We start from the raw sequence: 103,650 nt of genomic DNA, 5'->3' as shown, positions 1-103,650 counted from the left end.
GTTTGATTCAAAGCCTTGACCTTGGTACACTATCGCAGAGATCGGATAGGCCATTACAATGACCAAAGATCCTGGCGACCAGGTCATGCTTCATGTGACTTGGGAATACAAGAACGGTGGTGGGCAGTGGCAAGCTGTAATTAGCGTTCCTCTATAGGGGTGGTGGCCACTCACCTCCAGTCAGTTGTTCACGTGTGAGAATGAGGGCTCGGTGTTGCCAGATCATCTGATTTTTAGAGAGGAGCTGGGAATTCTATTTTTAAATGTTGGTTCAGTTTGAAAAAGAAAAAAAATAGTGCATGGGAGAACAGTGTGCATTAAGGCTGCCTTTACTCAAAACCCACTGGCTTCTGATCTTCTCTTTGTGTGTTCTCTTTGCTGAGAGATTAGTCTGTAACCTGCTTACTGCAAAACGGAGATACTAGGGAAGAAAGCCCGCGACATTTTAAAAACAGAAAGGCCACCCTACACCCATTTCAAAGTAAGTACTTCTGGCTTCTAGTTTTCTACCCAATAGTAAGTATGATAACTTATAATGACGTTCTTGGTTTGCTCTGGACAGGCCCCAACCAACTCCAGTTCTACCTCCTAATCAAAGCCTTAACTGGGGGGCTGGAGAGATGGCTCAGTGGTTAAGAGCATTGCCTGCTCTTCCAAAGGTCCTGAGTTCAATTCCCAGCAACCACATGGTGGCTCACAACCATCTGTAATGAGGTCTGGTGCCCTCTTCTGGCCTGCAGACATACACACAGACAGAATATTGTATACATAATAAATAAATAAATAAATAAATATTTTTTTAAAAAAAAGCCTTAACTGTGCCTCAAGCTCCTTGCAGCATCAGAAAGTCATCTGAGCATGACAGAAGCTGAAGTCCATGGCCCTTCACCTATGCATACACACTGGCTGCTCCTAGGGATTTGATCCTGACTGGGAACCTTTGCCCAAGCTGATCCACCAGCTTCAGGTAGCTTTCCCTGAACTTCCTCACTGAGTTTATCTCTCCTCGTCCCTTAAATCTTGCCTTTGGTATGAATTCCTCCTGGAGGTATCATTTCTGCAGACTCTCTTAGTACTTTCTGGCCATGGCATTAACTTGACCCTATTGGAATTCAGCATACGATAAGTCACTATCTTCATTACTGTTCTATTGCTGTGAAGAAACACCATGACTAAGGCAACTTATTTTTTTTAAAAAGTGTTTAATTGGGGGCTTGCTTACAGTTTCAGCGAATTGGTCCATGAGCATCATTGTAGGAAGCATGGTGGCAGGCAGGCAGCCATGAGGCTGAAGCAGTAGCTGAGAGCTTACATCTTATCCAAAAGTTGGAGGCAGAGTGTGTGTTCAAGCATGAGAGAGAGAGAGAGAGAGAGAGAGAGAGAGAGAGAGAGAGAGAGAGAGAGAGACACAGGCAGACAGAAAGACATAAAGGAACCAAGTTTACTGTAGGCTTTTGAAAACTCAAAGCTCACTCTCAGTGATACACCTCCTCTAACAAGAAAACATCTCCTAATTCTTACCAAAATCCAAAACAGTTCCACTAATTAGGACCCAAGCATTCAAATATATAAACTTATGGGGATCATCTTCGTTCAAGCCAACTCAGTCACTTTCCGTATGCTGTAGGCTCAGTCCACACGACCTCACCCATCTTATTCTTTTCAGATGCTCAGTGACGATCACTTATTCTACAGAGTATATCCAAATTACAACTGAACTCCTGGCGGGATACCTGAGGACTGCCTTTCCAAGCTCCTCCTAGGAGGAGGCATATTGGTCCCCAGGGACCCCAAACCGTCCAATCCTGGCTTGTCCAGAACAGGCTTAGCAGAGTTCGTTGTTGGACGACTAATCTGTTGTTTTTCTTTTTCTTCTTAGATTTTATGTATTTCTATGTTCATGAGAGTGTTGCCTAGATGTATGTCTGTGCAACACATATGCATAGTGTACTGGAAGGCCAGAAGAGGCCATCAGATTCCCTGAGGCTGGAGTCACACACATTAGCTGCCCTGTGGGTACTGGGAATTGAACCCAGGTCCTCTGGAAAAGCAGCCAGTTCTCTTAACTACTGAACCATCTCTCAGTCCAGTATGTCCATTCTTTAAGATTTATTGGAAACAACTTTCCATGATAAATATCCCACTGTCCCTCCATTACACTTAAGCTAGGGAAACACAAATGAGAAGCAAGAGCACAGTGGGGCGTTTTCTTGCCTACACTTTATTTATTTCTGCAACCATCCTTATGCAGAGACTCGGGTCAAGGAACTTGCGCACTTCATATGCTGTCAAGTCTACCTTGGAGCAGGCTTATCTGGAAAATAATGAACCGAGAACACAGTTTTATCATCTTTATCACATTGGCAACCTTAATAAGAAAGAACCCAGATGGCATCACCATTCTGGGGAGCCAGAAGGCCGGGTTTGAACAAGTTAACACTATTTAACACTGGAGAGATTTGGGAGAACCTCTGTTTCTTTGAGAATTAGCTTTTCATCTCTGAAAAGGATTAATGCCTATCTTCACATTTGTGTTGATATTCACATATTTGGTAATGTATTAAAATGTCACATTCTCTGCTAAGTAGCCAGGTAGGCAGCGATGTGTTTGTTTGTTTGTTTTGTTTTTTTCAAGACAGGGTTTCTCTGTGTTGCTTTGAAAATAGCTTTTGTAGAGCAAGCTGGCCTTGAACTCACAGAGATCCGTCTGCCTCTGCCTCCTGAGTGCTAGGATTAAAGGCGTGCACCACCAACGCCTGGCTGGCCTGGGATAAAACCGGACTCGCTGAACATAGCAGACAATGAGGACTACTGAGAACTCAAGAACAATGGCAATGGGTTTTTGATCCTACTGCACGTACTGGCTTTGTGGAAGCCTAGGCAGTTTGGATGCTCACCTTACTAGACCTGGATGGAGGTGGGTGATCCTTGGACTTCCCACAGGGCAGGGACCCTGATTGATCTTTGGGCTGATGAGGGAGGGGGACTTGATTGGGGGAGGGGAAGGGATATGGGAGGCAGTGGCGGGGAAGAGACAGAAATCTTCAATAAATAAATAAATAAATTAAAAAAAAAAACAAAAAAAAGAAGTGTGATGATCTTAGCTGGCATATTAATGTGCTTTTATTTGTACAAATGAGGCCGGATACAAGCTGGGCTTTTAGCTCTTTAACACTCAAACCGACTTCCAGTTTGGAAGGGACACAAAATTAGGGGAGAGAACTCAAGCTTCCATTGTGAAAAGAGAGCAGGGTTTGGGGAGACGGTCTTCTTCCCACCCAACTCCCTTACTAGCTAGAACCAGAAGGTGACCTAATAAAGACCAACCAGATGTGCATCTCTGGGCTTAGACTCTGAAAGCATAGAAAGAAACAGGTTAGCCGGAGATAATGCTTCAGATCACTAAACCCCACAGGTATGTGTTCAGCAGTGTGGCATCAGTGAGGGATAAGGCCAGGCATCGCTGCAGCCAGTGTCCTGCTGGCTACGTTAGTGACAAGTTCTTACTGGTGTCTGCCTCCCTGAGTTTCTGCCCAAGCCTGTTTCTCCAGCTCTGTTTTCACTGTGAGCTAACCTGATAGGCTTCCTATAAATTCCTTTATTGCTGAAACCGACTGGTGTCAGTTTCTTTTGTCTGCAATCAGGAAAATGACAGGCAGTACCTTCTAATTAGCAGTTCTTACATTTATATTGCTGTGAGTTACCTACACGCATTTGCGGTTTTCTTTCCTTTGGCAAGTGCTGGCTGACAACAGCAATTTGCATATGAATTGTCGTTATTGATACTTCAGTTTTTTGAGACAGCATCTCACATTATAGCTTACAGTAGCCTGGACTTCATGGTGATCCTCCTGTCTCAACTACCTGAGTACTGGAATGACAGACCTGTGTCACCTGCTTAGAACTGCTTCATTTGTCTATGCTGTATCATTTAGCTACCTTACAACCATGTTTGTAGTGTTTCCACACCACATATAATAGTTTAATATTTTATGTATTCAAATGGGTCCATCTCTTCTATAAAGATGATTTTTTTTATCATGCTTAGACAAACAGATCACAGGGATAGTAATCTGTACTTCATTTAGTTTTCTTATGAGGCATTCCCCTTCACTTTAATGTTAAAATTTCTGATATTTGTGTATATGTGTGCCTGTGTGCCTCTCTCTCTCTCGCTGTGAGTGTGTGTGTGTGTGTGTGTGTGTGTGTGTGTAAAATGAGATAGGAATCTACTATGATTTAAATTACTTATGACTTTCCAAAACTCATGTTGAAGTTAGGTTTCAGCAAGGCTTTGTTGGGAAGCAGGACCCAATGGGAAAGGTCTGGATGCTAGGCATGGCGCCCACACAGGTGAGCTCCTGCTGCTCTTATGACTCCTAATTAGTTATCATGATAGCAGGTTGTTACAAAATAAGTTCAGACTCTCCAGCTTCCTTGGATTTCTCTTCCACAACCCACTTGCTCTTCTGCTTTCTGTACCAAGTCGAAGCAACAGAAGAGCCTTGCTAGAGACTAACACCGTCTCTCAGACTTTCCAGGCTCCGGCAGAGCCTCAAGACTGTGTCTTAGGCCATGAAGACCTGGGTTCCGACCCCAGTGCCCCTAAAGCAGGGATGTGACACAGTACGCAGCTCTAATACCCAAAACTGGGGAGGTGGCCACAGAAGGATCAAAAGTTCAAGATCACCTTCCACTACACAGTAAGTTCAAGGGCAGACTGAGATGGATCCTGTTTCAAAACAAACAAAATAAATCTCTTTTCTTTGTAATTAACCCAGACTCAAATGTTCTGTTAAAACAACAGAAAAATTCTAAGACAAAACCTGACTTCCTCTATCCCACATAGTTCGGCATCATTTAAAAGAAAACAATATAACCTCATCATTGCTTCAAAACTCACCTTCCATTTCATTTAAACTCTGTTTGCTTTTGGAGTGTTAGGGGAAAATGTTATATTCTACCAACTCTATATTCCAGAGTAATATATAGATTTAGAATATATTGAAATATTTGCTAGGTCATCTTCTCCTAGTATTTGCAATTTGCTTAGCCTCTCAAATAAATGTAATCCTTTGGGGCCTAAATTACATAGATTAATTTAGGAGGAAGTCACATCATGCAGTTTTTAACTTTAAGAAATTTGTCTTTTTAAAACCATTCAGAAGGAAGAGGAGGATGCGGCTCAATGGTGGAGCAATTGCTTAGGATGTGCAACGCTCTAAGCTTCTTTTTCTTTTCCTTAATATTTTGCAAAATATATATATGTGTGTGTCTATGTATATATGTACAAACATATATATGATGTGCATGCCTTGTACATTTTTGCATGTATTGAACACACGTGTGTGCAGTTGCACATGCTTGTGCATGTGGCGACTGATGTTGAATGTTCTCTTGGGTCACTCTCCACCCTGTTCACTGAGGTAGTACCTCATGACTAGTCTAACGATCAGCTTGCTCCTGAGATCTCCCATCTCTCCTTCCTTGCATCAGATTTAGAAATAGGCTGGCATGCCCGCTCGGCATTTATGTGGGCTCTGAGGACCTTAATTCTGATCTTCAAGCGTGCACAGCAAGTGCCTCCTGAGCCATCTCCTCAGCCCAGCCCTGAGTGCCAGCCCCAGCACTTCCAAAGGAGCTTTTCTCCCAGAGACTAGCCTCCTAATAGGTTCCACACAATGTGAATATGTTCCTATTTGTTGATATTATACACTGGACATTTTTGTGCTGTTTGTCAACATTTAAAGAGTCACCTTCAGTGAACTTGAGTTCTTTTTCTTAATTTTCAGTTGACTCTTGAGTTTTTCAGGAATTCACACTAATGCATGAGATAATAATCTTGCCTTTTCTTAAATCCCATTTGTGTCTTCCTCTTGTCTAATTGTCTTTCCAGAATTCTGTTTGTAACAATAAAATAAAGTAGAAAAGCGTTCATTGTTTCTGTCATTAATGGCTGTGCTCACAGTACCTCACCATTAAGCTCGGGCTGTTCTTGGGCTTGAGATATATATTATTCATTGCATTAAAATGGTATCCATTTATTCCTACTCAGAAAGGGTCATTATCAGAAATGGTCTTGAACTTCATCAAACACCTTCTGTGTGCCTACAAAAATGAGCTTGCACTCCTTCCCTCTTAGATCTTATCTACCCATCTGAGGGCACAAACAGCAGCTACAATAGCGTGTGATGTCCCCCACAGGCTCACGTCTGTGTTCTAATACTTGGTCCCCAGCTGGTGGCATTGCTTTGGTAAGTTACAGAACCTTGTGGACAGGAAGCCTAGCTAGTGAAGCAGGGCTCGGGGGGCCCAACATGGCAGTTACAGGTCAGCCTCATTTCTAATCTAATTTTTCGCTCTTGATCTGCCGAAACAAGAAGAAGCCAAGCCACAAAGTTCCCCCATGCAACAGTTGGAGCCGCAGCCCCAGCAACATGCTTTCCCTGCAATGACAAACTGTATCCCACAATCCCTGGGCCTCGTCCCAGCCATGGGGAAAGTAACTAACAAAGGGACAGTGTAAGTTGCTTTTGCTAACGTGGGCTTGGGATTTCACTGGAAGAGTGTCAGAAAGGCTTGAGAATAGGTTTGCACATCCAAAGAAGAAAACACAGATAGGACCCAGCTCTAGAAAATGCCGCTTAAGATGTCATTGTTGGACAATAAAGTTGATTCCTCCAAGACCAGTACTGTCATTAGAGTGAAGTCACACTGCTGGACTCTGCTGCCACCATAAATACCCTTGAATAACCTGTCATTGTCTTTGGACTCTTCCTGCCACAGCCTCATCACGATAGCCCAAGGGAGACATCTGTTTGGACAGCAGCGCTTAAGTCTGGTCCCTAGCAGCTGGAACTTAGAGAAGGGAGCTTCACCTCCCTGCAGCCATTACTAGAATGAGAAATGGCCTCCCACCTCCAGTGAGGCTCCCCTCAAAGGAAGATTACTCCGTGATGGAAAAGCAAAACTGACAAATGTCTACTACATCTCATGTAGAGTGCCTTATTGATAATATTAAATGAATTACTTTATCTTTTATCATAATTTTAAGTTCATATAAGAAAGCCAGTGTAGGCTGGAGATATCTCTACAGATTGGTTGGTAAAATATACAAGTGTGTGTGTGCGCACACACACAAGTGAGGGGTGCTTTTTTCATGTCTGTGAGTATTTCTGGAGGGCTGTCTGTCTGTCTACTGTCCTTGGCAAGTTTTACTCAGATTTGCTACTTCTTCTTAAACAACTGTGAATAATTCCTATTTTCTTTGCTTCTAAATCATTTAAACGGCATGTCTTCAAAGACTCTGAGAATTTGCACAATTTATTTGATCAACTTGACAATTCTTTGAAATGTTTTCTAAATTTTTACCCATTAATACCTCTATATCTAAATTTTCCTTCTCCTTTTAGGTTAATTTTTGTCCTTTCATTTTTTTCTAGAAAAATATCCCAGACTTTTCAATTCATTAGTGAAATCTTACAAAGAATCATTATTATTGTTGTTATTATTATTATTGATGATGTTGTTGTTAGGCCACCTCTACTGACCCAAGGCCCCAGCACAGAGTTGAACACCTTCCTCCACTGGAGTTCTCTCTGCTGTAGCCTTCCTCCAACGAGGCTGTACCTACTCCATCAGAGCCACACCTCCCAATAACGCAACTCCCTTCTATGAGCCTATAGGGGTCATTTTCATTCAAAATATCACACCCAACTTCACTTGACTTCTTTCTTGACCCTTCTCCTGCTCCCTCCTTGTTAGACCTTGGACCTGGAATGACCTCCACAGAAGGACCAACCCTGTGTTAAGGGTTGGCTCTCCACTTGGCACTATTGGTAAAAAGGTTGCGCCTTTAAGAGTCAGGGCCAAGTGGGAGTGTTTATATAACTTAGTGCTTGCTATTGAAGAAATCTGTGGGATGCCAGAGCCTCCACATCCCATCCCCTCTTCTAGTTACCACAGGTGAGCAGTGCAGTTTTGCTACGCCATGCACTCCCTGTCTTCATGTGTTTCGCTATAAGGGCCAACGGTCATGGACTGAAACCTCGTAAACTGTAAGCCCAAATAAACTTTTCATCTTTTATATTGATTAGTTCAGGTAATTTGCGACAGCACTGGAAAGTTAATATGGTCTCTTAGTAGTCTCCTCTGAGAGCTCTTCCTTAGCTAATCACTTCTGTAATCAATGTCTGATTACAGAAAAAAAAGTCTACGACAAAGATGATTTAATTTAGTCCTTTTAAATGGACATACTGGCTAACAAATTACACCAGGATGTTGCGGCATCTGGATACAATCACAGACATTAGAAACTGAAATCCTGAAGCATACACAAGAGTAATGATTCATTTGGGAGGTGCTGTGGCTCTAAATGTGTTTGCACCTCCAAAGTTCATGATCTGCAGTTTTTATTACATCTTTATTGGCGTTGTCATGATGCCACAACACACATGTGGACGTCAGAGGACAGCTTGTAGAAGTAGGTTCTTTCCTTGTACCTTGTGGGTCTGAGGAACTGAACTCAGGTCATCAGGCTTGGTGGAGAGCACCTTTACCTGAGACATCTTGCCAGCCCATATTTGAAACCATAATTTCCAATGTGACGGCATTAGGAGGTGGGATCTTTGGGAGAAGATTGGATCATGGGAGATTTCCAGGAAAGACCCTTCACTCCTTCTGCCATGGGAAGATAACCTCTGTGAACCTAAGAGCCTACCCTTAGCAGGTACAGAGTCTACCAGCGTTCTGACCTTGGAATTCCCAGAATCCAGGGTTCTCAGGAATAAATGTGTGTTGTTTCACGTTGTCTATAACAGCTGAGCCAGACTAAGATGAGGAAGATAACCCACACTTATCCAGAAAGTAGTGTTCAATTTTAATAGTATTTCAATGTAGGAAGAGTTTTGAAGGATGTATAGGAGTCTGCCAGCCAGGAAAGGCGGTGTGCAGCTGGAACGTGAGAAACAGAAGCCAAATGGGCAGAAGCTCGCAATTGTGAATAGCATGCGGCTGATGTGCTTTGGGAGTAAATGTAGAGGAGGAACCTGGGAGCCAAACAACCCTGAAAGGTGGTGATGCGAGAGAGTGAAGTCGAGCCTAAGCAAGATGTTGTTCTTGCATCGGAGAACAGAGCTGGGAGTAGAAGACTGAAACCACTTGGTAAGCATGGGAGGGATGAAGGGAACCCCAAGAGGACAGCATCAGCCGAGCAGTGGTGGCGCATGACTTTAATCCCAGCACTCGGGAGGCAGAGGCAGGCGGATCTCTGTGAGTTCGAGACCAGCCGGGTCTACAAGAGGACAGCATCACTATGTAATGACGCAGGAACAGCCAAAAGGCTTGGTGTGTCAAGGGGATTCAATTTAAGGTGGTTCCACAGACCAGAATTAAGTCGGGGAGGGGGGAATATCTCTTTTTTGTTAATTAGTTAATTTGGAGATGGAGAACTAGCGGTGCCTCACTGTGTGGCCCAGGCTAATCTCTTACTGTCAATTCCTTCTGCCTCTTCCTCCCAAGTGCTAAGAAAAGCAAGCACTACACCCCTCGCCCTTCATTTCCTTTGGATAAGAAAATCTTTCATCGGTGCTTGTAGATTTTGTAGACTTTCTCAACACTCTCACACACCTTTCTGTGCTTTTTTTTTTTTTTTGTTTAACATAAACGGAGTGACCCTTGAGTTCAGAATCTTCTGCAGGCTACAGTATTGGGAAACTCTGTTTCCCGATAAACATGCCTGCCGAGAACCCTTGACACTCCTCTGTCAAGAGCTGAAGCCCATAGCCCCTCCTTTTTGACACTGGGTGAGCTTTTATGGCTGCCCCAACTAATAAGTTCATGGAAGAGGTAGTGTGTGGCTTCTGAAGCCAGAGCACAAAGACATCTGCATACGTTCTATTTGGCTTGGTCTCAGCGAGTTCACCCTTGGGACCTGGTAACCATACGGTAAGGGAGCCCAGCCTACACTGAGAGACTCATGAGGAAAGGAGCCAAACCTAACATTCTGGCTGAGTACCAGCTGCCAACCCACATTGACCCCTCCAGCCACGTGGGCAGTCAGTCCTGGAAGGGGACCCTTCAGCTCTGTCATTACATGTTGAGTAGGGCAGAAAGCCACGGTCCTAGCCAAGGACTTCTTACACTGCAGGCTCATGAACCTAGAGATGATCTTGTTGTTTTAGCCTCTTAAGTTTGAGAGTAACTTGAGATTTAGGATTAGATAATATGAACAGGCATCTATATAGCAAGTAGAGGTGGTGGTAGTGATGGTGGTTTTCATTTTATTTTGCCCGACTATATGTCTGCCAACCACATCCCTTGGAGGTCAGTGGAGGGCATTGGATGGAAATGAAGTTTATGGACACTTGTGAGCCACCACGTGGACACTGGACATGGAACCCGAGTCTTCTCGCCAGCCCACAGTGAGCGTCCTTAACTACTGAGCCACCTCTCCAACCCTTTGTTGTCGTTTTGCTATGCCAAAGGTGAAACTCAAGACTTTGTGCAACCCAGGAAAGTGCTGTAAGAGATTTTAATTGTGTTCTTTTGTGTTCCTCTATCCATTTTATACTTTTGTCCTCTATTTATAGCAAGATCAGTTTGCTACTTGCTGCAGTCTTATGAAGTTTCCTTTTAAAATATGTTTATTCCTGAGATGTGAATTAGGTTTTATGACTCATTGCCAAAGGGAGACAGAATAGTTTGATAATAGAGCTCTGGCAGACCCTGCCTGAGAAAAGAGAGCAAGGTTCACATGGATAGCCAAAGGGACTGTGCTATCAAGGGTGCCCTTCAGGACATATTAGAGATGGTCCTTCACCTCATTGCTGTTTTCTTTCCCAAACCATGAGCTAGGGCCAATATGAGGGAAATCTACATCTGGGGACTCTCTTTAAAATGCCTTCTGAGGTTAGGAAAATTAAAGAAAGCCTGAAAAACTATCACAAGGTAGAGAAGACCAGGAAACAGAAGAACTCGATGCACTCTATTTTCCAGAATAAAATATAAATAAAATCTAGACTGATTGTTTGTATTGTGGTGATTTGCATCTGATTTATCCCCTAAAGCAGTGGTCTTCAACCTTCCTAATGCTGCGACCCTTTAATACAGTTCCTCATGTTGTGGTGACTCCCAACCATAAAATTATTTTCATTGTTACTTTATAACTGTAATTTTACTGTTATACATAAATTTACATGTTATGTCATGAGTCATAACATAAATATCTGTGATTTCTTAACAACCTTAAACAACCCCTGTGAAAGGGTCATTGGCCCCCCAAAGGGTCACACCCCACAGATTGAGAACCACTGCCTTAAAGGTTCCTGTGTGGGGAAATTTAGTTCCAGTATGACAGTGTTGAGGTGGTAGAACCTTTAAGAGGAGGAGCCTAGTGGAAGGTCATTGGAGGTTATCTGGGATTAATGCATTCCTGCCTCTCTGGAGAGAATGGGTTGCAGCTTGTATGACAGGACTGTTTCTTTAAGAGCAGGTTCCACGTATAGCATGCGTCCCTTCTTGCTTTCCTGCTGTGTTGTGACACAGTCTGCCACCTGCCACTGCACTGCTAGAACTGTCAAGGCAGCAGAACCATGGACTAAATGAACCTCTTTCCTCTGTGCACAATCCTTGCCCAGTGTCATGCATTCTGTAGTAGCAACACCAAACAAAGTATAATAAATGTTATACCAATGGGAACTTCTTCATGGGTCTAACAAGTGTTCCATGGTACAATGGAATTCCAGTCACATTCTTGATGCTGCGGTGAAACACTCCAACCAAAAGCAACTTAGGGCAGTGGGGGGAGACAACTTTTGGTTGTCCACTTGACTATGTTTAGAATTAACTAAAATTCAAAAGGCTGGGCCACCTGGAGGGTTTTTTTTTCCTATATTTAACCATTTGAAATGGGAAGATCCACTTCTGATCCAGATCTTTTGAAGTGGGAAGAATCACCTTTAATATGAACCATCCCTTCTGCTGGCAGCCTATAAAGGCCATGGATGAAGGAAGCTTTCTCTCTTTGCCTGCTTGTTCCTGCCCTCAGTAGCAAGTCCGTTCCTTCACTGGCATTAGAGCCTACTTCTTCAGGATTCCGGTATATACTGATGACCAGATGAGACATCCAGCCTCGTGGACTGAACAACCACTGGATTCTTGGACCTTCCACTGGTAGGCAGCCATTGTTGGACTATCTGGACCACAGCCTGTAAACTATTCTAATAAACCCCCTTTCCATATATGCATAGACTCTTCCTATAAGGTCTGTTTCTCTAGAGAACCCTGATTAATATATGGAGGAAAGAGCTTTTTTCATTCCATCATTGAGAAAAGTCTGGACCAGAACTCAATCGGGAACTTGAAGCAGGAACCCTTCTTCCTGCCTAGTTCATGGGCTCATGCTCAGCTGGCTTTCTTATAGTCCAGGGTCATCTTCCCAGGAAAATGGTGCCCATCGTTGGGACAAACAAGATAATCCCCCACAGACACGCCCAAAGGCCACTCTGATCTAGAGGATTCCTCATTTGAGGCTGTCTTCTCAAGTGATTTCTGTGCCGTGTCAGCTTGACAGCTAAAGCCCACAAGGACATGTAGTTATGTGAGATTAATATTAGGGGAAGCTGAAAAGATAAGACAAGAACTTGCTGTATTCTTTCTTACAATTCTTCAAATCTAAAATGATTCCAACATAAAAAACCTCCATTATGATGCACTTGAATTGGCCTTATGTTGCCTTCCCATAATCTCAACTCCTCAGGAGGTTGGGGTAGGAGGATCACAAACTCAAGGCCAGACTCTGTTACAAACGGACTTGATGCCAGCCTGGGCATCTTATTGATACTCTGACTCGAAACTAAAAGTAAAAGAGGGCCAAGGATGTAACTTAGTGGCAGAACACAAGCTTAGAAAAAAAGATACATTTAGCTGCCAGGCAGAGCTGCACAGGCTTGTGATCCCAGTACTTAGGAGGACTAGGAATTCTAGGGCGGCCTTAGCTATACGGCAGATTTGAGTTCAGTTCTGGCTACATGAGGCCCTGTTAAACAACAACACAAAAAGTAAGTAAAACAAAGCACAAAGATAACATTTAACTTTTTTTAAAAAGAAGCTGTCTAATAGAACAAGGCAAACAGGGTGAGGGTGTCTCATGAAGCCCTCCTTCCTTGAGAACTGCACGCCATCTTGGCATTTGCAAAGGAAGCTGCCGTGTTGGGTCTGAGGACGCCCAGGTCTCTGAGACCACACAAGAGGGGGGATGTGGGAAGAGGTCATAGAGGACAGATTCCTCCTGGCACTCCTGAGACCACCTGAGGAGTTGGGAATAACAGGATACACACCTGGTCCTTCTAGAGTCTTCCCAAGATTCAACAGAATTCCATCTGCCTGAGAGACACTGAAACTCCACACAAAGAGGTAAAACATAAAACCTCTGCTTTTTTTTTTTCTGCAAAAATTAAGATCAGTGTGAGAGTCGTTTAAATGTACACACTCAACAATCACTGGGGTGCTCGCCTAGGTACCTGCTCAAGATTCCACTGTGTAGCCGTGAAAAGACAACGTATTCCGCATCTTGGTGATGATCAGCAGAAAAAAACAAATAAATAAATATGTATTGTTATTTTAGGTGCTGCTAAGTGCTTTGAGGAAAAACAAAATCAAGGGCTGGAGAGATGGTTCATCAGTTGAGACTGCTTGCTGTATGGTCCTGAGGACTGGAGTACAAATTGCAGTGCTCACATCACAAGCCAGATACCCTGAGCACCTCTGTAACACCAGCTCCGAGAGGGAAGTGGAGACAGAAGGATCGCTAGGGGTTGCTGGCTTCCAGTCTAGCCCAGAAAACATCAGCTCCACATTCATGGGAAGACTGCCACAGAAGGCTAGGTGAGAAAGTGATTGAGGAAGATACCTGATATCCTTGCCTGGTTTCTGTGCCTGCACACAGGCGTATGCACCTGCACACGCGCGTGTGCGTGCGCACACGCATGTGTACGCACATAAATGAATAAATAAGTCTTAAGCAAAACCAGTACATTTTTTCAAAAACTAAAAATAAATAGTAACACCAAGTACAGAGCATTGAAAAGATCTCTGTGAGGGGCGCACTCCAACCGGAAACTGTTGTGGGCAACTGAACCACCACTACAGACAGAAGCAAGAGGAAGCCTGAGCTGGGAATGAGTCTGGCATCTTCCAGAAGAGCCAGGTAATCAGAGTGGATGCTGGGAGTTGGGCAAAGCAGAAGATAGACTGAGACAAGGAGCAGGAGCTGACTGAAGTGTCGGATGCAGCAAGTTGGTAAGAAGTGCAGAACACCAAAATGCCAACGGAAACACAGAAGGGACTGTCAGTCACCACTCAGGGATGAAGCAAGAGCCAGGGGGAGTTGCCTGATTCAAAAGTGAGATTGGAGGATAGAGAATGTTCTAGCAACACAATGAAGACATAGAACCTTTCTTCTCCTCGACACCAACATTTACCAAAAGGAGAGAGAAAAGTACACAGAAGACATGAAGCCATCACGGAAGTCTGAGAGGAGGCCCAGTGATGGAGAGATTCTACAAGAGTCCAACAGAAGCAGAAAGCAGGCAAGAGAGATGGTTTAGTCGGTGAAGAGCGTGCCTCACAGGTATGAGTTTCTCATTTAGAACCCATGAGAAAATGCTGGATGGTGGCCACGCTCATGTAGTCCCAGTGTTAAGGAGGTAGAGACAAGTGGGTCCCTGGAGCTCACTGGCCAGCCAGCCATAACTAATTCTTGAGATTCAGAGCAGTGATAACTATGTCTCAAAGGAGATGGATGGCTTTTATGACACCAAAGCTGCCCTCTGCCCTCTGTGTGCTCATGTATACAGGGACACCCACACTGGTATATACACACATGGGTGTGTACACATGAACACACACGCACACGCATGCGTACACGCACACGCACACACACAGAGGCACACTATAATAAAAAAGAGGCCAAAGACTCACAGACAAAGTGAAAAATCAGAATTTTATCAGACATTCAAAAACAAAATAGACTAAACACAATGAAATCATGTCTTCTGTAATCCCAGCCCCTGGCTATGCAGTCAAACCTTGACACCTTACCAGGTCAAGACCACTCCCACAGGCTATTTAAACTGCACCCCAGAAAATAAACACGTGATCTTCCCTCTTCCTCTTCAGTGGTCATGCCAGTGGCTTTATGTTGTCCCCTCCCCAGGCCACCCAGGAACACAGGCGTCCAATTAAACCTGGATATCTTTTAATTTGGTCTGATTAGGTCTGATTGGGATTATTTGCGTCGGCGGAGAGCTCGTTTTTAGGAAATATTCCTAACACCCTCAAAATAAAGAATACTATTTCCAGGAGAGAGAGAAGGGAGGGAAAGAAAGAGAAAGGAGAGAGAGAGAGAGAGAGAGAGAGAGAGAGAGAGAGAGAGAGAGAGAGAGAATTGAGAGAATTGAGAGAATTGTTTAAAAGAACCAGACAGCATCCTAGAGTTCAGGGAGAAAAAGCTTAAGTGGGGGCAGCTGGGTCTTGCTCAGCCACAGGAACACTGAAGTAACAATGAGTGTGCAAATAGTGGCCAAGGGTCTCAGAAGATGTCGCCCAAGTGCGAGATCGTTGGGGGCTGTCCTGGAGTCTGGGTGTTTTACAGTCCTGGCAGGATCTAGATAAGTCTAGTAAGACGAGCTCCTTAGACACATTCTATTTTTTTCCCCAGTGCTGGGGCTCAATCCAGGGTCTCCTGAGTGGTAGGCAAGTACTTCTGACACAGGAGTGCATCAAAAAACATTCTAAGAGAGGCAAAATTACTTGCACTCATATATACATGGCACACACACACACAAATGTCTATAACAAAAAAGAGGCTAGTCAGCGGGCAGTGGCGTCACATGCCTTTAATTCCAGCACTTGGGAGGCAGAGGCAGGTGGATCTCTATGAGTCTGAGGCCAGCCTGGTCTACAGAGTGAGTTCCAGGACAGCCAGGGCTAGGACTACACAGAGAAACCCTTTCTTGAAAAACAAAAACAAAACCACAATTTAAAAAAAAAAAAGGCCAATAACTCACATATCAAGTGAAAAATCAGAATTTCATCCAAAACAACTCAAGAGGCTAAACACAATGAAGCAACACCCTCAAAATAATACAGAACACCATTTCCAAGCTAGAATTTGATTTCCAAGTTAGTAACTAAGCATAAGAATGAAAAAAGTCACTTGCAGTTCCCGGGCTGCCCAGACGATCAAAAGGAAAAAGTGTTTGTGTAAGGACTTGGACTTGAGTCCTCAAGGCCCACATAAAAGTGAAGTGTTACTGCACATATTTGAAATTCAAGTTTTGGGGAGCAGGGACAGGTGCATCCTGAGATCTTACTGCTGAGCCAGTCTCACCAAAATTGTGAGCTCTAGATTCAATGAGAGACTGCTCCGGAAAATGGTGTGTAAAGGAAGGTGTGTGATACCTATCCCTGACACCCCACAAAAGCATACACATATGTGCACACACACGTGTACAACACACACACACGGTGTTTACTTGACTTCTTGGTCAAATCTCTATTGGAAGACATAGTTGACTGGACTGTAAGATTCAGTCTTAAAGCCTGACAAGAGAGCCAGGATGTGGAAATTCCAGCACAGAATGGCCAAAGAAAATCATGGACTGTTTAAGGAGTCACCAGTTTCGACTGTGTAAGATTACAAAAGACTCTAAGAAAGATGGTTCTCGTAGGGAAAGGGAGAAACAATGTCTCTTCTCTAATTACACGAGAAAGAAAGTAGCAGAAAATTTCAATGCTGTTGAATAGATCGGAAAGGATTGAATGCACTGACAGAAAACTACCTAAGAGGAGCTGAACAAGAGACAAAAATATTATCACACATTGCAAAGACTGGTGTGGTAGAATGTTAAAATGGTCACTTACGTCAGATGACATCTTAAATAACACTGTGAAAAAGATACATCACTCTCCACACCTGCCTCCTGCGGCCCAGGCCTCACTGATGACTGCCTTCTCTTCATGGTTTCCAGTAGAGTATTGCTTGTATTTGAGAGAGCACTGTACCCAGAAGAAAAGCTTTTTTTTTTTCACATTCCCCACATATTATAGGAATAGCCGGACCCAGTTCTAGGAACTGACAGGGAGCGCAAGTACGCAAAAAATTCTGGGGTTCTGGGAGAGTTTTTTCCCCTAAAACAGAGTTTGTTTATTTAGCCCTGGCTGCCTTGAAACTCTATGTAGACCAGGCTGGCCTCAGACTCACAGAGATCCACCTGCCTCTGCCTCTGAATTCTGGGATTGAAGGCAGGTGCCACTAGGCTCACCTAAGAGCTTTCTTTTTCTGATCTTGGCACATGCACTATGCTATCTTTTTCTCTACCCTCTTTTCTCTCCTCCTTCTCCTCCTGTTCTCTTCCTCCTCTTTCTCTCCTTTCTCCTTCTCCTCTTCCTACTCTTCCTTCCCCTTTTCAGGCCTGGAAATACAACAGCCATCATACCATCCTGAGGAGGATGACCATCTGCTAAGAATGCCAGAGTCAAAGAAAACAGGAGTGTAACTGGAGGGTGCTCTCCTACCTGCCGTTCAGCTCTTTATTAGACCAATCAGATATTTTAGACAGGCAAAGTAACACAGTTTCAAAGAGTTAAACAAATGCAACATAAAAGAATACAACACATTTTTGCATCATTAAGAAATGTCCCACAGCATAAACAAAAGTAATGCATCTTAAAATAATATTCTACAACATGTGAACACACACATACTACACACACATACATATGTACCAAAAGTGAGTGTCATATAAATGGAAATGTGCTGGTTGGATAAGCTTTAGAGTTGAGTCTCACTACTAGGAAGTTCATCACCTATCTAAGAGGTACTTGAAACATTCTCAGTTTAATGCTATGGAAGATGCTGCGAGCATCGATGTTCAGAAATTTGATTAAATATAAATGTACAATTTTCTGCCCAGGGATATGAATGCTGGGTTTTGTGTTAAGCACATATACAGTTTCATAAAAGAATGTCAAACTCTTTCCCAAGGTGTTTGTATCATGTTTTCTTGTGATCAGCGTTGTGTAGCGATTACAGTTCTCTTCATCTTTGCTTGGCAATAGTCTTTTAAAATATGCCCATCAGTGCTATAAATCTCCACTCTCCATGGCCTTAGCATCTTCTGGGCATATTTGGACAGGACTCTTAATGTTCAGAGATAAATGTAGTCTTTTGTCATGGTTTTGTTTGTCGAGACAGGTTTCTCTGTATAACAGCCCTGACTGTTCTGGAACTTGCTTTGTAGACCAACCTGGTCAGGAACTCGGAGATCCACCTGCCTCTGTCTCTGGAGTACTGGTATAAAAGGCATGCACCACCATGCCTAGATTAATACAGTCTTAATTGTATCCTGTGCAACATAGGGGTGGGTATCAATAGCATTATGGCCTAGAATTTCTTTTCTTTTTCTTTCTTTTTCCTTTTCTTTTCTCTCTTTTTCTTTTCTTTTTTTGAGACAGGATTGTACTACGTAGCTTTGGAACCTCCCAAGTGCTGGGATTAAAGACATGCATCACCACCTCCCAACTGGTCTAGAATTTTAAAAGTCAAGACTTGAGAGCCCCTATTAAGTATTTTGAATTCAGTTAGAGGGGGAAAGAACCTAACCAGGACACTCTGAGGAAATCCTGGAACATTTTACTTTAAACAGAAAAGTAGTTCATCTGTATCACATTCTCACAGGAAATTACTGGCTGGATGGGAGAAGGAAAATGTCTGTAGATCAAGAAGACCTGGTTTGAGAAAGATCATTTCTCCCTTAATTGTCTGTGGTTCTTTCTCCCCAGCTGCGGGCTTGGGAGCTTCCCCTTCCACCTTCATATGTACATGGACGATGCGGTTGTTGAGTTCATGTTTAGGTGGCCATGTTGGTGGGACTTCAAGGTGGCTTCTCTAATGTTTCTAGGAGACACAATCGCCAAAAAAAAAAAAGTTTAGTGTGTGTGTGTTTGTAATGTCTGGTTATGTTTTGTTGGTTTTGTTTTGGGGGTGGTGGCTTTTTGTTTGTTTGTTTGGTTGGTTTGAGTTTTGATTGTTTATTTGGGGTGTTTTGTTTTTTAAGACAGGATTTCTCTGAGTAGCTCTGACTGTCCTGGAACTAGTTCTATAAACCAGGTTGAGCTTCGAGACGTGTCTGCCTCTGCCTTCTGAGTGCTGGTATTAAAGGTGTGCGCCACCACACTCATCTCGATTTTTTTTTAATAAAGAAAGAAGTGTTGGAAATGCTATATGACTGCTAAAAATAGCAAGGCATCTGTAACTTTAGTACTGAGGGTGGGAAGAGAGATGTATCCTGAGGCTCGAAGATCCACTTTAATAAGAGACTTTATCTCAAAAACTAAGGTAGGCGTGACTGAGAAAGACATCTGAAATTGATCTCTGGCCTCCAGATGCATGTGCATTCATATTCATGTGTACCCACATTCACATATGCACACACACACACACACACACACACACACACACACACACACACACAAACTCCAGTTCCTGAAGCTCTGACGCCCTCTTCTGGCTTCTATAGGTACTGCAGGCATGAAATACATAAACACCCATACAAGCACACACATACATAAAATATAAATACATAATGTAAGAAAGTAGATTTTGGGGGTACATTTTAAGAGTTCAAGTGCATTTCAATTTTTTTTAACTAGATGGAAGCCAGCAATATTGTCTAGTGGTTAAAAATGTCTGCTGCACAAGCCTGAGATCTGCAGTCCCCAGAACTGCATAAAGGTAGAAGGAAAGAATCGACTCCATAGAGTAGTCCTCTAACACACACACATACACCCTTTGTGGTGTGCCCCCCACATGTATGCATGTACACCACATATGACCATCATGCTGGTGTGTACACAACTAACACACACATGAACACAAAATACTTGTTTTGAAATAAAATCAGACCATAAAATCAATACTAACTATCCCCCACAATGTCTGTATTTGCAAATTCTTTCAATCTCTGAAATGTATTTGTAACTCTAAGCTCAGTTCTGAGGTACCTGTAGGGAGATGCACAGACTCACACATATCTGAGTGATATATATATATATATATATATATATATATATATATATATATCACATACCATACAGCCTCCTGATCAAGGTCAAATAGGGGGACATTCTTGTCATCAGCTTCCATACTATAGGCAAATCCTCCTTTTTATAGTCTCATTAATGCCACTGTTCTCCGATTTCTAGCCACCTCCCCATGGGGGCATGTTCACATGTGTGTGCACGACCACTTGCAGCTTGCAGTGCCTACCCCCATGGAAAAACTGTACTGAAGTGCATCTAGGAGATAATGATGCTGCTTTACAAGAAGATAAATAAACTTTATTCGGGTATGGGTTATGCTCTAGTTAGTCTTGAGTTCAAGGTAAGCAAATCTACTCTGTGTAGTCATGTATGGATAAGTTGATAGACCGTCACACCAGATGCTCTCAGAAACAAAGTTCTACACTTCACCTGGGAGATGTCATTCAGTATTGGCTGATTCAATGTATGGCAACTCTATACATAAGTCATTAAATAACATGGCCATTTCTAGTTACAAAGGCAGCTTCACTGTGGCTGGCTTTATCCGTAGTGACTTGTTAGGCTGGCTGGAGTGTGTCACCATAGCTTCTTCGTCCTCTGCACTGAATCCGTCTTCAGATTCTGAATCGTGTTTTGTGGTGACCAGCAACCCTTTTGAGACCTCCTGCGTGAAAGTTCAGATAATCTAGACGGGGGCAGTGGTCGCTGTCCACGGTGCTGATCGCCTAAAGCCAGCTTCCTGCCAGAGAAGCAGCTTCCACACACTCAAGAGAATCTAAGCATCCCAGTCCGGGCCTGGGGAATGGCTCAGCAGGAAAAGGCACCTTCTGCCTGATGATCTGAGTTTGTTTCCTGGGGACCACATAGCAAAAGAAGAACTCAATTCTGAAAATTGTCATCTGACCTCCACATACATACCATGGCATGTACACCACACACTAAATAAATAAGGGGCAGGAGAGACACCTCAGTGATTAAGAGAACTTGCTGCTCTTCCAGAGGACCTGGGTTTAAGTCCCAGAACTAGGTGGAGGCTTACAATGGGGGATCTGTTATTCTCTTCATCCAGTCTCAATAGGTACTAGGTTTACATGTGACGTACGTGATGTCCAGATATACACGCAGGAGAAACATCCATATACATTAAATAAATAAATAAATAAATAAATAAAACACTTTAAAAATTAAAGGCCCTGGCCCTGACTCCCCAGTAATCAGTTTCCAAGAGAGACTTCATCAAAGAGTGAGCTGGAAGAGATAAACTTGCTCTCATCCCAGGGGCACAAGATGATGTCCTCAAGAACCAAGGGTCATTTGTCCTAGAGCAAGGAGGATCCCAGACTGGGAGCAAGATTCTTTATCCAGCAGTGTAAGATAAAGGCTTGTGCCTAACCTGTGTCTTCTAATCTGCCGTAGCTATCTTTAAGCTGTTTTTGATTCTCTGGGAACTTTAGATCTTCCAGCTATTTCTTGTAAAAAAAAAAAAAAAAAAAAAAAAAAAAAAAAAAAAAAAAAAAAAAAAAAAACCTTGAGACTCTGAACTCCCGTACTGACCCTGAGCCTCTATAACTATTGCAAAAGGAAGAGGTTCCTAGTGGATCTTAGGGAAGGTGGTGACCCATCTGATCAAAGAAGCCAGGAGAATGAAGGAGCTCAGTGAGATGGTTGATGAAGAAGGAAACAGCGGGGAAACTGAGTCAGAGAGATGGCTCAGCAAGGAAAGGCACTTGCTGCCAAACCTGAAGACCAGAATCCACATCGTGAAATGAGAGAACCTATTTCTTTTCCTTTTTAATTTTTTATTTTTTTTATTTGCATTAGTATTTGACCTGCATGTCTTTGTGAGGGAGTCAGATCCACTGGAACTTGAGTTACACACAGCTGTGAGCTACCTTGTGGGTGCTGGGAATTGAACCTGGATCCTCTGGAAGAAAGCAGTCACTACTCTTAACCGCCGAGCCATCTCTCCAGCACTGGAGAGAACCTATTTCTGAAAGCTGTTCTCTGACATTCACATGTGCACTGTAATCAGCATACGCCTGCCTGCATTCACACACACACACACACCTAATAAATAAATAAAAATGCATAGGCTCATATATCAGAATGCTTGGTCCCCAGTTGGTAGAACTGTTTGAGAAGGATTAGGAGGTGTGGCCTTTTTGGTAAAGGTGTGTTACTGGAGTGGGTTTTGAGGTTTCAAAAGCCTGTGTCATTCCCAGTTAGCTATTTCGTGATAGTTGTTGTCTCAAGATGTGAGTTCTTGGCTACTGCTCCAGCACCATGCTTTCCTGCCTGCTTCCCGCTCCCCACCTATGATGGTCACAGACTCAGCTCTGAAACTGTAGCCCCAATAAACTCTTTTTTTTCTATAAGTTCCCTTGGTCATAGTGTCTTATCATAGCAATTAAAAAGTAACTAAGATACCTTTTCATTGCATCCTTTAGTTTTTTAAGTTAATTTATTTCTTTATTGTGTTTGAAGCCTGGAATTTGTTGCATAGTTTAGGGTGGCCTTAGATTCATGGTGATTCTCTTGTCAATGCTATAATATGAGAACAGGCCATGCAATGTCATTAAAAAACAACTCAATAATTTTAAAACAGTGTATATTTAAAACTTCCAAGCTGGAGAGGTGGCTCAGATGCACCACTCTTGCAGAGGCTCTAAGTTTGATTTCCAACACCCTCATCAAATGGCTTCCACAGCTGCCTATAACTCCAAGGGATTCAATGCCTTCTTCTGGCTTCTGCAGGCACTCGAACTCACGTGAACACGCTCACACACAAACAGGAACACACGCGCATGCACAGACACAAAAAAATTCAAAAATTTTTTAAATTAAATAGCAAAACACCCATCATATTCACATATATGCAATACATGTATATATACACCAAATAATAATTCTTAGTTAGGGTTTCTATTGTGAATAAGCACCATGACCAAAAGCAGCCTGGGGAGAAAAGAGTTTATTTCAGCTTACACTTCCAGACAACAGTTCATCACTGAGGGAAGTCAGGGTAAGAACTCAAACAGGGACTTGGAGTCAGGAGCTGATGCAGAGGTCACGGAGGAGTGCTGCTGACTGGTTACTCTCCTGGGTACAATACCCAGGACCACCAATCCAGGACCAATCCAGGGGCGGCACCACCCACGGTGAGTTGGACCCTCCCTCTGATCAATCACCAACCAAGAAAATGCACCACAGGCTTGCCCACGGGCAAATCTTAGGGAAGCATTTTCTGAACTGAGAGTCTCTCTTCCCAAATAACTGTAGTTGTGCTAACAACAAACCAGCTGGTACAATAATCCTACTGCTTCTGTAGTGAGGGGTGTGGAATATTATGTGAATTCTCCACCATGAGCATTTATCGCAAGAAATCATGGTTAGGGATTTTAGGGTATTTTTCTTTAAATTGTTTTTCAATAATGCTTGACATGTGTCTGCCCACCTAAAGCATGATCTTCGGTTAGGCAAAAGAGACATCTCGTAAGAAGCCAAAAGGTCCAGCGTTCTGAGATTCACCCCAGCCTACTGAATCAGAGTCTGCATCCCCGCGGCGCCTTTCCTTTTCTGAGACTGGATCTCAAATGTAGCACAGGCTGATCTCAAATTCACTATGTAGCTGAGGATGTCCTCAGCTTCTGAGCCTCTTTTCTCACCCCCACCCCCAGCTCTAGTCTTACAGGCATGCACCACCACATTCAGTGTGTGTGGTACTGAGTCTCACACCTGGAGCTTCCAGGATGTTGGACAAGCCCTCTTCCCGCTGAGCTGCATCTCCAACCCCATAACCTGCATTTTAACAATGAACACATTAAAGTCTAAGACGTTTTAATTCTTGTTAGTGCCGTGCCTTCTGTGGGGCCATGTTTCTTCCCAGTTCAAAGGGACTGTGACTCGGATCCCTGTCTTTGGTCGCTCACAGTTTCAGCGTTCTAAACTTGTCTCTAAGATTCATCTGTGTGAGTTCCTATAGCAACACGGCCGACAGGCCCAAAGAATGTGTGGTTTGGTTGAACAGCTAGCTCCTGCTGCCCCAAGCCAGACTCAAGAGGACACTTAAGTAGCTTCCTGCTGCAGGTCCTGAAAAGGTCGAAGAGATGAGGAGTAAGAGGAGTAAACCTCTGCTGGAACTGATTTAAAAGAGCTCCTCCTGTGATGTGGGCCAGGATGAGGCCCTGGAGCTGCACTGCCATTGGCTCTGCTAAGTACCTTGGAGAAGATGGGACTCTGACCCCGCGGGAATGCAGGCTGCAGAGTGGCCTCTGGGCGGCAGCAAGCACGCGCGCGCGATGCCACCGCAAGACGCAGCTCAGTACGGGCTGAGGCACAGAGCTGACTCAGGACGGGAGGTGGCGCTGCGGGGTCATGGCTTACTCTGGGCAGAGACAAGTCCGGGGGTGACCCGGGGAAAACACCTGGGCAGGTGTGGGCGGAGTCTGAAGGGGCGGGGTGTCTAGGGGCGTAGCCTAGGCCTGGCCCACGGGCGCTCCTGGTTGTGCCTCCTGGAGATGCTGGCTTTATGAAGTCAGAAGACGAGCGTCCCCAGACCCAGACGCGCTTCCCGCGACCCTTCCAATCCTGAGAGGTAAGTTCAGCCGCGTCGGGTCGGTCCTATTCCGGGGTTCCAAGTATCTGAGCAGCCACGGGGCGCGGTGACTTCCAAGAAGAAGATTACGCTTGTCCGCGGGTGGCGGGATGCTGAGACACTTCCCGGGCGATCTGGGTCCAGCTCCAGGCTTCTCCCCAGACCCCAGCCGGGATACAAAGCTGAGCGACAGGCGCTTCTGAGCCACTGGAGGCGGGGGCGGGGGCGGGGAGTGCGTCTCGGCTCTTCTCTGCCCAGCTCACCCCACTTCCCAGCTTTGAAGAGCATGCACTTGACCGCGACTGTTCCTTTCAGCCGCCTAAAAGCTTTTCTTTGGAGGTGACTGTTGGAGAAAGAATCAAGCACTTGAAGCGGTCTGGTAGGAAGCGGCTGCTGTCACAAAGCAGGCGGCTTTTGCCACAAAACTGCGCCAGGTCGCTCCCCGCCGGGGAGACAGGGCCTGCAGCGTGTCCATGGGAGTAGTGCTGTTCCACAGCCTTGAGTCCTTTCCTTTGAGTCTCAAGTTATATGCGAACAGCACCGTGGCATGGAGGGAATCGAAACTTTTCCTGGTCCCAGGCTTTTGAGCCCAAGTTCTAGGATGAACAACAGAGCCTAGCAAAGGTCTCACCCCTCACCAAGCTTTCTTTCCCTCACAGGAGAAGAGGCAAGGTTTGAGGGCAAGCGAGGGAGGAGGAAGAAACCAGGGACCTGGAATTTCAAAGAATTCTTTAAGTCTTCTGTACTGTGTGACCTTGGGCAAGCAACCTCTTCGCACCTCACTTTGCACCTCTGTGAGATGGGAGTAGTGATAACGCCTCATTTAGTCTGCAGTGAGAAATCAGGCGAGGAATAGAAGGCCTGGGTGCTGGTTTGTCAGTGACTGGCAGCTGCTATTACCGCTGCTAGTGCAGCTGTCTCTGCAACCACTATCATTACTTAGGGAACAGCATAACTAGTGTGGGTTCTTGAGTTCAAATCCTAACCCGGACACTTTCTATTATGACCTTGGGCAAGCTATTTAGTCTATCGGTGTCTCCATTTCATTTGTATGATGGGGGAATTATGATCCCTACCTGAGAAGATTGTTGAGCACATTCAGTGAGCTAACCCTTAGGATGAGTTCTGAATGAATCAAATCAACTTCAAATTCCTCTGCGAAAGCACCAGACTGAATCAAGCCCCACAGTCTATAATCTGTTTTACCTATAATCTTGCTTTACCTTAGAGTTGAAATATTTATGTGAACATTCTGGAATCCCCCATCACATGACTGGCTGATCCTCTGGGGAAGAGAGGAAGGGTCAGAGGAACCCCAAGAATCATCTTCATTGAGAAGACCTAGTGTTAGGAACAAGAGTGTCCAGAATTTAGCTTCTGGCAAGAGTCTGGCAGAGGAGGGAATCATCTCTGGGCTGCAGTTATACATGAACTCATCCTGGAGTTGCTCTTTACAGACAAATTGCTAACTCTTTCCTTCCTTCCTTCCTTCCTTCCTTCCTTCCTTCCTTCCTTCCTTCCTTCCTTCTTTGTATCCCTGGGTGGCCTAGAACTTGGTATGTAGACCAGAATACTTGCACTCACAGACACCCTCCTGCCTCTGCCTTTTGAGTGCTGGAATTTAAGGTGTACCACCATACTCCACACCTTTTTATTAAAGGGTGACACAATATTTAAAACAAAGTAAAGCCAAGTAAATTACTGCTGGTCAAGAGGCTAATGGCATAATTCTGAAAATAAGAGATAGCTTTTCTCTATCTAGAACAATTATGTAAGTCTATAGGGGACAGGTTACGGGGGCAGTCTGGCCTCTGAGCATCTCACCCCTGGCCCCCATTCTCTCTTTCTTTTGTATTATAAGCCTTAAACCTGCTAGCATGGTAAACTTGAGAGATTCATTCCCGCAACTTTCCCCCAATTTTGGACCATATCTCATGGATTCAGGACAGAAGAAAATTAAATCTTTTGGTCCAGAATCCAACCTAGAAAACTTGGTGATAGAAATGGAAATCGTTCTGTTAAGCAAAAAAAGCCATTCTTTAAAAGATGTTTTCTCTCATATCCAGAGCCTAGATTTAAGTGTGTGTTTGGGGGGAATAACAAGGGGATCATGAGCAAACGGATGCAGATTTTAAGGGAGGAGGGGAGGAGTAAAGAGGGAGTAACAGAATACATATGGCATGAAAACAGAGTGGGGGGGGTTATTTGGGAGGAAGAAGAGGACCAGCAAGTGCAATGGGGGAGAGAAATAGGAACAGAGTATGACACATATGTATGAAAATGCCATAACAAAACCCACTAGTTTGTACAGTCATCTCGCAAAAGAAAATAACTTGATGGGGTCATCAAAATCCTTGACTTGAACACAGACTCCATACGGACACAGGAGCCATGCTGTGTATCTTGAGCAAGTCACTCCATCTATCTGATATGGAGATAACAGTACATCTATCCATCTCGTGTGATTGTCAAAATACATATAAACTCCTGCATATTTATATTCAGAGATCACATATGTATGAGACTGATAATTCCATCTACTGTACAGTGAGTTCATTGCTAAAATGAATATCTTGTACCGTGCTGGTTCTGCAACTGAGAGGCACCATACAAACTGTGAGTGTGCTCATTCATTTCCCAAAACTCACCCCCAAAGCTGCCATTGAATCAAGGTGCCCTCTCCAGACTATACTATCTTAAAATCAGGTAAAATGGCATGATGCCTGCTAAATATGGAACAGCCAACAGCCATTATGTCGGGTGCTGCAGAAAGCACTTGACCTGACAGTAAAGAGAAGAAACCAATTATCTCACTTGTAAGAGAGCAACATGGAAAGGAGCGGGGAAAACATGGTCAGGACATGATCTACAACAGCTGCTGGGAAGTTGTGGGAGATTACATCAGTCAGTGAGTGACACCTTGCCCAGTGTGTGCAGGAGGGACATTTTGCTAGGCACCATGAACCATCGTAACACAGGAAGGTTGCTCTCAAGGAGAGGTGGCCAGTGGAAGCGATAAGGCACGGGTTATAGTTCCCAGCCTGTAACAGAAGTCTGGCTGAGTTGCTGTGAGGTCACCAGCCCCAGGAACTCCAGGGAAAGGTCCTTCAGCCAGCCCAGCCAGTATGTGCAGGTTATGTATTGCCCTGCCCCCACAGGGCTTGGCCTGGGGGCCCTCAGAGGAGGAGGCAGCTGTGGTAGCCCAAAGCAAATATCCTGGAGAAGGGGCCAAGGGCTCAGAATGCAGCCTGTCCAGCCCTCAGAAGAAGAAGATGGCCTCTAAGAACATGTGGGCTTGGTGTTTCCCAGTCGGAAGCTCCAGGGACAGGGCTGGCAGGCCCGTGCTTGCAAGCTCACTTACCGTCTCCTCTGTCCCTTCAGAACTCTGCAGACTGCAAAGTCCCCTCCTCACCATGGCGCCTGGAGAGAAGATCAAAGCCAAAATCAAAAAGAATCTGCCTGTTCGAGGCCCCCAGGCACCAACCATTAAGGACCTGATGCATTGGTACTGCCTGAACACTAACACCCACGGCTGCCGCCGCATCGTGGTATCCCGAGGCCGCCTTCGGCGTCTGCTGTGGATCCTGTTCACGCTGACCGCAGTGGCCCTCATCATCTGGCAGTGTGCCCTCCTCGTCTTCTCTTTCTACACCGTCTCTGTCTCCATCAAAGTCCACTTCCAGAAGCTGGATTTCCCTGCCGTCACTATCTGCAATATCAACCCCTACAAGTAAGAGGCTGTCCTGGCATCTGGGAGCGGGAAAAGTCTGGCCTCTCAGGGATGCCAAAGCCCCTCCCCCAGAGCGGCGGTCTGAGTGCCACGCCAACCTGCTGACACAGGTTTTACAAATTTGATTTGATTGCCAAGATCGGTTCCAGACCTGTAAATACTCTCAGTTCAATGGCTATGCCTAAGGCAGGAAGGCAGGGAAAGCTGCTCCAGCAATTCTGCTTCGAGACTATTCCAGGGAACAAGGTTAGCATTCTGCCTCCCCCAAACACACATGTAGCCCGCCGGAATCTTTCCTTTTAGCTTCTTTAGCTTCACTCCCTTACTCTCCCCCAAAGCCAGGCTGACTCAGAAGTGACACCCAGGTGACTTCCGGAAGCATCCTTGCTACCCTGACCCCTCATCTCAGTGAGCCCAGCCCAGTAATTGAGCTCCCTGGGCTCTGGACAGGATCAACCCTTGGTGCTGCCTTGTTGTCAGTGGCAGGACCTGTTCTAAATGGGTCATCAGTGTCCTTGGGATTATGGGAAACTGATCTGGGGAGGCAAGTCAGAAGGCAGCAGAATTTGTGGCAGGGGGTGGGGAGTTGGGGGGGGGGTACAGAGCTGGCATGCAGTGCTGGGGTGCAGAGGGGTGGGGCATGCCGAGATGAGGTTGAGGGGGGGGGTGCAGGGGTGCAGAGGGGGGTCCAGAGCAGGGAAGAGCAGAACTGACCAGAAGCTGAGTTGGTCAGAGGCATGCACTGAAGGCAAAGACAAAAACCAAAGTCAGGTCTCAGGCTCTACCTCCAAAGTCTCCTCACTGTCTCTCTCCCTTTCTCCCTCCTCTCCCATCTTTCCCTTCTCTTTTCTCCACCCATATTCTAGCCATAATTATTTACTTAACCTTTGCAAATTGTGAGCCACTTTGCTGAGTTCCAGGGCACAGCACAGAATAACCCTAACACACTCTTTGCCCTAGGAGAGCTTGTGCTACAGTAAGGTAGTGAACTATTAACAAATATACTTATGCCACTACAAATAATAGTGGCCATTTAGTTACCTATGTGCATATATATTTCTTTTAATAATTTAACATTATTTATATACTTGGAGACAGTTATGCTATGTAGCTCAGATTGTTCTTGAACTTGTAATCTTCCTGCCTCAGCCTCCCAAGTGCTGGCATTGTAGCTATGTGCCACCACACCCAGCTATATTTCTTTTGCCTATAGTAAACATATTGAGCCTTCCCAATAACCTTATTTTACAAATGAGTAGGCTGGGAACCTGAGACACAGAAACGCTAAGAAACTTTGTCTGAGGTCACATAGCCTGGATTAGAATGGAGACTTGAACAAGGCAGGTAGTTTGACTCTGAAATTGATATCCCTAGCGACTGTGCTATGTCACAACCTCTACAGAAAGCAAGAGGGAGAGAGAAGATAGTGTTCTGAGAGAAACTGGGACCACATGGTATAGAGACCATTTACAAAACAAGCAAACAAAAGGAGGCTTCCTGTCGTCAGCTCTCCTGGGGGTTGTCAAGGTGACACTCCCAACCTCTTGCCTGGCAGCACTGACTGGAGGATGTCCAGTGGGCAGAGTGCGATGGGTGGAAACGTTAGCAGTTATTCATGTGCCCTCATTTTGGCTGCTTTATGGGCGGCACCAGAGAGTCAGCACTCCAGAAACACTGACTGGGGGCCTCAACATACCCAAGAATAAATTGACAGACGTTGCAAAAATGGGGATCCAATGTCATTTTAGATGGTACAAACAGTGAAAGACCTGGTCCCCTTGGCAAGGAAGTGGTCGGGAGACACAGGGCTGACACCAAGGGAGGACACCGTGTAGAAGCAGCGGCACTGTGCTAGAAGCCGTTCCTCTCTGTGATATCTCCTCTCCACTTTGTCAGGTACAGTGCTGTGAGTGACCTTCTGACTGACTTGGACAGGGAGACAAAGCAGGCCTTGCAGTCCCTGTATGGGGTCAAAGATTTTCCAGAGGATACAACTCAGAAACGCCGGGAAGCAAGATCCGTTCAATCCACTTGGGAAGGCCCGCCACCCAGATTCCTCAACCTGATCCCGCTGCTGGTCTTCAATGAGAATAAGAAGAGAAAGGCCATGGACTTCTTCACTGGTCGGAAGCGGAAAATCAGTGGGAAAATCATCCACAAGGCTTCCAACGTTATACATGTTCACGAGTCGAAGAAACTGGTGGGATTTCAGTTGGTAAGATCCACTTTGTCACAATTCATATGTATGGGAGGGGGATCTGGGGGTGGTGGGGCTCAGAGTCCCTTCTTGATCTTTAGAGCCAGTAGGCCAACTGTAAGATTTATACCATGTTAGAGTGATTTGGTGGCAAGCAACTGAAACCAACCTCAAGCAGAGTTAGGCATGGATGAAGTCTTGGAAGAGACTCACAGACGTTTTAAAGACAGAAATTTGGGGAGACCTAGTGATCTAGGGAGCAAGAAGTGATGAGATTCATTCAGATACTGATGCTGAATTAAAGATGTCGTCTTCACTCCTTCTGGTAATGCCTTCGATGCAGATTCCATCTTAGGGTTCTACTTAGCCAAATCCCGGGGGTACCTGATCACCTCCTGACAGGGTCCCAAAGCAGATTGGCTGCACAGACATCAGAAAGGGGAAAATAAACTCCAGCAAATGCACCAGGGGTCCCAGGAGTACTTACCTTCACGAAGTGCCATACCAGGCTTCCTGTCTCCTCTCTGGTCCCACTGGCTGACAACAGGAAGCAGCAGTACCCTCTGCGACAAAGACTATCGCTACTGTGTCTCTCCAGGCCACCACTGGAGCATGGCTGGGACCATTTCTTCATTTTAGTAGCCTTGATTATGAGACTTTTGAATCTAGCAATTCTTTCTATTAATCCAGCCAAATTTTCAACAGTGAAAAAGGCCCCTCATCAAAATCATTGAGACTTCTAAAATCCTCCTGGTTCCATTCATAGGATATTTACATGATTCTCTTGATAACAAGTTCTCTGGACATTTGTCCTTTCAGGAGACTTTCCAAGCCCAGAGTGATGAAAATGCCTGGAATGTTCCGTGGCTTCTCTCTAGAGCCCTCGTAGCTAAGTGGTTTCAAACACGAGCCCTTCCAACCACTTGCTAAGTGTTGGGTAGGACGGTATTCCTGCTAACATTCTGCCAGTGACATACTCCATACGTTAGTGCCTGGCTGAGAGCCTACAGAGCGGTAGTGTCAGAGTCTGGGCTGGAATCCAGACTGCGTCTATAATAAGAAATGGGTGAGTTCAGTAGGAAGACAGTGACATGAACCAGCTAAGCCCTGGCTATATGGGGACCCTAAAGACTGGATTTGCTTCTTGTCCAATGGCAGACAGTAGTAGTATGTCACAGGGGTTGACCTTAGTGTCCTTTACTCTTTCTTTGATCCTTGAGGCTTAAGGTTGACCTCTCCAAGCTCCCGGAAGCAAGGGGAAACCAACCTTGTTCCCGAGGACCTCGCCTGGCATCTATTACTCATCTCAGTCTTTCTGACAGCGGTGGCCCTGACAGCCTGGTGTCTCCTCTTATTCACAGTGCTCAAATGACACCTCTGACTGTGCCACCTACACCTTCAGCTCAGGAATCAATGCCATCCAGGAGTGGTACAAGCTTCACTACATGAATATCATGGCGCAGGTGCCTCTAGAGAAGAAAATCAACATGAGCTATTCTGCCGAAGAACTGTTGGTGACCTGCTTCTTCGATGGGATGTCCTGTGATGCCAGGTCAGGAGGGGACACTCTCTGAGGACCGGAGGCCCTAACCTTTGGCCCCTTTCCATGCACCTGCAGCTTGTCTGAGGGTCTTAAGAACACTGACTCTGCCCTGTGGGGAATCACATGCACGGGAGCCAGGTTCCAGGGTCAATGGAAAAATGTACCTGGTGTGGAATCACAATATCTGTGTACTTTTTTTTTTTTTAAGACAGAGCTTCTCTGTGTAGCCCTGGCTTTCCTAGAACTCACTCTGGCAAATTATAATATCTTTAAACCCATTAAACAACCTGTCACAACACAAGGTAGTCAATAGCACACATGTAGCTTTGTATATTACTACAGTGTATAAGAGCCACTACTCTGGTATAGTGAAAGGGAGGGAGGGAGGGAGGAATAAAAGAAAAGAAGAGAAGGAAGGAAGCAGGCAGCAGTGTTTATATTTGTGATTCTTCAAGCCATTCCACCTTGGATACAATAATCATCCCTGGTGGTGACAATTAAGTCATTGGGACATTCTGAGATGACCCCACCAGTCGGAATGGTTTAACAATCTTTTTTCTGAATTTCTGAATTCTGACCCTTCTATACATTAATACACACATTGGTCCTTGCAAATATTAAGTGTTTTGGGGGTAATCCTGAGGGTAAAGGTTCTGAAATTGCATGTTGGCCATAGGATGAGACTCCTCTGAAGGTCTTTCATGGGACTGGGGATTCAAAAAGCTCTAAGTGCCAGAGAAATTCAAGGGTAGAGGAATTTGGGGGCAGTCATGTGACATGAATATCATCTCGAGGCTGAGGATGTAGTTCACTTGGCAGTGCTTGCTTAACCAGCATCAAGTCTCGGGTTCCACCTCTAGGATGGTGGTACACACCAGTACTCCTAGCGCTCTGGAGACGGAAGCAGCAGGATAGGATGTTCAGTGCTTTTCTTGGCCACCTGGGGAATTTGAAGTGAGCCTGGGATACATGAGACCCTATTTCAAAGACAAAATAATGTGAAATCAAAATAGAGAAAGCAGCGAGAGGATTATGAGAGAGAAAACAAGGGCATGGTCAAATTCTACATCAAGGCGTGTCAGCCTGGCTGAGGGACCTGCTCATTTCACCAAAGGAAAAGTGAGTCACCTTCCCAGCCATTATCCCAAAGGAAGGCTTTCTCCATCAACACGGTGCTCCCGAATTTCAACTGGGATGCACAAGCGCAAGCCCCAGCCCAGCTCTTCCTGAACCTTTCTCTCCCTCCATAGGAACTTCACACTTTTCCACCATCCAATGTATGGAAATTGCTACACGTTCAACAACAGAGAGAATGCCACCATCCTCAGCACCTCCATGGGGGGCAGTGAGTACGGTAAGGAAACCTGAGTGGAGGGGACCCTGAGAGTTACACTGGAGTAACCACCCTGATGTCAGCAGTACAAGTCAGGACTGCTTCCAATTCCCTCCCCCTGGCTCTGAAGTGAAGACACACTTCCTCTCTCCCCGTGCATACACGTGCATCCTCGTGCATTCTTTTCTTGCTGTAGGCGTGTTTTCCTTTCTGCCGTCTCCATCTTTGAGAGAGCCACAGAGACACTGCTGGGCTTCCTTCAGCTGACAAACCACTCTGGTTTAAGCTCGTTGCTGGGGTGACTAATACTGGGCAGGTGGCGTCTAAACAGAGCTAAACCCCGATGGGCTGAATAGGAGATTAGGCGGGCAGACACACCTTCAGTTTAGTTCAGATGACAGATTCTGCAGCCCAACCCCAGCTCTGCCTCTCACTGTGTGACCTTGGTTACTGCCCTTCAACTATAAAACGAGAACAATAACAGTAGCTCCCATAAATGTTATTCAGAGAACTTAGAATAAGATCTGGATCACACTCCAGCTACCATACCAAAATACCACGGTTTGGGCATCAACAATAGATATTAATTTCTCACAATGCTGAAGGCTGGAAGTTCAGGATTAAGGCGCTAGCACTTGCGGATTCAGATGAGACATCTCTTTGTGGTTGCAGGTGACTGTCTTCAACGTGTGTCCTCACAGGGCCTTTCCTCTGTCTCAAGAGGATGCTGTGATGTCACTCCTTTTTATAAGGACAGCAGTCCCATCGGATTAGAGCCATGCCCTTAAGACCTTATTGAGCCTTCATTAGAGTCCTGTCTCCAAATGCCTTCACACTGGAGATAGGCGCTTGGCCCTGTGAATCTGGTCTAGGGAGGGTACACACTCCAGCCACACACACTGTGCATGCAGCCATCACTGATGACACTGCAGCCACCACCACACTGTTTATGACACCGCTACTTCCACCATGTCTACTTAATGGGGAAGGTAAGAACATGGCAGACTGGCTTGGTTTCCTCACAAAAGGAGCTCCCCCACGTCTTTTCTGTGGTGCTGAGGATCCAACCAATGGCCTTGCACACACTGGGCAAAGCACTCTGCTGCCGGGCTGTACCCCTAGCCCCTGTTTATAGCCCAGGGTGACCCCAAACGTGTGAGCTTCCTAACACAGCCTCCTGAGTCCTGAGAGTACAGGCGTACAGGCACTGCCCTGTCTAGCCAAAGGGAATTCTTGAAGAGTTCAATATAAATAGAACTTAATATTTTACGCAGATATACTCTTGTTAGGAATAGCCAGGCTCTGTTACAGGTGAAATCTACACTCAGAATCCTGGCTTTCATAACTCTGAAATGTGGGTTCTGTCCAAGACCATGAGAAGCTGTGACCCAGAGTGCACGTTGCTGTGGCAAGAGACTGACTGGGAACTGAGTGAAGAGAGGCAAAGTTCTGGCTCTGCTGTGGAGAAGCTGTGTGGCCTTCTGTATGCCATATCCCTCTCTGGGCTCAGTTCCCTTATTTATAAACAGAAGGGGTTGGGATAGTTCTGAAGTTCTCATCGTTCGATTCACATAGATTATAGCCTTCATTCATTCATTCATTCATTCATTCACCAAACACCATCCGCTATCCGCTGGCCCCACTTTGAGGAGCCAGGGATACAGTGGGGAATGAGACAGATGCCGATCCTGCTTTTAGGGGACTTGCATTCCTGAGGAAAGAGCCACTAGGGAAACAAATAAGCGTGCAGAGAAATGATTTCATCACAGTACTAATGAAAGGTAGGAGGGGGAGGGTGCAGAAAAAGGGAAGACAGAGTGGCTGGGCTCAGAATGGGAGTTTGAACTGGAAAATGGGGGGGCTCAGAAAGACCTCATTGAGGGGGATATTTAAAGATGAGGAGGCCCCTGTTCACTCTCATAGAAGTCTAGGTTCTAAAGAAAAAGTGAATCCATTGTGTTCTAGAGAGATAAATAAATTGTATTAGTTACCTTTCTGCCGCTATGATTAAACAACCCGACCAAGGCAACATATTCATTTAGGCTTACAGTTCAGTGGGTTAGAATCCTTGGTGATGGAGCAAAGACATGGTGGCAGGAACAGCTGAGAGCTGCAAGCAGGAGGCAGAGAGCACACTAGGGGTGGCAGGAAGTGTCTGAAGCTTCCAAGCTTACCCCTGTGACGTCTCCTCCAAGGACACAGCTCCTAATCCTTCCCAAACAGTCCCACCAACTGGGGTCCAAGAATTCAACATATGCATTACAGCAGGCTGGAGGGGGGTGGAATTCTTATTCAGACTACCCCATTAGAGCAGTGTGCTTGGAGCTGATCCAGAAAGGGAGAGAGTGGGGTAAGTTGAGGATAAAGACAGATCCCGCTACATCTTCGTAGCCTTGATGGTGACAGGCAGGGAGAATCGGTGGCATTTCAGAGAGGTTTCACTGAAGGGCTTCAGGCAGTGCTTTGAACTGATTTCCAGGCTTTAAAGTTTCATCTGGCAGCTGGGTACAGAATATATCCCACAGAGAGAACAAACACAGGGGAAGGAGAGAGATTAAACCAACAACCAGGCACATGATCACATATTATCTCTTCCCGGGCTCTTCTGTAAACAGCCACAGTACTTAAGGTACCCTTGGATGTCCAGTAGAACCTCCTTTATCACCAACTACATAGATGTATACATCTCAGCCAGTTCCTTCATATTTAGTAGGAATTTAGTCTTAGCTAGCACTATGACCGTGATATGTATTTGAACCACTACTTTGAACTTGCAATAAGCAGATCAAACACAAATCTTACTGTCCTAGAGATTCCAGTCTGGCATTCACCCTACCTTTTACTTCCTGGAAGTCCCTGGGTCTTGGATTGGAGGCTCCCCCAAAGCCCCTGGGGGACTGTTTTGCTAGCCTTTGATCACAGCAAGCTGCTCTGTCTCTCAGGACTGCAAGTCATCTTATACATAAATGAAGACGAATACAACCCCTTCCTGGTGTCCTCCACTGGAGCCAAGGTGCTTATCCATCAGCAGAATGAATACCCCTTCATCGAAGATGTGGGCACAGAGATTGAGACGGCAATGTCCACCTCCATAGGAATGCACCTGGTAAGAGGATGTTCCTTGGCTTATGTTTAGAAAAGAGCACTATGTTTTTTATTTTGAATGATGGCTATGGAGGAACAGCTAATAATAAAGGATGCTGTTTTCCAAGAGAGCATGGGTCTGGGCTTTCCAATGGCCACCCCAATGGTCATCCCAAGAATCGCATTCAAGTCTGTGTGTGCATCTTTCATGTGAGTTAGCAAGCACGGAATGCCATCTGGGGAAATAACCCAGGGAAACTCCCTTGCTAAAAATGAAACAAAGCACCAGTGTGTATAGAAACAGAGCATCAGACACTAGCTATAGAATTGTCAGTCTATATAAAAAGAAAGCAGATAACATGCTTACAGGCATATGAGGGGGCTTTGACAACAAGACATTGTATCTATTATAGTTTTTTTTTTTAATTTTTACATTCTTCCTTAGTGGAGATTTTTTTAAACCTGTGCGTGTTGGAAAACTAGACAAACAATCTCTTCACAGACTATTGCTTATGTCTTTATTGGCATCTGTGTTCAATGTCTCACAGGAAGCTCAGCTACTGTACCTCACAGACTTAGTCTCCAGAGCAGTGGTTTCCAAAATCTGAGCCACTAGGTTCAAATTTCCTAAATGAGAATTTCTGAAAGGTTTGTCAAGGATCAAAACCTTGTGATGATCACAAGATTCAATATTATTAGGAAATGTGATTTAGAAGCTGAAGCGATTCTCAGTCAGAGGTTGTGAGGTGATGTGGTGGGCATTCGAGGCTTGATTGACCCTCCATCATGTAGTCTTTCGACAGTTATTTTCTCTGTATTTTACCAGTGCTAAACCCAGGGGACTCGAGCAGAGAGAATCAAGAGTGAGAAAGTGTGCAAATGACAAATTATAATTACTGCATGCTATAAGGAGGAATGAGGCTGGGCATAGTGGATCCTGTCTGTAACCCTAGCACTTAAGAAGTCAAGGCTGAGTTCCAGGCCTACCTGATCCAAATGGAAAGACACTACCTCACAAAGCAAAACAAGAGGCAGGTGGCAGAGGGCTTCATAAGAATATATCATGGGTGTCTTGGTCAGTTTTCTGGTTAAATGCCTAAAATTGGACTATTTATAAAATAGAGACTTTTGTTTAGCTTGTGATTTGGGGCTGGAAAGCCCAGCATGGTGGTGACCACTGGTGAAGGGTCTTCTTGCTGTATTGCAACAGGACAGGAACCTCACAAAGTGAGCACTCTAGCTCAGGTTGCAATTCCTCTTCTTATAAAGTCGCGATGTCATCATAGAGACCCACCATGTGCCCTAATCTCCTAATGATCTCCAAAGATCCCTTCCCAAATATTATCAACACATGACTTTTGGGATTACATTTACAACACATGAATTTTGAAGTGATACATTTGAACCGTAGGGATAGGATTCTGACCCATAGGAAAGTGAGATTCAGGGTATGCTATTCTGAGGAAATGTGATTTAAGAATCACTAGGAGAGGTGATGAAATAGAATGGTGGTGGTACCCATGCCATCTGTCCCTTCAAAATATGTAGGGGAGAAAACCATCCTGTTAGTCGCCTGGTGATACAGATGCTCTCAGACACACATCGCTTAGGACCTTTGTTCCACCATAGGTGATACGTAATGTGTACAGCTTGAGCTATATAAATGCTGATTTCCCAAAGATAAAAAAAGTATGTTGATTCTTAAGCATGCTCAAATGAGGAATTGGAAAACCTGGGGTACCACTAATTTCTCTGTTCACCAAAGAGCCAAAAGCTGCCAGAAGACAACAGAGGACATTTCCACCCAACCACCCACCATACTGTTTCCCTGAACCCTGAAGAAGGACTTGGACTTTTCAACCTTTTCTTCCCTTTCTCCCCCCCCCCCCTCACCTCTGCCTCTGTAGCATCTGGAAATGGCTAAGAGTTCAGTAAGCTTTCAAAAGTTCAAAAGAAAATGGATTCTGCCCTCTGGGTCTCGGCTTTGAGCTCAGAAACACCCACCATATTATTAAGCAAACAGTCTCTGTACCAATGGTGGGTAAACAGGATCGGGTTGAGTTCTCTGCTACACCTGTAGAAAGTCAAACCCATGCAGCGGGTCAGTCAGCCAGAGGTATGATTGATGACCATGTCGAACAACAACAACAGAAAGACAAGGGTTACTGAGGTCAGCAGGGACTCACTAAGAATAAATCCAAACAAGCTAGACTTCCTTCCTTCTTCATTTTCCACATTTGTTTGTTTGCTCGTTATTTATTGTCGATAGGCAGGCTAAGCTGATAGACTTAGTTAGGGAATTGGTCACCAAACTTTTCTTATTTCTTAAAGGCCTATATGGCTTAACATGTTCAAGACTCTGAATATCAAAAGATGGACCCAACCTTTAAGAGAAGACAAAAATCAACACCTCCAAGCTGAGGAGGCAGCTTGCTGATAGAGCATTTGCCTAGTATGCTCAATGTTTTGGGTTCTAGCAACACAGACACACACACACACACACACACACACACACACTCTATTGATCTATTGTTGATTGATCCATTGATCAACATATATCTGGAACATAGAACTTGTGTCTGGGGAAACAAGGACCCTGTCTTGTACCTAGTTTCAGATCATGAAACATAACATATTCCCAGTGATTACTGGGTAGGTGAATGCATGAAAGAATGAATGGATGGGTAGCTAGATGGGTAGATAGCCAGGGGCTATTGGAAAAGCTTCCTAAATGATGAATTCTTGAACAAGAAGTTTCTACTAACTGATGTCAGAAAGGGCTAGTTCATACAGAGAGCATGGCAACTATAAAAGAGCCATGGGTAGGATGTTAAGCTACATAGTAAAGCTTTTTGAACATTGAAAGCTGGATACAGTGGCACATGCTTGTAAGTCTAGCTGGACACAGTGACACATGTCTGTAATTCTAGCATTTAGGAGGCTACAAGAGGAACATCAGGAGTTTGAAGCCAGCCCTGCCTACATAGTGAGGCTTTGTTTTAAAAATATCATTTTGATTAAAGCCCAATCATATGCTAGAAACAGCACATTAATAATCTCAGAGAGAAGCTCTAAGAACTTTCACTAGGGCAATGGCATGAAGCTGAGCAGGGGTGAGATGCAGAGATAGTGTAGAAGCAGTAGGGCTTGATAACAAACAGATTATAGCAAGAAAAGCTAGGAGAAACTCGGTGGACATTTGGGTCCTGGCCGAGCTGTGGGGTGGGTCAGTGTCAGGCTCATAATTAGTCAATAAAAGAGAAAGGGTGCTAAAGATGACTACTTTAATTCAAGATTTGCCTAATCTGTTGTGTCCTGAGGGCAAGAACGGGTCAAGTTAATATGTCCAGTAAGTGGACTTAGAGCTCAGAAGAAAACCTTCAAGACTTGGAAATAAATGTCCTCACCCAAGACCTAAAAGAGAACCCTCAGCATGAGTTGTTTCAGAGTTGAGCAGAAGGGAAATAGAGAGGCAGAGGAGCAGATGCCAGGAGGAATCCGTGCCAGACAACTGGGAAGGAGCTGCGGGAAGGTGTGCCAAGTGCACTGAGGGGTCAGGCAAGGTGAAAGGTGAGAGGAGCTCTTGGAGTTTGGAGACCAAGAGGGCACTGGCATTCTCTGCCAAGACAGCCTCCAGTGGAAGGAGTGGAACAGAAACTAGAGGACAATAGGCTGGACGGTGAATGGGAGTTGAGGAAGTGAAGAAGGGTGGACCGTTCACTCAGGAGACGAAGGGCTGAGTCATGGAGCAGAGAGACACTGCACCGTCCTGCAAACCCATCAGTTCTTCTCACAGGATATGTATCTCAGGGATGTAGGCCTCAGGGGCTTTGATTTTGCCCTTTGGTTCTACAATCCCCGCACCTTGGTTGCCACATCTGTATAATGGGATGGTGACCAAAATGCCGCTTTGTGGCCGGGGAGAGTTCAGCAGGTTAATGTCTGTGAGGCACTTGTGTTACATGCACGGCATGCTTGGCACATAACAAGGGCTCAGAAAAATGCACTAGCATTCCTGTACATGTTTTAAGAAAGATATGGCCAGGCATGATAGAGAATGCCGGCAATCCCTGCACCCAGGGGGTGGAAGGAGTCACAGATTTGATGCCAGCCTGGGATATACAGCAAGACTTCTCTGAGAGATGTTAGGGAAGGTTTATATTTTCTTTTTAATAACCCTTTCTTTTATAAGATATATATGCAACACACACACACACACACATATATATATTACTATATACTATTATATATGTGAAGAAATACTAATTACACATATATAAAATATCCTAATTACTTGCTGTATGTGTTGAAAACATCTACCCTAGTTTGGGCTTTCCTTTGAGTTCCTCACAGTATTTTCCAATAAAAAGCACTGAGTGTTGCAGTGAGCTGCAACACTGCAACCTGCAGTGACCTTTCTTTTCAACAAAGAAAAGTCGTGACCTTTCCCCCATTCTTTTGTCAGTATGTTTACTGAGGGGTTTCCCTCTTTGAGCTCAGATACTGAAGTGAATTTTCTTCCAATTCTTTTACCACTTCATTTAATACTTCAACCAATTTGATTTCTTTTCTACAGGATGTAAAGTAGACACTAAGTATATGTCTTCCTATAAACCTTTTTTTAAATGTCATAACTTCTTATTTTCAGCAATTTGTTCTCACCATTAATTAGGGGTATAAATTGATTTTCAACACACACACACACATTTATAATATACCACAAAATGCCAAGAGTTAAATCACTGTTTCAGTTACTCTTCTCATCGTGTGACAAAAACAGCGTAGAGACAAAGCAACCTAAAGAAGGAAGGATTTAACTTGACCCCTCGGTTTGAGGATACAGTCCACGATGGTGAGGAAGGGGTACGAGAGGCAGCAGGAAGTGACTGATTACACTGTGCCCACAGGCAGCAAGCAGAAGGAGAGATGGAGGCTGGTGTTCAGTTGGCTTTCACTTGTTTCCTTTATTCAGTCTGGGACCCTCAGCCTATGGGAGGGTGCTACCCGCACGCTAGGTGGGTTTTCCCTCTTCAGCTAAACCTCTCTAGAAACACCTTACACACACGCAGAAGTGTGTCTCCTAGGTGATTCTAAATGCGATCAAGTTGATGGTCAAAATTAAGCATCACGCCACCTGTCATGGCATGCAGGGAAAAGTCCTGCTCTTCTCTTCTAATTTTTAAAGCTTGTTATTAAAGTGAAACTTTGCTGAGTGTACTTCCCCATACTCTGTTTTTACTTCCTCAGAATCCAAAATGTATCACCAGCTTTGTTTCACAGCACTAGCTCGTCCTCCAGTTTCAATGACAACAGACAATTTTGTTGTATAAATGTAGATAGCATCCATGATATTTTAAGTTCCTATGGCATACGGTCGTCCTTTGGTAGTGGAGGGAAATTACTGCTAAGACCCTTCATTGATACCAAAGTCCACGGCTGCTCAAGTTCCTTACAGAAAATGGCACAGTATTTGCATACATTTCCCTATGTGTTTTAAATCATGTCTACATCACTTATGATACCCAATACCATACGAATGTTATGTAAATCACTGAAAATGTATAGATGTTTGTTGTAAGTGCATTGTCTTAGTTGGGGTTTCTATTGCTGAGCTAAAACAATTGACCAAAAGCAGCTTGGAGAAGAAAGGATTCATTTCATCATCAGCCTGTAGTCTATCATCTAGGGAAGTCAGGGAAGGAGCTCGGAGGTAGGAGCTAATGCAGAAATCACGGAGGAGCGCTACTTACTCTTTTGTTTTGTTTTGTTTTGCTTTGAATTCTCTCATGGCTTGCTCAGCCTGCTTTCTTAAGCACCCAGGACCACCTGTCCAGGGGTGGCAACACCCACAGTGGGCTGGGCCTCCCACATCAATCATCAATCAATAAAATGTACCACAGACTTGCCTTACGGTCAGTAAAAATGTCCTCTTCCCAGATGTGTTTCTAGCTGTGTCAAGTTGACACAAAACTAGCCAGCACCTGCATTTTCCCAAACATTTCCCATTCGCAATTAGTTAAATCCTTTGTGATCAAGCTGGACCCCGTACAGAATGCGCAGCATTTGCATAGTGCCTACACACTCTATAAATATGAATACTATGTAAATGTGGACATGGGCTGTATTGTTTAGAGAAGAACAACAAAGAAATGATCAACATGTGCAATAGAGACAGAGTTTTATTATCTTATTTTTGAAGATGCATTTTGTTCACGTGTGTGTATGAGCAAGCGCATATGCAGGTACCCATGCACATATATATGCATATAATTGTTTAGTTTAGTTATTTGTTTATTGATTGATTACTACACTCAGGTCCTTGAGTATGAGTGTACTGAGCAAGTTCTCTACCAATAAGCTATATCCTCATGTCTTTATTATTATCATCATTACTATATTTATTTTGAGACAAGGTCTCATTACATAACCCAGTCCAGCCTTAAATCCACCACCCTCCTGCCTCAGCCTACTAAGTAGCTGAGATACTGGCAGAGCCCCACCCAGGCCAGAAGTCCAATGTCTGATTTCTCTGTGATAAAAGGCCACTTGCTGCTGTAGTGAGGCCCATCTGTTGGACTGAAATGAATCAAGAGGGAGGTGGAATTTGAAAGGTAAACTGAGGCCAGTGAATGTGTGCACTGCAGCTAGGCTGATGCATTAGTCTTGAATTCCCAGGCTGTGACGGCCGTGATGGGATGATGTCTGTAATTTAGATGGATGAGCGGGGGTGGAAGAGGAGGAGATACCGAGGAAGAGAAAGTGGGGGCAGGAGAACAAATGGGTGACCTTCAGCAACACCAATGAGGGACAACGTCAATCAGATCAGACAGGGAAGAAGAATAGCAAGGATTCGGCTGGTTCGAAGACACCCCTCTGCATCTCCTGATGACTGAAGGCCAAGAAGGAGAAGTTTCTAGAAGGAAACGTGCACGTCCAGTCAAACAGCTGAACAGACTAGGATGCCACCAACAGAGATGAGGCGGTTTTAGGTGGGTGGGTGAGAGTCTGAGCTCAGATTTAGACAGTGTCACTTGAAGTGACGTGTACCATCTTCAAAAGAGTGGCTCCAAACAATCCATTCGATCAGTCTGTGAGGCAGACAGTGCCCTGGGTTCATCTGGGAAGTCTCTGATTCAGACCAGACTGTGTTGACCTCACCCAGTGCTGCCTGTGGCGAGGAAGGAAGGTCAGGTGCTAGGTCTTGCTGGGCCTCCTTTGTGTCTCCTCCCGGTGGCCTCACCTCTCCAGCTGACTGGCTTGGACGTGTTGACATGGTAACACAGGCTCCAAGGTCAGCAAGGCTAGTTCCGGTGTGTAAGCACTTTTCAAGTATCTACTTGTGTCAGGCTTGTTCATAACCCATCGGCCAGAGTGTGAGTCACGTGACCTGCCCAGCTTCAACTAGTGGAAAGCACATTTTATTTCCTCATGAGATGGCAGGACTTGGCTTAATGTTGCCAGCTCCCACAGACCTGGTATGTTTAAGATATCTGTGGACCACCTAGGCAGATTACCAGTGTCCAGTTAGGGCTCGGCAGAACGGTTTTGGCTGGAGGTCAGCTTTAGGAGCACCAGTCCCTTGTACAGGAAGAGGGTGAGTCACATATAGACTGTGTACATCCTCTAATGATTAAAACTGACCTTTGCGGAGAAGCTCTATGCTAAGCACTTTCTTAGCATTAGGTTCAGTGAGTCCTCACAACACTGTATGCAGAGGCAGAGAATAAAGAGGAACTCTGGGCTGGAAACAGCCTTTTGTCTCAGCAGCTGTATGGGAGACTATCACTGTGATTCTTAGTTTTTTTGTTTTTTTTTTTTTCCTGGCAAAAACTCGTGTTACATAGGTCTTGTTTTATTTTTGTTTTTCAAGACAGGGTTTTTCTGTGCAGCACAGCCTCATGTATTTCTGATCCTCCTGCCTCCAGTCCCTGTGTGGATAGCCTGTCATGATATCCTGTCATGCCTGATGTATGTGTTGTCGGGGATGGAACCCCAGCTCTATACAAGCACTCCTTCCCAGTATTATATTTATTTTGTTTTATTTTTCCAGTCAGGGTTTCTCTGTGTAGCCCTAGCTGTCTTGGAACTCTCTCTAGACCAGGCTGGCCTCGAACTCACCAAGATCTTCCTGCCTCTGCCTCCCGTGTGCTGGAATTAACGACTTGAGCCACCACCTCCTGGCAAGCGTTACATTTTCAAAGGGAGAAAATCTCAGATCAAATACACTTTCCGTCACAGAACAGGGCTTGGCGCCAGCACAAAACCCCTGCTTCAGAGTGAAAAGCAAATAAACAACTCAAGTTAACAACAGCAATGTTCTGAGAGCTAGGAGCTTGAGTCACCAGGTAGGGAGACACATATCTGTGATTTCAATACTCAAGAGGCCGAAGCAGGAGGCTTACAAGTTCTAGGCCGTCCTGCATAGTTAGACCTTGTCTCCAAACTAAAAAGAAAGAGAAGTGGTGGGGAGGGGCCAGGAAGGCAGGAGTTCCCTATTGACAACTCCCATTCCTCTAGGGAGAATGCTGAACCTGTGCTGACATCAGCCGCTACCACACTAGGGCAAGCTTGCTGTTTTCCCTCCCCAGCAGTCCTGCAGGGCATCCGAGGAAGGTCCTCCTCAGAGAAGTGGGAGATAAGCAAGATCTTACCATACCTTGTTTTATTAGAAAGTTCATTTTATTAGTTGTTCAATGAAATGGCTTGATATTTTTCTTACTTTTCCCCTTACATGGCAAAATACCCGGCAAAAATACCTTAAAGATAAAGGGGTTTATTTGGTCTCCCAGTTTGAGGACGCAGCTCACCATGGTTAGGCAGAAACAGCTGCAGCTCACTATGGTGTGGCAGGAGTAACTGGTCACATTTCCTCCTCTGTCAGGACACACAGAGATGACGCTAGTTAATAGTGTGGCCGTATTCAGAATGGTCCTCCTTCCTCAGGTAAGCATTTCTGGAAATATCCTCGCAGATATACCCAGAGATGTGTTTTCTAGGTGATTCGAAATACTGTCAGGCTGACCATCAAAATTCCCTACACCTTACAGGTTAGAGACTTATCAGAAGTGTGTTGTACATTTTTCTCAGAGAACACTGAGGCCTACGGAAGTCAAGTCATTCAGTCTGAGGGAGCACAGCTGAAAGCAGAATTCAGACTTACTTCAGCCCCTCCCCCGCTCCCACTTCTGATTGCATCACTAGCGAACCTGTCACTGCAGCTTGTGTAGGGACAATTGTCCATTGGCCATAATGTAGAAGGGGCCCCTTAGGAGGGAGGACTCAGAATCCTACCGTTGGTGTATGAACAGATAAGATGGTCAGGGCTGGTGTCTGGATTCTGCTTCTATGAGCATCCTAGGGCGCCATCTCAGTTACATCCTCTGGAGTTAGGTGGGGTGAGCGCAACCATCCTGCAACAGGGAAAATCTTTCATTCCCAAGAAGTCTCACCCTGAAAGGGACACAGTGGAAGCCAATTGCAGTCCTGCTCTGGGGGATCTGGGAAACCAGTTTGCTTTAGTGTCTCTAGTGGCCCTGAGACAGGATGTGGGTGTTGTGCAGGTAGCAGGAGACACGGCTCTTCCTTGTGCAGCCGGAGTTCTTTTTAGAGAGACCTTTATCCAGATGAAGCTGACTTTTGCCACAGAATAGAATCTGGGGATCAGTCGATATGAATCAGAATGGGAGTTGTGGCTGGGCGGGAAAGCATCCTGACAAAGGTCTTCCAACTGAACCTCTGAAGGAAAGACCTCCATTTATCGGGAGTGAGTGAGGAGACAGCCTCACTAGGAAAACAAGCACCATTGCAAACAAAGATCCCTGGGATCTGCGACATTATTTGGAGTCTATGACTTCGATGCTTTCTGAGTGCCCATGGACATGTCCGCAGGATTCTTGGGCCCCAAGATTCCTAGGGAGCTTGCAGCTCAGAACAGCTCAGAGAGTGACAAGGAATAAAGGTGTTCTTGGGCAGAGCTACAGCTTGACTCCTCTGCATCTTGTTTCCCAGCCCAGCCTTGGCAGACACTAGAATCTCTAAACGGATTCACCATTCAGCTTTAAGTCCATTGATTCTGCCCTGGCTGGAAGCAAGCTCATCTGTTATCAGCGATATTAGTGAAAAGAACAGGCTTTTGTCTGTCTGTCTGTCGGTTCATTAAGGTGAAGCAGCCACTTTCCCCATTGCTTACTTCTGAGGCTCCAGAGTTTCAAAGTGAGCATGGCCAATTGCCCTTCAGGAACTTGCAGAGTTAATTGAGGGAGACTAATGGGTCAGCAAATGAATTACAAAACAAACAGAGAGAGAGAGAGTAGCCTTCCCACACACTTCTGGTCTGTTTCTATCTGTGCGGAGCCTCCCCGTTCTTTGTTTTGCCGGGTTATCATTCTTTCTTTTAGAACCATGCCATCCTATGCCTCCTTAGCCCTGACCTACAACACACATGCATCCTCACATTAAACAGACCGCAGACCCTCACGCTAGGCTGGCTATGATTTCTGTTTAGTTTTTGCTCCACTTCAGAGATGTTATGCCTCTCCATCCTCGTTTGTTTTTGTTGTTATTGTTCATTTGGTTCTTTTTGGTTTTTCCGTCTTTGTTGTGTCTGGATCATTTATTTGCTTTGACATATATTAAACTGGAGGCAAACTTGGCGAACTGCTGTACATGGGTGGATAAGGGCTTTGATTCTTCTAAGACAGTCAACGTCCAGAACCAAAAGGAAAGGAAGCAGGCCCTGCTGAAGAGACTGGAACCTTACGCAACTCACAGCCCCATGCTTCTTTCTAACCTTCCTCCAGCTCCCAGCAGATACACAGATGGCTTATTACCATTCAGGAAGCCAAATCCAGGTTTCTCAGCAGGCAAACAGGGTGGTTTTGTCTTAACTCCTTCTTTAATTTGTTTCCAGGGACCTTTCTTCCTGACCCCTAAACTGGGAATTGAACTCTAGATAAGAGCTCTACCACGAGCTACATTCCCAGCCCCTATTCCAGGCCCCACGACCCCTCCTACTTCAATCTTTGCTGCCTGGCACTCTTCCCCCAGTTCTCCACAAGGCCAGCTAACTCTTTTTTTTTTTTTTTTTTTTTTTTTTTTTTTTTACCAATTTAGCTTTATATTGAGTCAACATTAAAAGGTGATTTATGAAACCATGGAGGAAAAGTGGTGGTATGGTTCTGGTCCTTGTCTCAGTCCATCACTGTGATAAACACTGAACAAACAGACAAAACAAACAACAAAAGCTCACCTTGAGCAGCAGTTGTTAGTGGAAGAAAAGGCTTATATGCCTCATGACTCCAAGGCATAGTCTGTCATTTCAGAGGGGTAATGGGAGCCCAAGCACTAGTCACATCACACGCAGCCAAGAGTAGAGAGAAACGGACACACCCATGCTGTCTGCTTGCTCGCCCCTCAGCTGTCCCTCCACTCTTACACTGTCCAAGGGTCCAAACCTGGGAATGGTGCCACCTGCATTGGGGCCAGTGTTCCTGCCTCAAGCAATAATCAAGACTCCAGCCTCTCACACTCACACCCGCAGACCAACCTAATCAAGACAATTACTCAGCTGAGGGTTTCTACCCTGGTGAGGTTAAGTTTGGCAAGTTGATATTTAAAAATAACCATTGTAGGCCAGAAAAGAATTTACCAAGACCAAAAGCAGAGAAAGAGAATCTATTGAAATACCTCACAGAAGTGCAGCGAGTGATGACCCAGTGAGGCCCAGATCACTCCGAAGGGGTAAGAGTTCTTTCAGGGCAGTTAAGTGGGGAGTTACTTCATTTCACCACTGTAAGGCTCTTGGGCAGGCCACCTCTGAGGAGACAAACAAACCCTTTTTTATCATGTAGAGTAGTAAATTTGCCAGCTTTTCTGGAGCCTGGACAGGCAAGGCATACGGCTCTTGATGTCCATGTGAGAGATATAGATCAGGATACAAATGACCATTAAACTGTATGAATTTTCTTCATTTTAGTCTTTGTCTCTACCAAAGGGCCCTTTCTCAGAGATGCCTTTCTCGTCCCTATGGAAGACTGACTGTCTCATTCTCCTAAGTCTTTCTATCCAGTGACCTTGAGCGTTATTCAAAATTAATCTCATTAAAAGAAATCTCTCTCTCTCTCTCTCTCTCTCTCTCTCTCTCTCTCTCTCTCTCTCTCTCTCTCTGTGTGTGTGTGTGTGTGTGTGTGTGTGTGTGTGTGTGTCTATGCACATGCCTTGATGTTTGTGCCACAGGACATATATAGAGGTCAAAGTCACATTAGGGGGTTGTCATATCCCAGGCTAGCTGGGCCATAGGCTTCCAGGGAGTCTTCTGTCTACCTCACATTTCCCTGTCAGGGTGCTAGGATTATATTCATAGAATCTAGCGCTTCAAGCTTTATGTGGGCTCTGGGGATTTAAACTCAGGTCTTCATACGTATGTACCAAACACTTTACCCACTGAGCTGTCTGCCCAGCCCCATCCCATTGATTGACTAATAAATTAGTAAGGCAAGGTATTGTATTGGCCGCCTGGCCGTATACCCTTCCAGAATGTATGCTCAATGAGAGCAGGGCACCTCTCAATCTTCCTCATTGTGGATTTCTCAGTGTCTTCAATGGCACCAGACCTACTAGGTACTTGGTAAACTTGGGGGAGTAACTAAATGATTACTTAGCTTTGGGACGGGGGCTCCCATCTGGGTCCCTAGGAAGGCATAGATGACTGTGTGCTGTTGCAATTGCAGACGGAATCCTTCAAGCTGAGTGAACCCTACAGCCAGTGCACAGAGGACGGAAGTGATGTGCCCATCACGAATATCTACAACGCTGCCTACTCCCTCCAGGTATGGCACGGCAGGGCCCTCATCTCTGGGTCATGGCCTGGATCCAAAAGATGAAGTTATATCTAGGCTGAGGTGTGCCTGGGACCAGGAACTAGGGTGAGGATATCTGGGGTTGGTCCAGAGACCTCAAGTACAAATGATGCCAGCTGGTTCCAGTCTTCTTCGGTCCTCTGTAACCAGAGCTTAATTGACTTACTGAGGTTTATGTGGAACACAATGTACAAGGCAGACAGGTCTACTTGCTAAATGGGCCTTGGCAAAGGCTAGACAAGAGGAAACCTTCAGCAGGAGACGCTGGCAGAGGGGTCAAAAGTTTGGCTTCCAGATATGTTTGTGCCCCATGACTTGGGCAAGTTGTATCCCCTTGACAGTCACAGAGTTGTGCTGGATCAGGGTGAGCTAACTGGCAGCTCCTGGACTCCTCCAGCTTGCACATCAATTACTCTAGCCAGAATGGCATTAAAAATTCAGGAAAGGCCACAAGAAAATCCATCATTTCTAGCTTCTCCTGAAAAAATAAAAATGAAGTGATCTGGGATCTGGGAACCCATATCCCAGCAGGACAAACCACAGGAGAAGCCACTACATTAAACCAGCACAGCATGACTGATATCCACAGATCTGACCCCGTAGTGTATGGCATCACTGGCCCTATAGGCAATGCAGTTTTCGGCCCTTAAGTGCAGTCAGTGAATGGTGGGCTGGGTCCCTCCTTCAGCATACTGGAGCGCTGAAGCTGGCCTCCTTTTGGGGTGCTAGAAAGCCCACAGATATCATCTTGGCAGAATATAAAGACCAGGGGTGGGGTGCTGGAGAGATGGCTCAGGCAGTAAAAGCACTTGCCTCAGAACCCACAAGGACATGGGTTCAGACTCTCAGGACCCACACAAAAAGCCAGGCATGTGCCTGCAACCCTAGCGATGGCAAGATGGGCAGTAGATGCAGGTGGCTGCCTAGAAACTCACAGGCTAGTCTATATGGCAAATGAGGTTCCAAGACTATTTCATATCATATGAGTGTTGACACCAAGGTGAAAGGGGAATCTGGAGCAACTGCCAATCAGCAGTGAGGAATACAGTCCTAACAGTCACCACTTAGTGCTGGGTCCTCCATACTGGGTCTCTCGGGATAATGACCGTAAGACCCAGGAAGCTTCTAGGGTGGGGTAGGGGCTGCAGAGCCAAGCTATTCAGGTTTACATCTCAGGGTTTTCTGTTTTGTTTCAAAGACAGGGCCCTATTTTGTATCCCAAGGTGGCCTTGAACATACTATGTAGCTCAGGCTGGCCCTCCAGGTTGCTATGGTCCTGCCTCCATTTTCTGAGTGCTGGGATTACGGGTGTGCACCACCACACCTGGCCCAAATGCCAGTCTATCCTCTGCGTGACCTCAGGCCACTTAGTCCAACAGTGGCTCTGTCTTTTCTCATCTTTGAATTAAGTACAATATTACTCCACAAGATTGTGTTGAGCGTGAGATGCCTAAATATATTAAAATAGCTGTCCATAAGAAACATTACCGAGGGCATCATTCTAATGAATTCACTTTGGGAGGGGGGGGTCTCAAGTCCATTTGCTTGTAGCATGATTTTTTTGTTCTCAGGCTAACAGTCCCTCTTTGTGAGGAAAGAGGCATGTTCACATCACCTCTTGGCTCAGTTCTGAAGAAAGCTAGAGAAATTCCATGCTGGGCTTCTCCTGAAAAAAAAAACTTGATCTTAAAACAATTTTTTAACCATTTTGTTTTCTTTAATTTTATGTGTGTGTGATCCGGCCAGCACGATAGGAAAGGTTTTGGAATGTAAGATATGCAGGCAGGGAGTTCTTGGCCTTCACCCGCAAGGAGGGTCAGAACATTCTTGGGTATTCTCTTTCAGATCTGCCTTTATTCATGCTTCCAGACGAAGATGGTGGAGAAATGTGGCTGTGCCCAGTACAGCCAGCCTCTACCTCCAGCAGCCAATTACTGCAACTACCAGCAGCACCCCAACTGGAGTGAGTGGTCCCACCTCCAGCCTTGCACATCCCAGGCGGGGAACCAGCTTGGCCAGCAACAGGCTGCCCAGTCCAGATTGCCCTTTGCCTGAAAAGGGTGTTAAAGGCCCTTTCTATCACCAAGCCTGGCTTGGATTGTACTTTGCAATTGTGGGTAAATGCTATGGCCCAGCCAGTGCTTGCCTACATAGTCAACTCTAGAAGGCACTGTTGATAGTACTTTTACACAGAACAGAGAACCAAGGTTCAGAAAGATTAAGTCACTTACCTGAGGACACACAGGCGAGAAGTCACAGAACTGAACCCAAGGGCTGCCTAACCCCCAACTCAGGTCTTTTTGTTGTTGTTTGATTGTTTATTTTTAAGACAGGGTTTCTCTGTGTGCCCCTGACTGTCCTGGAACTCACTTTGTAGACCAGGCTGGCCTCAAACTCAGAGATCCCCCTGCCTCTGCCTCCTGAGTGCTGGAATTGAAGGCGTGCACCACCACACCTGGCTCCCAACTCATACCTTTAATCAGGAAAAGATACCACTTCCTAAGATCACAAACCAGCATTAGTTCCCCTCTCCCCCCCAAAAAGACAGGATTTGTAAAAGGTGCAGAAATAAATAACTAACCCAAGATGGTGGGAGCTCCCCAGATGACCCTAGGAAGGGTGCTGTGCCTCCAAAGTTCATACTTCTTTCTACCCTATCCCCAGTGTATTGCTACTACCAACTGTACCAGGCCTTTGTCCGAGAAGAGCTGGGCTGCCAGTCAGTGTGCAAGCAAGCCTGCAGGTGCGTAGATCTGGAGGAACAGGGCAGGCAGGGCTGTGCTGAGCCAGCAGCCCATCTTCACTCTGTACCCTTCTCCCCTAAGCTTTAAGGAATGGACGCTGACCACCAGCTTGGCGCAGTGGCCTTCTGAGGCTTCCGAGGTAAGCTCTACCCCTCCCCCACCCCGAGTCCTTGCTGTCCTCATCTATTCTACTACTGGGGGCACAGTTCCCAGGTGGGTCGACCTATACCGCCAAGGCCAGAGAAAGGGGGTGTGGCTGAGGAAGAGGGCAGTGGGTAGCCCTAGGCCCACTCTTTCTTTCTCCATCACAGAAATGGTTGCTGAATGTTCTCACCTGGGACCGAGGCCAACAAATAAACAAAAAACTCAACAAGTAAGTTTGCCTCCACCCAGTTCCCTCTGCCTCTGTCCGCCACAGGCTCCTGGGCCCTTTGCTTGCTTCCTCATTGCCAAGCCCTCTCCTTTTCGTCCATTCAATCATTTAGTCAACAAATATTTACTGAGCTCCCTGTCATGAACCAGGCTCTGCTCAGACCTTTGTTTGACCATGAGCCGCCTTCTGAAATACATTTTGCATGGTGGCCCATTGAGTCTATCACTGGGATAAAGCATGCAACAGTAGTTCCTTCTGATTACAAAGCACTTGGGCTGATTCTCAGATGGCACACAATGCTCTGGCCAGCCCTCAGGGGATCTGTTCTACGACTCCCCCCATGAATACCAAAATACCTGAATGTCCAAGTCCTGACGGGGAATGAGACGCGTTTGCATGCGAGCCACCACATCCTTTCATCCGTTGAAGTCATCCATAGATTCCTCATGGTGCCCAGTGTGATGGAAATGGAACCTATTTCCATAGGGAAATAGCTATCATAGTGGATTGCTCAGGGAATCTCACACAAAGCAAGTCTTTGCATGTTCAATCCAGGTGTAAATACTTTTCCTCTCAAAACATCCCTTCCATGGTTGGTTGAACATACGGATTCAGAACCAACAGACTCAGAGGGAGGGCGAGTTTCCATCCTAATTGGTCACTACACACCAGTCTGATTGGTTAGTACCTATACCAGCTCAACAGGCAAACATTTGATTCACCTTTAATACATTCTGATATTTTTTCATCTTTTTTCTTTTCTTTTGATTTTCTCTTTAAGACAGGATCTTGTATAGCCCAACTTGACCTCAAACTCACTATGTAGCTAAGAATAACCTTGAACTTCTAAGCTTCCTGTCTCCACATACCAAGTACTGGGATCGCAGGCATGACCCACCATGCCCGGCTTTGCCTAGTCGATTCAAGGGCTGGTAATGTACCAGACACTACCATAGTCCAGCAAACTTGCTTTGGACTTGCTGGTATATCCTGACTTATAAAAATAGTCCTCTTAGCATCCTGTCTTCTAATCATACTTAGATTTTTCACAAAGAAATTCATTTCTGAGATACTTTTGGCAAAAATTATCTAGGCCAGAGATCAGGAATCTCAGCAGATGGAGACAAATGTGAGAGAGGCTGGAGTCACCTTGGCAACCCCGGCAATGCACATGCCTACTTCCGACCATAACCATGTCCCAGCCTAGGGTCTTCCCTGGTAAAAGTCAATCTAGTCTCCAAACCAGAGCATGGTGTATGAGTTGTTAGGGGAAAATGGGGGCATCCAGGTAACCAAACATGCTCCCTGACTCTCCCCACCCCCCCATGGAGTTTGCAGTGAAAAGATAAGGATAGAGTTAACTCATCAGTGATCCCAAAATTTTGCAGTCAAGTCAGGAGGGTTAAGAGTTCAAGGCAACTTTAGGTTACACCTTGAGACACTGTCTCAAACAAAACAGCGAATAAAGAAACAACAGATAGAAAGAGACTGAGCATGTGCAGTCAGTCAGTTGGTGCAGAGCAGTGACCCCCTAGCCAAATCAGGCCCGATGAAGCCGTCCTTTCTTTTCAGCTTTTCCTATAAGGTTAAATGTTCTGTGAACATGGGACTCCCCCTCTTGCCCCATGTCGCGTGACTGTGCAGCAGTGAAAACTCTGAACGAGCATGAGCCTTCCAGCTCCATTGTTCCCACCAGAAGAAATTGAGGAGGGTAGTTAAGGGCATGGCCTTGAAGCCAAATGGGTCTGGCTTCGAACCAGCTCACTCAACAGTCAGCTATGCAGTGAATGACCCCAATGTATGTCTCAATTTCCATGCTGGGGATAATTAAAACCCAGCTCCCTGCCTCAGACACTGTGAGAGCTGCATTCATTCACTCAAGGGTCTTCCAGCAGAGTTTGGCAACATCAGAAGTGCCTAATAAAGGCTACATGCTATTGCACTCATTGTCACTATTACCTTAGCCTGCCTACTTCTCTCGCTTGCACCACCCACCAATCTCCTATAGGAGTCTGAGACGGCAATCAAACAATTATCAATGTCAAAATATAATGAGAGGGTGGATGGGTGAACCGGAACCTCTGGGGGTTGAGAAACAGTTTATTTTTTTTGTATTTTCAGTGCATGGATGGCCTGAAAACCAGGTCCAAGTTGGAAATGCACTCTGAGGTATAGAAAGAGACACAGGAACAAGGTTTTAAGAGTCCTTCGACTTCCCACAGGGCAGAGAACCCTGATTGCTCTTTGGGCTGACGAGGGAGGGGGACTTGACTGGGGGAGAGGGAGGGAAAGGGGAGGCAGAGGTGGGGAAGAGACAGAAATCTTTAATAAATTTAAAAAAAAGAAAGAAGAAAAAAAAAGGTAAAAAAAAAAAAAGAGTCTGAGGGAGTTCAGAGCACAGGCCACCATAGGGGCTTGGGCAGGAAGGAGATGAGAGCCATGCTGCCATCTGGCAGGAAGCCAAGGCTGCCCACCCATCTGGGCCCCACCTCTTGGAATTTTCGCAGGACTGACCTGGCCAAGCTCTTGATATTCTACAAAGACCTGAACCAAAGATCCATCATGGAGAGCCCAGCCAACAGCGTGAGTAGTCGGCTTGTCCAACATGTCCCAGGTGCATCAATATGCCTATCTGTCAGGTCTAGAGGAACAGTCACTGAGGGGATATGACCTGGTGTAAGATGGCCGAAGCCTCAGAGTAGAAGCCCAGAGTGAGAGGAGACAGGCCTGTAGCTGAGGCCAATTGGGAAAAGCCCCCTTTTGAGATAGGGTCTCCCTAAGTAGCCCAGACTGGCCCTGAACTGGCAATCACCCATCCCTCTGCTCCCTGAGTGCTGTGTTGCAGGCGTGTGCCATGACTCTCAGCCCTGAAGTTACAGCGTGGTCTCCCTTGCAGATTGAGATGCTTCTGTCCAACTTTGGTGGACAGCTGGGCCTGTGGATGAGCTGTTCTGTCGTCTGTGTCATCGAAATTATCGAAGTCTTCTTCATTGACTTCTTCTCTATTATCGCTCGCCACCAGTGGCAGAAAGCCAAGGATTGGTGGGCCCGGAGGCAGGCACCTCCCCCTCCTGAGACTCACTCCAGCCATCAGGGCCAGGATAATCCGGCTCTGGATACAGACGATGACCTGCCCACTTTCACCTCTGCTATGCGCCTACCTCCAGCCCCGGAAGCCCCGGTGCCTGGCACGCCACCCCCCAGATACAATACCTTACGCTTGGACAGTGCCTTTTCCTCCCAGCTCACAGACACTCAGGTGACCAATGAGTCCTGAGGCAGAACCGGAGGACAATCATAGTCTAAGGAGACTCTCTGACACAGACAGGCCCCCCTATCCTCACTTGGGGCTTTTGATACAGCCTACTGTGAACAGGACGTGGCTTGGGAACCCACAGAAGGACCTGATGGGCCCCGCCCAACACCCATAACTTCCAGGGCGAGTTATACCCTGCAACCTGGACTTGGCAGTTCTGAGCTGGAGAGCCAGCAGCAATGGCTTTGGTCAACAGTGGGCTCTTCACAGGACCCCAGGAGAAATGTACTTCTAGAGCCCCAAGCTCAGGAGTTCACCTACAATATCCCTGGCCTAGGCTGTAGTCCAAGCACACGATCTTGGGTAGCAAGGCTGGCCAGCCATCACCTGATGTGGGTGACCAAAGAAATTAGCACCATCCTTGGGTATCAACTGTTGGTTGCTGAATTAAGTCATTGACACTGGGACAAGGTGTACTCTGCGTCCTCAGACAGACAGTTGGCCCAGGGCCCAGGAGCGTGTTTGGAGAGGGCACGGTAGAGAGAGGCCAAGGGGTGTGGCAGGATGTCCCCATCTGGGAGTAGGGTGGGGCGGTAGAGAAGGGCCAGTTAGAGGGCATAGCTAGACACTCCTAACAATTGGTATTCCCATAATTTCAACTTGAGAGTGGTATTCTGGGAGTTGTGCTAAGCACTTGCATAAACCACCCTAGGGCATAACAAACATCAGACCACAGACCCAATCTTTTATTTTGTAATTGAACTGAGAATATGTGTGTGTATGAGTGTGAGTGTATGTGTGTGTGATGTTTATGTGTGTGTTTATAATTTTTGCATAGTTAATATATACATATGTATATATCAAAAAGAGAATTTTTGTGACTCATGAAAATTATATGAGGTTCAAATGTTAGTGTCTATAAATAAAGTTTTATTGATACTCGGTCATGCCTATTTATTTGTACATTGTTCATGGATGCTATGCAAGCTGAATTAACACAGCTGAGTAATTAAAACTTTGGCCTTTTCCAGAAATAGTCTGCTGACTCCTAGGTTAGTCCATTAAGGAGGTATAGAAACTAGAGCAAGTTATTTGTTCAAGATGACATAGCCAGAAAGTTGCAAAGCCTGGATTTGAACCCAAGCAGCCTAACTTGGGGGCATGAGCACTCTCATTCCCCTATCCGGAATGCAGTCTCTGTGTGCATTAAGTATGAAGCTGATGTCACTTGTGGTGGAAAGAGGAGGAGGCTTAGCACCCAGGATCTAGACTAGAAGGAGGTCCTTCGTGCATCAACCAGAAAGACCTGCATTTGGGGACTCATTGACACACAGGGACAGGGGCTGGTGGAGTCCAGGGTCTTCATGAAAGAAGCTATTGGGACCCTACATGAGCGAAGGACCCAGGTTCCACCCCATACATACATCCCACGCCTGCACCTAGAGTCACCGCCTCTGCCCCATGTAGCATTTCCACTGGTTCTCAGGGGTCAGGGAACAGATGTCATATGTTGGGAGCTGTGCTAAGCACTTACATAAATCACCTTAGGGCACAACAAACACCAGCCTACATGATGACTGTGGGTTACATGACACTCCCCGGGGGGACTGAAGCAGCTAAGCCTTAAAGGCATAAGCCTGGCTGGACTCCTGGGGGCTACAACCGGTACCGAGGGGACATGTAACAGACGCCCACTTGGACACCACTCAAAGGAGATTGGGGACTGTGCCCTCAAATCCACAGAACTGGCAAGCCTTGGCATGTTACCCTAACAGGAATACTTCCAGCAGGGCTGAAGCTGCTGCCGGGTGTGTCAAAGGTGAGACCGACAGCATCTGGCTTAATTGTTCTCTAGTAAATGGGTGTGCACACCTCCTGGCTCCAGCCATCTGCACGCCTGCTTGACTTCTGCAATGTTGCCTTTTCTCCTTTTCCATTCACCCTTCTTTTAGCGCCACACACGTCTCACCCCTTGGTATACATTTTCATCCATTCATGTCTCTTGTTAGATCGTGAACTCTATGGAGACAGGAATAATGTCTTACCTCTTCGTAGTCTGATTGAGATGGGACTGAACGCAATGTTGACGTTTAGTTGTATGAAGCTTATCAGGACAATAGTAATCGGGCTGACAAGTTGGCTCAGTGGGTAAAAGAACTTGCTGCCAAGTTAAATGACCTGAATTTAATCCCCAGAATACACATGTGAAAGGAGAGAGAGAGAGAGAAAAAAAACAACTCACTAAGTTTCCTCTGACCTCCACATGCATGCCACAGCATGTGTGCCCATACAAAGCAAACAAATAATTTAAAAAAAAAAGAACAATAAGAGTGGCAAAAAAATTTTTCCAGATCTTATTATTGGCTAGGGGTTCTGTGAGGTTCCTCACACACATCACCTTCTGTAGTGCTGGCCCCTGGAGTACTCTTGCAAATGAACTGAAGCACAGAGAATTCTCTTCTAACCACACAGTTGGTAATTCATGTGCCTGCCCCATCCAGTAGTGGAGCCTGTGGGCCTAGCTATCCACCACCTGCAAACTGCCTTTCACTCAGAGCTTCCTCCAGGGGCCAGGATTTTCTGCCCCTGAGGAAACTGTCACTGGTCCTCTGGATTTATGTCCAGAGGTATTCTTATGTCAAGTCAAGCGTGAGGACAACCCCATCAAGCATTTCCTAATGGTTCAGAGATCCCCTGGGAACCTGCACCCCAAAGGGTGATATTGAATAAAGACTTATGTTTTCTAGACTTGGTATAGCTCAGTTGGTAGAGCACTTGCCTGGCATACAAGAATCCCTGGGTTCACTTCCTGGCACCACTTAAGCCAGGCATGGGGGCACTTACTTATATATAGCCCTAGCTACACTCAGCTGCACAGTAAATTCAAGGCCAACCTGAGATACATGAGACCCTGTCTCAAAAAGAAAAACATTTAAATGTTTTTTTTTCAAGACAGATTTTTCTTTGTGTAACCACCCTGTTTGTCTTGGAACTTACTCTGTAGACCAGGCTGGCCTTGAACTCACAGAGATCCACCTGCCTCTGCCTCCCAAGTGCTGGTACTAAAGGTGTGCACCACCATCGCCACAACCCAGAGATGGTGTTATCTAAGAGAAGCAGTTTTACCAAAGGAAAGACAGATTTTTCACTCCTGGTCCTTCCAAGTCCTCACTCAGCACGTGAGCTGCGGAGAACAATTTATCTTCAAAATACAGAGGTGAAGTAGTCATTCATGAGGATAGATACATCGTGGAGAAGAAGAACGCTCCAAGAAGAATGCCAGCCCTGGCAAAAACACTTCTTTTTATAATGGAATTTTATTCGGTCTCTAAAAAGGAATAAAGTGGGGCCAGCAAATTGGCTCAGCACATGAAGGCACTTGGCGTCAAGCCCGAAGACCTCTGTTCAATCCCCAGCACCCGCTTGGGAGGAGGGAACTGTCTCCGTCAAGCTGTGCTGACTTCTACACATTCTCATACTGATTGCCTTCCCTCACAGAAAACAAACAAACAAACAAACAAAAAAACAAACAGGAAATAAATTAATGTAATTTGTAATGAAGTACTGACATATGGGTGAATTTCAAACCTATCATCCCAACTGAAACAGCCAGCAGACAAAGAAGATCACCATAACTGTTTGTTTCCACTTAGAACTAAGACTCAAGGACAAACTCGGAGCATCAGAGTAGACTGACAGCCCTGAGGAAGGAAGGCTGCTGATGGCTGAATGACTCGGGGCTCCCTCGCGGGGATAGGAAAACGTTTTGGAACTACACAGAGGCCACTGAACCTCAAGGGGTTGACTTTACAGAAGGTGAATTTTACCTCAATAAAAAATTCAAATGAAGTTTAAGAATGGCCATGAAGACACATCTATAATCTCAGTACGAGGGAAGCAGGAGGACCTCGAATTTGAAGACCAGACAGGGCTATGTAACAAAGTCCTGCCTAATATGTACGTATAATATGTATGTATGTATGTATGTATGTACATATGTATGTATTGGTAAGAATATTCCCCCAGGAGCCCGGTAGTGGGTAACTCTGCCGATACAATAACCCAATCAAGTCGAAATAAAGTTCAGGTTTTAATCTAAGCTAGGCACTCCTGAGTGATCCCAGGGGAAAAGAAGAAATCATGGGAAAACCACAAGGGGAAGCCTGTGGAGCCAGACCTTACATATTCTTTGGGATGGAGCCACTGTTTGGCAGGCTTTCTTTGGGCAGGGTCTGAAGGAAACAGCTCCAGAGAAGGGGCTGCTGCTTGGCGTACTAAAGGCAGGGTTTGGAAAAGGCAGCTCTAGGGAAGATCCCCAACAATATGTATGTATGTATGTATGTATGTATGTATGTATGTATGTATGTATGTATGTATATTTTAAAAAGTGAGCTTACTTGCCGGGAGGTGGCAGCTCACCCCTTTAATCCTAGCGCTCGGGAGGCAAAGAGAGGCAGATAACTGAGTTCAAGACCAGCCCCATCTACAGAGAAGTTCCAGGACAGTCAGGGCCATGCAGAGAAACCCTGTCTCAAAAAAAAAATCAAATCATAAAAATAAAAAAGTGAGCTGACTTAAAAGAAAGCCACAAATGAGAGAACAAAGCAAAGCTCAAACTGCAGAAGCCAAGAGAGTAGAAACCTCTGGGGGCATAGGGGGTGCAGAAGAGCTCAGAGGCACCGAGGCATGTGGACCCCGGCTGGTGAACGGCTGCTTGCCACCCCGAATGGCATCATATACAGGTGTAGGCTTTCCTGCCAGACCACATATAAATCTTCTACACATTCTGCTACAGAGTGTGAATTTGCACGATTTAAAAGGTCTTGGGGATCAGGAGTTAGCCCAGTCTATAAACCGCTTACCTTACAAGTGTGAGAACTTGAGTTGAACCCCCAGAACCCATGTAAAAAGGCAAAAATGGTGGCACATGCTTATAACCCCAGCTCTGGGGAGGCAGAGACAGGCAGATCCCTGGGGCTCACTAACCAGTCAAGCTAGTGAGAGACCCTGCCTCAAAAAACAAGGCGAATGGCGCTAACGGAATGACACCCAAAGTTGGTGCTCTGGCCTCAGGTGTGCTTAAGCATGTATACATGTACATGTATGTATACCAGGACACACATGCAGACACCACACACACATACCACAATCCACAACACACACACATCTCAGAAAAGAAAGAAAAGTATGTGGATGGTAAGGCAGGCATTATATGAGTCCTAAAAGCAGCCAGACACCCCTAAAAACAGCTGGCATTCAACGAGATGCCCTGAGATCAAACACCCCCTGCTTTGTCCCCTCCTCCTCCACAGAAACTGTTCTGAGAAATAGCTGTGTAGCCATCCTCTGGGCCCTGGCAACATCTTCTGTCTGTCCCAACTCTGGCTCACACAGCCTCCAGTCCATCCCAGCAAACTGAGAAACTATCCCAGCCCCTTCTGTCCCAAGGCAGAGCCAGCCCAGGGTGGAGAAGGCCTGGCTCAGCAGGATTCCTGACACACGTGCTGTAATTGCTGGCTACCCAGCTAAAGGAGCCTCATTGTGTCCGGCTCGAATCAAGAAGCAGGAAGAGCAGGTGAAACCGCTCCAGTTGTTACTTTGCTCCTTCTCCCTCCTTCTGGAACGTTCCCAGGAGATCTTCCCAACCTCCTCTCCTCATATCTCCAGCCAAACTAGCTAAGGGCTTGTCTGAAAAACTCTGCTACCCAGCAGCTCTGTTTGTGAACTGACTGCCTGGACTCAGGGAGTCAGCAGCCACCTTTTGCTCTTTTTAATAACATTATTAAAAATATCTTTTACTTGTATCTACACAAAAATAATAAATAATATATTAGAAATCTGTTTTGAAAAATAACAAAACCCCAATTCAGTTTGAATTAAGAAAACAATAAATGCTATAAATTTTGGCTCCCATCACTGAAGAGTCCAGCGGTCTGCAGTTTCAGGTGCTGCAGGATGCAGAGACCCAAACATGAGCTCAGAACTTGGACTTCCCCCTTCTCATCTATGATGTTAGGTTTGTTCTTAGACATATTCTTCCACACAGTATGTCAAGATGATGTCATAGTCCTAGCACATGCCCCACTTCTCAGTACCCTAAAAGAAAAGAAGATTCTCTTTTTAAACAATTTCTAGCTCACCAACTGAGCTGTGATTACATATTTGGGCCATTGGCCCTTTCCTGAATCCAACAGCGCAGCCAAGGGACGGAACTCATTGACTTGGGGCTCACTGATTAGGCTAGGCTGCTTGCCAGTGACCCCCAGAGATGCACCTGCTTCTGTCTCTTTATTATTGGTATTATGTATCATCATATCTGACTTTTTATTTTTATTTCTCTCTCTCTCTGTGTGGCCGATGCATGTGTACCCACATTAGTGTTAGGGGACACTTACCAATGCATATGTGTGTGTGAAACCCAGAAGTCAATATTAGATATTTTCCTCTATTGCTCTCCACCTGATTTTTCAGACAGGATCTCTCACTGAACCTTGACCCACCTATTGGCAGTCTTGCTGACCAATGAGTCCCCAGGATCTCCCTGCCTCAACCTTCCCCTCAGACCCTGGGGTTATAGGTACATACCACCACATCGGCTCTTTACGTAGATGCTGAACTTGGGTCTTCCTGCTTACACAGCAAACACTGACACTGAGCCATCTCCCCACCCCCACAGCTGAGTGTTCGTGTGGATGCCATGGATCAAATGCAGGTCCCATGCTTGAGTGGCAAGCACTTTATCAGTTGAGTAATCTCTCCAGCCCGTTGGCAGAATTTTTACTTTATTTTATTACCATTTTTCATTTATTTTATACCTGCTGCAGTCTCCCCTCACTCCTAACCATTCCCCCTCTATTGTATCTACTCCTCCCCTGTCTCCACTCAGAAAGGGGAAGACCTTTCAAGGCCTTAGACAAAGCACAGTACATCAGTTGAGGCAGGACTGAGCTCCATCCCCTACCCCGCATCAAGACTGGATTTTTTTCAGTGTTGAGTTTCTGTTGTTGTTTTTTTTTCCCCAACATTAAACACCACATACCAGATGTTGGTAAAGCAACTTACAGGTTGTTTTGAGCAGGCCACTGTTTCCTCTCTGTGTTCCTGCAGGTAGATTTTGGCTATAAGAACTGTTGGGACCATGGGTATTCTGGGTCTTCCTAATTTGAGAGTGGGGAGAGGAAGGGAGGAGGAGGAAGGGAGAGGAAAAGGAAGGAAGGAAGGAAGGAAGGAAGGAAGGAAGAAAGGAAAATTATTACTTGATTATCTTAAACTTAAAATAACAAAGGTATATCTGATCTCACCCTTCTGCTGTTGGATCAGAGGTCAACCAGGCCCCACTGGTGTCTTCAGGTGAAGGATGTTTCTCTACCTGCATGCTTTCTCCCACGTGGCTTTTGGCATTCTCCCGGAACCTCTCCCCACCCCAATTCTGCTGTTTGAATCTCCCCTCCTTTGACTCTCTTAGACTTCGAAAGCCTCTCCTCTGGTTCTCACTCACAACACTCTCATTCACACCTACACCCATCAGCTGTCAACCAAAACTCAGGTTCACTGAAGACTCTAATGCCCTCTTTTCCTCTTGTATTAAGCTTCCCTGGCTCCTACTAGCTTTTGTAAATGAGCACAGAGGACAATGTGTTCAGTTAAATTAAATGTGCAGGTATGCCCTGCTTTAAGCATCATATGGACCAGAGATGGGATACATGGGACGACTCTCTCTCCCCAGTTTCTGTGATTTTGCCTCTTAGTCTGTCTCAGACCCCATCTCTCCATGGGGTGGAAAAGCCTGCTCCCACACCCCAGTCCGTATAGCTTTCATAATTCATTCATGTCAAAGAAAATGCGATTCTTCCTCCCAGCATACATTTATCACATTTACCAAGGGATTCTAACTGGCCCAGTTGGGTCATGTGGCTAGCTATAAACCAATCACAGTAGGACAGAGAATAGAATATTTTGATTGGCTGTGTCCCTGTCACATTCCCATTCTTGTTCCGGGTGAATTTCACCCAAGTCACGTGGATCCCCATAGAATAGTGGCTGAGCAAAGAAGCACAAGCTCTCATCTTGAGCAAACCTTACTTGAACTCTGCATGACCCACTCAGTTGGGAGACCACCCAAGTCTCTGCGTTCCTCAGCTCCCCTGACTTTCACCCTCATTCCTCCCAAGGCTTTCCTGGAATGTGCAACACTTCCCAGCCCTTCTCCTTCCCCTCTTTTTGCTCCCCTCCTCCCTTGTGCTTGACCCACTCTGAGCCTCTCTGCCTTTTAGCCTCCCCTGAACATCAGCCCTCCTCCTTGGCTTCTTACTACTCTAGGTCCAATGTCTAAACACTTCAGCTATTCTCTCAATCCCTCTTAACCTTCAGCCCTCACAACTCCGGATCACACAAATGGGAGACTTGGTCTTCCCGCTAGTGTCCTCACCAGCCACTCTGGGGACAGTCATAACGGTACCAGTCAACCGGTTACTTATCCTGGCAAGGGCAACGACAGCATATGGCTTTTCCAACTTTGATATGGCTCAGACCTGAAATGTAGGTTCTCATCTGGTAGATGAGGAGAGAGATGTGCAGTTCTAGCCAGCCAGTGAGGTCAAAGCCACAGTCCTCAGAGATTCTTAGAGCAATTAGGGCATGGCATTTCTTCTGCTTGGTGCTCTTTGGGCAATTCTAAAGGTACTGCCTGCTAGCGGTACAATTGGATGCAAAGACTGTCCATGTTCTTCCATGAAGTTTCTGATCAGTAGGGACACTGGAGCCTAATTGACTATGTGGTTTTTGAGAGTTCTTTTTTTTATTGATTTTATTGAGCTAGACATTTTTCTCTGCTCCCCTCCCTTCCTTTCCCCTCCCCTTCAACTCTCTCCCATGGTCCCCATGCTCCCAATTTACCCAGGAGATCTTGTCTTTTTCTACTTCTCATGTACATTAGATCCATGTATGTCTTTCTTAGGGTCTTCATGTTGTCTAGGTTCTCTGGGATTGTGATTTGTAGGCTTGTTTTCTTTGCTTTATGTTTAAAAACCACTTATGAGTGAGTACATATGATATTTGTCTTTCTGGGTCTGGTTACCTCACTCAATATGATGTTTTCTAGCTCCACCCATTTGCCTGCAAATTTCAAGATGTCCTATTTTTTTCTGCTGTGTAGTACTCCATTGTGTAAATGTACCATATTTTCCTTATCCATTCATTGGTGGAGGGGCATTTAGGTTGTGTCCAGGTTCTGGCTATGACTTGACTATGTGGTTTTAACAAGTTCAAAGTGATTCTTATCTTTGGGGATGGTTGGGAAACAGTGCTTCCTCATGCCATTTGGTTCATGTGACTTGCCAGCACCCAGATTTCTCTGTTTCCCATAGATCCACCCTTTCCCAGTCTCCTTAACTTCTAGGAGGTGAGTTGACCTCCCTCCCTCACCTTGTGGAGCCAACTCAGAGTGGTTGACATGAAAACACTAAGCCTGCCTGTAACCTTACTTATAAGCCCTCTTGCCTTTGTTCATGGCTTTCTAATACTGGAGAAAGGGACTTCTGGTCTACCTGGCCTCGTCCTTCACATCTCTCAGTTCCCTTGCTCTATAACAGCTCTACTTCTATGGGGTCTTCAGCTCTTCCATAGCTGGCCTATCTTCTGCCTATGAGGATTCTCCTAAAACTTCTCCCATCTTGTGCCTCATCTTCCCTCTTCCTTCACCATGAAACTTACCCTTTCTCCTCATATTTCTCCACATCCTATAATACTAGCACTGAAAGGTGATACCACAGTATCAGTAAAGGCACTTTTTAGACATTTTTAAAGCCTTTCAGGGAACTGGGGTGACAACCCAGTGAGCAAGAAAGCTTGCTTCACAAGCATGATGACCTAACTTACAAATTCCTAGACCCACATAAAAAGTCAGACATGGCTGCACTGTGACTGTGCACAGTCACACACTTGTAATGCCAGTACCGGGAGAGGGAGGGAAGCAGCAGAAACAGAACTCTGGGAATCTCTAGCTAGCCAGCCACCCAAAACAACAGTCATCGACTCCAAGTTCAGTGAGAGACCCTGTCTCAAGGAAATATGGTGGAGTGTACTAGAGCAAGACACCCCGTGTCCTCCTCTGGCCTATGCTCATGCTCCAGACACACACCCACACAACACACATCCCACACACACATTTTTGTTCTGAAATCATTTGAGGTTTTGGACGAGTGGCAAAAACAGTATAGGGGATTCCCATGCACATTGCAGCCAGTTCCTGCTAATATTACTATCTCCTGAAACGATGAATTGTGTGTTAGAATTAAGAAATGCACACTGATAAAATACTATATACTGAACTACAGAAATGAACATTGATACAATGCTATACGCTGAACATTTTACTGTTTTCCCCACTAATGTCTTAAAAGTGTATGTTTTTAATTCTACAATGATTGCATTCTTTAATTTAATAATTAGAAAGTACAAATATAAAAAGAAAAAAAAATCATAGGCATCAAAACACATCTAAGGCTGCAAGATGGATTAGCTGATGAAGTTGCTGGCTGCCAAGGCTGAGTTCCAGCCCTAGGACCTGTATGATAGGAGAGAATTGACTCTCCCTAGTTATCTTCTGACTTTCATATATACATAGTGGCATGGGAGTGTGTGTGTGTGCATACACGTAAATAAATAAACAGATAAATCTAATAAAAATTTAAAAGGTCAACATACAACTGTTTGCTTCTCTTATAACACTAGGTAAACTACATGCACACACATAGAGCAAAAATACGTTCACTGTGCCCTGCAATCCATTTTTCCCACTAAATGTTATACTCTATTGCTGCTCATAATAGCAAGTATACTTCTAGATCAATTTCATTTGATTATTTTTATTTTATTAAAAACTAAATATTTTTAATTATTAAATTTTTTCATTTTATTAAAAGTTAAACCTTGTGGCTAGATGGTGGTTGAGAGGTTAGAAGTGCCTACTGAGGTCCTGAATTTGGTTCCTGGCACCCCTAGGACATGAACAACCACCTTTAACTCCAAATCTAGAAGACCCGAAGCTTTCCTGTAGTTTCTGAGAGCGAACATGCACACGGGCGCGCACACACTCATACACACAAACTCACGAACATATACACACAGAGACACACAGACACATACAAACATGTACACAGACACGCTCAGACACAAACGCTCATTCTCACACATGCGAACACAGATGTACACAAACACACAGATACACACACAGAGAGAGATACATATACACACAAAAATAAACCAGTCTCTAAAAAATTTAACCTTTGAAAAGATAATAGAGTCAGTTTCAGGGTTCAGTATTCAAAAGGCAGACAAGGGAATTTAGCAAACTTTTCTTTTTATCCCTATTTTTCACTCAACTAAGCCTTTTCTACACGATTACAAAGACCAGAAATTGTTGATGGTGGCTCCTCTCTATGATCCTCGGTACTCAGGAGGTGGAAACAGGAGTTTCCTTGAGTTCAAAACCAGTAAGATACTATCTTAAAAAAAAAAATTAAAAGAAATTGGCAAATGTGGAAATAAACTGCTATTCCACGCAGCCAGGCCTTGATTTCTGAATCCTCGGGCTGTTTAAACAGGACTGGACTAGCACACCGTGTGCATCCGCCCGTGCCCTGCATTGGTTGGAGTCCGTCAGAGAGTCCACTTCCTCTGCCGAGGGCGTTCGCATTCAAGACTGCACATTCCTTCCGTGCACCCAGACCCACTCGGGTTATCAGATCGTAGCAAGCACATGAACCATGGCGTTAGCAATCGCATCTGCATTTCTTGAGAGGCTGGAGCATGTTTGTTCCATGGGCATCACAGACAGGTTTCTGGGGAAATGACCACATAGCCTTTCCCCCTCTTTTTCACTCTCCACTGACTTTTTGGCTCTTTATAGGCAGTCTTTTCCCAGTCGCGCTCACACCGAGACTCTGCAGCAAGAGCGACTAACTTCATAAGCACACAGGCACGTGAGCCCTTTCCAGCCACACCCTGTTGAATATCCCCTCTCTGAGCATCACTAACCAGGACGTGCCCCTCTCCTTAGCATTTTAGGCCAGGTCAACCTGTTTTAAAGCTTTTTATGGCTGTTTAATTGAATATGTTTTTGTTAAATCCAGCTCTTCTTACAGAATTAACCTTGTTTAAAAACAGCACCAAGAAAAAGAACAAAACAAACAAACAAAAAACAGATTTCTGCTGTCTAGCCCTGGCTGACCTGGAACTCACTATATAGATAGGCTAGCTTTGAACACACACTGACAGAGATCCAACCTCCTGCCTCTGCCTTCCAAATGCTAAAAATAAAGGCATGGGCCACCATGCTCTGCCCAAAATGTAAAATGCATTATAAAACGGAGTTATCTTTATTAGTCCTCTCCTTCCCTACCCACCCAATAGTACGTCATTTTAAAACTATCCTTCAAGACAGACTGTCCAAATATATGGTCGTCTTCTGGAAGATGACAAACACAGTCATGGCGAAGAGCAGAGGGGACAGAAGAGAGAGTTACGGGGGAAAGTAAGAAAACTAGAGTATATCTTCTCTCATATGTGAGATCTAGATTTAAATTTTCGGGACAAGCATGATGAAGAACTAAGTTTGACTCCTCAGCATTCACGGGAAAGCAGGGTAGGGTGACCCATGTCAGTAACTTCAGTGCTGAAGGCAGAGACAAGTAGATCCCCGGGGCTTGCTGGCCAGCCGGTCTTAGCTGGATGGCTAAATCAAGATTTGGCAGAAGACCCTGTCTCAAAAAAAAAAAAAAAAAAAAAAAAGAGGCGGAGGGAGATAAAAGAAGACTCTCAAAGTTGACATTTGACCTTTACACACATGCATGGACACACACACATGTACAGGCAGCCACACTTCCACAGATACATGTGTTTACACTATACACACACAAAAGTTATAAACGTAAATTATATGATTAAATTATACACACATCATGTCTTAGTCAGTGTTCTATTGTTGTGAAGAGACACCATGACATGGCAACTCTTATAAAGGAAAACATTTAGTTGAGGCTGGCTTACGGTTTCAGAGGTTTCATGCATTATATCATCATGGTGAAAAATCACAGTGACACGCAGGCAGACGTGGTGCTGGAGAAGCAGTTTGAGAGTTCTACATCTATATTCTCAGGCAGCGGCACGAGAGAAACACTGGGCTTGGCTTGAGCTTCTGAAACCTCAAAGCCCACTGCTAGTGACGTTTCTTCCAACAAGGCCACACCCACTCCAAAAAAGGCCACCCCTCCCAATCCCTGTCAAGTAGCGCCACACTCTCTAGTGGCCAGCATTCAAATATGAGCCTTTGGGATCCATTCCTATTCAAATCACCACATATATTTTATCTATCACTTGAAAACGAAAGATTATTTGGAGGAGGAAGAGGAACAGAAGAAGGGAAAGAGACACAAGAGGAAGCAATTAAGGTAAATATTAGCAGAATGAAATGGTCTACATCTATGAAGATGTTGTGAAACCCATTATTTTGAATGCTAACTAAAATGCAATCAAAGTAAACAGGAGTCAGTCGCTTCCTCTGTCATGGAGGAAGCATCTTCTCCCTGGAGCTCCCTGAGTCTCTGGTATTTCTTCCCACCCCTCATCCTGGGAAAGCACTCATTTATTATATTCCTGTAATTCTGCCCTGTCTAACCTGTTTATAAATGAAATTATATGGTAATTCTAAATCTCTGGGTTCTTTCACTCAGTACATTGGAAGGGCCTCGCTGAGTTGCACAGACCAGGCTTGAACTAACAGCAGTCCAGGCAGGCCTTCATCTTGAAATCCTCCTGCTGCTACCTCCCAGGGAGCTGAAATGAGAGACCTGTAACCATGCAAGTCCCTCTTGGAGGACATTTGTGTCCAGTCTTTGTCCATGACAATATCCTTGAACAAACTCTTAATATACACGTGTAAAAATCTCTGGTGAATAGATTCCCAGAAGCGGAGGGCCAGGGCCAAGGGGCGTGTGCCTTTACTCTTGTAGAAGGCCCGTTTCCCCACCCACATCCTCTCTACACAATGTTCATCCCCCCCCACTCTTGTCAGCCTGGAGGTCTTTCCAAAAAAAGTGGCCTGAATGGGCTGAGAGCTTACATCTGCACAAAAATCTACACAAGGGTATTTATGATAACTTTTTTCATAATTGCCAAACTAGAAGAAAAACTGAAAGCAATCGAGGTACCCTTCCCTAGTCAAGAGGCTAAAGAAGCTACACAATGGAGCAGTGTTCAGTGCTGAGCAGGAACAAGCTATCAAGCCATGTAAGCAGCTGGAGGAGACTCAGACACATCCAGCTGAGTGGAAGAGGCAGTCTTCCAACACCGAGACTGTGTGGCTTGCTAGAGAAGGCAAAGCTATGTCGACAGGGAAAGATAGATGTTGCCAGGGAATTGGGGGAGGGATGGGAAGGATACCAGAGCACGGATGGTCTCAACAGTAGTGAGAAGACTCTGAACACTGCCCTGTCTGTGGTTAAAGCCACCGCATACTTGTCCCAGTCCCCACGTGTCCAATGAGGCTTTAGGTGATAATGATGGTGCCCCGGCAGGGTTCACCAGCTGCAGCAACTGCACTGTTGGAGGAGGCACTGGAGTGAAGGAGTTTGCGCATGTTTGGGGGACAGAATGTGGTGGCAAACCCATGTCTCTTCCTCTTACTTCTCTGTGAACCCAAAGCTACTCTATAAAAGTTATATTTAAAAAAAAAAAAAGCCTGACACTTCTTATGCTGTGCATGGTGGCGCATGCCTTTAATCCCAGCACGCAGGGGGCAGAGGCAGGAGGATCTCTGAGTTTGAGGTTAGCCTGGTCTATAGAGTGAGTTACAGGATAGCCAGGGCTACACAGAGAAACATCCCCCCTCTCACTCATACACACACACACACACACACACACACAGAGAGAGAGAGAGAGAGAGAGAGAGAGAGAGAGAGAGAGAGAGCAAAGAAACCTGGAACCTCTTATTTTGTTTGTTTGCTTCTGTTCTCTGTTATTTTATTTTTATTCTTTTATTTTTCTGCACTAAAATTATTAGAAGGGAAATACTGAAAATATTCTTATTTTCCCCTTTCATTTAAGGCATATTTTATATATTTAAAGTGCATTTGCTGGGTTACGTTGGGACATTTTCACACAAGTATATAATGTATTTTGGACCCATTTCCCCTGAAGTCATGCACCTCTTTATTTATTCTAAGAATTCCTCCATTATGAATGAGGCTGTGCGCACTTTTGGTATTTAAAATCCAATAGCATTTCAAGAAATTAAATTTCCCCTTGGGATGACCGAGGAAACACACACCTCCCTGATTTTATCATCTTTTCCTGATTGTTTTTCCTTCTCCACCATCTTCCCTGGTGTCCCCCCCCCCCCCCGGCCCTGCCCCGTTCATTTCTCCTCTCCAAAGGGCAGTTAGTTCTCTCTGGTTTGATCTTTAGTGCCCCCCACTCTAGGTTCCATTCCTGACTCACTTCTCATTTGGCATCTTTAAATAACTCTTAGGGCGCCTCAGATCCACATCTCCCCTTAACGCACTGCAGATGTCTTAAACTAGTCTCTATTCTTGGCTTGATAAATCCTGTCAAACTTGCCCAGCCTCCCTAAGTATCAGCTGGAATCTACCCCTCATTTATGCAATTAGTAGAACAGACAACCTGGGAGTCATTCTAGCTTCCCGCAACCCAGTGACTGTTGTAATTTAGATCTCATTGCTTCCCCAAAGGTCAATGTGTTTAAAGCTTGATCCCCATGAGGATGTTCCTGGTTGGTGACTGAGCCTTTGGGAGAGGCTTTGGGGAGATCCTTGAGGCCAAATCATTAAAGGGGATTGTGGAACCCCACTCCATCCTGTTTTCTCCTGGTCATGTAGTGAGTGGCTTTGCTTGGACTGTCTTACTGCAAACCAAAAGCACGGGGGCCATCAGAGCATGGAGCGGTGTATTGAAAACCATGAGCCAAAATAATCCTTTCCTCTTTATAAGTTGATGCTTCATGTATTGTGATCTAGTGACAGAAAGCTGAGCCACACAGTCACCAACCCCTAAAAGCTGAGCAGTTTTGTAAAGAGTTGGCCCAATGGATAGAACAATGGCCCTATCTAGACACCTAGGTTTGGGGAAAGACATCTCAAAGTGCCTGTAAGTGGTTCTTTCAAACTTCTTTTGGGCTATATTCTGCTCAACTTGGTCACCCAAGATAGCCACTTACTAGCTATGCCTAGAGTTATGCTTAAAAGGACATTCAAAAGATGTCTTCTCCCACTTATAGGAAAGGAAATTGGATTTTTGTTGGTAAACCAAGCCTTGGGAAATATGTCTTTCTTACTGTCAGATGGAGAATTCCCTGTCTATGTTTCCCACAGCATTCAGTTCTGGAGGTTGAGATTCATTGCTTTGAGAAAACAACAGAGGTGAACAAAAAAGAACTCAAAACCAATTTGGAAGTGGTTGTTGTTTTGGAGGGTAAACAGCCCTGAAATTCTTCAGCATATGTTGCGGTTTTGATGTTGTATTGGTTGATTGGTTTCAGGGTTGTTGTTCTGGAACAGTGTCTCTCCCAGCGTAGCCCAGACTGGCCTCAAGTTCACAAACCTCCTCCCTTAGCCTCCTGTGTGTAGAGTCACAGGAAAGAAGGCACTCGGTCTCGTAGTGTGTTTAATAAATGTATCTGTGATCTTTAAAAAGCTCTCTAGGCATCACCTGTTACTTTGGGATAATTGTTGCAATAAGAGAAGATGCGCTTCTCCTGAGCTTCTCTGTTCTTTCATGGGAAATAACAGCCTTGAGCTTTGTCTACAGTCATGGCATGTTGGAGAAGACACCGCTGCAGCCACGCCACAGGGACATTTGTGAAAGAAATGGAAGGCCTTTGCAATATGCTCCTGTTGGCTGATACAGACCAGGGGCTGGAGGAAGTGACTGTATTCTTACCTCCAAAGTGGAGCAAACATTTACTCTTCTCAATTCTGAGATGAGTAAGTGTCAACATTCATTAAACCTTGTTCGTATGCAGGACATGTTGACTACACTCAGGATCACACCCAGTCCTCACCTTGGCCCTGTCAGGTAAATACTTATCTTAATCCCATTCTACTGGGGAAAGAAAGAAAGAAAAAAAGAAAGGAAGGAAGGAAGGAAGGAAGGAAGGAAGAAAGAAAGAAAGAAAGAAAGAAAGAAAGAAAGAAAGAAAAGAAGCCCTGAGAACTTCAGTTCCTCATGTGTTATAGACCAACCACAAATATAGAGACTTAACTCTTCACTATACTTGGCAGTGATTGATCTGTAGAAAGTTCCAGCCGTAGAGCATCCAGCCATAGACACACTGCTTTCCCATGCCCATCTGAGATTTCCGGCATATGCCTTTAATTACGGCACTCAAGAGTCAGACGCAGGCAGCTCTCCATCCTTTCTAGAAAGCCTGGTCTACACAGAGAGGTCCAGGCCAGCCAGAGTTACATGGTGTGATCATATCTCAGAAACAAAAACAAGTACCAGACAGTCTGGCCATTACTTAGCCCTGACTCACCCCCTTGCCCTTGCCGTTGCATTCTAGGGTGACTTCCCAGAGGCTCCTGTTGACCAACTGCAGGACACCAGCTCTGATTAGGAAAGCACAGTTCCATGTGACCTCTTATCATGCTCCCTGGGCCTGTGGCAATGTCCCACCCCCTGGGGTTCCGACATTCTTTTCTCTTCATCAACCACCTCTGTAGGCGTGGTTTCCTGAAGTTGACTGTAAAATTCATTCACTAAATAATTTGTGACGGGACTGGAGTTGGAGCTTCGCTGCAGAGTGCTTGCCTAGCACACGGAAAGCCCTGGGTGCAACTACCAGCACATCATTAACCGGTGGAGTGGGGCATACCTGTAATCCCGGCACCGGGGAGGTGGAAGCAAGAGAAGCAGAAGTTCAAAGTCAGGTGGTCCTTGGCTACATAGTGAGTCCAAGTCCAGCCTGGGCTACATTTGACCTCATCTCAAAATAGTGATAGCAAACTGTGACAGACACCAGAAAGGAGATAAAAGCACTCAGCACTGTGGTTCACATATGCTTGACTCTTTATACCTATACTGTGATGGAATGGATGGATGGATGGACGGACGGATGGACGGATGGTCGGATGGACGGATATGGCCTTGTTCTTTATCTGATTGTCTAGAAGACAAGTGGATAGCATTTCAGATGATGAGTTCCAACAACAGCAGAGAACATTTTCTAAGAGGACACCATTGGACTTTATGAGAGTAATCTTCCTGGAACTCTACCTGGAGGAAGCAGTGTTTTAGCTGAAGCCTGAGGCCAAGAGAGGGAAAATGAGGACAAAGAGACAGCAGGTTTCTAAAGAGAGGAAGGCTTCCACCTTGCCACAGAGATGGGACAAACAGGGCTTACAACAGTCTAGAAACTCGAAGGAGTCCCTGCCAGGTGCGTGGAACTTAGGTCAGGCTGTGAAGAGTGGGTGCCAAGTCATGGCTTACTTGAGGTGAGAGATAAGTTGGCCAAAAAGTGGAGGCTGGACATAGGACTTCACACTTGGAATCCCAGCACTGGGTCAATGGAGGCAGGAGATGGGAGTTCAAGGTGAGCCTGGGTTACATAGTGAGACTGTTAACAAGAAAAAAAAAGGAAAGAAAAGGTTAAACGAGAAAGGGAAAGAGAAATGAGAGTCTGGGGACATGGTTCAGTCAGGAAGTGGTGTGCAAGATAAAGACCTAAGTTCAAATCCTCAGCACCCACATAAAAAGCTGGGTGTGGTGTGAGCACTTGTAACCCCAACTCAGGAAGAAGATAAGAGGATCCCTGGGGCTTGCTGGTCTGCTGACTTAGCAGAATCAGTGAGTTTCAGGATTAGCAAGTGTCCCTGTCTCACAAACAGCAAGACAGAGAGTGATAGAGCAAGATATTTGATGTCCTCCTCCAGTATCTACACACATGGGCTCATGCACCTACACCTGACTGTGAGCATACACTGTATACACAGACACACACAGACACACAGAGAGAGAGAGAGAGAGAGAGAGAGAGAGAGAGAGAGAGAGAGAGAGAGAGAGAGAGGTGGAAAGCCACAGAGGAAGACACCAAGGTTAATATTATGAGAGTACACACACACACTAAGAAGAAGCAATGACCAAAAATCTCTGTGATCTCTCCCAGGGACACAGACTGCTGGTGCAGTTTATGAAGAAGTAAGGCTTAAGTGTTTTCAAGTAAGGATCCATGATAGACAAAATAGAGCCCCCTGAAGCCTGGCCCCCAAAAGGCCAAGTGGCTGTGTTAAGGAAGGTGCCATTGCTCCAACTAAATCTGAGCCTTTCAACAATCACAAAGATAAAATTGAGCGTTTGGCACAAAGGTAAAGGCCTCGCCGTGTCTGCCTGGTTGTGAAGTTCCCTCTCTTCATAGCCTGCTGAGTCTTTAATAGGGCAAAGTGAAAGTACAGTAAATATAAACCTTTCCCTCATTCCTTCACAGGGCAAAAATTATTTAAACAGAGTTTAGCCCATCTTAACAGCCAGCATTGAACAAACACGGGCCTCCTTCTGTAAAGACGAGCAAATAGAGAAGGAGGACCAGGTAATTTATAAAGCAGGGCAAAGGACAGACAGTGAATGAAAGAATTAGATCAGATACATCGTGCTCCTGCCCGGGTGACAGCATTTAAGTGAGATGATCTAAATCGCAGTCTTCGTGGATTTGAGACTACTGAATCTCTAAAACAATTCTTAACAAGAAAATTTCCCACTAGGTGTGGTGGTACACACCTTTAACCCCAACAGTGAGTAGACAGTAGTTGATGGATCTCTGTGAATTTGAGGCCAACATGGTCTCCAGATGAAGTTTTAGGCCAGCCAGGGCCACACAGTGAGACTCTGTCTCCAAAACAACCCCTAGGACATAAAAACATTCTGGAGATGGGGCTCTTGGAGCCCCAGAAGCAGGAGCTTTAGTTAGTAGACGAGTCGATGCGGTCAAGATGGTGAAACTAATGAATGGGTTTAAATTTTCCCTAAAATCCCAAGGAAAAATGTAAGGGGGAAAAGAAGAGAAACATGAGAGGGATAAATGTTCTTATGTTTGGTCCCCAAAAGAGCAGAGCAGGAGCCTAGCAGTGGCTCCCATGATTCCACATGACTGTGTCGCTGTCGGCTTGGATTGAAGCCATAGCCTTAGTTCTCCTGCAGTGCCAGGTCCATCAGCCCGGTGAGTCCCGTCTGAGAAAAAGAGAAGAGCATCTCATCTCTAATAGAGAGAGAAACTAAAGCCTCCTCTTCCCTCCTCTTACCTTTCTGTATCAAGGTCCTCAGCAGAGTAGACTGCAGCTACTCAGGTAATGGAGACCACTCTACTCTATAGGCCCACCATTTCCAGTGTTAACCTCATCTGGAATCTTCCATCCACATAGACATATCTAGAAAAAATGTTTCAGCTATATCTGGGCACCCCATGGCCCAGCCAAGTTGATGCATGACGGAAACATGGCACATGTGCCAGCATTTTCAGTCTCTGATTGGCTGTCTAGATTGGACCTAGCCATATGGAAGGACATAGCAGAATTACACAAGAGCATCAATGCCAGGCAACAGTACTCTTTGGGGACCATCTTTGAGCCTAATTGTCACAGACCCAAACCTACCCTTAACCATAGCTCAGGCCTGCGTGTGAACCTTTTAACTATAGAAATGGTATCAATCCATGCATATGCACATTCTAAAACAGGTCCACCTATTCTTCAATCTTCCTTCCTTTGAAAGCAGGGCGCCTGTTCCTCTTACCTAAATGTGGACCAAACTGACAAACTCACTCGTCATCTATTGGATGTAGATGAAAACAGAGGTGCAGCTTCTAAGCCTACGCCATAAAAGACATTGCCACTTCTGCTCTGCACTCTTGGGGCATGCTCACTCTGGAAGTGATGGGCTGCCGTGTCCTGAGGACCCTCAAGCAGATCTGAGGTTGATCCAGGGATAAATTCAGAGCTCCAGTGCGGCAGCACGTGAATAAGACTCCTTGGAAATGGCTCCCCCAGCCTCAGGCCCGTCTTCAATGACTACAGCCAACATCTCCATTGTTACTTCATGAGCCTGAACTTCCCAACTGGGCTGCTCCTGATCTCCCAGCTCACAGAGACGATGACAATGATAAATACTTATTGATGCCTCTAAGTTTGAGGTTACTTTGTTATGTGACCTAAAAGCATGTATTCTATATCTTGCTTTTCCCCTACAGTGTTATGGCTCTTACTTCTCTCATATTGGTATAATAAGTGAAGTCATTTGTCCTGACTTCCACAGTCAGTCTATCTATTTACTCTTATTGCTAGGTAACTAGGTGGTTTCTATATGATGATGTCTGACATAAACAACAGGAGATGTACTTTCAGAAGCATGTCCTCAGTCACTTGCTTCCTATAGCAAGACCCCACTACCAGCTTCCACCACATCCTAATAATGCCAGTAAATTAATAAGCCATCCATTGATTAGGTCAGAGCCCTCATGATTTGAAGTCTCTCAGTAATATCACCAGTCTAGAGACCAAGCCTTCCAAACATGAGTCTTCATATCCAAACCGTAGCTCTCCAGTTCTGCTTTGGTTCTAAGCCATGAGCAAGCATGTATATGTCCTTATGTGCACATGCATACAAGATTTTTAGGCAGCACACAATAATGTTTTTCTAGATGATGCCACGTTGTCCCTAGTGTAAACACTGGAGGACAACCCATTGGCTGTACTTGGCAGGGTCTCCCACATCTCCGAGAGCACCCACGCTGTAAGATTTCCATCTTGGATTTCTAAACCATGAAGAATGTCTCACGTGCATCTTGTGACAACTCATGAGTATCCTCCTGTCACCAGACATCCAGGGCCCTCAGCAATGCTGGGCACAGACACTCTCGGCTCACTATCAGGTCTTTCATCTCCTAAGGGGTTTCCCATGATCCTCCACCTCTAAGCAAATTCAGTTTTTCGTCACCGGCCACACGGAATACCTAGAAATGCCTCTGTCCACCAGGTGTTTCCTGGAAGAATGTGGGCTCTGGAGAGCAAGCTGCCTTCTCCCTCTCTCTCCCTCCTCTTTCCCTCAGGAAGTGTGCTCGTCAGCAAATAGAAAGCTTAACCAGGGTACAGAATCTTCTACAAGGGCATCTAAGAATTCAACGCTCTGGAGAAAGGCCCAATGGGACAAAGGGAAGCAAGGAGGAAGGGATGTACTCAGCCTCAGGCCCTGGGCAAGATCTATAAACCCTATTCATGCAATGAGGACACAGTGGAGACAGGAACAGGGACTAGCCATGGGTTGCCCTCAGCCAGGCTTCCCTCAAAGGCCCTGGGACCATCTGAGGCCTAAGCAGGGACCATCTGTTGCCAGCCCAAACTACACAGAACTCTGCCGTCATGCAGCATTGTGGCCTAGAAATGAAAGGTCCCCAAAGAATCAAGTGTTGAAGACCTTTTCCTTCAGCGGTGGCTATAGGTGGCTGGGTCACAGAGACACTAAACTCATCAATGGGTTACTCCATTGATGAATGGGATCCTAGCATGTGGGGCCTGATTAGAAGAAGTAGGTGGCCTGGGGGAGGAGGGACATGTCCCAAAGAGGCCTATCTGGACCCTGATCCTTCCTCTTTCTCTGCTTCTTAGCTCCCACCATAGAGTTCTACCTCACCACAGATCTAAAAGCACCAGAGCCAGCTGACTACCACGTGAAACCTCTGAAACCATGAGCCGAAAAGAATTTTTCCTCTTCTAAGCTCATGTTCTCAGTGTTTTGTCACAGTTAAAAGAAACGACAAGAACGCCTGGGGATGGGGCCTAATACCTTGTAGTGTGGTGCAGTGTCTATCACCATCCTTTCAAGTGCAAGGAACGTTCCCACGTGATTGTCATATCCACAGGCCTACTGTTGTCACAGTGCCGGAGACAACTACTGATGAATATGGTTCCCTTTCAATGCATTTATAAAGTTATAAAAGCAAAACTTGCTCATCGCCACCCAGCATCAGTTGTGGACATAGACTAGGATAAGAAGGGACCATGTTGGTAAGCAGTGCTCAGTGCTGCCATCTTTCTATGGAAGTGGGGTGAGGGGGGAAGAAGGAGGGTAGGAGGAGGAAAAGAGGACGGGAGGAAGGGAGGAGGAGGTACAGCAGTCAGAGTAAAGAAGTGTTAAAGACCCCTTCAGCACCAAATCTTGACTTTTTTTGTGGGTCAACATTGTACAGTGTTGATAAGGTTGTCTACAAACAAAGTCAGTAGCTTTTCTCCAAAATACACTCTCAGTTTCCACAGTTATAACAATGGCTGTTTCCCAAGCAGGACCCCATTCTCAATCCACATGGTGGTTTAGTGTGGCTTAAATGAGTGGTTGGCACTGCATGCTAGGACTTCCAAACCACAGGTTCCTCTTTCCCTTCGAGCTCACTGGGCAGTGTTCTCTTGAGATTCACACGCTGAAGAGGCAGAATGTCCCATGTTCTGATGGGCAAGCACGGGAGAGAGCTGCCCCCGCCCCTGAACAACTATGGAGAGCTAATGAACATGACATGCACTCTCACTTCACCTGTGCCGCTGCACGTCTGGGTCTGTTTGTTACAGCTGCTCAGCCTGCTGTGACACTTTCCTCCCAGTGGCATTCGCTTCTGCTCAGAGGTTACAACAGCAGGGATCAAGTCAGCAGGTCTGGCTGTGAGCCCTGGCAGTGCCACCTGCTACGAGGGTAAACTTGGGGTAGTTAGTGGGCCTTTCTGAGCCTTGCTGCAGTGGGCCTCACTCCCGTAGCCTCAAAGAATGGCTCTGAAAGTTAAATGAGAAAATGTGCTATTTAACTCATTTCTCAGGCAAGTATTTGTGCTGTTTTGGTTTAGCTTGTGATGCTGTGAGTGTCGTATGTGTATGTTAGTGTGTATACATGCGTGTGTGGGCATGTTAGCGTGTGCAGGCATGTGTGTATATACATGCATGTATGAAGGTGCATGTATGTTTGCGTGTGTGTTTTCAGGTGCATATGTGTATGTCCCATATGACAATCATAACCTCAGGTGTACTTCCTCAAATACCATCCTGTTTTGTTGTTGTTGTTTTTGTTTCTTTGCGATAAAGTCTCTCATTGGCTTGGAGCTTGCCAATTCATTTAAACTGACTGACCAGGGCACACAAGGAATTCACTGTCTCCACTTCCCTAGCACTGTGCCTGGCCTATTTATACGGCTTCTGGGATCAAATTCAGGTCTCCTGTTTACATGACATGCATTTTACAGACTGAGTCACCTCCCAGCCTTAGCGTTATATTTTAACATTTCTGAAATCTGTCTGTTTAACTGATGGATGCATCAAGTGTGATGATCTCTTTACTTTTTTCTTTTTTCTTTTTTCTCCTCTTTCTGGAAGCTCTTGTACACAAGTGGTTGGCATCTTGGAGGTGAGAAATGTCCATTAGATAATAGTCACAGCCAAGACCCAGGAATAAGCAGCTACAACCAACTAAGCTAGAGTGCAAAGAAGAGGCTTGTCAAACAACTAAGGCCCCCACACATACTTCTGTTAGCTGGATCATTTGTTTATGTGGGGATTTTTTAAAAGATGTTTTTAAAATCTTGTGCGCCTGTGTGTGGAAATGTGCACATGAGTGCAGGGGCTTCCAAGGCCAGGAGAGGGCGCTATGAGATCCCCTGGAGCTGAAGTAGCTGGTTGTCTGTCACCTGGTACAGATACTGAGATCTGTCCTCAGCCAAAGCCATGCATACTCTGAACCACTGAGCAAACTGCCGAAACAGAAAGCTAAACGCCTTTGCAGCCCCATCACCTTTAAAAAAGAAAAAAAGTTAACTATGACTTCATTGACCTTCATCCCCCTGTGGCAGTTACGAGCCAAAACAGAACATGGTTGCCTTCAGTGGAAGCCACTATCCCACTGCTTCCTACCCACCCACCCTCACAGCCTCTGCAGGCGTTCCACTGTGAGATCGCCAGACGAATAATAAGGATGGAGCGACTGTCGTGTGTGTCTGCTCTTTTCACCAAATCGTAAAGCAGTCTGGAGTGGAGCTCTTTGGATGGCGCTCTGACTGCCCGCACGGAAGAGTGCACCCGAAGGGAACAAGTGGGCCGTGCCTACAGTGCGGGAAGCCATGACAAAGACTCTTCTTTCTAAGCTCAGACCTGGTGCTGTTTAGTGGATAGACAGCAGTCCTTAGTTTTAAGATATCCCAATGTGTCACACACTTGTGTTTCATCCCGCTGGGGATGTCTGTGTGCTGGTGATGCTTCTGGTTACCTCTAAAAATCCATTTTCCCTTTGAAATGTGCTGGCTAAATAACTTGCCCTCCCCACCCACTCTCTTGGGGGTAATGCAACCCTGTGCCAGAGCTCAGTCTTCTGAGATGTCTAGTGGGAAGAAAGGGACATTGGGGACATTGTTAACTTCCTGTTAAAATGATTGGCTTATTGGTCCTTCCCTTCCTTCTTTTGGTGCTTTGACGCCAGTTGGATACAAAGCACTGCAAGCATCTGCATCACTCCTCAGCACTAGTAGCCAGCATGTTACTGTGTGACAGAATGACTTCCTATGTAAAACTTTCTATGACTTGGAGTCATTCCCCTCTGCCCTTTATAACTCTCCCCACTCTGTTTGCTGGGCTAATCTTCCTGTGACTTAGCTAAGCACATGTTCCCCTCATCGGATGCTTACAACGCCTTCATCCTGGCTTTTGAACAAAGCATTTCTTTCTTAGCTTTATAGATTTTATTTTATGCATATGGGTGTTTTTCTTGCTTGCATGTCTATGCAGCACATGCATGCCTGGTGGCTAAAGATGACAGAAAAAGGCATCAGAACCCCTAGAATTGGAGTTACAGCTGCTTGGGAGCCTCCATGTGGGTGCTGGGAACTGAACCTGAGTTTTCTGTAAGAGCAACAAGTGCCCAGCCAGTGAGCTGTCTCTTCAAGCCCTCTATCCTAGCTTGTAGAGCCTCCAAAACCCTAACATAGCTTCTGTTTCCACTCATTTTTTTTCTAAAAAACTTGCATTAATACATAACCCCACATTTACTGTATGTAATATGATGTTTCAAGTATATGTGAAATATAGTGTGTGTGTATGTGTGTGTGTGTATATATAGTGTAATGGTTGTACATAAGTTTCTTTTCCTTTTTCCCCTTGTTTGCATGTGCATACACGTGTGCATGTGTGTGGGCATACATGTGTGGATGTGTGTCTGCGTGTGGAGGGCCAAGGTTGGTGTCCGGAATCATCGTACACCTTACTCAATGAGCCACTCACACAACCCAACCCAGAGCTCACCAATAAGGCCAGTCTAGAGAATCAGCTTGCTCTGAGGATGAGACTGGACTTCCGGGTGAACCTCCACACCTGGCCAGCATTTACTGGGTTCGGGGGATCTGAACTCTGGTCCTCATGTTCATACTGGCGAGTGCTCTATGCACGGATCCCTCTCTCCAACCCCATGAGCTGTTTGCTCATAGCAACTGATCTATTTTGTTTGGCACGTGCCGGCAGTGGCCCTGCCAGGAGTCAGGGTAATTAGCATGTCCATTACCTCAAACAGCTAACCATTTCTCTGCTAGAAGAACATTCAGAACTTGCTCTCACATTCTGGACACTGAAAATTCCATTCACAGAAGCAGAGATGGCCCCTGCTCATACTGTTAGAAGCCCCATAAGAAGACCAAGCTACACATGTGTAACATTTGTGCAGAGGGCCTAGGTCAGTCCCATGCAAGCTCTCTGGTTGTCAGTTCAGTCTCTGTGAGCCCAGGTTAGTTGATTCAGTGGGTTTTCTTGTAGTGGCCTTGACAGCTCTGGCTCCCATAATCCTCCCCATATTCCACAGGATTCCCTCAGGTCCACATAATGTTTAGCTGTGGATCTCTGCATCTATTTCCATCAGTTGTTGGGTGAAGCCTCTCTGATGACAGTCAGATGAGGCAATGACCTATAAGTATAGCAGAATATCATCTGACTCTGTTGCCAGCTTTTGGGACCCTTTCCTCCAACCAGATTGGCTCGTCTAGCACTAATAGAAGAGGAGGTGCCTAGTCATGACATGCCATGCAACTTGACATGCCATGGCGGGCTAATGTATGGGAGGCCTGCCATTTTCTGAAGAAAAAGGAGGGGGAATGGATGAGGGGAGGCTAGGGGGAGGGACTGGGAGGATAAGAGGGAGGGAGGAGAAAATGGGGCTGGGCTGGGGAAATTTAAATAATTTAAAATAAAATAAAATTCTTTTCACTTCCGAGTCACACAATTCACCCTTCTGGTCCTCGTTATCCTGCTTAGCTCCCTGCCTGGCATGCCAGGAGATGTGCCCATCTGTTGCTCAATTCTACATGCATTGGAATATCTCAGATGCGGAAAGGACTCAAGTTACCAGAGCACTGCCACTCATTCTGGGAAAACACACATGTGGATGTAATGCAGCCGTCTTCAAGAGAGAACCCACGTGAGGAGCCAGTGTATGGAGAGCAGCTAAGATGGCAGAACGACTGGACCCCAGCAAACAGAACCAAGTCTAAAGAAAGGAGGCAAGAACTCGATAACTCCAGAGGCCAAAAGAAGGATAAGGGAACAAATTATGACCAAAGCTGAAAGAAGCATTCTCAAAGCACTTTCTTCTGGGAATACCACTTAAGAGTGGGACCAAACAAAACTGGCAAATCACCTCCACCCAGACAGAGGGGAAGTCACGGGGAATAAAGGCTGCAGAGGCATGGTCAGCCCAGAAGAAGCACAGACGACCAGGGAATGGCCAGAACCCAGATGCTCAACCTTACTAACAATTAAATGGATTTAACTAACACATCCACACACCAATGTGTGTGCGTGTGTGTGTGTGTGTGTGTGTGTTTGATATATTGCACATGTATAATTTAGCTGACATGGCCCACACTGGAATAAAGAAGATGATCTAATAATATCTGGGGTTTGAGAGGATGGAGGGGACCACAACTCTCTGATGAGTTGTTGATGGCTCTATAAATGGGCATCACCTGTGTGGTGTGGTCCTCACAGTCTCTATTTTTTTTTTTTTTGGAAGAGATTCGCTTTATTCCTCCGACGCACAGCAACGTACTGTACTTCGCCTGACTCCATTTCTTGCAGAGGCCACCTCCAGTCTGCCCACTTCAGCCAAAGCAGGGGGCAGAATGTTTGCAGGGGAACGTTTTTCTAAGACATTTTCACGGAGATGTGGGGTCAAGGGGCAACATTTCAACCAAGAACGGGAATCCAAGCCTTAGAAGAAAGGCAGGCACCAGCCCCTCGGCTGAGGGGAAGGCTGGGGCAGAGGGAGAGCTGAAGAGCAGACTGCAGAACCACGGCAGAGGAGTAGGAACGCGAGAGCAGAGAAGGAAGACGGCAAGACCAAGTCATGAAGGACCCTTTCTTCCAGGTTCTGTGTACAAACTTCTGGCAGCCACCTCTGTTTTAGTTCCAAGGTCTGGCTTTGCTCCAGGCTACCAGAGGCCACACCAGGCAAAGACCTGGGAGAGGTGTGGTACAGACCTAGAGTAGGCACAGCAGCCTTGAGGCTGAAGGGCAGATTATAGCAGAGACTGCACTGCCTGCACACTCACGGACAGCAGTTAAATCACTGTCCCTTTGCAGCTCTGTTCCCAATCTCTTCAAGGCAGAGGACAGGGCAGCAGGAAGGAGAGAAGCTGCGCAGCCCCTGCCACGCCAGACCCACTTGGACTGAAGGAAGGAGTCCTCCCTTTGCTGGACATAAGGGATGGTGGGATGAGGGCCCTTGGGGCACAGGGAGGGAAACACTCAGCACATTCTTTCTCCTGCTTTGATCTGAAGTACAGCCATAGAAAAGGGCCAGGAGAGAATGTGGGGGTGGGAGAACCAGTGTAGTAGGAAGAGGGTGTTTCCCCTGCCTCATTCAAATCTGCCCTTGAGTGGGAAGGAAGTGGGGGACAAACGACCCTAGAAAGGACAGAGATGCAAGGGTCCATTGTGATTCTCCAACATGACCCTAAGAGCATCTGTTGGGGGCCTGGATAAGAAGTCATAGCAGATGTGGGGTTTTGAGGCTCAAGGAACTGGGCATGAAACATCTTCATCGAAGGAGGGACCACTTGATCTGTTCTTTTGCTGACTGTAGCACCTGAGACACGGTCTGCTCTGTAAGGGGGACGTCCTCACCCCGCAAAGCCACGCGGTGCACCACTTGCTGGGGGTCGCTCTCTAGGATCACCCCTCCGTCTACAATTTCATCCACAGCCAAGAAGAGCCCCTCCATGTTCTCCAGCAGAGCTCTCTTTTCTACATTCTTCCTCAGCATCTGGCTCAAGGAGTCAAACAGGCAATTCAGAACAGCCATAAGCATCAACTCATTTTCATAGGAGCTGCCAATCACATAGTAATAGAGATTGATGCTACTTTTATAGACCACTGTCAGCCCTTCCAACAGAGCAATTTCACTATCTGTCCGATGGGTCTTGTTGAAAATGTTCTTCTCAAAGGCTTTTTGCTCCTTGACACTGGGATAGGTGTCGTCATAGTACTTAGCAAAGAGTCGATCTCCATCATTGTCCAGAATCAGGACGGCCTTGACAGTGTACAGGGAGGACTCCAAAATCAGTGCCTCCATCTTGACCGCAGCTGCTGCCGACGTCCACAGTCTCTATTTTAAAATATGACACAGACCAAAAGGAGCTCTCCAGACATCCCCAGGGACCCTCTACTTTCCGACAGGTCTCCACAGGATGGTGAAAGCCCAGCCCACTTAAGACGTGACGTACCTGAGCGGAAGAAACATCTTGCCAGAGTTCACAGTCCAATGTTTGCATCTTTGTGATGATGTTGCCTTGTCTCATGATCAGAAAAATGACTTACACGCATGATAAAATTATTTGTGGGGGGGATCTATCCAATAATATTAGGTGGATCCAATAAACAGTCTGGGTCTGGTGGCCGTAACAAGCAGGCCAGTGAAGGAACACCCTTCCTGGAGTACATCGTGTTCCTGTCTGGGTGTGCCACATCTTATAGGCACACACTAAATGTTTGTTGAATGAATAAATTAATGTTGATTCCCCCATTGCCTCAGGAGATAAAGTCCAAGAGCATTTGAATGGACTCCAGGTGTCCGTGTCTAGTGTTAGAGCCGTCAATCCCACTAGTCAAGTTGACATACTCACTGGGTCTTCATCTTCACCACCTCTTCCTGCCCTTATCCTTTAGCCCAGGTCCTTTTTCACCCAGGAGAGGAGGAACCAGCCTCTACCATTCCCAGGGCCATAATGGTCCCTTCTCTGGGTCTTCTCCGTGTTCACTCTTTACCCCATCTCATTCTCTGCCATAGTTCTTTTATTTAAAAAAAAAAATTTATAGGTGGTGGTGCTGGTGGTGGTGTGTGGTGTGTGTGAGGGTCCAGGGTCAATACCGGATGTCTTTCCTCAATTGCTCTCCACCTTACATTTTGAGACAGGTCCTCGTACTGAGTTTCAAGCTCACTTATTTGGACAGCCCTGGCTCATGAGCTTCAGGGGCTGCCTGTCTTCACCTCCTAACGCTATAGTTACGGGCACATGCCGCCATCATGCCAGGCTTTTAACATGGGTCCTGGGGTTCTGAACCCAGCAGGCACTTTGCTGGCTGAGCCATCTTCCCAGACCTAGTTACTTTTCTGCCCATGCAAATCTTGTATCCTTAAGAAGATCCAGCTGGTCATGGTAGAACATTCTTATACCCCAATGTTCTAGAGGCTTAAGGTTGGCATGAGCTACACAGCAAGACTCTGTCCCTAAAAAATTAAAATAGAAATTACATACAAACATAGGCACGCATATGTGTTTATATATGCATAAACATATATGTGCATACGCACATGTATGTATATATTGATATACATGTGTATGTGTATGTCAGAAAGCTCATCTCCAGCTCTCATTTCTTCCATGTAGCTCACAATCTATAAACATTTATTGGTTTCTAATTTCACTCTTTCCCTTCTGTTCAGGAATCATCGATTAGACTCTGTTTTAAACTTGGTTCTCCAGATACATATCTAGGGAGACAGACTTGTGTGAAAGTGATAAGAAGGTGTTCCCGTAGGAAAACTGTCAAGAGAGTTGGCCAGTGGGGGTGTGGAAGGGACGAAGACAAAGCCAGATGTGCCATCAAGCGATGGTGTAAATTACACAAAGCAATTGATTACTTGTTGCATCCACTGAGAGTCAGTCACTGACTGGGGGCTGCCCTCAGGGCACAGGAACCTCTAGGTATTGTTGTATTTCTGGGACAAGCAGAAAAAGCAGGTCCTAGCAGCCTGAGGACAGCCCTTCATGGGAAAGAAAGACATACTGGCTTCAGGCTAAGGGGCACACAGGAGCCGGCACTAAACAAGAGGGCAAAATAATCAAGGGGCTAAGTGGGGTGGAACTGAAGAACCCAGACCTAACGTCTCACTAACATTCACTCAGCGTCGGTAGACACTCCGTGGAACTTGCTGAGATGCAGGCTTAGCCTTCAGGGGTCCAGTCCCAACGCCCTGAGAGAGACACAAGTGCATGTGATTATGCCGTGTCCACGGTGAGAGGTCTGGCGGCGGCAGAGGTGGTGGGTGGGAGCCCAGAGGAGACACGTGCTTCCTGAGTGTGACTGGGGATTTTAGGGCATGAGTACGGGGGAGTGGGAATTCCCAGCCAAAAGAACAGCACGTACAGGGGCAGAGAAACAGAAGTACACGTTTGTTTGGAATTGGGGAGTAGCTTGCTCTAACGAGAACACAGGGTGTGGGAGAGAGGAGCTGAGCTGGAAGCTGAGGTCATAAAGGCAGACAGAGATGGGGAAGAGCCTTTGACACCTGCTAAGAGGTAGCAACACTTTAAAAGGAATCTAGCTATGATTAAAGAGCTATTTTAGGAACAGGGTGACATATAAACCAGGTGCTGGGTACCAGATGTTCTGAAAGCCCAGCATCCACGACCCAACCAGAGAGTTCTGTTTCTCTAGCAACAGTGATCGGTTCAGAGGGGAGCAGGTAACCATGGCAGATGGAGGAAAGTTGGGTCTGGGGCTGTTGGAGTTTCTGGAGGTTTGCTAAATTTGCACATTTAGTGGAGGAAGGCCTGAAACAATATAAAAATTAGTGAGTGAGGGCTAGGGACATGGCTCAATTAATAGAGTACTTGCCTAGCATTTAAGAAGCCCTGGGTTCTATCCCCAGCACTACCCAAAATCAGATAAGGTGGCATATTACCATAACCCCAGCACTTAGGAGGTAGAGGATCAGAAATTCAAAGTCATCCTCAACTATATAACACCCTGTCTGGGTTACATGAGGCTTTAAGAAAGAAAGAGAGAAAGCGAGACAGACAGACTGACAGAAAGAGAGACACGGAGAGAGACACAGATTGAGAATATAAAGACATAAAGTGTGGCCTCCTGGGATATTGGTTGAGACTCAGTCCAGCTGGACACAGCAGGATCAGGGCTCTCTATGTGACTATGAAAAGGGATTAATTCCCACTAGAGTACTTTGTTCTAAGACACCACTTTAGCTCACACTTTATCATCTTAAAGAGAACAAGTCCCACATTAATACTGAGTGTAAGTCTTGTGCAGTGTGGTGACTTATGATTATAATCTTAGCACTCAGTGGGTGGTGATGGAGTAGTGCCAGCCTGGGCTACATGAGGAGATGCTATCTCAAAAAAAAAAAACCACAAAGCTGAAAATATGTTTCTAAACCAAAAATTCAAAGGACCCTTTCAGATAATGCAACTAAAGCACTTCACAGTAGAGGATAAACTGCATCTGTGTGGAAAGACCTCAACACTGCCGTCAACATGAAATTTTGAAGAATATTGGGCAATTCGGAGCAATATGAAAAGGAATGCCCATAGCAACAATTATCTCGTTTCTCAGCTCCACTAAATCACCCTGTACAGAGCAGATCATTTCTCTCTCCGGGAAGCACAACTGGGCTTTGGGAGAAAGAAAGGGGCTTTGATGATCGTTCCCACTGAAGCCCATCATGAATGTATGGAGAAGAGAAGGTCCCAGCAAAGCTGTCCTGAACGCCCCCCCCCATACCTCTGTCAATGGGTGTCTGGAACCCTGAAGACTTCAGGGACATGAGTCAGCAAAGCCGAAAGAGTATGAGCTGCTCTTCAAGTTAGCATGACACAGCTAACTAACTCTCTGGGTGAGAACATGTGCCAAGAAAGCCAAGAGTCAGGGAGGGATTCAGAGAAAAATGCTTACCCTTGAACAACATTGTTAAACAAACAAGCAGTTCTGAAAGAAATGGACTATCCGTTCAACTCAAGGGAAAGACAAGACAAAAACAAACCAAAAGGAAGCAGAGCTCACTGCACAAGCTTGAGAGCCCAAATTCAGATCCCCAGCTCAGATCAGGTAGGAAGATGGTTGGGGCTTGATGGCCAGCCATCATCCTAGCCAAAAATCCACACTCTAGGTCTCCAGATTCAGTGAGAAGCCATCTTAAGAGGACACGGTAGCGAACGATAGAGCAGGACACTGGAAGTTTCTCCTCCTCTGGGGTCTAGGCCTGCACTGGCATTCATACCCATACATGCATGTGCACATAAGTTTATATAGCACACACTCACAATACCAGTAAGCAGAAGGAGAAAAACATAAAAGTACAAACACATTGAGGAAGAAAAAGTGAGAAATGAAGGAATCTTAAATAAGAGATGGTTATTAAAAGGACTAGTTAATACAGTCCATGCATGCAAATGTGTGCATATGTGCATGCATGCATGTGTGTGTGTAATATATGTGCATGTGAAGTTATGAAAATAAAATCCTATCTTCTTCCTAATCCACGTCTAAGATGACCTATTTGTATATTTTCCATCTAGATCCTTCTCCTCCCCCCGTAACTATTACAGAAATCTGAAAGTCACTGTGTATTCTAGTCGATCTGATAATGGAATACTGAAGGGGGAGTGGCAAAGCTGTCTTGGTTTCATTTCCTGTTGTTTTAATAAAAAGCCCCAACACAGGTAACTTAGAAGAGAAAGGGTTTTATTTGACTCATAGGTCAAGGTACAGCAGGGACATCGCCGAGGCAGGAACTTGAAAATCTGGTCTCATCAGATCCACAGTCAGGAAGCAAGGACAAATGTACACGGGTACTCAGCTCACTGTCACCCCGAGGTGTCCTGTTTCGGGAACTGTCCCTATGGTTAAGGTCTGCCCATGAACTAACATTGTCAAGGCAATGCCCACAGAGGCTGACCTCAACCTAGACAACCCCTCACAGTTGTGCCCGGAGGCTTGCACACACCAACCATCACACTGAGGATGACAATTCATGTGGAGCAGGGTGATGACTTGGCCCGGGGATGGAGGGAGGAATGGGGCCACTCCATGTGGAGATGATCCAGATTTAAAAAAAGGACCAGGAAACATGATTACAATCCCCTCTGGGGCCCAGCAAGAGGGCTCAGCGAGTAAAAGCTTGCTGACAAATAAGAACCTAAGTTCGACCCCTAGAACCCACGTAACTGTAGAGGGAGACAAATGACCTTCCCACATCAGAGAGACCTCTCTCCTCAAAGCCGTCCTCAGGTCATGTGTGCAGTGGTAGAACACACCTTTCATCCCAGTAGTCAGGACGTTGAGGCAGGAAGATCAAGAGTTCAAGGCCTGCCTGGGTAACATAGTAGACCCTGTATCAGAGTCTGGAGAGATGGCTCAGCCGTCAAGAATACTTACTGCTCTTGTGGAAAACCTACATTCAGTTTCCAGCACCCACTCTAGGCAGCTCACAAACACCCGCAACTCCAGTTCTAGGGGATCCGGCACCCTCTTCTGGCTGCCACAAGCACCTTCACACATACACACCTACATAAAGTCAGGCACACTGACCTACACACAAAAGAAAGAGAGATTTGAAGGCATAAAAATTCAGACTTTAGAAAAATAAAAAACAGCAAAGTGATTAAAAACTAAGTTATTATCTGGGGGAAACAGCACTCTGCTCCAGGAACCCTTCGTCTTCGAGGAGCCTATCTGGCCCCTGGAGGTCTCAGTCAGCAGTCAGTTATATAAATCTTCCTTTCAAGTCTTTCTCTTTTAAAAGTTTACTTTTATTCTTTTAAGTCGTGTAGATGTGTGTTGTGTGTGTGTGGCATGTGCAAGAGTGCAACTGTGTGTGTGTGTGTGTGTGTGTGTGTGTGTGTGTGTGTACACGCACAGGGACATGTCCATGAGTGCAGAGGTGCGGGAGGAGAAGTGCACATGAGAGCAGATGCTGGCAGAGCCATGAGATTCCCCTGAAGCTAAAGTTACAGGTGGCTGTGAGCCGCTTGACATAGGCGCTGGGTATAGAACTCAGGTCCTCTGAAGAGCAGCATGTGCTCTTAGGTTTTGAGCCATCTCTCCAGCCACAGGTCTGACTTTCTTGGTTTTTAGCTCCAAGCTTCTGATTGGAGAAGAACTGGTAATAATCAGGGACAGGCAAGTTCAGGTGTTGCTCAGAGATAAGAAGCATCTCAGATACCAAGGTGACACCTGTGCCACATCCTCCTTGCTCCTGTGGATTGCTTGCTGTGGATTTTTGAACGCCACTAATTGTGAGGCCACAGAGCTGTGGGACAGTTGTTGGCTTCCCGCTGACTTTTCTAGAAAAGACACCTCTGAGTGATATCACTTGACTGGTTAAAGATGCTCTTGATCAGACATCTCCCTCATCCTCTGGAGAAGGCAGCCGTTCCCTCTCTGCCTTCCCTTAGTCTCCGGGGAAAACACGAGTGACTGTTGTATCCAATGACTAACTGTTCCTGTGGAAAACGACAACTATAATTCTCAAGTCGACTTTCTAACCAGTGACTTGCAAAGCATTTTGAAGACAGAATCTCATCATGTACGCGTGTGTGCATGCAGAGAACTCCTGATCCTCCTGTCTCGGCCTTCAGAATCCTGAGACTGCGGGTGTGTCAGCATGCCCAGCTTTAATCAACTAGCTTTTCTTTAGATTTATAGAACCCAGGCCACTCAGTGACCTACAGATAACAGCTGCCCCCATCAGAGAAACAGGCCAGTCCAACTCCTAACTACCCCAGTGTCTGCTCATGTGTGCATTGCCTCACAGCGCCCTTCATAATCCTTGCACCTGCTCCCCTAGGCGAGGCAGTGTTTGTTCACGGTGGCTGCTGTCTTCTTTGGTCTGCTAGCTTTTTAAGTAAATCTTTTTCTTGACTGAACAGTTTGTCCTTGAGTCACTGGCTTCTTCCAGAACGGGTTCACAGTTACATCCTCAAGACCTGTTAATGACTTTAGATTTAGTCCCAAAAGAATTCAAGTATATAAACTCGGGCTCTCCTGTCTAGACTGAACCTCATCTTTCATCTGTTCATGGGGTTTCTGATGGATCACCCCAACACAGAGTGTAGCCCAGTGCTTGGCACACAGTCAGAACTAAAGAAAGGCTAGCTAGCTCAGTGAGTGACAGTTGACAGATGATCTCTCCTGGATAGGTTTCTCTGCCCCCACATGTTGCACAACGGTGGTGTATTACTGTCATCATCAAGAAAAAAAATGTTTATATTTTTGTCCTTTTTTTAAAAAAAGAAATGACACAGAAGTTTAATATCTCGAGAGAGATCCCAGCAGGGAGAATGAAAGGAAAACGCCTGGGTTGTCGGGCATCGGGCTGGTTCGTGTGTGTGTGTGTGTGTGTGTGTGTGTGTGTGTGTTTGCACATGTGTGGAAGTATATTGCACATGTGTGTGCAAGCATATTAAATCCAGAGGTCAACTAGGTGTCTTTCTTCAGGAACTAGGCATTTTGTTTTTGAACCAAGGCCTCTCCCTGAATGCTGGATCTCACTGATTAGGGCTGGACTCTCAGGCCAGTGAGCCCAGGGATACCCCTGTTATCACTCCCCAGCACGGGGGTGGGGGAGGGTTACAAGCATGCACCGCCACACACAGCTTTTTCACATGGGTTCTAAGGACCGAACTTGGGTCTTCACACTATCCAAGAAGCATTTTACCCACAGAATCACCTCCACAGCTCTAGTTCACCATTTCTGAGAGTAGTGTTTACTCCCCAAGGTTCTTCATCTCAAGCAGTTACAGCAGAACTAAGACTGAGTGGGAGAGGCCTCTGTCTCAGCATGGCGCTGGAGGCAGACAAGCAGGAAGCTGAGGACAACACAGGCCTATCAATGTCAGAATTTAGGTGGCCACAGACAGTGGGTGTTCCTCCTGACCTGAGACCTCAAGAAAGCATTCCACATGGGACGTTTGAACTGAATCTTGAATGATAAAGGCATAATTCACCATTGCTAGGGAGCAAAAGAGTCCAGTAAGAGAACACAGCATAGGAGCACCCACCCACAGAAGGGCACAGTCATCAGAGGTGAAGGAAGGTGTCCACGCTGACACTTCTCTGAGTGGGTACACAGAACACTGGAAGGCAGATCTGAGAATTGTGAGGGTTTTGAAACAGTGCTGACTCATCTAGCCCAAGGGAATTGATTAAAGGTCCAGGGTCTGGGAGAAGATGACATGTGTCTGCATGTGGTATATGCCCATGGGAAAAAATGGCATGTGTCTGCATGTGGTATGTGCCCATGGGAGAAAGTGACATATGTCTGCATGTGGGTATGTGTAGGCAGAGACTGTGTCCATTTCCCAGCTGCTCAGACCCAAATAATCACATACAAACTATATTAATTATAATATTGTTTGGCATATTAGCTCAGGCTTCTTATTAACTAACTCTTACACCTTAAATTAACCCATTTCTATTAATCTGTGTATTGGCATGAAGCTGTGGCTTACTGGCAAGGATCTGGAGTCTGTCTCCTTCTATAGCTACATGACATCTCTGTTGACTCCGCCTACTCTCCCTCTCTCTATCTATCTCTGTTCTGATTTCCTGCCTGGCTTTACTCTGCTAGGCCATTGGCAGAATCAGCTTTATTCATCAACCAATAAAAGCAACACATATACAGAAGGACATCCCACATCAGGTATGTGCCCATGACTCCAGATGTCCACAGAGTCTAAAGGCATTGGATCCCCTGGAGCTGGAGTTACAGAGGATTGTGAGATGACTTACATGGATGCTGGGAATTGAACTCTGGTCCTCTGAAAGAAAAGCAAGTGCCCTTAACCCCTGGGCCACCTCTCTAATCCCTGGTTGTTCTTTTTAATGATACCATTCCTTAGGTTCCAGCTCCTCTCCCTCCCTCTTCCTCACCAAGGACACTTGTGAAGCATTGGGCCCACCTAGATAACTCGGGATAATTCTCCATCTCAAGGTCAATCGATTGATCCCCCTATGCAGCCTTCATTCCTTTTACTTGTAACGTGACATATTCCTAAACCCCAGGGATTAAGACCTGGATATACTTGGGTGTTGTTGCCCTGCCTACCACACAGACTAGTTGCTGTATAGAGTACCACATGAATACCACTCAGTGGGTCACAAACAACTCCTCCTTCATATCTACTCTGAGCTCTTTGGTTGAGAATAACTGTACATCCTGAGAGGCACACAACACCGCAGCCTGGGCTCCAGCCTAGGTAGGCTTTCCTGTCATTCGCATGGTCTGGTGATAATGACCTAGTACCATCTTCTGGTTCTGTATCTGGGCCAGAAGGAGAGTCTCACAGAGTGGGGGTGGGGCTGGGGGAGGAGGAAACCACCTGGTGCCCTCTCCCCACACCTGCCTTCTTAAAAGCAAGGACAACGAACAAAATCCTAATGTGACCTTCCTCTTCCCATCACCCCTTGTCCCCTCCCCGGCCAGTAAATCCATCCTTTGTCTCACACAGTGGACAAAACACAACACAACACAAAAAGCAGGTGTGAACTTAAGAAACATCCTGTGTTTGGGACAACGAAGTCCCGGGGGTTGAAAGCATCAGTTTCACGGTGATGGGTTTCAGGAGCGTGACTTCTCAATCCCCTGCTCTCTGGGTCTCACCGTGATGCTGGGAGGTTGGAGTGTTTTCCACCGTTACCCTCCACTGACTATATCTCCCAGCTGTATTTTCAACAGGAGGTTTCTGATTATGCAATAAGCATCCCAGGATGTGGAAACAGATCAGGCACCAGTCAAGGTCATGCTGAGGTCATCTTCATGGTCAGACTGGCTATAGGCAACTTTCCAGGCCCTCTGGTCCACACTTGGGCTCCTGAAATTTAAAAATGGGGATTTTTTTTGTTCATTTGTTTGTCCATTTTCTTTTTAAAGAGTTATTTCATTTCTAATCATGTGTGTATGTGAATGTATGCCCGCGTGGGGATGAGGTGCCCGTGGAGCCCAGAGGTGTCAGCTCTCCTGAAACTGGAGCAGCAGGCAGCTGTGAGCCACCCGAGGTGGGTGCTGGAACTCGACCTTGGGTGCTCGGGAAGAGCAGGACATCTTCTTAACAGTTGCTTCGTCTCTCCAGACCCTTTAAGAATTTTTTATTTTATTGTCTTATTTTATTTGTATGTATGTGTTATGTATAGTGTGTAAGTTTACAGAAAAAAGCGCATGTGTGTATGTGCAGATACTTGAAACCAATGCCCCTTATCCTTCTTTATCACTCTCTTTATTTTTTTGAGACCAGGTTTCTCCCTGAACCTATAACTCTACATTTCTGTCTGACTGACTGGCCAGTAAATCCCCAGGATCCATTGCCTCCACACCCCAATACTGGGGTTACACACATACCCCACCACACCCGGCTGGGTGCCCTACAGTTAGTAAGCCAGGTCAACAACCAAGATCTGTTGCTTTGGTGTCCTAAACATCCCAAGCATCTGCTTTGCCCTGTTCTCCCCAGCAGGGCCATCTGCAACTTGAACCTACCATAAACAGTCCCAAATCCTTTCTAGCTTGGCCCAACACACTCTTTAAGCACATGGAGCTGACCACCATGGCCTCTGGACCCTCAGGTTTTGAATCTGGGAACCAACAAAACTTTAAATGGAAAGCTAAGATGGTGTCTGGATACATGACAACTTTGTTTTCTTGTCTGTGGTCCCTAAACAACTATATATACTGTAGGAAGTATTGCAAGCATGATGGAATGGTCTAAGTACACAGTAGGTTATATGCAAATACCACACCATTTTGTAATGGAGTGCAAGCAACCCCAGGAATTTGGTACCTATGCTGGGGTACCAGCATCTATCCCTCTTCAGATACTGCAAAACGACTGTAGTATCATTCCACTATTCTCAGTGCACAGCCTACAAGGTCCTTTATCTCTCGACCTCTTTCCACTCCTCTCTCTGCCCTTCATTCACAGAGGCCTCCCGCAGCAAAACTCTGCCCTTCATTCATCCCAACTGCTCTGGGCACTCGCCTCTCTTCTTCTAACTACCAGAACTTGCTTTATTTAGTTGAATTGATTTTGCTAGCCTTTTAGGTTGCTTATATAGCCTACCTTCTGTCCCTAGCCCTGAAACAAGGACTAAGAAAGAAGGATGTCTTATACCCCAGCTCCATCACCTCAAATGGGTGGATCATTCCAATGTATGTCCCAGGCTCCCACGGCATTGAAACCCAGTGGCCCACAGTGGTCATTACTTTGGCAGCTGTGACAGTTAATCTTATGTGTCTGCTGGGCTAGGTTGTGTCACCCACTTGTTCAGTCAGACACTAACCTGGGTGTGACTGTGATGAAGGGATGTGATGGATGTCGCCACATCTCCAGTCCACTGACTTTGATGAAAAGAGATTGTTATTTTCAGCTCAGGTGAGCTTCGATCCGCTAGAAGTGAAAACTGAGGTGCCTCTAAGGAGAAATACGGCCTGGGGATTGCCTGTCCTCCTGCCACGGCTTCCAGTCTTTCTAGGTTGCTCTACAGAAGTGGACCTGCCCGTCTCCAGAATCAAATTATATGAGCTAACTCCTTAATATAAGTAAGCATGTCCTTATCCATCATGCCTTTCTTCTATAGGCAGATAACCATAGATGACAGATTCTTTCATGCATAGATACAGATGGAATTTAAAAAAACTAACTAAACCATACAATGTCTTACATCAGTTGTCAGTCTCATCATTTTGAGCTTTGTAGAAAGCACCTACACAATCAATATGCTACAATAATGCTAGGCAATATGATCTTAAAAGACCACTGTCCATAAGCATTGACAGAGCATTGTGAGGTCATGTATGACTGCATACATTGGATCCTTCTGCATCAAAAAAGTCATTCACCATGATCAAGTTGGCTTCATTCCAGAGATACAGGGATGGTTCAACATACAAAAAAATCTATCAATGTAATCCACCATATAAATAAACTGAAATAAAAAATGATCATCTCATTAGATGCTGAAAAAGCATTTGACAAAATCCAACACTCCTTCATGACAAAGGTCTTGGAGAGATAAGGGATACAAGGAACATATCTAAACATAATAAAAGCAATATTGAGCAAGCCGACAGCCAACATCAAATTAAATGGAGAGAAACTCAAAGCAACGTCACTAAAATCAGGAACAAGACAAGGCTTCCACTCTCTCCATATCTATTCAACATAACTCTTGAAGTTGTAGCCACAGCAATAAGACAACAAAAGGAGATCAAGAGAATATAAATTGGAAATGAAGAAGCCAAACTTTTGCTATTTGCAGATGATATGATAGTATATATAAATGACCCCCAAGAATTCTACCAGGGAACCCCTACAGCTGATAAACACTTTCAGTAATGTGGCAGGATGCAAGATCAACTCAAAAAAATCAGTAGCCCTACTATATACAAATGATAAAGAAGCTGAGAAAGAAATCAGAGAAACCATCACCATTCACAATAGCCACAAGGAACATAAAATATCTTGGGGTAACACTAACTAAAGAAGTGAAAGATCTGTTCAACAAGAACTTCAAGTCTTTGAAGAAAGAAATTGAAGAAGATATCAGAAAATGGAAAGATCTCCCATGCTCTTGGATAGGCAGGATCAACATAATAAAAATGGCAATGTTACCAAAGCAATCTACAGATACAATGCAATTCCCATCAAAATCCCAACACAATTCTTCACAGACCTTGAAAGAATAAAAATCAACTTCAAATGGAAAACAATTTAAGGATAGCCAAAACAATCCTGTATAATAAAGGAACTTCTGGAGTCATCACCATCCCCGACATCAAGCTCTATTACAGAGCTACAGTAATGAAAACAACTTGGTATTGCCATACAAACAGACAGGTTGACCAATGTAACCAAATAAGAGACTCTGATATTAATCTACACACCTATGAACGCCTGATTTTTAACAAAGAAGCTAAAATTATACAAGGGGAAAAAAGCATCTTCAACAAATGGTGCTGGCATAACTGGATTTCAGTATGTAGAAGAATGTAAATAAATCCATACCTATCCCCACGCACAACACTCATGTCTAAATGGATTAAAGATCTCAATATAAATCTGACCACACTGAGCCTGATAGAGGAGAAAGTGGGAAGTAGTCTTCCATGCATGGGCACAGGAGACCACTTCCTAAATATAACCCCAGTAGCACAGACAATAAGAGCATCAATAAATAAATGGAACCTCCTGAAACTGAAAGCTTCTGTAAAGCAAAGGACAGTCAACAAGACAAAAAGACCACCTACTGAGTGGGAAATGTCTTCACCAACTTCACATCAAACAGAGGACTGATCTCCAAAACATATAAAGAACTCAATAAATTAGACATCAAAATATCAAATAATCCAATTAAAAATGGGGTACAGATCTAAACTGAGAATTCTCAATAGAAAATTTCAAATGGCTGAAAGACACTTAAGGAAATGTTCAACATCCTTAGCCATCAGGAAAATGAAATCAAAATGACTCTGATATATCATCTTATACCTGTCTCAGAATGACTAAAATCAAAAACACCAATAATAGCTTACGCTGGAAAGGATGTGGAGTGAGGGGAACACTCTTCCATTGCTGGTGGGAATGCAAACTGTACAACCACTCAGGAGTCAGTATGGTGATTTTTGGAAAATTGGGAATCAACCTATTGCAAGACCCAGCAAAACCACTATTGTGTGTATATATACCCAAAGGATGCTCAACCATACTACAAGGACATTTGTTCAACTATGTTCATAGCAGTATTATTTATAATAGTCAGAACCTGGAAACAACCTAGATGTCCCTCAACTGAAGAATAAAGAAAACGTGGTACATTTACACAATGAAGTACTACTCAGTGGTTAAAAAAAAAGTGACATCTTGAAATATGCATGCAAATTGATAGAACTAGAAAAAAAAACATCCTGAGTGAGTTAACCCAGATCCAGAAAGATGAGCATGGTATGTACCTACTCATAGGTGACTATTAGTTATAAAGCAAAGGATAAGGAGCCTATAGTCCACAACCCCAGAGAAGATAAGTAACAAGGAGAACTCTAAGAAAACTATACATAGATCCCCCTGGGAAGGGGAAATGGACAAGATCTCCTGAGAAAATTGGGAGTGTGTGGGTTAGGGGAAGAAGGGAAGGTGGAAGGGAAGGAGGAGGAAAGAAGAGGAGGGGGAGGAGAACTAGAGGGAAGGGGATGTTCGAGGTAAGGGAAGGACAGAGATGGGGAACAAGGGAAGAGATATCTTGATTGAGGGAGCTGTTATGGGGCTAACAAGAAACTTGGCACTAGAGAAATTCCCAGGAATCCACAAGGATGACCCCAGCTAAGGACTGTAAGCAATAGTGGAGAGGGTGCCTGAACTGACCTTGCCCTGTAGTCAGATTGATGACTATCTTAAATGTCATCATAGAACCTACATCTAGCAACTGATGGAAGCAGATGTAGGGAACCACAGTGGGAGCATTGGGCTGAGCTCCCAAAGTCCAGTCAAAGAGGAAAGAGTAAGAATATGAACAAAGAGGTAAAGACCATGATGGGGATACTCACGGAAACAGCTGACCGGAGCTAATGGAAACCTAGCATCTCCATCCTTACAGTAAGGGAATCAGCATAGGTCCAAATTAGACCCTCTGACTGTGGATGACAGTTGTATGGCTAGGGAAGAATGTGGGACCACTGGCAGTGAGACCAGGATTTATCCCTACTGCATGTTCTGGCTTTTTGGAACCCATTCTCTCTGGAGGTATTCCTGACTCAGCCTACATATAGTGGGGAGGGCCTTGGTCCTGCTTCAAAACAATATGCTAGACTTTGTTGGCTCCCCATGGGAAGCCTTACCCTCTCTGAGTAGTGGATGAGGGTGGGATAGGAGGTGGGAGGGGGAAAGCTAGAGGGAGCAGAGGGAAGGAAGTGGGAACTGGATTTGGCATGTAAAATGAGGAAAGATCGTTTTTTTTTAAAAAAAAATAAAAAAGAACCTACCCAGGAGAGGGACTCCTGAGTCAATGTCTAAGAGGTCAAAACAACAGAATATGCAGAAAGTGAAATACACACCCCATGCCATGCTGCACAAAGATTCAGCCTCCATTGGGGAATGCAAAAAAAATGTGCTGTACTAATGAATTTTGAGGACAATTAAAGACTGTTTTTCAGTGAGTGCCCTGTGGAGATGCTCATAATGTGGGTGGGGCTGTAAAGCCAAAAATAAAAAATGAGGAGAGAATTCATGTTATAATAAAGTAGGAGTCAAACAGTAAAAATATTTGGTTTTTATCAGAGGAAAAAATGGCTTGTAACATAAAAGCTGATGTGACCTGAGTGTCTGCATTTGAGTGAACAGTGCTGTAACAGGGTGTGAGATGTCATGGGGCATGCTGGGAGGGCACTTTGGGAGTTTTCCCTTACTTTCCAACTTCTCTTGATCCCTATTGTAATAAGGCTGCTTGGTCATTCTGGACACTCGGCAGCTCAGACCTAAAATAATCACACAGAACTGTATTAATTAAATCACTGCTTGGACTATTAGCTCTAGCTTCTTATTGACTATCTCTTACATATGAATTTAACCCATCTCCATTAATCTGTGTATTGCCGCATGGCTGTAGTTTACCAGGTAAAGTTTTGTCCAGTGTCTGTCTCTGATGGGGCTACATGGCTTCTCCTGACTCCACCTTTTTTCTCCCAGGATTCAGTTTAGTTTTCCACACCTAGCTCTACTCTACCCTATAACAGGCCTAAGACAGTTTCTTTATTAACCAACGGTATTCACGGCATACAGAGGAAAATCCCACATCACTATTCTACAGTAGTAATTTATAATAAAAATGTTATGCACTCTAGTAGTTACTTGTCTCATTGCTTTGATAAAACAACTAACCAAAACATCTGAAGCTTCTAAAGGAGGCTTTACTTTGGTTCACAGTTTGGAGTGACACAGTCCATCATGGTGGGGAATGCACCACAGTAGGACCTGGGGGCAGTTTGTCCCAGTGTATCCACTCATGAAACAGAGATGCTCTTCTTCTTTTCCCCTTTTTATTCAGTCCATAAAATGGTACCATCTATATTTAGGGTGATCATCCATCTTTGTTAACCTTACAGACTTACAGACTCCTCCAGAGATTTATTTCTATGGTGACTATAAATCCCATCAAGTTGGCAATCAAGGTTAACAAATACAAAAGCTGTCACCCCAGGAATTCTTAATGCATGTATATATATATATATATACATGCATACACATTAGATCCACTTGATAAGCCTTTAAAAACATACGGTGGTAACTTTTACATCCAGAAAAATGGAGTACAAATCTTCTCTGTTCCTTCCAAATTTGAGACATTGTGTATAAAACAGCACTAGTTTTCTGTCTGTTGCTGCAGTAAACACCATGACTAAAAGCAACCTGGGGAGGAATGGGTTTGTTTGGCTCACAGTCCATCATCATGGGAAGCCAAGGCAAGAACTCCAGGCAGGAACAGATGCAAATATCACAGAGAATGCTACGAAATAGGTAACAACTGATTTATCCCAGCAAAATGTTATAGACTACCCTATCTCACACCGTAAAAGCCCAAGAAATAAAGGAAGACCACCTCTGTCACACAAGGAGTTCTACTGGAAAAGCAGATTTTACCTTTACCAGATGGAATCAAAATTACTTGCTTCTGATATCAGCAGAGACCATGTGAAGAGCCAGAGCTCACCCTCCCACATCCATCAGAGCAACCAAGCAGCAGTAAAGCCTCCTCAGCCTCCCTTATGCATCACGGGAGTTCACATCAGGTCTTCTACCGGAATTTATACCTTCACCAGGCAAAAGCAAGGTAGTGCATGTAGCCTCTACCTACTGGATCACTGCCAAGGATACAGAAGTTTAAATAAGATCCAGCTGGGTGTGGTGGTGTCCACCTATAATCCCAGCATCCAGAGACTAAGACAGGAGGATCATAATAAATTTGAAGCAAGCCTGGGAAGCATAATGAGGCCCTGTCTCAAAACTAAATAGCTAGGATTCAGAGTCTTGTAATGTAATATGTGCAAATATGAATATAGTGGAGCTCGCCCTCCATCCATAACCAGGAATGTCTCAAAGTAGTAATCGGCAGATTGATGAGACGTTGTCTGAGTTAGAGTCCTCTATTGCTGTGAAGAGATTTTTTTTTTTTTTTTTTTTTTTGGTTTTTCGAGACAGGGTTTCTCTGTAGCTTTGGTGCCTATCCCGGAACTAGCTCTTGTAGACCAGGCTGGCCTCGAACTCCCAGAGATCCGCCTGCCTCTGCCTCCTGAGTGCTGGGATTAAAGGCGTGCGCCACCACCGCCCGGCTTGAAGAGACTCTTATAAGCAACTTTATAAGCGACTCTTATAAAGAAAACATTTAATTGAGTGTGGCTCGCTTACAGTTTCAGAGGACTAGCTAGTTTTAGGTCAACTTGACACAAGCTAAAGTTATTTAAGAGGAAGAAACCTCAGTTGAGAAAACACTGCCATAAGATCTGGCTATAGGCAAGCCTGTGAGGTGTTTTCTTAGTTAGTGATTAAATGCCTAGCCTGTTGCGTGGGGCCACCCCGGCTAGTGGTCCTGGGCTCTATAAGAAAGCAGGCTGAGCAAGCCAGAGGAGTAAACCAGCAAACAGCACTCTTCCCATGGCCTCTGCGGCACCAGCTTCTGTCCCCTCTTTCCCACACAGTTTTGAGTTCCTCCTGCCTTGGCTTCCCTTAAGGGACTGTGATCAGGGCACTTAAACCAAACAAACCCTTTTATCGTCCCCAAGCTGCTTTTGGTCATGGCGTTTTATCACAGCAATAGTAAACCTAACTAAGACAGTATTACGTGTGTGTGTGTGTGTGTGTGTGTGTGTGTGTGTGTGTGTGTGAATTGATGAGCCCAGCAGCGGGAAGGGACAGAGTAGAGTGGTCACTGAAATGGAAGACAGGACAAACATCCTCTCTGAGAGATGAGAGTGGAGCTCAGAAGTCGAGAACCTGTCCCGTATGCGTGAGAACCTGAGTCCCGTCTTCAGCGCCACAAAACAGAGCAAAAACCCTACAGAGGACAGAAGATCATAGTTCAGTACATTTCAAGAACATTTGAATGATAAATGAGAAGAAGTTAGTGGTCCCCTGGGGTAAATAACAGGCGTTGTGGCATTGACTTGTGATGAAACAGGTGCTGGGAGGGTAACAGGAGCGACCTTCTGCATGGTGCTGGTGTTTTTCATCATGACTGGCAATACCCTGCTTGAGTTACTGTGTTACAGTTTTGCAAGATGTTACTGTTGGGGAAAATGAGTTTGTCTGTGTAATGGTTAGCATTGGCTGTCGATTTGACAGGACCCTGAATCACCTAGGAAACGAGGCACAGAGCTGTGAGAGATAATTTTATTAGTTAACTCAGGTGGGAAGACCCACCCTAAATGCCGGCGGCATCATTCTCTGGGCAGGAATTTTTGAACTGTGTCTTTAATTCAGGCAGGAATCGGA

At 45.4% G+C, this 103,650-nt stretch overlaps 2 protein-coding genes across 2 annotated transcripts; one reads left to right on the top strand and one right to left on the bottom strand.

Annotated features, from left to right (window-relative positions):
* Positions 1–23,486: 23,486 nt before the first annotated feature.
* Scnn1g (sodium channel epithelial 1 subunit gamma) lies at positions 23,487–56,756 on the top strand. The gene is made up of 13 exons (XM_050143333.1): positions 23,487–24,697; positions 28,079–28,427; positions 30,324–30,642; positions 31,986–32,176; positions 33,418–33,521; positions 36,443–36,606; positions 49,313–49,411; positions 51,287–51,404; positions 52,106–52,184; positions 52,267–52,324; positions 52,497–52,558; positions 55,066–55,141; positions 55,455–56,756. The coding sequence occupies exons 2-13, from the start codon at positions 28,111–28,113 to the stop codon at positions 55,833–55,835; spliced, it is 1,968 nt and encodes a 655-aa protein (XP_049999290.1). The 5' UTR covers positions 23,487–24,697; positions 28,079–28,110; the 3' UTR covers positions 55,836–56,756.
* Positions 56,757–84,014: 27,258 nt separating this feature from the next.
* Positions 84,015–85,481, bottom strand: LOC126502389 (coatomer subunit zeta-1-like). Its single transcript, XM_050143354.1, has one exon. It carries the CDS (start codon positions 85,452–85,454, stop codon positions 84,921–84,923), a length of 534 nt encoding a protein of 177 aa, XP_049999311.1. The 5' UTR covers positions 85,455–85,481; the 3' UTR covers positions 84,015–84,920.
* Between the last annotated feature and the right edge of the window lie 18,169 nt (positions 85,482–103,650).

Source organism: Alexandromys fortis, unplaced genomic scaffold (assembly GCF_014885135.2).
Source record: "Alexandromys fortis isolate MF-2015 unplaced genomic scaffold, M_Fortis_MF-2015_v1.1 scaffold_45, whole genome shotgun sequence".
NCBI classification, from domain to species: domain Eukaryota; kingdom Metazoa; phylum Chordata; class Mammalia; order Rodentia; family Cricetidae; genus Alexandromys; species Alexandromys fortis.
Note: the sequence above shows the minus strand (reverse complement) of the source record. Positions and strands in the feature narration are given on the sequence as shown.

Coding starts and splice junctions, on each gene's coding strand:
- Scnn1g (XM_050143333.1), top strand. CDS start 28,111: ATGGCGCCTGGAGAGAAGATCAAAGCCAAAATCAAAAAGAATCTGCCT. Junction 52,185..52,266: donor GTGTGCAAGCAAGCCTGCAG/GTGCGTAGATCT, acceptor TTCTCCCCTAAG/CTTTAAGGAATGGACGCTGA. Junction 52,559..55,065: donor ATAAACAAAAAACTCAACAA/GTAAGTTTGCCT, acceptor GAATTTTCGCAG/GACTGACCTGGCCAAGCTCT.
- LOC126502389 (XM_050143354.1), bottom strand. CDS start 85,454: ATGGAGGCACTGATTTTGGAGTCCTCCCTGTACACTGTCAAGGCCGTC.